Consider the following 144,179-nt stretch of genomic DNA (forward strand, 5'->3'; position numbering starts at 1 on the left):
GGAGGAGGCCTGGAACAGTTGCCAGGGAGACTTCAGATTTCAGATTTCCCGTGAATCTTCAGCAGAGGGCCCAGCTCCAGTCCAGATTCCAGGAAAGCAGTTTGATAACAGGAGCTGACAACTTCATGAGTTTGTAATATTTGAAGAGGGGTGGAGATGGTAAAGAAAGATTAAGAGGAGAACCAGGTCATGAGATGTGATGATGAACACCACCTAAAATATGCATGGCCAGGAGCAACTCCTGCCATGTGGACGGTCAGAAGTGAATTCTTCCACCAAGAAGTTTGTCGACTCACTGCTACCTCCAGCCAGGGCCCTGAGCTTGGTTTAACACTCTGTGGTCACCATCTTGAAATTATTAACAATTTTATCTTTGAACTCGTGTTGCGGAAGCAAAATTGGATGGGACAACCTATTAGAATGGTCAGACCAGAACACTGACAACATCAGATGCTGGTGAGGGGAATTCCCTTCCCGGGTGGCACAGTGGTTAAGAATCCGCCTGCCAATGCAGGGGACACGGGTTCAAGCCCTGGTCTGGGAAGATCCCACATGCCGCAGAGAAACTAAGCCCGTGCGCCACAACTACTGAGCCTGCGAGCCACAAATACTGAGCCCACGCACCACAACTTCTGAAGCCCATGCACCTAGATCCCGTGCTCTGCAACAAGAGAAGCCACCGCAGTGAGAAACCTGCGCTCAGCAACGAAGAGTAGCCCCTGCTCGCCGCAACTAGAGAAAGCCCGCACGCAGCAACGAAGACCCAACGCAACCAGAAAATAAAAATAAAAATGCTGATGAGGATGTAGAGCAACAGGAACTCTCATAGATCGCTCGTGGGAATGCAAAATGTTACGACCAGTTCGGAAGACAGTTTGGCAGTTTCTTAAGAAACTAAACATACTCATACCATGTGATCCAACAGTCATACTCCTTGGCATTTACCCAAAGGAATTGAAAACTTGTGTTCACACAAATACCTGCACATAGATGTTTATAGCAGCTTTATCCATAATTGCCAAAACTTGGAAGTCACCAAGAAGTCCTTCAGAAGGTGAATGGATAAATAAACTTGTATATCCAGACAATGGAATATTATCCAGCGCTAAAAAGAAATGAGCTAGCAAGCCATGAAAAGACATGGAAGAAACTTAAATACATATTTCTAAGTGAAAGAAGCCCATCTGAAAAGGCTATAAACTGTATGATCCCAACTATATGACATCCTGGAAAAAGGAAAACTATGGAGACATTAAAAAGATTAATGGTTTCCAGGGTTAGGGGGAAGGAAGGATGAATAGGCAGATCACAGAAGATCTTTTGGACAGGGACATTAGTCTGTATGATACTACAATGGCAGATACACGTCATTGTACATTTGTCCAAACCCATAGAATGTATAACATCAAGAGTGAACTGTAATCAAAACTGTGGATTTGGGGTAATTATGAAGTGTCAGTGTAGGTTCAATGAGTGTAACAAATGTATCACTTTGGTGTGGGATGCTGATAATGGGGGAGCCCTGCACATGTGGAAGCAGGTGGTATATGGGGAATTCCTATACCTTCCTCTCAATTTTGCTGTGAACCTAAAAAAATAGTCTTTAAAAAACATTTGATGGAAAAGGCGGCAGGTACGTGAGCAGAGGAAGTACAATACACACGTCCGCTGCTTGTTGCTGCCTGTTCACAGATAGCATTCGTGGTGCCCCACAGGAAGAGAATCCCAGTGGACCGTGATGGGTGGGTGTCTATAAAGTACAGTGTGTTGTAGCTACAGCCGAGTTTGTAGGGGCGCTGGCAGCCCTGAGAAGCCACAGTTTCCATTCAAATCAGAAATTGTCTCGAATGCAGAAAGAAGGCGATGCAGTCTAAGCAATATGAACAACAGAAGAACCCTATTACATGAGTTGTTACTCATGTTACCTCGCTGCCAATGTGCAAAAATGATGACTTAGAAAAGGAAAGATGGAGCAATCGGTAACTTCTTTTCCTTTCCACGCTTCCTTACTCCTCCATAAACTGAAAGTACACAGTGTTGGTAGAATGCATGAGTGTCTAGAAGCAATATCAAAACAGTGGAGTCAGTTTGTGTGGCATTTACTCTGCTTTAGTAAATAAACGAAATACGAGTTGTGTGATTTGGGAGATTCTGCACAGGAGTTCACTGCATTTAAAACCGATATTGCACAATAGAATATGAATGGTAGAACTCATGCTAATAACTTAAATTTTTAATTTTTCTTTCCTTAGAATGACTTAGAATAGCAAATAAAATACATAACATGTAGCGAGAGGCTGTGGAAGAAAGGAAAGCGCTTTCTATTTCAGGATGTCTGCCAGTACTATTTCCTGCTTTTAGAGCGAGGGGCTCAACATTTTCCTCTTGCACTGGGTCCTGCACATCACGTAACCAGCCCTGCCCACATTACCACTACTCAGTAACACTTGAGGAGATTCTAAGATACACCAGCCACAGTGCCAAGTGCCCTGCCTGAACGATGTTCCTTCGTGGCCCGAGTCACTCACGGCCCTAAACCTCATATAATTAATTCTTCTGTAAAACAAATGCCAAACTCCTAATCATGGCGTGGACGTAACTGAGATGGGTGGATGTGAAACGCTTTGCAAAGAGTAAAATGCCATCCACGGGGCACTTATTGTCACAAATAATGACGGGGGAGCCGGTCCCATCAGGAAGTGCTTGCCCAGCACCTCCTGGACGGTGGGGAGATGGTCACCCCGTTCTGCAGGGTGCTGAGAGTCGGGATACAGAAACCAGCACCAAATCAGCTCAAAGGCACTGGCAGCCAAGAGGGGCGGCAGAGACTGAGGGAGGGGGGAGGGCAAGCTGCTGGCTCCACTCAGCAGCTGGTCAGAGTCGACGTGTGAACCCAGGGTGGGGAGCCCAGGCCCTTGACCCCCAAGGCCAGCCTGCCTCCGTGCTTGTGTCTGCACCGTGTGCGCGCCTGACAGCTGCTTAGCAATTGGGTTTATTACCTTCCCGATTTAAAGGTACAGCGCTGAGCTGAACTTGAGGTTATAGACCTAATTATGGTGCATCCAGCTGTGAATTCAGTTTTTATTTCAGTAGTATTTTTGTCCCTTAAATGTGGCTTTCTGAAAGGGGCCTTCTCCAGCTCTCCCTGTTTCTCTGTCTTAGCAGCCTCGGCTTTTGTTTCATAATGAGGATCCTACTCTGTGACTCTATTTGTAGGACTCTGTGTGTAATTATAATGAGCCCAGGCAGGGTGGGGGCAGGGCCTCTTTTCCTCACCACTCTAAATGCAGGCCTATATATAGCCCGGTGCTCAACAAGTATTCATGGTGGGTGCTTGGATGTGCATATTAATGAATAAAGCCACAATAATTACTAGTTTGTATTTCTCCTGAATGTTTTCAAGAACACTGAATAATATAACTTATCCTGTTTCCCTTTTTGCAATGGCTATTAGGAGGCTCAAAGCCACATCTGTGAAGCCTTCATAGCAAGTTTGTAAATCCACATGCAGATTTATTTGTGGTCCTGGTCCCATTTGTTGTACCCACTCTTATTTTTCTATCTTCTTTTGTTATCTTTTTATTTATGCTCTCATACTGCATTGCATATGTCTTTCTAAGACATCTTAGTAAATATCCTTGCTGGAACTAAATAAAGTAAATAGCCTGTCTGGAATTTCTAGCCTGCAGAGAAAAAGAATGCCTTTTCCAATGCCATGCTCTGTCTCCAGAGCAATAAGCCACCCTTAGGTTACCTGCCTTCCAGTATCCAAAGCCCTTTGGGAGTGATGTTTATGTGACTGGGGGCGGTGCAGTGGGTGAGATGTTATTTCCTCCCGATTAGGTGGTTAGGTGGTGGCGGAGGGGGTGTTCCAGAAAGAATGAAGGTGAAAGGCAGACAGAACGGTAAAACCTTGCAGAACGTGTTTTCCCTGCTCTTCCCATGACCTGTGGTTACTGGGGAAGGGAATTAGCCACCCAGGTCAACCCGAGCAGTTGCGGCCGGTGAGGGCAACCAGACAGGATGCTTGTGGTGCCAGGGAGGCATTAGCACAAGAGAAATCAGGTGCTTGGGTTTTATTGGAGAGGTGAGGACAGCCCCTGAATCCAGGAAGAGAACCTGCTTGTATAGGGCAGTCGGGGAGAGGAGGGCTCCACCCAGACTTGTGTTTGCCCTGCTCTGTGTATTCAGCCAGCAGGCTCCGGACAAGGAAGCAAAGGGCAGGGAGCCGCCGGGCTCAGTTGACAGCCTGGCACTGGGCAGCACCAGCTGGAGACACGGCGCTCCAAGTAAGAGCAGCTCCAGGTGACACCAGAGGACAGAAGACACTCCCACCAGGGGCTCAGCAGGTAATTGCTTCCAGATCCTTTAAGCATGGCTGGAGGGTTTGTTGTTTGTGGCAGGCAGTGAAATGTAGAAGCCAGGGGTCAGAGAGGGTTGCGCTTGACCCCGGCTCTGCCACCGAGTCACTGTGTGGCGTTGGGTATGTGAGAGCCTCAGTTTCACCATCTGTGAAATGGACCCAAAGATAGCCTTACCTAAAAGGATACAAAGATTAAATGGCAATGTGGGCAGTGTCAAGTTCAAAGCAACAGAAATAGCTCCTATTTGCATGGAACAATTGAGCATCATTTCAAGTGTAAAACTTGGGGGAAAGTCAGCAGATGGAAGGGTATTCTATGTGATCTGGGGACCACCATCAGGACAGGAATCCCCCATAGTAAAGCCAACTTTGAGTCTGTGTCTCGGGGCATTGTCTAAGGAAGTAAAGGAGACAGGGAGAAGGACTACCCCAAGTGCCTTTTGTGAATCCTGTTCTTTACATAAATTGTCCTAGTTAACATTCAAGACTGCCACTTGAGGTAGGTGCTGATTCAAATCCCAGCAGCACAACTGCAGAAATTTGCATTGCCCTCAGAAGTTTTCCTGCTCTGAAGAGTCCTGGTGACGAGAGGGTGGGACCGGTCTCAGTCCTGCCGCTGCCTGGTTGCCGTGGGGCAGGTGACTTCACTCTCTGGGCTTCAGTTTCCTCAACTATAAGATGGGCATTATCATAGCACCGAGATCGAAGTGACAGCCATGAGAGCTGAGGGGACCAATGCATGGGAACACCTCCGCGCTTGACACGTCAGCTGTTATTTCTGTTGTTGTTATCGTCCTCGCCGTCTGATGATTAGGAAAATGAGGCTGGGGGAGGGGGTGGGTAGGAACTCCTTCTAGATCTCACAGAAAGGAAGTTGTGAAACTGGGATCCCATCAGGGCCAGGACTTCAGTGAGATGAGTGAGGCACTCACCTTGGGTGCAAAATTTAAGAGACACCAAAAAACTCAGTTTTCGAGATAAATTATATTTTAAGGCAATGGTTTAAAATTTAAAAATCAATGCCAAAACTCCACTATGAACAAAGTAGCAACATATTTAGTAAAGATAGGATCAGTCCCAGCACTAATTTTGGTTTTTTAAAATATTGTGATGAAATATATTATTTATCTTGATGGCTGAGTTTTCTGGTGCCCCCTTAAATTTTACACCAGGGGGCACCTGGCCCCATCCTCATGGCACTCTGCTCCGATTGCGCTGCCTTAGATGCCTAGGGTGTATAGATCCTTCCTTTCTCCCTAAATAAAAGCCAAGAGAGGGCTGTGCTAATGTAGTTTTCAATTTAAGGGGTCCCAAATCATGGTGGATGTTTTTTCCAAAGGGTTCTGAAACTTGGGAAGGGTTGTCTTTTTAGGAGAAAGGCATGTGCTTCAGGAGAGTAATGGGCCTGGAAAAGCCCATCCTGGCTCGTTTCCAGTCATGGGGATGCACGGGGAGAGGGTTGGAAAAGACCTGGGAGGGCTGCTCTCGGCTGCCGCTCCCACAGGCCTGCCCGAGCTGCTGGCGGGTTAAACATTTGTGGAGTGTCACCTTGTCAGCAGCTTCTTTTGCCGCCCAGACCTGGGCCTGGAAGCGGTTAAGGATCTGAGTGCCTGAGTCATGTGGAACCAGGTTCAACCTTAGCTCTGCCTCTCCAGAGCTTTCCTTCTGATCAGGATTACTTTACTCTCCTTTATCCATTTAAACAGCAAAGGTGAACTGAGGGCTCACTCTGTGCAAGCAGGACAAGCAAGGTACCTGCCCTCATGGAGTGTATATTCTAGGGATGAAGGGCTTGCATCACTAAGCCTCAGTTACTTTATCTGTATAATGGGGGAATAATGTGGGCTGCTGAAAGAGAAAATGGAGACAATGTAAATAAAGTGCCTGGCCCCAGGCACCTTGGGGGCAAAATGCAGGGAGGCACTCACTCTTAGGTGCCCATCTGCACCTGCCCAACCTTGAGGAGGAAGCCTCCTTGCATTTTGCACCCAGACGCCTCTCCTGCCCCACCCCACTCCTGGCCCTGCCCGGCTCACGGTAAGCCTGCAGTTAATGTTACCTGCTATCTTTATTAGCTTAAAAATGGTTGGTGCAACGCTCAGAATAAGATACTGAGCTCTGACCCTTCTAGGAACAACAATGCGTAAATGGATGCAAGCACAATGGAGTGTTCCAGTAGCAGGACATCAGTTGCCAAGCGTTCCTAAAACACTCAGTGCCATTTCGATAAAGAAGCCCCTTCCCCTGGGCCCACATGGGCCCGTGCCAGGGCGCAGGGCACAGGACTTGGGGAGCACAGAGACGGATGGATTTCAGTCCTCATGTGCTCCCTCGTGCAGGTGGCAGTCTGCACCACTGCACACTGTAGCCCATGTTCCCAGCACGGTGCTGGGGACCATGGGGAGATGCAGGACCATGGGACCTGGCAGAGCAGGTCTGTTCTCTTTACGCATCTTGACCCTGCCTTTGGAGTTGGGGGGCAGAGGGCTTCTGCTGGGTGTGCCAGCCTGGCCATGTTGACACCACCCTCAATGGGTGGTGAGAAGGGCCACAGTTAGCCTGCATTCCATTGCCTTGATCAAAGGTGTTTCTGTTTACTTGGTGACTAATTCTGTCACCATTCCACCATTCGAGGACCTCCTCCTTCCATTTGACAGTCATTTAGCTGCCGGTTGGTAAGGCAGCTTCAGAAATGCTCTTTCTCCAGGGCAGGTTATACCATAGTTGGTGTTTGATCTGTTCCCAGGAGGACGGCATACTGTTAACCTGTAACTAAAATGAGGAGATGCTGGCGGTGGTGGGAGGGCTAGGAGGAGATAAAAGTGAAGGTGTTTAAAAGAACAAACTTGCAACGAGTCGTAAATAAGCCATAGAGATCTAGTACACAGTATAATGAGTATAGACAGTAATACTGCTTTACAATTGTGTAATGTGCTAAATATCACTACATCGGCAGTTACATTACAATATATAAATGTATCAAAGTAACACGTGTTGCACCTTAAACTTACACAATGTTACACATCAAATTTATTCAATTAAAAATCTTTTAAATTAATTAATTGATTAAATTAAATGAAGCCACATGAACACAAATCACTGGAGTAAATGAGGAGGGATTCAAAGGAAACTTCCAGAATGGCCAATTTACTTGCGGATCAGACCACAGAGCTAATGGGATCATAACATTAATATGAGAAATAAGTAGTAAAAACTAACATTTTCTCATCTGACTACTGCCAAGCCCTTGGGCTAAATCTTTCCAAAGATTATTGATGACTTTTCAATTTTTTATTCCTCACTTTAGATCTGGCTACATTCCTTGACTAGTTATGATTTTAATTTCTCACTGCAAAAACACATATGCAATAAATATTTAATATTCTTTGTTGTATTAATAAATAAAATATAGCATAACTTATATGGCAGAGGAGACAGCAAAGGTAAGAAAGTTAAGAGTTTGAACTCTGGAACCAGGCTGCCAAGGGTTAAGTCCTGATGCTCCCTCTTACTAGCTGATCATCTGTATTGGTCAGCTCAGGCTGCATAACAAAAATACCATAGACTGGGTGGCTTAAACAACACATATTTATTTTCTTACAATTCTGGAGGCTGGGAAGTCCAAGGTCAAGATCCTAACCAATTCTGATTTTGGTGAAAGTTCTCTTCCTGGCTTGCAGTCCTCACACCTCTGTCCTCTTGCTGCGTCCTCACGTGGGAGAGAGAGAGCAAGCTCTTGGGTGTCTCCTCTTATAAGGACGCTAATCCTAGAGGATTCGGGACCCACGCTTATAACTTCCTCTAATCTATCTCTAAATACAGTCACATTGGGCTAGGGTTTCCACATGTGAATCTGGAGGGGGATGTAATTCAGTTCATAGCATGATCTTAGGCAAGGAATTTAGGGTCCCTGGGCTTAGGTTCTGTATCTGTAAAATGGGGACCATAAGAATATCTGCCTCATGAGGTTCTTAGGAGGATGTAATGAGTTAATACAGAAAAGCATTTAGAGCAATACCCAGCATAGAGAAGGCACTGTAGAAATAGTAGGTATTATTGTTTTTAAAGTATGGCACACTTTATTTACCATTTATAATAATAGCTAATCTTTATTCCTCAACTGCTGTGCACCAGCCAATGGGCTAAACCCTGCATGAACTGCTTTCTTTTCAGCTCAGCCTCCACATAGTGACATTGGGGCCAGATCACTCTCTGTTGTGGTGCTGTCCTGTGCATTGTAGGATGTTTAGCAGCATCTCTGGTCTCTACCCACTGAATGCCAGTAGCAGCCTCCCATCTTGACTCATGACCATCAAAAATGTCTCCAGACATTTCCAGATGTCCCCTGGGGGGCCCCCAGTTTGAGAAACACTGCTCTTGAATCACTGTGAGAAACAGAAGCATATTTCTAAGGAGAACATTTTAATATAATAATGTAACTCATCAAGAAATATGACAAGATCTGAAATCTGAAATGTAAATATATAGTCCTGGATAATTGGGACCAAATGCCCCAGACATTATATAATTTAATATACTAGCTCTGTGCTTGCTACGTGCCTACCTCATTTAACCTTCCCCACACACTGCTGGGATGTATAAAGATTGTTGGGTAAGTGTCACAACCTTCCTGCGCCTCAGTTTCTCATAAAAAAATGAGAAAATATCGAAAAAGACAAAAATGCTAATTTAGAAAGATACATGCCCTCCAATGTTCATAGCAGCATTATTTACAATTGCCAAAGCATGGACACAACCTAAGTGTCCATCAACAGATGGATAAAGAAGTTGTGATACACACACACACACACACACACACACACACACACATATATATTTATATACAATGGAATACTACTCAGTCATAAAAAAGAATGAAATTTTGCCATTTATAGCAACATGGATGGACTTGGAGAACATTTTGCTAAGTGAAATAAATCAGACAGAGAAAGGCAAATACTGTATGATATCACTTATAAGTGGAATCTAAAAAATACAACCAGCCAGTGACTAAAACAAAAAAACAAGCAGACTCACAGAGAGAGAGAACAAACGGATTGTTACCAGTAGGGAGAGGGAAGGGGGGAGGGGCAATATAGTGGTAAGGGGAAAGGGTTATTATGGGATTATATGAAACCATGTGTGTGAAACTTTTGAAAATTGTAAAGCACTATAAAATTTAAAGACTCTTTCATTCCATTAAAAAATAAAATAAAATTGAGAAAATAGCACCTAACCCAGAGGGTGGTTGCAAAAGGGCCAAGGGAAGTCAATACACACAAATCAGAAGTGCTCGGCACGTAGGAAACACTCAGAACATGCTCATTGTTGTCATCATTACGAATGCTGTCATTTTCCACAAGAAAAATGCATTGAAAGGGCCCAGTGCTTTTCCCAAAGCCTCACAGTCGTGGGGTTTACAGAGGCATGTGTCACTCCAGAGCTCTTTTTCATGGGGGGAAGAGTGGGTGCCCAGAAACGGAGGAGAGTGATGGCTCCCTGCTCAGGCTGCCCTTCTATCCACCTCCCGCGGGGCACGTGCCCCTCACTTCTCAACAACCAATCAGGAGGTTAGGCTGTCCAGGAGCAAGTGTGCCCTGCACCCCTTTTCTCAGGGAACGAAAGCCGGAGACCCAGGAGGTTTCTCTTGATTTGCAGGCTGACAAAACAGAGGGCTCAAAAAGGAGTGCGGGACTTCCCTGGTGGTCCAGTGGTTAAGACTCCACACTTCCATTGCAGGGCGTGCAGGTTCCATCCCTGGTCGGGGAACTAAGATACCACATGCCACATGGGCGGTGCAGCCAAGAAAAAAAAAAGAAGTGCTTTGAAAGGGTTGTGAATGTTTTCAGATGCCCAGGCTGATTGTGATTTGTGGGACCTGAAAGCCAGTGCCCTTCCTCCGTCTGAGAATCCCGAGCCTGGTTCTGGGTACCAGGGTAGTCAGCATTTGGAAGGGTCCCTGGCCTGGGGGATGCTCACTTCCCCAAAATATCCAAAACAGCACCTCTTGGCCTCAGCTGTCATGGAAGTCAGCCAGAGATCTTGACAATATTCCGATGCCCGGGCCCCACCCCGGGGAGTCTGATGGAATGGGTCTGGCTGGGGCCCCGGCACGGGCATTTAAATCTCCAGCGGTGATTCTAATGTGTAACCCAGTTTGAAGACTGGCCTCAAGGACACAGTCAGGAAGTGGAGAAGTAAAGGGACTTTCTCATCTGAATGAGCCCCAGCCAAAGACTTACCCCATGTTCTCCAAATGCTGGGCCCTCAAACATGAGTCCAATTTCAAAAACAAACCCCTCTGCCATATGGAGGCTTGTGTTTAATGTCAGATAAGGTCATAAGAACAAAACAACTCACACCATCGGTTCATGAAAGAAGGGGCATTTTGACATCACCTTCAAACTTTTTTTTTTTTTTCAAAATAAAACCTAGCTCTTTCAAAGAATATGTTTTTCTTGATGAAAAAACTTGTCTTCTGATTTATGTTTCTCCTTTGTTGGAGACTGGAGAAAACTTCATCACAGACAGGAATTGTCGGCTGGACCACCTGGAGCCTCGGTTTTACCATCTGCTAAATGGGGATAAAAAGGGTCCTTGCCTCACAGAGTCCCCGACCTGGCTTCCAGGGTGATCAGCTTATCCTGGTTTGCTCAGGACTTTCCTAGCTTTAACAGGAAAGTCCTGCATCCCAGAATGCCCTCATTCCCGGGACAACCTGGATGATGTTCCCCATCATGGTGTTTCCACTTACGTACCTGATCGTGAGAATCACCTGTGTGCATTTGCTAAAAATACAGATCCGGGGTCCCAACCTGACTTTTTGGTGAGACGATCAGGGGAATCAGAAGTGCTGCAAAGTTCTTTAGTTGATTATATCAGACAACTGGGGGAAAATGACTGAAAATATCAGTGACGATCATGGTGATACTTCTAATCATGAAGAACACCTTCAGGGTACTCACTGCGTGCCAGACCCTGTTCGGGGCACCTTCCACGTATTAACGCCTTTAACTCCCATGAAACTCTTAAGTGTGTGCCCTTATTATCCCCATTTTACAGAAGAGGAAACTGAGGCCCAGTGAGGCTCAGTAACTGGCTCAGGGTCACTCATTCAGTATGTAGCCGAGCAGGGATTCTCAACCTGGTGGTTTGTCTCTAGAGCCCACATTTTTATCCTGCTGCAGTGCTCTCCACCTAGAATTCTTAGCACTGGGCTGGCACGTCATAAGGCAGATGTGATCATCATTATTGTCTTATTAGTTGTACTATCTTTGGGGCTACAGGACTTGCCACTGTCTTGCCAACTTTATCGGAAGGTTTAACTGCTAAACGTAAAACCGTTTCCTTTGACCTCCCCAGACATTTTGACCTTGCCCTGGAGGCTGAATGTTCATTTCTGCCGATACTGACGTTGACCAATAGGTGGCAGTAACCGTTTGTTTTTGTCTCGTGGAAATCCGGCTCCTCGCAAAATTTGAAGGAAGGGCAGGAGCAATTTCACAACACATATGTTGTAACTGCTGGTGGAAAGCAATGTTATCTGAGTCCAAGTTGTCCCTGCAAAAGACGTGCAAATGGATTTTCCTTTTTTCGGTCCATTTGGCCTTGAATCTGCCAAGAGGCTCCTTAAAAGTGCAACGACTGGGGTAATGGAACCTGAACTCTGTGGGTTGAAAAAATTTCTCTCCTGCTTGCGCACATGACACCTCTCCCAGTCCAAAGATTTTTTCATAACCTCAAACATTTTTATTGAAGGTAGCCCCCAAATTGGACTAAATTTAAATTGAATACCAGGAACTTTGAAAGTTTGTAAATCTATTGGTAAATAATTTTTAATTTTATAAAACCTGGATGATGGAGATGTCATCTAGTGTGTGTCCATTTTTGCAAGTGGCCTTGGTCGAGGAATTTAACCTACAAAGCTCAGTTTTCTCATCTGTAAAATTGGAATGATGATACCACTGCCTTGTTGATTTGCTATAAGGAATAAATTCATTTACAGCAAGTAAAGCTCTTAGAACAGTTTTTCAGCACATGGTAAGCACTCACCAAATTTGTTGTTATTATTACTATCTTATCATTACTATGGTTGTTAGAGTGTTGTTGTCATTATTTTTATACACAGTGGGTTCAAATCCTGGTCAGTCTCAATTTGGGCAACACTTAACCTCTCAGCTGCTTCAATCTCCTTATTTGCAAAATGGGTATATGTTACCCAGGGTGATCTTGAGCAGAAGTGATAAACTTTGTAGAAAGGGCCAGACAGTAAATATCTTAAGCTTTGCAGGCCATATGGTCTCTGTTGCAACTACTCAACTCTGCCTCAGTACGTGAAAGCAGACGTACGTAGACTATACATAAATGAATGGGCATGGACGTCTTCCAATAAAATTTTATTTATGGATACCAAAATTTGAATTTCATATAATTTTCATGTGTCACAATCTATGATTCTTCTGATTTTTTTTCCAACCACTTATAAATGTAAAACCCATTCTTAGCTCACTGGCCATGCTAAAACAGGCAGCAGGCTGGATTTGTCCCCCAGCTGTCATTTCCTGACCCTGGCCTTGAATATTCAATATTATATTCATAAAGTCCCATTTATAGATGAAGTGATGGCCTATTATAAGTATGTATATCTTGGATTTTATAAATAGAAAATATTGCAACATAACTAGTGTCCTGTATGTTTTAGCACTGCTCAGCTTGATTACATGTTGTAATTAGTAAACATATATAATCCCCAGATTCTGATATCTACCAGGTTCCCCCAAGAAAGCCCTTTTCTGGCCTCCCCAGTTTCTGATTACTTGAGTCTATTACCAGGGCATAAAAACTCATACCATGGGCCAGAGGCCCATGGGAATCCTTGGAGAGGCACTGGCTGCTTTCAGCCAGAAAGCAAAAGCCCTGGCTGTTATTCTGAGAGCCATCAGGGCAGATGAGCCAGCAGCCAGGTCTTTGGAGACGCACGCTATGCTGGAATCGTCTATGTGCGTGGAAAAGAAGCTTTTAGGTAGTAAGGAAGCTTGGAGTGGCTGAAAGAGTCCCACTTCTGGAACCAGACATACTTTGGGTCAAATCCTCACTCGGCCATTTTCTGGATGTGTCCTGGGTGAGTTTGGGAGACTCAATTCCCTCCTTTCCAAGGGGAGGTAATAATATGTGGAATATTCCAGTGGTTGGGAGCACAGGCAGCCGGTGTTCGAATCTAGCCTCTGCCATCTTTAACAGGCTGACCTTTGGAAAGTAATTTACCTCCTTGTGACTCAGCTTCCTCTCAGCTAGAGGGACACGATGGCAACACCTCTTTCACACGGGTGTGTAGGGCTACGTGAGACGGTACAGGAAACGCTCTTGGAAAGCAGTGCTTGGAACTGAGAACATGCTAAATTATTGTTAACTATTATCGTCATTGTTCTAACAAGGCTCTTGAGAGGTTTAGTGATAATGTGGGTAAGTGTCTAGTTCAGCGCCTGCCGGGTGAGGGGTTGTTATGAATGATTATTCCCTCCACTCAACTAATAAGTAATAATTTAGCACCTGATCAATGCAAATGCAGTGCTGAGAATAGGAGATATAACAGTGGGTAAAGACAGACAGTCCCTGCCCTCGTGGTGCTTACAGTTTATTGGGGAAGGGAGACAGAAGTTAAATACTCTGTTTTGCCCTCCAAGTCTAGATCAATTGTTACTTCATTCCAGAACCATCCTATTCAGTGCTGCCACCTCTTGCCCTCTGCTGTGGCCCCCCTCTTGTTATGTTACCAATTTCCTTTTTATTCATAGCACTGAACCCTATGTGTTTTGATAACACATTAACATATATATTGCTTCTTAAGAGCCACACATTATTCTAACCACTTTAAAGCATTAACTCATTGTGTCCTTGTAGCAGTCCTGTAAGACACAGAGAGGCTAATCAACTCATCCAAGGACACACAGCAGTGAGGGGCAGGGAGAGGGTTCAAGCCCAGGTTCTCTTGCTCCCGGTCTGTGCTCATACCCACTGCACCATGCTGCCTTGAACTATCGAAAACGGCCTAATTTGTGGATTTATTGTCTATTTGTTTATTGTCTGTCCACCCAACAGATTTCAACTCCATGAATTCGGGGGCCTCATCCATTTAATTCACAGCTGTAACTCTAGTGTCTGGCACAGCGTAAGGTACAGAGCTGGTACTCACTATATATTTGTTAAATCAATAAATGGATGAAAATATAGCCAAATAAACATATAATTACATGTAGTGCTAAGTGCTATGAAAAAAAAATGCCAGGCCTATGAGAGGTTTTAACAGGGGACTAAATTTAATTTGAGGATCAGAGAATACTAAAAATTATTAGTATTATTTTAACTGTCCCCATTCTAAACTCTCCTTGATATAATAGTTGTGACTGGCTAAGAAAGAAGAAAATGTTATTTACACGGAATATCATTTTTGAGATGATAATATTCTCCCACCAATGAAATGCAGTTGAAAACTGGGGCTGCATTTGACTTTAATTCTGTTGAATTTATGAGCCCAGAATCTCCCCTCATTCCCCAAAATAAACATAAGCAATTGGTCAACCTGGGGCTTGTGATAATATACCCACAGTAACTTGGCAGTCTCTGTGCCTTAGTTTTATAGGCAGGAGTGAGATTTCTACTGGTCTTGGGTTTTCATTTTTCTCTGTGTCTCTCTTTTTCTCTGTTGCAGGAACAATGGGTAACCAAATGAGTGTTCCCCAAAGAGTCGAGGACCAAGAGAATGACTCGGAAGCAGACACTCACAAGGTAGTGTAGTTATGGTCACTGGGTCATTAGCTACTAGTTGGGAGAGTCGGGGGTGACGGCAGAATAAACGGCCTGCCCAGGGCTCTCATCACAGAGGCGTGATTAATGCTGCTGCTTTTCCCAGGGGTTGTGCAGTTGTATTCAAACCTCCAGAACCCATCAAGGAGCTTGTTGAAAGTGCAGGCCCTTAGGCCCCGCTCAAGGCCTGCTGAGTCAGATATTGCAGGGCTCAGAGCCTATGAAACCTATGTCTCCATGGTGATTGATTCCCATGGGGCCAATCTGAACTCTGTTCCCAGGTGGGTTTGGACCAGGGGTTCTCAGCTGTGGGTGATTTTGCCTCCCCACCAGGGGACACTTGGCAATGTCTGGAGATGCTTCTTGGTTGTCACAACTCGGGTAGTGCTCCTGGCATCTAGTGAGTAGAGCCAGGGATGCTACTAGACCCCCTGCAATGCACAGGACGACCCCACAGCAGAGAATGATCCAGCCCAAAGTATCAGCAGTGCTGAGGATGAGAAACCCAGTTTTTGATCAGCAGTTTGCAGCCGTGGCTGGACATCAGAATCATCTGGGAAACTTAAAAACAAATTGTGAGGCTGGAATTGTACCCTAGACCAATGAAATCAGAATCTGTGTGTGGGAACCAGGGCGGCACCTGTATTTTCAAGGCTCCTCAACTGTTGCATGTTCAGCCAACGTGTAGAACTTCTTGTTTGTGAATCCCTCCTTTAGAAGATTGCTCTGGAGGGCTGAGGCCAGGGACACCCAAGTGCTTCTCCTTAGACCGTAGATCTACAGGCAGGCAGCAGAGAACCTAAATGTCCACCACCAGTGCTTCTGCAATCAATTCAGTTTAAGATTTAGAGCCCAGTTAGACATGGAAATCATTGTAGGAGGAGGTAATACCTACGAACTGATATTGATCACAGCATAGAGGGAATTCCTGCTCAGAATAGAAGGCTGGATTCAGACAAGATTCTCACACCTGACCATGTATTAGAATCCCTGGGAAATGTTGAAAACGCCCGATGCCCAGTACCACCTGAGACCAACTAAAACACAACCTCCGGGTAGGGGCCCTGCCATCAGTAGTTTCCCAAGATTCCCAAATGATTCCAAGTCTGGGAGCCTCTGGCCTCCAGGACCAGGCAGTGACAAAAATGAGCAAAGCAGGACGGTGAAGCCCATTTGCAGACAGCTGGTTCTGACCAACTTTACCCTCAGCACGTTCCCAGAGACTTATTTTTCATTTGAAGCTGGAAAATGGTGTTAATGCAACCTCCTGATTTTTTCAATATTGGCAACTGATTCCAAAATACTTTAAAAAAAACCCAAACAAAACGTCTGTGAGCCAAGTAAATCAAATTTGCACACCAAGTATTACCCCAGGGATGCCAGTTATGACCTCAGAGCCAAATGATCACATGAGTTTGATATTTCAATTTTATGATTTCTTGGTAGGGTTAATGATAAATTCAAGAACACAGGCTTCTTTTATTTTTATTTACTTATTTTTGGCCACACCATGTGGCTTGGGGGATCTTAATTCCCCGACCAGGGATTGAACCTGGGCCCCGGCAGTGAAAGCACCGAGTACTAACCACTAGACTGCCAGGGAACTCCCAACACAGGCTTCTTTTAAGCAAAACTATTACAAAAATATAAAGAAAGGAAACGTCTTCCACATCTCCCCAGTAGTTTCCCATCATCAGGAGGTGAGTATTTAGTCTTTTAGGTTTTTTTTCTCTCCGTACTTATTAACATATATTATACTACTAATAGTATTAGCAAAATAAGACACGATATGCAAAGTACTTAGCATATAATCAATATTCAGTTAATGCCAACTATTAGAGGTGTAATTTATTTTATTACTAAAATGACATTATATAACATACATTCTTTATTGCAACCTTTTTTTCTTTCCATGTGAGTGTATGTGTATATGTGCATGTGTATATATATATGTACATCTATGCATACATATATATGTATAATCTTTTTAAATGTCTGCAATAAATAACAGAAGAGAAAAAAAATCAGGGCAGTGGTCTAAAATTGGAACGGGGTTGTAACAGTGCAGTGGAAGGAGTGGGTGTGGAGCAGAAAAATAGCAACAACGAACTTCCTGTATTTTTTTTTAATTAATTAATTAATTAATTAATTTATTTTTGGCTGTGTTGGGTCTTCGTTTCTGTGCGAGGGCTTTCTCCAGTTGCGGCGAGCGGGGGCCACTCTTCATCGCGGTGCGCGGGCCTCTCACTATCGCGGCCTCTCTTGTTGCGGAGCACAGGCTCCAGACGCGCAGGCTCAGTAGTTGTGGCTCACGGGCCCAGTTGCTCCGCGGCATGTGGGATCTTCCCAGACCAGGGCTCGAACCCGTGTCCCCTGCATTGGCAGGCAGACTCTCAACCACTGCGCCACCAGGGAAGCCCGAACTTGCTGTATTTGAGGAGAGAGGCCGGTGCTTGTGTGCAGGACCCTGGAGTGTGGTTAGCCTCACAGCATGTCAAGTTCTTGTCCCCTCCCTGGTCAGACCAGCGCCCCAGTTTGCCTGTGTGTCCCATCTGTACGAGGGTGTCTGTCCTGCCCGTGCTTGTGGGGCTCACTGAAAGGAGGTAGAGACCATGCAAAGCTCTTATCAACACAGGAGTCCAGTCCTTGCAGCGGGTTGTATAGTTTCTCTGAGGTGTGATACAAAACGGGGTAGTTCCTAGACATGCAGACTTTAATTTTGTGAGGCACCCTTGTGGCCTTGAGGTTCTTCCTTGAGTTTTTCTGACTTCCCCCAGAGACTCGGCTAATACTGCCACATGTTCTGTTCCAGGTGGCATCTGGGAACGAGTGCGGTCAAAATGGGATGCCGGTGATGGTATCCACCCACCCCGTTCAGCTCTGCCATGAAGGTCAGTGTCACGTGGGGACTGCGCCTCCTGGGGGTTGGGGGGATGGTGAAGGGTCTGCTGATCCCTGTTGATGGTGAAACAAGGTGGAAGAGTTGAAGCCACAGACTCACGTGAAAGGCACTTGTATTAGTTCCTGGGGCTGCAAACACAGTGTCACGAATCAGGTGGCTTAAGCAACAGAAATGTATTGTCTCACCATGTTGGGGCCAGAAGTTGGAAATCAAGGTGTGGGCAGGGTTGGCGCCTTCTGAGAGTTTGCGGAAGAATCTGTTTCCCTGCCTGTGCCCTGGCTCCTGGTGGCCTCAAGCACGCCTTGGCTTCTACGTGGTGCTCTCCGTGTGTCTTCGTAGCATCTTCCTTCTCCGATTGTCTGTCTCTGTGTCCAAACCGCCCCCTTTTATACGGACACAGCCCCATGGGATTGGGCACACCCCCACTGGCCTCATCTTTTTTTTTTTTTTAATTATTTTATTTATTTATTATTTTTGGCTGCGTTGGGTCTTCGTTGCTGTGCATGGGCTTTCTCTAGTTGCAGCAAGCAGGGGCTACTCTTCGTTGCAGTGCTCGGGCTTCTCTTTTCAGTGGCTTCTCTTGTTGCAGTGCACGGGCTCTAGGTGCACGGGCTTCAGTAGTTGTGGCTCGTGGGCTTCAGTAGTTGTGGCTCATGGGCTGTAGAGCACAGGCTCAGTAGTTGTGGTTCACAGGCTTAGTTGCTCCGCAGCATGTGGGATCTTCCCGGACCAGGGCTCGAACCCGTGTCCCCTGCATTGGCAGGCGGATTCTTAACCACTGCGCCACCAGGGAAGCCCCTGGCCTCATCTTAACTTGGTCCTCTGTAAAGACCCTCTTTCCAAATGAGGTCATAGGAACTGGGGGCTAGGACTTCATCTTCTTGGCAACTCAACTCTTTTTTTTTTTTTTTTAATTAATTATTTATTTATTTATATTTATTTTTGGCTGCATTGGGTCCGCGTTGCTGCACACGGGCTTTTCTCTAGTTGAGGTGAGCGGGGGCCACTCTTCGCAGTGGTGTGCAGCCCTCTCACCACGGCGGCCTCTCCCGTTGCGGAGCACGGGCTCTAGGCTCACGGGCCTCAGCAGCTGTGGCCCGTGGGCTCCAGAGCACAGGCTCAGCAGTTGTGGCGCATGGGCCCAGCTGCTCTATGGCATGTGGGATCCTCCCAGACCAGGGCTCGAACCCGTGTCTCTTGCATTGGCAGGCGGATTCTCAACCACTGCACCACCAGGGAAGCCCCTCGGCAATTCAGCTCTTAACAGTACTCATCTCTCTTGAGTATGTATGACACCTGGAAGAGGCTGAGGCTTTACAGCAATGAGTTAAAAGCAATAGAGTAGAAACACTAAGAGGCTGGCCTCTTCAGAGTCCGACAGACCAAAGTGAAAATCCCTGCCCTGCAGCTTACTAGCTGTGTGACCTGGAGCAAGTCGTTTGGCTTTCTAAGCCTCGGTTTTCTCATCTGTAAAGTGGGGATAAGAACACCTAGCTCACAGAATTGCTGAGAGGACTCAAGGAGATCATTCACCAAGCATTTTACATATTACGCAGCACTTAGGAATTCCAAAGGAACAAGTAAAATATAGAAGACAACAGAGGGCAGTATTAAAACTGGACAATGTACTTACCTATTTGATTTCATTCTGGAGTATAAGGCTATAAATTCAAAGCATCAAAAATGACTGAGTTCTACTATGTGAGGAATATCTATAAATTATATGAGGCAGTATAGCCCAGTGGTTGAGGGTAAGAACTCTGGAATCAGACTGCTGGTTTTGCCACCTCCCAGCTGTGTGACCTTGAGCCAGTTAATTAACCTCTCTGAACCTCAGCCTCCTTGTCTGTGAAGCGGGATAATAACAGTACCTACAGCATAGATATCAGATATAATAGAAGTACCTCTTTCAGTGCCTGGCGCATAGTAAGTGCCGTGTATGTATTAGCTGTCATGATTACATGATGGCTATGGTTGCTGTCCTTTACATGTAAGTTTCTGGGCTTCAGCTTCATTTCCTGAACAATGAGATGAATCATAGCATTGGTTCCAGAGGCTTTAGAATTTCCTAGTGTAAGAAAAACAACTGCTCTCTGTTTCCCCTCGCTATGCTCTGCTACCCACACCACATCTGACACCAGATGTGTGGGTTTTCCATACAAGTGATTCTGTGACACCAGCTGGGTGTCCCACAGTTCAGTTCGGTTCTGACACCATCAACCCAGAGTTAGCAACAAGTTCCCACAGGTTAAGGGCTCACTCCCACAAGACTACCTCCCACTTCAGTTGCCAATGGCAAGTGGGGAGTCCCCAGGTTACCCACAACTTCTGTCCTACTTGGCTACAAATCAGAGGTTCTCACGACCTCCTCCTCAGATTCAGTCATTTGCTAGAATGGCTCACAGAACACAGGAAAACAATGTACTTATTAGATTACCAGTTCATTATAAGAGGATACAACTCAGCAACGGGCCAGATGGAAGAGATGCATAGGGGAAGGTATGGGGGAGGGGATCCTGGGGACAGTGGATCGGGCAGTGGATCTTCCATGCCCTCTCTGGACAAGCCACCCTCCCAGCACCTCCACGTGGTCACCAACCCATAAGCCCTCTGAACCCTGTTCTTTAGGGACGTTTGTGGAGGCTTTATTATGTAGGCATGCTTGATTAAATCATTGGCCATTGATGGTGGAGCTCAATATCCAGCTACTCTCCCCTCCCTGGAGATGGGGAGCGGTGAGGCTGAAAGTCCCAGCCCTCTAATCACATGACTTGTTCCCCTGGCAACCGGGGCCCCCATCCTTAGGGGCTCTTCCAAAGTCACCTCAATAACATAAACTCAGATGTGGTTAAAAGGGGCTGGCTTGTTATGAATGATGAAAGTCTTCTTCATGGCTCTTAAAGTTAAGTTTTAGGAGCTCTGTGCCAGGAACAGAGATGAAGGCAAAATATAGATTTATTTTTTAATTTATTTTTATTTTTTGGCCACGCCGCACTGCTTGCGGGATCTTAGTTTCCTGACTAGGGATCAAACCCGTGCCCCCTGCAGTGGAAGCATAGAGTCTTAACCACTGGACATCCAGGGAAGCCCTTTATTTCTTAATACACTATACCCCTAGGTTGCTTGTTAAAAATTTCGATGCCCAGGTCCCAGCCCCTAGCCTCTGTCTAGAATACCCTAGGGTTGAGGCCTGGGGATCTGAACTTTTGAAAGCTTTCTAGAAGATTCTGAGACATAGCCAGGATTGGCAACCACAGGATGAGATCATGTCACAAGTCTCTTCCTGCCTTTCAACCCTGTGAGTCAAGCTTCTACTTTGATGTGCACAAAATGGATTGTATTGACAGCAGCGGCCTTTGATGAGAACAGTGTAAAGCTGGCTATTGAGATGCACAGACTTCGAAATGAGAGTCATATTGTTTTTATAATTTGCAAACTGTAGGTGTTCTCAAAAAATTGAGAGGCACTGAGAATATAATATGCCCTACAGAAATGGTTTTCTTTATCATCATTTTATTTGTATTATTACTGTTGTCGTTGTTTTTATGCCCCTATTTAATATGGGACACAAGGGCAAGGAGTGTGTAGGAAGGACATAGGAACAAACTTGAAAATTGAGAAAGCCTTTCTCTCTCTTTCTGTCTCTCTCCTTCTCTGCCCCTCCCTCCCTTTTTTTCTCCCTCCTTCCCTCCTTTCCTCCCTGCTCCCAACATTTATTTATATATAAGAGGCAGTCTTCCTGGAAAGAGGAAAATAAGTAACAGAAATACAGGGTAACAGTCTGGGACAGTGTATTGCTGTGTGGATACCTACACACAAGGGAAAAGAGAACCTGGTTTGAGTGAGTTGTAGGTTGGTTGCACGTAGCTCTCATACCCTGCAGCCTCGCATCAGCACCGGCTTGAGAATCTGTAAAGGGTTTAAGTTAATCCTCTGAAGTCAAAAACTCTGCCTACATTCATTGCCAACCCAGGCCTCTGCAACTCGCTTTGGAATGATTATCTCATTTACTGAGGAAGGCAGCTTATCTCCTCGTGCTCCTTCCCCTAGGTTATTATAATTTTCGATGCAGTTTTTAAAGGGGTATAAAAGTGGGATTCTGGGTGACTTTTTTTGTCCTTTGGACAGAATTTTCTGACTGGGTCTTTTGATGCACGTTTGTGTTCATCTCTCTTGGTGTTTGCATATATGTATGCACATAGAGAAAAGTCACCAGAAAAATAGCTAAGTGGGATGCTGGGTGACTGTTTTCCTTCTTTCCATCTATACTTTTTCCTATTACAATTAAAACTGTTCATTGCCATGCGGGAATGTTTCCTGTGAAAACTTATTGAGAAGCAGTGATGGCACAGTGGCTGAGCACACAGCCTAGGGAGCCAGGATCCTAAATTCAAGTTGTGGCTCTGCTGTGTGACCTTAGGCAAGTTGCTCAGCCTCTCTGTTCTCACATCTGTAAAATGGGAATCATAATAACAGTAGGCCAAAGCTTCGAAGATCACTGGGAAGTTAAAGGAGTTGATACACCTACAATATTTGGAAGAGTGCCTGGCACGTGGTCAACATGTGAGGAAAGTTTATTTTTCTGTGTTGGATTTAATGTTAATAAAGGCTGTCATTACAGTTTGAAGTTAACTGTGTTAGCTCTGTCTAGCATAGCACTTACAAATTTAAAATCTGACCTTAAAATTTTTTTTTCCTACATCCCTTAGTCTTTTTCAATGTTTTACTTATTTGTCTTCCGGAGACACTGTGGGAAAGAGCAATCAAGCAAAACACTTCTTTTAAACTGGTTCATGAAATTACATTCTGTTTCCTCATAGAAATAAATTTATTTCGCACAGTATTTTTTCTTGGGAAGGGCAAGAGACCAGGAGATTTTGATATCAAACAAACATCAAGTAGTACAGCTCATGTGGATGAGGGCTTTCTCTCCAAAGCTTAGCATTATAATTCATCTTCAATAACAATATCTTAGAAAATCAAAATGTCTCATTTTTATTGCCACATTATATTTCTAGCTTAATTTGCCAATTTCACATGCCATTTGAAAGTGTTGTGTCAGAGAAAACTGATAATGATGCCAAAGCCATGCACAATGTCATTTACCTGCAGTGCCACGGAGAGCAACACATTGTCTTGCACCTTCGGGTTAGAGGCTAATGTGTTTGCTCTACCAAAACGTGATTGTTTAAATTCATATATTCAGTTTCTCCCTTTCTTTTTCCAGTACATGTTGATTTGAATTCCAAAGTAGCTGGGGAAGTACTTCCAAAAGAGCAAAATGTCCGTCAGTAGAGTGGTTGCATCAGTTAGGGCAGACACACACAGTCCTCAGCAAAAATAGGAATGAGCTACCGCCAAAAACAGCACCGTGAGGGATCTCAAAACTATCCTGCTAAGAAAAGGAGGCCAGATGTCCACATCTGAATCTCCGGAACCTGTGAATATGTTACCTTGCATGTCAAAAGCAGGTTTTGCAGAGGTGATTAAATTAAGGATCTTGAGATGGGGAGCTGATCCTGGATTATCCAGACGGGCTAATATAACCACAGGGTCCTTATAAGAGGGGGTGTTACCAGATCGGTCGTATGGATCACCACTTAGGCCCTAGCCAGGCCGAAGCCCCCTGCCTTGGTGGGGAAGGTGCTTTTCTGTTCGGATTCACACAGCCAATGACGAAACTGACGCTGAGGCTGAAACAGCGCAAGCTTTATTCAATGGCCAGAGAATGGAGAGGGGGGGACTTAGTTCGAAAATCAACTTCTCAACCTGCCTTGGTCTGAGACACCGTATATATAGGAGGGTCGAGGCAAAAGGGAGGGAATTGAGTAAAGAGAGGGAGGAATGTTCATGACTTCTCCGAGAATAGGGGTGTGGTATGCTCAGTACTGAAACAACACCCCTTTTCAGTCCCTGTATGCCCTCCTCCGGCTGTTGCCATGGCAACTGTCAACGGTCACGGTGCTGCTGGGTGTTATTTAGCTGCTAATGTATTACATTGAGCATATAATGAAGTTCACGGTCTGCTGGAGGTCAGGGCTTCTGCCATTTTGGCCCTTGCTGATTTGAACCAGTTCCGGTGGGCTCTTGTTTTTCTCTTCTGGTGGTCTCCTGTCGGATAAGGATAACACTTCTCTGCAGCTTACATCCCCTTAAGCAAGGCAGAGGGTTAGAGCTCAAGACTAACAGCCGTGGTAACAGGAGGCAGGAGGGTCAGAGCCAGAGAAAGAGATATAATGATGGAGTGATGTCACAGAGAGGGAGACTTCAAGATGCTCCATTGCTGGCCTTGAATATGGAGGAATGGGCCATGAGGCAAGGAATGTGGATTACCAAACCAAACTTGGGTCCACTCGCCCCGTGCACAGCAAAGCCAGTGTACTGACACTGGATTGTGGTGAAGGAAAGTACAGTGTTTATTGCAAGGTGCCCAGCGTGGAGAATGGGCAGCTTAGGCTCAAAAGACTTGAACTCTCCCCTGGCTTTTGGGGAAGGGTTTTTAAAAGCAAGCTGAGGGAGAGGGTTGCAGGCTGCCTGATCAGCTCGTGGACGTTCTTCTGATTGGTTGGTGGTGAGGTAACTGGGAGGTATTTCAGAAATTTCAGTCATCAACCTTCTGGTTCTAACTGGTCTGGGGTCTCCATGCTGGTGGTCATCATGTAGTTAACTTCCTCCACCTGTGGGGTTTTTAGTATCTGCAAAGCAACTCAAGGATATGGCTCAGGATATTATCTGTAGCCCTTGAAGAGGAACTAAAGGTCTTGACTTTGTTTTGTGGCTAAACTATTATTCTTTTGTCTTGCTTGACTGTCTTCCTTTGTTTCTGCATTTTCTCATTTCTGTGATTAAATTTGCTCTTGGGAACTTGGGGAAGGCCTAGGAGGCTAAAGGTTTTCTATAAACAAGAGGCAGGAGACACAGAGGTCTGTCCCCTAGAAGGTCCTATAGGGTCCTGCTCGATTTCAGAGCAAGGAAGCAGATTCTCCCCTCAAGCTTCCAGGAGTTGACCCATTTTTGATGTCTGACCTTTAGAACTGTAAGATATTTTGTGTTGTTTTAAGGCACAAAAATTATGGTAATTTGTTACAGCAGCAAAAGGAAACTAATATGAGCACACTGAAGCTTCGGAGGCTCACAGACCAGGTCCTGGCTCTGCCGCTCACTAGCTACGTAACCTTGGCAAGAAATGTGTACTCTCAGAGACTCATCTAGAAAATGGGAATAATAATAATATTAACTGTGTAGGGTGGCTGCAAGAACAGTGGCTGGCACAGGGTAAATGTGACAAAATAGGGAAATCTACAAGCAGAGTCCACTGTCATGAGTGTCCCTTACCACTGGCCTTTCCCCTGTTGTATCACCTGACCAGACTTTCCCACCTGTGTATTTATGCCTAAAACCTCACCAGTTTTTAGGGAAATAAAAATGCCTCATTTTTCTCCTTCTTCGATTCCTTTCTATCAAATTTATCACATTAGTTCCCCCTTTAAAAAAAATTGTTCAGGTCTCACTGCTGATGAATGGTAGAGACTAAGGCATGATTTATCTGCCAGAAAACGCCATTTTTCAGAAACAGAAGACCGTCTCTGTTTCACCTGGGTAAGAAGTTTCTAAAAAACTAATCTTTCCTTTTTTTGTTCCTAGTTGATTTTTTCTAAAAAGAATTGCCTGATTTTGCTTTTTTTAAAAAAAGAAGTGGAATCATTTCACTGGATTGAAAATCCTTACTTGAGTAAAGAGTGCTCCTGCCGATGCTGTAACATGATGAATGAGAGGAAAAGAATATGCCAATCGTGATGCCTGGGCAAAGTGTGATGGGAGACCCAGTGCCAAAACTCATAGCTACCTGATAGAGAGAAAGACTTGGGACCAGCCTCACTGGTTGGGAAGGGAGCAAACACACGTGTCCTCTTAGCACCCTCTATCTCCCCACAATTGGCCGGCTTTTTTAATGTTTCGCCCACTTGAGTAAAAATTCCTGAGAACAGAGTATTTCCTTTGTTCTTGCAATAATCCCAGAGTTAACACAGGCTCTGAGATACACAAAGGGCTTGGAAATGACTGATAAACAAGTGAACGGTGGCACATCAGACCTGTGGCAGCAGAGCAAGAAAATGCGGCTGAAGGGAGAGTTGTAGATCCTGATGTATCTGCTGCAATAATACAGCCCTAAGTAAATAGCACTTTTAATTATAACAAGAAGTCTGGGGGTTGGCAGTTCCAAGCTCAGTGCAGCATCTTGACGGCATTATCAAGACACCAAATAAGTGTGCCAATTATGTACTGTGGCTCACAAGATGCCACAGACCCACACATCACGTTCTCACATGACAGGACCCAAAAGCCAGAAGGGAAAAGCCACGATTTGCTACTCTTTTTTCTCCTTTTATTAGAAAAGAAAGGAAGGTCCTTCCTAGAAGCCCCCACCTCAAGTAGGCATCCACTTATATCTCATTGGCCAGAATGAGGTCACATGACCACCACTAGCTGCAGGGGCTGCTGGGAAGTCAGGTACTTCTCTGGGCAGCAAGCAAAGAAAACGGGCTGGAGTGGATTGGCCACTGGACAGGCAGTCCCCAGTGTCTGCCAGTGTTTTGATTTCAAAGAATTATTGAGCAACCAAAAGTAGCACATAATGTTTACTCAGGCCTTTCAAAAGTCATTAAAGGGATCTATCTCATTTCCTGAACGCCCGTTTTCTCTCTCCTTCCACCATCTTGCTGTATATATCTCACTCAATAAATAAGCTCCTTATCTTCAGTTCTCCACCCTGCAACCCTGCTAGATGTGCCACCCACACAGGCACTTCCTCTGGGTTGCACTGCATCAGCTCTCTACTTAAAGTGGTTACAGAGAATCCTGAAAACTGGCTCTGCCAGATGGCCTGACAGCTCCTTGCTCCTCTGTCCTTGGAAGTATGCAGAAGTCCCTGTGAAATCTAATACTTCTCAACCTCTTAGTGCTTTTTCTCATCAGAAATTCTAGTGGAGAATTTCTGTCTGGTACATGTAGCCTCCCTGTTACTCTGCTGTGATAGACAGTCTCCAAAATTGCACATCCCTCCCCTCCCCCCGATAATCAAGGCTTCCCAGTATTCACACCCCTGTAGTCCTCTCCCTTGATATCTGGGATGACCCTGTAGAACCAATAATATGTAGTGGAAGGGATGATGCATGACTTCCAAGCCTAAGTCTTAAGAAGCCTTCCAGCCTCTGCCTTTGTCTTTCATAGCACTAGCTCTGGGGAAAGCTAACCACCATGTCAGAACGACTCAGACTGCCATGGTGGAAGGGAGCCCAAGCTAGTCACATGAAGAAGCCATGTGATAAGAAAGAAATGCTCAGCTAGTCCCCAAATGTTCCGGCCATCCCAGGCCAGGACAAATCCTTGAGCTCCACAAACGTGTGCAAATCCCTCCCATTCAACTGGTACATCTTTAATTCATTGTTTTGTAACAGCTACAAGATATTTTAAGGTGTGGGGGTACTGTAATTCATTCAGCCATTACCCTGATGTTGGGCAATTTTTTTTTCTATTTTTCTCTACTCTGAGCAATGTTGCAATAAACGTTCTTGTACATGTTTTTTATTCTTTGTATTTTAGATAGCTTCTTCAGGAGGGAAGCCGTATAATACAGGCACATGTTGTTTTATTGCGCTTCACTTGATTGTGCTTTGCAGATATTGCATTTTTTACAAATTGAAGGTTTGTGGCAACTCCGTGTTGAGCCAGTCTATGGAGGCCATTTTTCTAACAACATTTGCTCACTGCATGTCTCTGTATCACATTTTGGTACTTCTCACAATATTGCAAACTCTTTATGGTGATCTGTGATCAGTGATCTTTGATGTTACTATTGTAATTGTTTTGGGGTGCTGCAAACCTCGCCCATGTAAGACAGTGAGCTTAATCAATAAATGTCGTGTGTTCTGTCTGCTCCACCGACTGGCTGTTTCCCCATCTCTCTCCCCGTCCTCAGGCCTCCCTATTCCCTGAGACACAACAATTGTTGAAATTAGGACAATTAATAACACTATGGCGGCCTCTAAGTGTTCAAGTGAAAGGAAGAGTCACACATCTGTCACTTTAAATCAAACGCTAGAGGGCTTCCCTGGTGGCGCAGTGGTTGAGAATCTGCCTGCCAATGCAGGGGACACGGGTTCGAGCCCTGGTCTGGGAAGATCCCACATGCCGCGGAGCGACTAAGCCCGTGAGCCACAACTACTGAGCCTGCGCGTCTGAAGCCTGCGCGTCTGGAGCCTGTGCTCCGCAACAAGGGAGGCCGCGATAGTGAGAGGCCCGCGCACCGCGATGAAGAGTGGCCCCCACTTGCCGCAACTAGAGAAAGCCCTCGCACAGAAACGAAGACCCAACACAGCCAAAAATAAATAAATTAATTAATAAAATTTAAAAAAAAAGAGAGAAAAAGCACAAGCTATTTAAAAAAAAAAAAAAAAAAAAAATCAAACGCTAGAAATGATTAAGCGTAGTGAGGAAGGCATGTTGAAAGACAAGACAAACCGAAAGCTTGTGCCAAATTGTTAGCCAAGTTGTGAACGCAAAGGAAAAGTTCTTGAAGGAAATGAAAAGTGCTACTGCAGTGAGCGCATGAATGGTAAGAAAGTAAAACAGCCTTATTGCTGACATGGAGAAAGTTTTAGTGGTCTGGATAGAAGGTCAAATCAGCCACAACGTTAGCTTGAGCAAAAAAAAAAAAGAGCCTAATCCAGAGAAAGCCCTCACTCTCTTCAATTCTATGAAGCATGAGAGAAGTGAGGAAACTGCAGAAGAAAAGTTTGAATGAAGCCAGCAGAGGTTGGTTCATGAGGTTTAGGGAAAGAAGCCATTTCCATAACAGAAACGTACAAGGTGAAGCAGCAAGTGCTGATGTAGAAGCTGCAGCAAGTTATCCAGAAGATCTAGCTAAGATAATTAGTGAAGGTGGTGACACTAAACAACAGATTTTCAGTGTAGATGAAACAGCTTTCTATTGGAAGAAGATGCCATTTAGGACTTTCATAGCTGGAGAGGAGAAGTCAATGCCCGGCTTCAAAGCTTCGAAGGGCAGGCTGACTCTTGTTAGGGGTTAATGCAGCTGGTGACATTAAGTTGACGCCAATGCTCAGTTACAGTTCTGAAAATCCCAGGGCCCTTAAGGGCTAACTCTACTCGGCCTGTGCTCCGTACATGGAAGAGCAAAGCCCGGATGCCAGCACATCTACTTACAACATGATTTACTGAGTATTTTAAACCCACTCTTGAGATCTACTGCTCAGAAAGAAGAGTCCTTTCAAAACATTGCTGCTCGTTGATGATGCACCCTGTCACCCAAGAGCTCTGATGGAGAAGTACGAGATTACTGTTGTTTTCATACCTGCCAACGCAACGTCCGTTCTGCAGCCCACGGATCAAGAAGTAATTTTGCCTTTCAAGTCTTATTATTTAAGAAATACATTTTGTAAGTCTATAGCTGCCATAGACAGTGATTCCTCTGATGGATCTGGGCAAAGTCAATTGAAAACCTTCTAGGGAAGATTCACCATTCTAGATGCCATTAAGAGCATCCATGGTTCATGGAAAGAGGTCAAAATATCAACATTGACAGGAGTTTGGAAGAAGTTGATTCCAACCCTCATGGATGACCTTGTGGGGTTGAAGATTCAGTGGAGGAAGCCACTGCAGGTGCAGTGGAAATAGCAAGAGAACTAGAATTCGAATTGGAGCTTGAGGATGTGACCGAATTGCTGCAATCTCATGATAGAACCTTCATGAATGAGGAGTTGCTTCCAACGGATGAGCAAAGAAATGGTTTCTTGAGATGGAATCTACTCCTGGTGATGAACCTGCGAAGATTGTTGAAATGACAACAAAGAATTTAGAATATTACATGAACTTAGTTGATAAAACAGCGGCAGGGTTTGAGAGGATTGACTCCAATTTTGAAAGAAGGTCTACTGTGGGTAAAATGCTGTCAAACAGCATCGCAGAGAAATCATTCGTGAAAGGGGCAAACTTCATGGTTGTCTTATTTTAAGACATTGCCACGGCCTCCCAACCTTCAGCAACCATCACCCTGATCAGTCAGCAGTATCCACATCGAGGAAAGACCCTCCACCAGCAAAAAGCATATGACTTTCGGAAGGCTCAGATGATGCTTAGCATTTTTTAGCAATCGAGTATTTTTAAATTAAGGCATGCACTTTTTGTAGACCTAATGCTACTGCACACTTAATAGACTGCAGTATAGTGTAAACATAACTTTGATATGCACTGAGAAACCAAAAACTTTGTGTGACTCACTTTATTGCAATATTTATTTTATTGCTGTGATCTGGTGCCAAACCAAATCTCCAAGGTCTGCCTGTACAATGGTTAGACAGGTGCTTTTGGACAAAGCACTTGTGTCTGAGGCCTCACCCCACCTCTCAGCAGCTGTGTGAGGATAAACAAGAGACTTCGTGACCTGATGGTAGAGAAAATCAGATAGTGCTTGCAAACCCCTTTACTTGGTGCCTGAAACAATAAATGATGGTCATTATACTTATGTAGACTCCTGAAAATAGTGGTTCCCAAACTTGAATGCACATTAGAATCTGCTGGGGAATTTTTAAACCCTCATACCCAGGCCTCACCTGGAATAATACAATCAGAAGCCCTGGAGTGTAGGGCCCGGGCATGTCTTTTTCCAAGTTTCCCTGGGCTAAGTATTTTTAAAGCTCCTCGTGTTCCGCCAGCGTTGAAAACCCTTTGAAATACACTCCAATAGAAAATTCCTTATTCACATTTTTCAAAAGTAAAACATTGGCATTTCTGTTTTAATTTGGGAACATTTTTGTCCCTGCCGTGGCTGACACTCGGGGCATAGCTTTCCGTTCCAGGGCGCAGACTGTCTGGGTGCCTGAACTTCCACGCAGCTGTCAAGTAACACACAACCTGCTCTGTGCCTCTCTGGACCAAGAAGACAGCCAGCACACTGCTCTCTAAAGATAGAAGCATCCACACGGTTCCTGCAGCTTGAGCGATGTGAACCTGTCCCTCTCTTGAAGGGAAGACCAAGAGAGTCAGGGAGAGACCAAGGGAAAACATAAAAAAACAGCAAGAAGAGAAACAGTATCGTCCTGTGACAACTGCACATCATCTCATTTCCCCAGGGTGCATTTTCACCAGATCTGGAAATGGAATAAACACACCCACTTGCCAACAACTTTTCAGTTAACAAAAATAAAAATAATAAATCAGTGAGACCAAATAAATGGCAAGGTGCCCTCCAAATTGCTAGAAGTTTAACAATTGAAACAACATATTAGTGGGTGAGATCTGATATATGCAAACATACCTCAAAGACCAAATACTTCTGGGAATGAGAACAGGGAAACATAAGCGGAGTCTGGCTCCGTGTGTCAGTACAAAAGCTGGGATGTGTATCAGTGATTCTCAGAGTGGTCCCTGGACCAGCATCATCCCGTCACCTCGAACTAGTTGGACCTGCAGCCCAGCTCAGACCTCCAGAATCCAATGCTGTGGGTGGGGCTGGCCCTCTGTTCTCACAAGCCTTCCTGGAGATTCTGACACTCCCCCAGAAGCGAGGACCACTGCATCTGAGAACTGGCACGAGATGTGGAGGCTGCAGGAAACTGGAAACTCTCCCTGTCTCAGCCCTCGGCCTGGCTGCCCTATGAGAATCCCTCAGCAGATAAGAGGATATTTCAGTGAAAGCCCCATTTTAGGATTTGCAAATGAAATTCCCCAATTCAGAAACATCTGAACATTCTGCTGGCCCAACACCAAGCTGTCAGTGGATCTCATATTTGCCAACCTCTGATTCTGTACAGTTTTTCTCCCTAAAGGGCATCTCTCAACAAAGCCTTTTTTAATCATCATCACTGCCATCAGGTTATCCCAGCCTGAAACAAACATTTAAATCCTACAGCCAACTCCGAGTGTGCTGGCTTGACCTCTGGGCTCACCGGGCATCGTGCCCAAGGTGATGGCATCCCATGTGAGTCTTCCACAGGGAGGGACCAAGTGGGCGGGAGGTCGCCTGTGACCCGTCCCCTTGGCAGCTCTATTGCCTTTAACCAATAAGCTGCCTGTGGTTAATTCATGAGTCCTTTTTAGAATGACCTCTGGGAGGTACAGGGATTCCAAGTGACTTAAAAAGTTTGAGTTTCTGAGTTTGCTGAGCAAAGGGTCAGACTCTGGAATATGGAGGTGCCCCGGAGGTCATGCCCCTCACTCCAGGATGCAGGACCCACTTGGCCTGGCAACTCCTCCAATCAGAGCTGCACCTTGTTACTTACAGAGCCTGCCATCACCGCTGGGCAGCCCCAGGCAAACCAGAAGCAGGTCAGACATTCCTCCAGTTGGCTTTAAATCCCACCTCTCTTTTCTAGACCTCTCCTTTCCTTTTATTTTTTCTTTTCATTACTTTACATTTTTAAGTGACCTGGGAGGTATACCTAGCAAACGTTCTCAACAGTCTACATAATAAGATAGGACAGGGAACACCTTCCCACCCCCAACTCTGATCGCTCCCCAACCTCCATCCCCAAATTTCCTTTCTGAGAGGCCAGAACTCTTTACAGTTTCTTGTGGCCAGAGGTATTCCACGTGTGTATATTTTTAAATCCTCCCCTCTACCTCTTGACACCATTAAAAAAACAAATGGGAACATACTATTACAGACCGTTGGACATGGCTTTTTTTCACTTACTGTATGTCTTGGAGAATGTTAATGCCTGTGGAGCAATTCACTGTGTGGACAAATGATCATTTATTTAACCAGCTCCCTATTGATAAGCCATTAGGGTGTTTCTACTATTTTGCCACCACAGCAATAGTCCAGCAGACGATGTGTATCTGTTATATGTATCTTTGTGGCTCTGTGCGATTGTATTTATAGGGTAACATTCCAGAAGTAGAAATTAGAGCTCCCAGAGTGTGTGAATTTTTAAATATTGATATATATTACTGAATTATCCTCCAAAGAGACAGCCAAATTACTCCCCTACCCAGCAGAGATGCGGCCATTCTTTCTCATACTTTCTCCACTGCCGGTTACTGAATGTTTCCCTTTTTACCAAGTTGATAGGAGGAGAGCTAAGTCTCATAATTTTATTTTGCTTATATTTTACTATTCATAAGGTTGCACATCTTTTCATTGGCTTAAAAGCCAACCATCTGTCTTTTCTGTGGAGTCTCTGCTCATGTTTGGTGTTTATCCCCTGCCCAAGAGCCATCCCCTGCTGTGTTGGTGTTTATATAATGTCTTCATTTTCAAAATTGAGATATAATTCATATTCCATAAAATTCACGCTTTTCAAGTGTACAGCGTAGTGATTTTTCATATATTCACAAGGTAGTGCGACCATCGCCACGATCTGATTCCTGATCATTTTCATCACCTCACAAAGAAGTGTTCCTTGAGCAGTTAATCTCTAGTTCTCCTCCCCCAGCCCCTGGCAACCACTAATCTACTTTCTGTCTCTGTGGATTTGCCTATTCCGGACATTTCATATAAAGAGAATCATACAATATGTGGCATTTTGTATTTGGATTCTTTCACTTAGCATAATGTTTTCAGTGTTCACCCATGTTGTAGCAGGTAGCAGTACTTCATTGTTTTATATGGCTAAATAATACTCCACTGTATGGATATGCCACATTTTGTTTATCCAGTCATCAGCTGATGGACATTTGAGTTGTGTGCAAGTTTTTGTGTGAACATATGTTTTCATTCTCTTGGTTATGTACCTAGGAAGGGAATTACTGGGTCATGTAGCAACTTGATGTCTAACTTTTTAAGGAACTGCAAAGCAGTTGCACCATTTTACATCCCAGCAGGAATGTATGGGGGTTCCGATTTCTCCACATCCTCCTCAACACTGGTTATTGCCTGTCTTTTTGATTATGGCCATCCTAGTGGGTGTGAAGGGGTAACATATTGTGGTTTTGATTGCCTTTCCCTAATGGCTGATGATGTTGAGCATCTTTTTATGCGCTCATTGATCATTTGTATCTCTACTCTGCAGAATATAATGTCTTCTTTTTTTTTTATAAGTTTATTTTATTTTATTTTTGGCTGCGTTGGGTCTTCGTTGCTGCACGCGGGTTTTTCTCTGGTTCGGCGAGCAGGGGCTACTCTTCGTTGCAGTGCGTGGGCTTCTCATTGTGGTGGCTTCTCTTGTTGGGAGCACGGGCTCTAGGCATGTGGGCTTCAGTAGTTGCAGCACACAGGCTCAGTAGTTGTGGCTCACGGGCTCTAGAGCGCAGGCTCAGTAGTTGTGGTGCACAGGCTTAGTTGCTCCACAGCATGTGGGATCTTCCGGATCAGGGCTCGAACCCATGTCTCCTGCATTGGCAAGCGGGTTCTTAACCACTGTGCCACCAGGGAAGTCCTATAATGTCTTCTTGATTTGGCTCTTTTCCGCATCCTTCTCCTCTAGCCCCTTGTTTCATATGACTTTCTGGCTAGCTACTCTCAGTGCCCTGGGGCCCCAAGCTAATAACTGTCACTTTTTAGCAGTGTTCTATGTGGTCTGAATTCAACCTACCCCCACCTAGCATCTCCAAAGCTTACCCTTTGTATCCTAAGAGCTGAGGGCACTAATAGAATGTTATATGATTTTCCTGGTAAGTTGTTTTTTGTTTTTGTTTTTTACCATTTAAAAGGTGTTTAATATTGTAAATATATGTGATCAATGTTCCTGCTGCTTTGCATCACTGCTACCCTTGAGGGTGGGAGCCACTCATCACATTGCTGCTGGAAATGTGAATCTCTAGAGCCTCTTTTGGGGAAGTAATCTGGCAGTGTCTATTTTAGAAGTTAAATGCACATTAATTTGTGTGCAGCAATTCTACATCTGTACCTCTATTCCATAGAAATAAAGCACTAGTTTAGGATTTTTGAACATGGAAGTTTTCCCCAATGTTGTTTATAATGGAAATGGAAAAATAGAGGTTTGGAAACTATCAGAATGTTCATTAATTAGGCAATGGCATACATGTCTTTTGGTATATCCATATTAAGGAATATTTTGCAGCTATTAAAAAAAAGATAAGATAGATTTGGATATATTGATTGAGAGGGAGAAATATTGATGTCTTAGTCCATTTGGACTGCTCTAACAAAAATACCATAGACTGGGTGGCTTAAACAATAACCATTTATTTCTCACTGTGCTAGAGGCTGAGAAGTCCAAAATCAGGGTGCCAGCAGATTCTTTGTCTGGTGAGGGACAGGTTCCTGGTTCACAGTCAGCCATCTTTTCACTGTGTCCTCACATGGTGGAGGAAGCAAAAGAGCTCTTTAGTGCCTCCTTTCTAAGGGCACTAATCCCATTCATGAGGGCTCCACCCTCATGACCTAATACCTCCCAAAGCCCCCACCTCCTAATACCATCACAGTGGAGGTTAAGATTCAGCTTATGAACTTCGGTGGGGAGGCAGACACAAACATTTAATCCATAACAGTGATATATAAAAGCAATCAAAAACAATATCCAAATACCGTATGCTAACACATATATATGGAATCTAAAAAAAAAAAAAAAAAGGTTCTGATGAACCTCAGGGCAGGACAGGATTAAAGACGCAGACGTAGAGAATGGACTTGAGGACACGGGGAGGGGGAAGGGTAAACTGGGATGAAGTGAGAGGGTGGCATGGACATATATACACTACCAAATGTAAAATAGATAGCTAGTGGGAAGCAGCCGCATAGCACAGGGAGATCAGCTCGGTGCTTTGTGACCACCTAGAGGGGTGGGATAGGGAGGGTGGGAGGGACAGAGACGCAAGAGGGAAGAGATAGGGGGATATATGTATATGTATAACTGATTCACTTTGTTATAAAGCAGAAACTAACACACCATTATAAAGCAATTATACTCTAATAAAGATGTTAAAAAAACAAACAAAAAAATCTAACATAATCCTATTTTTATAAAAACCAACCAGGATATGTGTACATGTATCTGGGAGGCTTGTATGTATTTGTCTGAGCATGAACAAAGTTTGATAAGCCACCCCGGGTTGCAGATGTTCATTATACTGCAATGAGGGTAGAAGGTAGAGACAGGGAAAGGAAAGGGTTGAAAGATTAATCATATGGGCGGTAAACGCATGTTAAATGTGTATTATTATCAAACTGAGAAAAACTCAAACATCTGATGTGTCTTTGAGTGAAATATTTGCTCATGTTGGAGCAAAGCCTGGTTCTACAGTTAGATTATCTTTGTATGTTCCAGACTTTAACAGGCATATGAATGATAGGAAATGTGTGAGTAAAGAGGAGAGGAAAAATCGTAAGTCACTGGTGTAGTCTTGCCCCACAGTGACTAAGAGTCACTGCTGACTTTAGAGGATGCTTTCGCGAGAGTGTGGGGTGAGTTACCTTCTGCCCACATAATGTTTGAACCCAGCATTTTCATCACCAAATGTTTAGACACATTGTATCCAGCTGACAGTTGAGAATTCTTCCCTCCTGCCCCCCAAACTCATTCCTTTCTTTTATTTATGCTAGAATCTCTTGGAGAAGATAACCTGGCTTTTTAATATTGAGATGGAGAGCGTGAAATCTGATCATTCAGTGAAGTTTTCAAATCTAACATCTCCCTCCAAGCCATAGGCAGCTGCCATGTGAATCCTTATTTCAAGACCTTTAAAACAACAAATGCATTTACACAACACAGAAAGCCACAGTTGTTTGAAGTGTCATTTGACTCCTGCAGGCTGACCGCAAAAGGGTCATTTTTTGCAAAACTTTTTGAGGTCTTCATCAGTCTTCCCTAGGGCCTATTGTAATCCTTTGATATTCAGCTACAGTTCTCTTTTGAAGAGTTTAGTGTGTCATCATCTACTTTCCCTTCTATTTTTCCTTCTTCTTTGGTGAACTACTTTAACTCTGCCAGAGCCTCATCCAACAATAACCATGTGTGTGATCTTTATATGACTATGAACTCTTCCATCTTTTGCAAGATTTGCAATTTCCCTTTACAATTAGTGTGCATTGTATTTCCTCTTTATTTAGTTTTTATCCTGACTGACCACCATATTGACACTTGTGACAGTGTCGCATAGGAAGGGATGTCTGAGTGGGGAATCGTAAGTGGACACTTCATTTGTGAATAAAATTATGACGACAGTTTCTGTTTTTTCCTCTTTAACCTTAAGAACTAGGAATGTTTAGATAATGAATTCTTAAAAGAAGTCTAAAATAAGTTTAGCCATTTTAAAATGAAAGTGGCAGGGAGGGGAAACATAAGGGTAAGGGATTAAGAGATACAAACTACTTTGTATAAAATATATAAACAAAAGCATGTATTGTACAGCACAAGGAAATATAGCCATTGTTTTGTAATAACTTTAAATGGAGTATAAGCTATAAAAATATTGAATCATTATGTTGTACACCTGAGGCCAATATAATGTAAATCAACTATACTTCAATAAAAAATGTACATAAAAGTTAAAAAAAAAAAAGAACTCCATCTCTGCCACCACCATTATTACTTGGGTTGCCATTTTTGCCGCTGTTAAAATCATGGCTGCTGAGCACCTGCTATGCCCCTGGCTCTTCTCCCTGCCTTACCGTGTTCCCTGACTTAATCCTACTATATGCCAAGCACTGCTGGGGGCACTGGGGATGCAGCTGTAATCAAAACAGACCAAGTCTGTCCATTCAGGGCTTATGTTCTACTGGGGAAGAAACAAGTAAACGATGAATTAATGAGATCATTTCAGAGACCAATGAATGCTCTGCAAAATCCGTGGAGTGAATGGGGGTGAGCGGGAGGGGTTACTTTAGAGAGGGTGGTCTAGGAAGGCCTGACCTGGGGCCTGAATGATAACGAGGTAGCCATGGAAGATCTTAGGGGAAGCATTCCCAGGTGGAAAGGACAAGTAGTGCGAAGGGCCTCGGGTGGGACTACAATTGGTGAGCTGAGAGGTGAGAGGAAGCACACAGTATGATCCGAGGTTCTGGCGGGTGTGGTCTACCGTAGAGTTTGTATTACTGAGTCCAAGTTTGTGCTGCATGACAGACCAATAATTTGAGAGATGAGGCATTGGGGCAAGGAATAGCGACTTTATTCGGAAAGCCAGTAGACCAAGAAGATGGTGGATTAGTGTCCCAAAGAACCATGTTCCCCGAGTTAGAATTCAGGCTTCTTTTATACTAAAAGGGGGTGTGGCTGGTTGCTGCAGACTTCTTGGTGACAGAATCCTTCGTTCTTGCAGCTGTCCATGTAGGTCTGGTTATAATGTTCCTATAAGCTTCCACCAAGACAAATGTTATTTTCTGTTCTGCAACTTTCTCTCCCTATATGAAAGGAAAAGTATTATACCTTTAAAGGTCAGAGCCCATCTGAGAATGGGCTCTCCTGTATATTTCAGGCTTTAGGCAACATTTTTTATACAAAGTTGCAGAGCCAACATGACTAAGCACAGGCAACAGAGCACAAGGGTTAGAGCTAAAGGGATAGATCCAATATGGAGTCAGGTTTGTTCTTCTCTGTTTTATTTGGACTTGATTTTAATTGTGATGAGGCCCTCTTTGGATAGTTTTATGCAGATTAATGATATGATCTGATTTTTATTTAAAACAAATAAACAAAAATCATACACCAATGTTGCCCAGATATGAGAAAGCACAGGCTTTTATTCCCCCTTGTGCAGAGTTGTTTTTTTTTTTTTCTTGAAAATCCACTAATTCTATTACCCAAACTTTGTTCCACTCATCTTTCCTCCCTTGCTCTTCTGTTCTTGCTTCTACTACAATACATTGTTAGGAATTTGAGCTTTGAAATCAGGCAAACATGTGTTCAAATCCTGACTCCACCACTTGTGAGCAGGATAATGTTAGAAAAGTGACTTTATTCTCAGAGCCGCAGTTTCCACACCTGTGAAATGGGAGTGATGATGGTATCTAGCATAGATTTGCTATAATGCATAAATACAATGTATCTTGTTACATACAGCATTTACTATTAATGCCTGGCACCTGGGAAACATTCCATGAATATTAGCTATTGTGTTTACAGTTGTACCAAGTGAAAATTGTAGCTTTGGCACATGAAAAAAACAAAACAAAAGATAGCCCTTACTCAGAAGTTCTGAATAGTGTAACACAAACCTTGTGTGTGTATGTATGTGTTTGTCTTAAATATGTGATAGAAATCTGATGAAGCAGTTTGTTTTAACTAAGAATACTTGGTGCTTGGAAAAAGCATTCTTGAAACTTCTCTGGCCCAGGTTCTTAGATTTCTGAAGATAAATGAATTCATATCATTACTATTTTAAAAGTCTTTCCAGAGCACCCAAATTTAGAGGTTAAACCATTGGAATAATTCCTTCCCTTATGCTTCTATTTAGAAAATTAAATAGTAATTGTAGTAATAATATATAAATATTACAAAACAACTAATATTTGTTAAATATCCACACATACCCGCCCGTGTTAAGTACTGTGTAGGAAGTATTTCATTTAATCCTCACAGTCTCCCTTTGAAGAAGACACTTATTTTCTTGTCCATTTTATAAGAAAATTGAGGCACAGAGATATAAAGTAACTTGTCCAGGTCAAATATTTAATATTTTAGAGGTTAAACCCAGGTCCCTCTGATCCACATCTAAGTACTTAACAATTACGCTAAGATGCCATTCATCTCCATCACATGTCTAGATAAAATGTCTTTCTTAGGGCTTCCCTGGTGGTGCAGTGGTTAGGAATCTGCCTGCCAATGCAGGGGGACATGGGTTTGAGCCCTGGTCCGGGAAGATCCCACATGCCGTGGAGCAACTAAACCCGTGCGCTGCAACTACTGAGCCTGCGCTCTAGAGCCCACGAGCCACAACTACGGAGCCCGCGTGCTTCAACTACTGAAGCCCACACACCTAGAGCCTGTGCTCTGCAACGAGAGAGGCCACCACAGTGAGAACCCCGTGCACCACAGCGAGGAATGGCCCCTGCTCGCCACAACTAGAGAAAGCCCGCACACAGCAGCAAAGACCCAACGCAGCCAAAAAATAAATAAATTTAAAAAAAAAAGACTTTCTTAAAACATACACATACACACACACTACAAAATATCTTTTCTGCATTAAGGAGATCAAAATTTTCAACTCTCCTAAATATTTGGGAGCTACCATTTGCATTCTTACTTGATTTCTTTTTATCTTCCTTAAACTCTTACACATTTTTTTCATGGAAAGTAAAATCTCTTTGGTATGTCATCTGTTTGTCTGCTTTATGAGAAAACTTTTTATTGGAACCAGATTCCAGATGGGCTTCTCCCAAGATTTTTCATAGGAACGGAAAGCTTAGTTCCAGTCATCTAGAAGGAACTTTTTATTCTTTCCATAATAATGTGAGGAAGGCTTGTAAATTATCCCCGTCTTTGCAAGAATATAAAACCTGGAACTCCAGTGGGTTTTCTTCCTACTCATTCACACAGATTGGGGTGTGTGTGTGTGTGTGTGTGTGTGTGTAAGTTAATGTTTCAGAACATAATTTATTTGTTTTTTAATGCTTATCTAAGGTCTCAAATGACTGTAATCTCTTTGCCCACGTGGATTTTTTTCCTTCACTTTTACTGAGAAAACAAAGTGTTGGTGGGTATTTTTTTGTTTCTATCCAGCTTCTTAGAACTCACTTTCTCCCATTTCATTTTCTTTTCCCTCCTTCATCCCATATTAAATGCCTCCTAGACATATTTGAAGAGCCCGGAGACCACTTCTCAAGGAGAGGATTGATTGCTATTAATTAACAGGTGAAATAGGTACTGACCAATTCCCTGAAATTCTCTCCAAGTCACTGAGTATGTACTTAATTTGAACTGGCATAAATGGAAAAAAAAAAAAAAAAGACTTGCTGGCTATGGCTATGTAATTGTAAACCAGCTTCAGGGACAGCTGGATTCAGGTGTCCAAATGCTACCATGGATCTCTTGGCTCTGCTTTCATCTATGTTAGTTCTCAGGCAAGCACTCTGAAAGGTGACAGCCAAGGCCACCAGCTCCAGATGTACCTCCTACTGGTTTGCCAACCCAAGCACAAAGATTTGTAACTGTGTTCTAGTAGGTTCAGCAAAAATCGCAAGATTGATTTTTGTTAGTCTAGCTTAGGTCATGTGCCCACCTAGGAAGTGAGCATTTTAGCAAGGGAAATAGAAGCTCCAGATGATGGACTTGGATATACACTCACCCAAGTTTGGGGGGCAGAGCTTCATGGAAATGGGTTGTCCCATCTAAGAGGTCCTAGTTCTTACAAGTTATCAAAAATACTTTACCCATTCTCTGATATCAAGAGTTATGGTTTGTATCTGCTGTAACTCTTCATGCATTGAAGTCTAGTTTAGATACCTGGATGTAAGGAATGGATCCTTTATTGAAGCAATATATTGGCACTTTTTTAGAAGTCTGTCCATGGGAAGATTTTTTTCAAAGACTTTTTCTCTGACTGTAACACTCTTACTTACCACTAGCTCCTTGTTTTCCCGCCAGAGCGTAAGGAGGACTAGAGGAGATCAGTGGATGTTCTTGGCATTTTGAAAAGCCCTTCCTTGTTTTGAATCTTAGTCTCTCCCTTTTTTGTCAACTGCCTCCTCTTCTCCTGGCATGGAGCATCCCCACAATTCATTTATATTCACTCTGACAGTTCAACTGCCTGAGCTGCTTATTTGGCATCTTGACACATCCATCCATCACTTCTTTATTCCCACTCTCTCCCTCCCTCTTCCCTTCTGAGTATAACAGTTACCACGATTACGAATTCCAGGACCACAAGAAAAATGATTAAGAAGAGCCAAAGGATATATCCAATGTTCACAAAGGGTCTGAGTTTATGAGGAACCCCTAGTGCATGTCACTGGTCTTCCGTACCATTTCTTCTCCGCTCCTCAAAGCTTAAAGAGGAGACCACCACTCTGCACAGGGATCCAGAGCCCTCTCTCCCTCTCTCCCTCCCTCTCTCTCTCCTTTACTGTTTGTTCTTGACTTTAGACACTGTGAGATACTAGAGTTTGGCAAAAATAATTGCTAATGGATGTGTGTATTTCTTACTACCTGCGAGCAATGTGAGAAGAGCTAAAGAAGCCTCGGTTCTCTTCCTTCTCTTTCTGTCTTCCTGCAAACAGATATTAAGAAGTGGTTGACTACAGACTACACAGTCACAGTATCTGTCAGTTACTAGGCAGCTACTCTGGGAAAGGCAGGATTCTTGATCCTTTGCATGAGTTTTCTCCTTTAAACATCAGAACAACCCTGCAAGCGAGCTTCTATTTTCCCCATTTTACAAATGAGAAAATTCAAAGAGTTTTCGTGACTTGCCCAAGGTCACACAGCTTAACGGTAGAGAATCTTGATCTTTGATTTCCAATTTTGTAGTGTATCTTTTTTCCTTAATATTGCACTGCTTTAGAAAAGGGCCCTCGAAAGGGATGCAGTTCTGTTAGGTCGATGCAGAGTTCAAAACAGAAACAGGTGGATTCTGGAAACAGTGCCCCTCCCTGGAGGGGGCAGAATCTGCACCCACAGTCTTGCACAGGTAACGCTACACTCTGCCTCCATGTGACCCAAGGTCTAATCCACTTTCCTGTGTAGACATCTGAACTTCCAGACTTCACAATGGAAACTTTCTAGAATATAAGATAGAGCATGAACTTTGGAGTCAGATTTCTACCCATAACCAGATTCTGCTTGCTGGCCAGCTGTGGGAAGGTGGATCAACCTCTCTGGCTGTCCATTTTCTCACTCATGAATAATGACAATAACTAACGTTCATAACATTTATTGAGCATTTACTATATTCCAGGCAGTGTTCGATGTGCTTTAAAAATATTAACTCATGGAATCTTCATGACAAAATTATGGGTGTAGGTTCTACTATTTGCCTCATTTTACCAGAAAATTGAGGCACAGAAAAGTTAAGTAACTCAGATTCAAATTGACAGTCTGGCTCAGTGGTTCTCGAATGTGAGTTTTGCCCCCAGGGGACATTTGGCAACTTCCGGAGACATTTCTGGTTGTCACCACTAGGGGGTGCTATGGGCATCTGGTGGGTAGAGGCCAGGGATGCTGCCGTACACCCTGCAAGGCACAAGGTGGACCCCGGAACAAAGAATGATACGGCCCCAAACGGCAGTAAGTCCCGAGGCTGGGAAACTTGTTCTCCTAACCCCATAACTGCTGTCCTGCCTCCCAGGTGAAAGCATGATAATTTGCCTCTCACAGGATTCCCGCGGAGATAAAGAAGATAATTAATGTGTCACTAACACAGCACCTGGTGCGTGCTTTCCGGTAACTTGGCTTTCCTCTTCCCTAATCATATGTTCCTCTCTCCAGAGAAAAGCAGGGTCAGAAGACACCTCGATGGCTGACTTCTGCTCCGCAGAGGGACCCAGGCACAGCGGAGTCCCAGACCGCATCGCAGCCTCTGTGTAGGAGACGGTGGGAGTCCATTAGCAATCCTTGAAGTTCCTCGCTGGGCTGAATGACCGCTGTTTCTGTTTGTGTTTACAGTCGATTTGGAAACAAGTGTCCAGGAGGATAATGTGGCCACTTCTTCCCCCAAGACAATGGAGATAAGCGCTGTTGCGGATGCCAACGGGGAGAATCTTGGGAAGGAGGCCAAAGCCCAGACACCAGCTGCTAAATCTCGTTTTTTCTTGACACTCTCTCGGCCTGTACCAGGACGTACCGGAGACCAAGCCACGGATTCATCCACTGGACCAGTGAAGCTTGATGTCAGCTCCGATAAAGCTCTAGGGAACAAAGACCCGAGTGAGCCCATGGCACTTCCGGTGGCAGCTGCACTGGGGTGCGACCCAGATAAAACCCCCGTGCAGACCCCGGCCCAAGCCGAGGGCCTCTCTGCCACTTGGGGACCAGAGTCTCGTCTATCTGAGTCCGGGGGGGCAGCCCCCTCCAAGCCCAAGGACCCCAGCTTCTTTGACAGACTCTTCAAACTGGACAAGGGACGGGACGAGGCCCTCGTGGACCGCCAACAGGAAGCCGGGCGTGCAGAGCGTCACCACCCCGCCGCCGAAACTCCTGGATTCTCCACGCAGTCGGACGATGTCCCTGCAGAGAGGGTAAGACAGTCCATTTTGTTCTTAATGCAGGCTCGGGGGGCACTTGTGGGGCAAGACGATTGCACGTGTGTTGCTGTGCCATCACCGAGGGGTCCTGACAAGGTATCAAGCCGTGGATCCCTCTAGAACCAACAGCACATTGCAGCGCGGTGCTCGCCAGTGTTTCTGCGGGCAGAAACATCTGTTGGAAGAACAACAACAGCTGTGGCATCTGTTTCATGTAAAAGAAAAGAGGAGGTGAGTCACATACAGATGAATCTGTCCCTCCATTTATCAAAGGCAGCGGTGGACAGGTTGCATTTATGATCAAATGGCGTCTGGAGGGAAAAGCATTAGCAGAATAAAAACGGTTCCTAAAAGACTTAAATACCTGCCCGTCTCAGTAGCTGGTTTCATATACAGAATGTTTATGGGCTTTTGTTGGAATGCATTTCACTTATTACGTTTAATAGCTTGGACTGATCTTTAACTATCTTTTGCACTAAAGTGTGCATTTAAAGAAAGAGATTTTACAGCTCTGGGAAGACTCTTTTATGTACAAATTATTTTTCAACAAGCTGGAGTAATACCTTTGTAAAAAACGAGATTTTTTTTTTTTTTTTTTTTTTTTTTTTTTTTAAGGAGGCATCTGAACCGGTTGCTTTCTTTCCTGCGCAAAGAAAGGCAAATCCTTTTGATCTTAAAAAGAGCATTTGATTTTAACCTTGAGAGTTCGTTCGTATTGGGGACCGAGAAAAGAACTCCTTGAATGAAGAAGGAAATAAAAGTAGATACATTGTATTTTAAGGCACTTATTCCCTTAGTTAATGGATTTTTAAACAACAGTATTTTTCAAAATTTGGGAGTAAAGTGCCTCTACTAGAGATTAGACCCAGGAAAAAATTAAATGGGCTGTTTTTTATTATATGGTTATGTATCGTGGCTGTCAATATATTTGTCTTAATGACAACCAGCTTCCCTACCAAGTTGCTAATGATAACACTGGCTGTCATTTATTTAGCTTTTACAATGTGCCAGGCTCTGTTCTAAGCACTGTCCAGATATTATTTTCCTTCAGGAAAATGAGTATCACATTAATCTGAGGTTTTAATGTATCCAGGATGGTGTCAAAAATTATACTGTAAATATTAGACACCAACTGAAAATTCTGGACTGTTAGAATTGAGGAACAGATAAGGCTCGTATGTTTAGGCTCATGCTATCAGCATTCTTGTCATTTCTGTAAATTTTTACTCTAAGAACTGATTCTTATATTTTCTTTCAAAAGTTAGAAAAATTGCCCTTTAAATGCCCCCTTCCCCAAATGCAGCAGTTCAGGAGGCAATTGAATAGCTTTCTGTTTAATTCAAAGTGAGCCTTCAAATGTATGCTGGCATCAAATCTTTACTGAGGGTGACACTGCCAGGCACAGGTGAGGCACGGCCACAGTGGTGGACAGGACAGGGTCCCGGTCCTCAGGGAGTTTTTGGTCTAGCGAGAGAAGAGGTACAAAAAACTCACAGTTACAGTGCAAGGTGCCCAGTGCTCTGGTGGGGAAGGCCAAGTGTTGGAGAGGATGTCCAGACACAAGGAGAATTAGCCTACCTGGCCCAGGGAACCTTCCATCAAATGTATAAACCTGGAGCCCGAAAGGTCCTTGTCTCGGGGCTATAAACTGGTCATCAATATTCATGAATATTTGAGAAGCTATTTACTACTTTACTTTGAGTGGGGAAACTCTTGTTGCCTTCTTGTTATTGGTCATGGGCTACTAAGGCCATTCTGAGTTTTTGAACAATCACATGTTTCATTTCCATGGGCATCCAAAGCCAGCCCATGGCTTGAGTTAGGAAAAGACTGAGTTATTTGTGGAAAGAGAATGAAGGACTGAGCTTTACCCGTCTTGGGATAGGTGTCTGTAATGCATCCAAATCCCCATCCTAATTAAGTAAACCGGTTCAGCCTCTGATAACCGACCCTTGAAAGTATTTAACCTTAAAAACTTAATGTGATCAATCCATTCCTATCCTACGAAGAGGGCAGAAAGTTTTAGAATCGTGCTTTATCAACTCAGTTTTTTTTTTTAAATTGAATGCTCTTTGGGACAGCACCTCAACCGGAGTGGTATGAGCTCCAAAATGAGATTTGATTCACAAGATGGGGTCTGTGTTGGGAACATGGCAGGTATTTAATATAGTCAAGCCTGTGGGCAATATTTTGACGTTATAGTTAGTAACCTCTCAGAAAATCTAAAAATTGTCACTTATCTTCCTCTTGGAGTAAGTGAATTTGTTTGCCTAGATTCACCCATGAAATTTGCATGTGTTTGTTCCACTACAGATTTCCATTTTTAGTTGGTTGTATCATTGGAATTTGAAATATGGAGTGTTCACTCTGCCCTACGTGCTTATAAAACATGGAAAAGTTATGAAATAGCCACTCATTTCTCCTCCAGTCTGTAAACTTGTGGATATTCAGATACATATATCTGCAAAGGTTTTTAACAGCAACAACGGCAAAACGGCCTACTGATTGTTAAGATTTCTGTTCTGATCCCTGGCTGCACAGTCTGTATTTGGGGGAAAAATCAATTGTCCTGGAAGTGTAATGAAAGAGTCCAGCTCTCAGAAAGTAACAGGAATAAAACTTCTCAATCAATGGCTTTCTTGGTGGAAGTAGCATACTATGCATAAGTGGCCGTCAATGTATCGATTCAGAATTCTTAGGGTAAATTATGCCTTAGGCTCAGCGGTGTCAGCTGTCTCTCCTCTCCCACCCACTCAATCCTGCCCCCCCCCCACCCGGTTTCTCTGTGTGTCTCTTACTGGATTGGAATTCCAACCACAAACCCACAGAGCCGTGAATTGGGAGAAAGATGCCACCATTTCATTCTGGGGGAAACACACAAATCTGTGTTTTGAGAACGACAATCTTATTTTTGTGCCTTATAAAACTACATTCAGAGCATAGCATAATTAAAACAAGGCCAGAATTCATGAACAAATGAAGCATTTACTACATAGGCCAAAGAAAAGATAAATTATATGCCTGAAAGGTTTCACTGAGCTGTGATTCACACAAACCAATGTGTTGGCAGGGATGAGGTGGGTTTTTTTGTAATTTTTCTCTCACCCCAACAATTGAACCAGAACTATAAGATACGCATTTAAGAGATTCAGCCCTCTCAAAATTGATCACATCATGAAAACTTGATCTTTAGTGGTTAAAAAAACAAGAACAACAACACTAAATTTCTGTTGTCCCTGGTAATTCCACAAGTGTCTTTGTGTTGGGGGTAGGGGTGCTTTAAGTGTTGCCAAGCACAGATTCAGGAGATTTAAACAAGAATATCCCTTTTCTTTTAAAAGTTTAATTAAATTCTGTGTTATTTAAACACCAACCTTGTGCAAGGCACTTAAAAGATAAATTATGGTCCTAGACCTTCAAAGATCATATAATCTAGTAAGAGACACACTATTTTTTTTTAAATCGGATGGTATTTGCCTGTTTTCAGTTCACTCTTTTTTTAAATTAATTTATTTGTTTATTTTATTTTTGGCTGCATTGGGTCTTCGTTGCTGCGCGCGGGCTTTCTCTAGCTGCAGCGAGCGGGGGCTACTCTTCGTTGTGCTGCGTGGGCTTCTCATTGCGGTGGCTTCTCTTGTTGCGGAGCACGGGCTCTAGGTACGCGGGCTTCAGTAGTTGTGGCGCATGGGCTTAGCTGCTCCGCGGCATGTGGGATCTTCCCGGACCAGGGCTCAAACCCGTGTGCCCTGCATTGGCAGGCGGGTTCTTAACCACTGTGCCACTAGGGAAGTCCCGAGACACACATTTTTAAGGGAGGTTGTGATAAGTGCATTGATCCTCAAATTCATTCAGGCTATGGATTTTTAGAGAAGTACCCAGTGTTTTGCTTCCTCCTCTTCTTTTCTCTCTTGAACACACTCCATTCAGGCTTTGTCCTCCATAAAACCTGCTCCTGTCAAAGCTGCCACGATGTCACACCTCCCCCCACCCCTCACCTCAGCTGCCAAACTGAGTACGTCTCCGTCCTTATCCTGCCCTATTTGTGGGTCACATCTGACACAGCCCACCATCCCTTCCTTCTTGAAGCAGCATCCTCACTTGGTTTGCAGGTTCCCCACCTCCCTGGCTGCTCTTCCTTAATCTCTCGTGCTGAGTCTTACTCCCTAAACGTCGGAGTCCCCAGCGTTCAGTTCTTGGATGTCTTCGTCTTTAACTACACTTCCTTCCTTGCAGATCTCCTCCAGTCCCAAGGGTTAAATATAGCCATCTGCTGACACGTCCCAGATTGATGTCTCTAGCCTAGATCTACCCCTGAAGTCCAGACTTGAGTAGCTAGCTGCCTCTGCTACCTATCTATTTGGATTTCTACACCGCTATTTGAATGTTCGCTGGACATCTGGACCTCGATAGGTCCAAAACTGAACTCTTCATTCACACTCAACACCACCACCACCGACAACATACCCACTTGTTTAATCCACAGGCTTCTCATCTCAGTTACTGGCAACTCCATCCTACCACTGCTCTTCAGTGGTAGAACTGGAATGAAAGAACCAAGATCTCTACAGTCCTTTTCTACATGGTATAAAGGAGTGAATTAGAACATAAACATTGCAGTCAAGTAGCCTAGGTTTCAACTCTGTGTCTGTCACCTACTGGCTGTGTGACCTTGGGCAAGTTACTTAACCACTCTGAGCCTCAGTTTCTTCATCTGTAAAATGGGGATAATAATAATATCAAGCACATTTTCACATTATTCACACTTGTGAAAATTAAATAAGTCATGTAAAGTACTTAACACAGAGCTATTGCATTTTGAGAAATATTATCAGTATCACGGTTTTTCTCCCCCTTACTTCACATTTTAGTCTTTTTGCCCTTCCCTTCCATAGTCTTCAACCAAAATCTGCAGAGATAGCACAATTGAATCGAATTTGAAAGCTACATAACCAAAGGCATAAGTCCTAATTTGGGTTAAAAAAAAGATGCAGGAGTTGTAAAATTATTTTTAGAAATGATAGAATTTAAATGCCCATACCTGCAAGCTCCAGTTTCTTTGTCTGACATTCAAGGGTCTCTACCAGCTTTCCTTTGTCTGTTTTTCTAACTGTATTTTCCCCTATTGCCCTAAATTTATCTGGTCAGAATGGCCAACATATGACCTGTGCAGATGCCATCTACTCCCCAGGATTTTCTCTGCCTGTATCTCCATCTCTCTCTGTTTATCAGAAATCTACTTCACCTTCAAGTGCCGAGTTCTCCATGAAGCTGACCAGGTGTCCCCACTCCTGGCTGGTTTCTGATGACATGAATCTCTCTAGTTTTTTGGGTTTTTTTTTTTTTTGTATTCAATATGTTAAGTGAAATTCTGTGATAAAATCACTTTGAAGGAATCATCTCATTGAAAGATCAAAACTTCAAGGGAATTTTTGTATCTTTACCATTTTACGGATGAAGAAATCAAAGCTTTAGAGAAACCAAGTCACTCACTCCAAGTTACACAGCTAAAAAAGAATTGTCCGTCTCCAAAGCCCATACTTCTCATGCTCAATATTATGTTTTTACCAATTATTTGAAACTGCAATAACGTTGCAACTATGAAAAATTGAATAATGATGTGAGGAAGTGCTTTTCAAAAATTTTAGTACATGCAATATTGGAAATACCAAGTTAATCTCAAATCAAAAAGAAAAAAATCCCCTCATTCCAGCATTTGAAGGCCAAGTGAATTACAAAGTGTGTTTTTTATTTCATCCTGTTTACCTCTGGCCAGAAGGCCATGACTTTTCAACAGGTAAAGAGAACTATCCACCCAAAAGTGTTTGTCAGTAAAGAGGGAAAACCTGTCTTAAACTATACAAGTTATGGAGTAGGCAAGGTTTTCAGCTATAACACTATAATTTTTATGAACTTTATAAATTAGCACTAAGAAACATTTGATGTGAAACGTTTACTGTAGCAGAGGTGCAAGTGTTAGGGGCCTGATTGACACAGGAATGAGTTCAGATTCTACCACTTACTAGCCGTGTGGTAGAGTCAAATAATAACAATTGCCCCAGTTTTTAATAATTGGTTATTCCTCGGCCGTGTAGTAAGCCTTTGTCACACCTTAATGGCTTTGATTCTTATAACAACACAACAAGGTAGATATTTTTATTGCCATTTAACAAATGAGGAAGCCGGGGCTCAGAGAAGTTAAGTTACTGGCTCAAGGCCACACAGTTAAATTAGTGGCAGAACTGGAATCAAGATCCGGCAGTGACCAAAGCCTGTTACACTCACTCATTTCAAAACCTTGTGTTTTCATTCACAAGAGGAAGGTACTGCCTGCCCTAGACGCTATTGCAAGGACAAAAGATGACATGGGCAGTCAGTAGTAATGATGCTAAATGAAATAGTATATTTTCTAAATTGTCAGAAACTTAGAAATAAAGAATAATGAAATAGAGCAAATGGTCTTCCAGTATGATGGAGTTTGGCTAGTACATCATCTAGGGTACCTTTGGTTGCAAGTAAAGAAAAAAAAAAAAACTCAATCAATAGTGGCTTCGTTAATGAGGGAAATGTACTATTTCTTGTACATAATAAGAATTCGAGAAGTGGGGTGTTTAGTCTGGTTCAGTATCTTCACAGCCCCAGGATGCATCAGTCTCAGTGCCCTCTGTGTATTGGCTTGGTTCACAGGCTTAATCCCTTGTGGTTTTTCTTTTTCTTTCTTTCTTTTTTTTTTTGTGGTATAGTTGATGTACAATATTATATATATTTCGGGTGTACAAGATAGTGATTCACAATTTTTAAAGGTTATACTCCATTTATAGTTATTGTAAAATATTGGCTTTGTGGTTTTAAGAAGGTTGCCATAGTTCCAAGCAGTGTATAGAGTCATAATGTCCTATCAAACGAAATAGGAGTTTCCTAAAATTTACTCATTGGTGAAACCAAGTCACATGTCTGGGTGGAGGTACAAGGGGGGGTTGGAAAGTTTCTTCAGTAGAAAGCAGGCTCTGCCAGCAAAGAAGATATGTCACAGGTAGAAACCAGATATATTATTTTCTATCCAACTTTATGTGAGAAAAACATTAAGTGGATGGAGCTGCTAAAGGCTACTACAGTATCCCCCTATGGTAATTTATTTAAATAAATAGCTCTTTAACTTGACTATGATCCACGGTAAGAAATAGATTTTACATCTTGACCTGATACATATGCATGTACATGAAACAAAGAATTCACCAAATAGTAGTATTCTTACAGCACGTAACACAGGCTGGTTTTCTATTAGAATTTCTAATAGAAATTTCTAATAGAAAATTCTAATAGAATTTTCTATTCTTTCCAGTCTATTTCATTTGATGGTTTTAATGCTGGTTTTGATCCATTAAATTATGTTCCAATCCACCCGTAGTCACAATCTGAAGTTTGAAAAACTCTTTCTACCACCATCACCCTTTTCACACAGGGAGACAGTGATCTTGAGGGATGTCACTGTTTCTTATGCAACTGGGTGTCCCCAGTGCACCCTGCCTGGCACACCCTGGCAGGCAGTAATGTTTGTTAGATGAACTTGACAAGGATGAAGGTGGTACATACGCATCACGTTACAGTTTTTCAAAGAATGTTAGAATATATTATTGCAATCTCGTTATCACCTCTGCCTAACACAACTTTAAATAAAAATGATTTCAAAATATATGTACACTATAGATGTTTTCACATAGATAAACTATGTAGAATCATGAATCTCTACTATTTATTTGGTATTTTTCATTCAGCCTTTAACATGTTATGGTGTTAATCATCACGGTTGAACATCAAGTGAATTGTGTTTTGCAGTGAATTTGCAAAATATATTTTGAGTTTACTTTCCCTTTGGCATTATCCAGTCTGATTCTCTCCTTCCAAGGTTATAATAACAGTCCTGATTTATTGAGCATTTACTAACTCACAGAGAAGTGAAGTAACTTGCATAAGATAAAGTGGCTAGAAAGCGGCAGAGCTGGAATTTGTCACCTACAGGCTTAGTCACTGTGCCTATGAGTTTAAAAAGAGGGAACGTTTAGAACCTTTGGAAACATATCTTTTTAAAACTCCTGAAGCTAGTATTTCCCAAACTGACATTCTGTGGACTCATCAGTCCAGTGAGATCAGCCTAGAAATAGGGTGCCACCGTCAAATAGTTTCGGAAAATAGTACTTGCTTTATACTCTCCTGAAGATTCACAGTGGATGTCAGCCTACTAAAGCCTCTGAAAAGTCCTGCAGCAAGCACACCTGCTTCACTGTAACTGCTTCTCAGACTTAATTATCCATAGAACAGTTGTATCTTCCAAGGAATAGTTCTTCTAGGAAATGCTGAGCTAAGCATGTAGACCAAAGTTGGAAAATGGCCTCTTGTAGGATGCATCATGCCACAGATGGGTTTTATTTGACCTACACAGTGTCTTAAATAATATTTTAATTAATTGATAACATTCTGAAATTGACAAAGTTGACAATAGTTTTAAATTATGAGATTTCAATAGAATTCCGTATTTCAGAAATTTCTGAAAAATGGGACGTTTCATCCTATATTCCCAGGTGGGATGTCAGTTGTGACTGCCCCTCGAGATGGGGCATTCACTCCCCAGTTCACCCAAGTCCCCACCCCTCCCTATTGGTTCCCAATAGTACAGCGTGTGAGTTGTCCTTCACTATAACACTTGCAGTGTTATTTTCTTGTGGTAGAGTTGAGAGTAATTCAATCAGAGACCACTTTGCATCCTTCATAGCACAAGGCATAAGGCAATTTGAAGCAATTTAGGTGATCATCTGGCTAATAAACTATAAATCCAGTCCAAGGGTCAGTTTGTCGGCAGGTGTTGAACAGTAAATGGGAGGCTTTGATACTTTCATTTATTCATTCAACAAACATCTGAGTGCTTTCTTTGGGCCAGGAATGATTTTAGGATGGATAGAATGATGTACCTCATGGGAGCTTTCATTCTATTGGAAAGACCAACAATAAACACGAAAATAAATACACAAAGAGTTCCAGTGTATTAAAAGGGTTACAAATGAAATAAACAGAGTTTTGAGAAAGCAGAGAAGAGAGGGGGCTGATAATTAGGATTGGGTAGGGGGTAGGGTCAGGAAGGATTTGGTCTAATGTAAAAATTCAGGAAAAAGGATGTGACTTTTCTGTTTTCTGTATAAGGCCAAACCATTCTTAGAAAATCTGCAACCTAATTTTGGCAGCATTCAAAACAGTTTTCTCACTACTGGGAAGTGTTTGTTAAACAGATGACAAACTCGTTCTAGGCTATGGGTTATTTGCTTTTGTATTTTGAAGTGGTTTTTTTGATGTTGGATATTTTTTTCTCTAATAAATGTAAATTGTCATTATCAGTCTGGAGGTTGCACATGTTGGAGCTGATCATAGAACAGAAGAATCTACCACAGATTCTTTTTTTGCCTGATGTGAACTGGGAATCACTCTCCACCCACCCTTTGCCCACAGTAAATGTATTTTTCAATTTTATATCATACATAAGGGACTGTATTTAAGAGTGTGCCAGGGCTTCCCTGGTGGCGCAGTGGTTAAGAATCTGCCTGCCAATGCAGGGGACACGGGTTCGAGCCCTGGTCCGGGAGGATCCCGCATGCCGCGGAGCAACTAGGCCCGTGAGCCACAACTACTGAGCCCGTGTGCCACAACTAGAAGCCACAGCAGTGAGAAGCCCGCACACCACGCAGCAACAAAGACCCAATGCAACCAAAAATTAAAAAAAAAAAAAAGAGTGTGCCAACTCATGTGTTCTTAGGAATATCCCCAAAGTAATTACTGTTGCCAAAAACAGAAGCAAGGAAAGAACATTGTATTGCTTAATCCTCGACCTGCATTTCACTTGCCATTGGAAATCAAGTTGACAAATTCACTTACCCCTCAAGCAGAGGAGTTACTGAGACAGAAAATGGAAAACCCTTATTTATAGGAAGAAAGTATGAATTGCTTTCTCTGATAGATTTCTTTCCACTCTCCACCTATCACTACAATGAACAACTGGTTTATTTAATCTTTTAACTAGAACATCTCTGCATCCGTCAATATCATGGGCTAATGAGGCTCTACCATGTCAAGGTGCTATGTTACACTTCTGCCACCAAGATAGAATATGAGTTTTTAACATCCTGAGGTTATGTCTACAGAGTATTAAAACAGGTGGTGATTATGATTTATAATAAAGAGCATCATACTGGATAATTGGTCCAACCTTGCTTGATTCAATTAGTATAAGCAGCTAAAATGAACAGTTGCCACTCTCTCCTCCCAAAAAGAGAAGGGAAAATTAGGTAAGTGGAGCATTTTTAGATCTGTGTCATGCAGATTCGCCAATTAGAAAACATGCCAGAAGACAATGAAAATCTAGATTTCACGTTTCAATACTTTTATGTTCTTTTTATTGCCCTCTGAACTGTCTGATAATTTCTTAACTACCTGGATCACTAGGAAGTTTATTTCAACCGTGGCACTTTGGCAGTACACAATTTTAAAGTCTTAAAAAGTTTGAAAAGGCAATTTGACATCTAGGAATTTATTGAGAAAATGGGCAACATTTTATCCACAAGCTTTTTTTTTTTAAGTCTGGCATTTTCTGTAAGAGAAAAGTTGGGAAGATCTAAAAGATCTAATTGCAGGGTTTTTGTACTGATTCTGGTACACCCTTACATTGGACATCATAACAAAGATGACATAGAAATAGAAGTATTGACATGTGAAGACGGTTATAACATAATGTTAAATAAGAAAAGCAGGTTCTGGACTTCCCTGGTGGTCCAGTGGTTAAGACTCTGTGCTTCCACTGCAGAGGGTGCGGGTTCCATCCCTGGTTGGGGAAGTTCCACATGCCACGTGGTGCGGCCGAAAAAAAAAAAAAGAAAGAAAGAAAAAAGCAGCTTTCAAAATAGTATATACAGAAAGGTCACTCTTGGGTAAAAATCATTTTGCCTTGCCTGCCCACACATATTCATCCTTCCACCCAAAGAGGGATGTGGAAAGAAAAATTGCAGATTGTTAGTAGTAGTTATTTTCTGTAATGGGATAATGGGTGCATGTTATATTTTTACTCTTTGCTCATCTAGATTTTCTCTTTTTTAGAAATAGAGCAAGTACTGAGTACTGCCTAAGTGTAAGGAAAATACTACAATCTAGGTAATTTCCTGATTCCTCCGCTAGATAGCGCTATGAAGCTTGCAGCATCCTGAATTGTATTAGAAACTGCAGTAGTAACAAGCGGTTTAACAGGAGGTTATTTTCACTCACAGTAATTCCAGAACTGTGCAATCCAGAGCTTGTGTGGCAATTTCTTGCTCAGAAATAACACTGATTTTTAACACGTATAGCTAATGTGTATTTTGGAAAGAGAAATTTTGTTGTGGATGGCAGTTTTCAAAGTCCTTTCGTAATTGGCATTTCTTAAGGTTGTGCTACTTGAGTTCTTTCCTTATTTTTGCCATGGGCTTAAAAGATGTAAGTGCATTTTTATCCATTGATGTGAATTGCGAAGGTATAGTGGGAAAAAATAAAAATACAAAATTAGCTACAGGGGTAGACCCTCCTTCGGTGGTTTTGGGCTTTGTAGTAAAACAAAGTTTAAAAAAGAAAAATCCCAACTGCTTCGGAAATGTTGACGTTCTGTTAAATATTATTGGTAGACTTTGTTCTTAGAGTTCCTTCCTGCTTGTTTAAGTCATTTGCTTCCCCTTCTATGAAAATTGGAGGATAAATTTTTATCTTTAAGAATTAACCAAATCCCATTTTTCATCCCCAATCTGACAATGGGTGTATGCAGGTGATGTGCTCCCAGAAGAAAAAAAGTAAAGACATGATGTTTGTCTGGAGAGCATTGTTGCTGAGCGAATGATGCCCTTTGTGCCGCTGGGGCAACCAAGTGGGAGAGGAAACACAGCTCCTCCCTTTAATCCCAGACGGCATGTGGCTCGAATTTCCAACAGATGGAAAAGAGTAATGGGTTTCTGTACCAGTCAACATTTTTTAGACAAATTTTCCTGTGTTAAACTGCCTGTTAGACACTGATTTCTTGGTACAAAGATTCAAAATGAAACCAGCATGCACAATCGGTGGGGACATCTAGATGAGGTAGACATTCATCACGAATAGTTCCAGACAAGGCTTTTTTTAGCCTTGATCATCCTGCCTTCACTTGTATTTTCACTTGGACAATGCAGACCTTGCTTAGAGAAAGACGAAAGCCAGTTGACAATTTACAGTGGAAGGAAGGTGCCAGAAATTCTATATGCGTTTTATTATAGGCAATCAAATTAGGATAAGGCAGCATAATTTTTCAACATGACAAATTGTGATCACTTAACTAGTGTTCCTATCTGTTTGCCCTTTGAAGCCAACAGAAAGGAAAAAAATACAGGCCTCTTCCATATGGATGAAAAACAAGCTGACACCGTGGACACCTGTTTGCTTAAAAAGAAGTTTCCAGATATTTCCTGGAGAACACCTGTGTTTGTATCTAAAATTTCTGTTTGCTGAGAATGATCTGCAGGCCTCATGAGAATAGCAAAGACGTATTTGTAGTTAAGGACAAAGATCCTACAAATAACCCAATATTTAAGGCATAGGTCACAAACCGGTGGCCTTGGGCTGGATCGTCTTCCAAACTGTGTTGAGCGTGGCCCTCTGGATGTTTTTTAAAATTTGGAATTAGTCGCCCACATTTTGTTTTAATTTTAATTTTTAATAGATAATACATTCACATGGCTCAAAATAAGAAATTATAAAACAGTATACTTTTCTACCAATGCCACCCGCAATAGATAATCACTGTTTGTATTTTTAAATGAGTCTTTCTTGAGCATATATAAGCAAAAGACAAGTATAAATTCACATTTCTTCTTTTTTAAGCAAATGGTAATATAATATACACTCTGTTCTATTCCATGCTTTTTTTTCCAGTTAACACTACTTTCTATATCTGTACAGCTTCCTCATTTGTAATACTTGCATAGTTTTCCAATGAATGGATGTACCATGATTTATTTACCCAGGACCTTATTAATGACATTTGGCAGGTTTCCAAACATTTGCCATGACCTCATTGTAGTGAATAAGCTCGTGTATTTATTATTTCACACTTATGTGAATTGAGGTTTGAAATCAGCTCTTAGGAGTGGAATCACTTGGTAAAAGAATATATTCTTTTTTAAATTTTAGTTGATAATGCCAAAATTTCAGCCCTCCATCAGGACTGAAATAGTTAATACTTCAATCAGTAAAATATGAGGGCCATTGAAAAACATTTGGTCATTTCCAGTTTTTAGCCATTACAATAAAGTTTTTATAAACGTTAATGTATGGGGTTTTGTGTGAATGTCAGTCTTCGTTTCTCTGGGGGGAAAAAAAGCCAGGAGTGTAATTGCTAGGTTATATTGGAGTTGCATATTCAGTTTTTTAAGAAACTGCTAAACTTTTCCCGATTGGCTGTACCATTTTGCATTCCCATCAGCAGAGTATGAGTGATCTAGTTGTTCTGCATCCTTGCCAGAATTTGAAACTGTCACTATTTTTCACTTTACCCATTCTGATAGGTGTGTGGTGACATCTTATTGTGGTTTTACTTTGCATTTCCCTAATGGCTAATGAAATTGAACATCTTTCATGTGCTTATTTGCCATCTATATCTTTTGTCCAGTGAAATGTCTCTTCATGTCTTTGCCATTCTCTAATTGGATTGCTTGAGTTTTTTGTTTGTTTGTTTGTTTTACTATTGAGCTTCGAGAATTCTTTATTTATTCTAGATTCTAGTCCTTTGTCAGAAAAGTGGTTTGCAAATACTTTCTCCCCCATTCTAGCTTTTTTTTCCATTTAAAAAAAATTTTTATTTATTTATTTGGTTGCACGGGATCTTAGTTGCGGCACACGGGCTCCTTAATTGTGGTATGCAAACTCTTAGTTGCGGCGTGTGGGATCTAGTTCCCTGACCAGGGATTGAACCCGGGCCTCCTGCATGGGGAGCGCAGAGTCTTAACCACTACGCCACCAGGGAAGTCCCATTTTTTCCATTTTTTAAATAGGATCTTTCACAAAGCAAAATCTTTTAATTTGGATGAAGACCAGTTCATCATTTTTTCCTTTTATGGATTATGCTTTTGATGTCAAGTCTAAGAACTCTTTGCCATAGATCCCAGAAATTTTCTCTTATTTTTTTCTAAAAGTTTTTTTTGTTTTGTTTTTTGTTTGTTTGTTTGTTTTTTGACCTTGCTGCACAGCATGTGGGATCTTAGTTCCCTGACCAGGGATCGAACCCGTGCACCCTGCAGTGCAAGCACAGGGTCCTAACCACTGGACCTCCAGGGAATTCCCCTGAAAGTTTTATACTTTACAATTTGTATTTAAGTCCTTGGTCCATTTTGAGTTAATTTTTTGTATAAGGTATAAGGCTTAGATTGAAGTTCTTTTTTTTTTTTTTTTTTTTCCTCCCATGGATGTCAAATTGTTCCAGCACCATTTATTGAAAAGCTGATCTTTCCTCTATTGAATTGCTTTTGCACCTTTGTCAAAACTCAGTTGGGCACATTTGTGTGGGTCTATTTCTGGGTTCTCTCTTCTGGCCCACTCAACTATGTGTCTATGCTTCTACCCACCAGTACCACACAGCCTTGCTTACTATAGCTAAATAACAAGGCTTGAAATCAGGTAGGCTGCTTCTTCCCACTTAATTCTTTTTTTTCAGAATTGCTTTAGATATTATAATTCCTTTGACTTATAAATTTTAGAACAATCTCATCTATCTCTACAAAACATCTTGCTGGGATTTTGATAGGAATTGCATTAAACCTGTCTATCAACTTGGGAGGAGTGACATCTTTATTGTGTTGAGTCTTCCAGTTCATGAACATTGTATGTCTCTCTGTTTGTTTATATGTTCTTTAATTCCTTTCATCAGTATTGTATAGTTTTTTGCATATAAGTCCTGTACATATTTTGTGTTTCATTTTTGGTACAAGCATAAATGGTATTATTTCCTAACTTTATTGACATGTAACTGAAATATAATTTTTGTGTAAGTTTAAAGTGTGCAACTTGATGATTTGATACACGTATATACTGCAAAATGATTACCACAGTAGGGTTAGTTACAACTCCCATCACCTCATATGATTTCCATCTCTTTCTTGTGATGAAAACGTTTAAGATCTACTCTCTTAGAAACTTTCAAGTATATAATAGAGTATTGTAAATTATAGTCACCATGCTGTATATTAGATTCCCCAGAACTTATTCATCTAATAACTGGAAGTTGGTACCCTTTGACCGACATCTCCCCATTTCTCCCACCCCCCAACCACTGGCAATCACTTTTCCATTCTCTATTTCTATGAGTTCAGCTTTTTAAAATTTCACATATAAGTGATATCATACAGTATTTGTCTTTCTCTGACGTTTATCTCTTAGCATAATGCCCTCAAGGTCCATTCATGTTGTGACAAATGGCAGGATTATCTTCTTTTTCATGGCTGAATAATATATATTATATACAGTCTTCTTTATCCATTTATCTGTAGACAGACACACTTGTTGTTTCCATATCTTGGCTATTGTGAATAATGCTGCAATGAACATGGGAGTAGAGACATCTCTTCAAGATTCTGCTTTCATTTTCTTTCCCACGAGTGGGATTGTGGGATCATATAGTAGGCCTATTTTTAATTTTTTGAGGAACCTCCATACTGTTTTCCATAGTGGCTGCAGCAGTTTAGGTTCCCACAAGCAATGCACAAGGGTCCCTTTTCTCCTCATCCTCGCCAACATTGTTATCTCTTGTCGTGTGATGATAGCCATTGTGACAGGTGTGAGGTGATATTACATCGTGGTTTTTATTTGCATTTCTACGGTGTTTGGCTGGTGGAGAGCAGTTATTGTCTAAAAGCTTTCTGTCATGCTAGACTGGCCCTTTCCTGGCCCTTTGGTTCGAGCAGGCGTTTCGAGAGGGTTTTTTTGGCCAGTGCCCATCGGTGTTTCCAGGTCATTGGCTTATCCAACTCCAAGTCCAGGATATCTGCGGCAAAAGGATAACCCAGGGAATTCACCACCGTTGAATTCAACAACAGTTGTTGAGGTGCCTAGCTGGTCTGCCTTCTCCTCTCCACCACTCGGAGTCCTTTTGTGTTTGTTTTCTACATAATGTCCAGGATTTTCCACTGTGTTTAGTGGGAGGAATAAGGGAAAGTCTATATCCTCCTTCTTCCTGGAAGCAGAGTCTTATGTTCTTTTTTAAAACCAGCCTAAGAAGAGAAACATATTTCACAAAAAGGGCTCAAGTTCAGTTTGAGAGACCATAAACTCTCACTTGGGAAGAGCCCTGGGCCAACAAGCCAGCTCCCTGCACTGGGCCAGCAGGGTCTGTCATCCATGAGCTGCTCTCCACGTCTGGAGACATCACTGCACTGGGGGAATCAGGGAAGCATCTTCAGAGATGTCTGGACAAGATGCCACAGGACTGAGCAGAAAGTTGAGGGGCCCCTCCACTCCCAGAATTCTGTCGAACTGTGTCTTCTCCAGCCCGAGTTCTCTATCCTGGGTGAAGAAATACTAGTAGTTATCTCCCTTGCTCAGAGGATCTCTCCTGGCAGGTTTTCCCTGATGGCAACTAGACCCGTGGGACTGCCCGGCGTTTTACTGATTTGTTTCCTCTTCAGTTGACCTCCCTGTGGTTCAGTTTATCTCCAGGAAGTTCAGTAATGCTCCCTGTGTGTCCAGCCCTGGGATCACAGAGAGGAATCATGCCCCCTGGTCTCCCATAGGAAGCTCCAAGTCTGGGAGCTGGGGGTGACCAGACGCAGACCCTTCCATTCACTGTGGTGAGCGCTAGGGAGCCCAGGGGCTGTGAGACCAGAGTGGCTCAGAGCAGCTGGCCCAGCCTGGGGGGGTCACACCCCCCCAGAATAGTTGCCTTCCCCACCTGCATGCAAACTTCTTAGAGAACGTCACTGACTGTCAGAAGTAGCATCACCCTGGTCACCCTCCATTCCCTCATCTTCCTCATTTTTAGCTGTGCAGGGCTAAGTGGGCTAGTAGAATTCTTTTATCTTTTTATCCGAGTACTTATCCCTCTCTGCTGGCCTTTATCCACTGTGAGACTGTAAGCATCTCAAGAGAGGAACGTGTCTGATTCGTTTTGTTAATCTCACCAGGCTCAGAACAAGGCTCAGTAACTTAAAATATGATAGTAACAATAATGATAATAATAATAATAGCTAGCATTCATTGCACGTTTACTGTGTGCTACACACCATGCTAAATCCTGCCGATGGATTATCCCATTTACACCCCGACAACTCTGAGAGGCAGGTGCTACTGATCACCCTTTTACAAATGAGCAAACCCAGGCACAGAGGGCAGGGAGCATGCCAGGATCGCACTGGTGTGAAGGATGGCGCAGACAGTGGAGTGTGGGCGGGCTGGCTCCAGAGCCGGTGCTAATGTCACGTGGCCTCTATACGGTTTGTGCATGGTCAGAATTCCCCCATCAAGTTATTGAGTGAAGGTGAGTAAATGAGTGGTTGGAAATAAATAACTTTTTCCTAGGCAATAGCTCCGTCAGGCCTAGTGGGGCACCTCTCCATTAGATTTAGTCCTGGTACCACTTTCATAATGGCTCATGTTCCAAACACCTGCTTGATGATTTAGGTAATATTTTTTAAATTAATTAATTATTTATTTTTGGCTGCGTTGGGTCTTCGTTGCTGCGCGCAGGCTTTCTCTAGTTGCGGCAGGCGGGGGCTGCTCTTCGTTGTTGTGCATGGGCTTCTCATTGCGGCGGCTTCTCTTGCTGCGGAGCATGGGCTCTAGGCGTGCGGGCTTCAGTAGTTGCGGCACACAGGCTCAGTAGTTGTGGCTCGCGGACTCTAGAGCGCAGGCTCAGTAGTTGTGGCGCACGGGCTTAGTTGTTCCACGGCATGTGGGATCTTCCCGGACTAGGGCTCAAACCCATGTCCCCTTCATTGGCAGGTAGATTCTTAACCACTGCGCCACCAGGGGAGTCCTGATTTATGTAATATTTTTAATTTAACATTTTATCTAAAAATTTTCTGCTCAACTTCATCCAAGCAAAAATATCCATTGTACCAAAGAAATATCTTTCCAAAAAGCACTTTTAAAGAATAACCTCGTGCATGTATGTGCACGTGTATGTGTGCAAGTGTATGCACCACCTAAAGTAAAATCACCACCCCTGTAGGTATACCACACTCATCTGCTATAAACAAAGTTTTCAGCCATCCACCTTATCAACCTACTTAACAACCTGGATCCGAATTATACCTAGGAATTATGAAAAGTTCCACTCATTAGAGTTCTATTCTAATATGAACAGTAAGTTATATTAGAACCTGTTTAAAAGTTCATCTCTTCCCAAGTAAAACACATTTTGACTTGAATTAACTAGAAAAGCCGAGAAGCTTGTTAAGGCCATGGCTTCTATCTGTGTTGGGCTTTATGAAGTTCCAGCTCTTTAAGAGGCATTTCACAAGAAGCACTGCTCCATTTAGAGGGAGTGCTGGGGCTGAGGGAAATCCTGTGGGATACAAGCATTATTATTACTTTTTAAAGTATTCACCAAAGTGTGTTTATTCATTTTTATCACCGTTCCACAATAACCCCGTTTTTAATGCAGGCTATTCTGGCCCAGTCCTTGGCATTAGGGTAACCCACGTGCCAAGTGAGTGTGCAGGAGGAGGTGGTCTAGAAACTCAGAGAAGGGAATAGGTTCCATGGGTGCTGTGACCCAGAAAGACTTCAATGGAGACAGTAAACTTGAGCCCAAGCCTGAAGAATGAATGGGTTTGAGGTAACCTGGCTTGGCCCAAGGTCATGGGAGTGAACGTGAAAAAAGGAGGCTATTCAGCATGCATCCCACCCTCCTGGGTGAGTTAGAGAGGAAAATCCGTCCCAATAGCACATCCTTCGCACAATTAACTCTCAGATCCTGAAAGCGGAATTATTATTTTAAAATATCAGTACTTTTTTTTTCCAGTTGATACAATTCACCACTGCGGGGATTGTGGAAAATCAAATAGAGGCATCTTCCATGATTAAACTGGAAGACCACAAAATATTGGCATCGTACATAACCTCTGTGCAGAATTGGGAGAAAAGGGTTTTTGTTTGGGATGCAACGTGCACTGCTGTGTTTGTTAGCCTCTGGCTCCAAACAATGTCCCTCCAACTAACTGCAAATGCTGATTATGTTAGAAAGAGGGGGCGGGGAAGGAAGAGTGACTCTCATAAGCTCCTGATTGTTCTACACTCCCGTGGGCAGAAGAAGTATGGCTGGAATTAGAGGGTAAGGGAGACAGGGGCGCGAAGCAAAAATATTACTTTGAGAGCCCACATTCAACAAGTTGCAACCATGAAAACTCTGTCTTGTTCCTAGGATATAGCTGACGGCACGGGAAAAGAAGGACAGGAAATCCCAACTGTGAGTTGCTCTGTCCCCGGGGTCCCTGAAGAACTGGAGATTGCAAAGGAGGACCCCCAGACAGAGAATAATAATTCCATCATGAGCTTCTTTAAAACTCTGGTAAGCAGTTTCATCTCCTTTTCTATTCTGTTCCTCAATTCTATTGCTCGAAAGTTTTGTTAGATCTAAGAATGATGCATACTTGAATGTTATTGCTCTAAACGGCTTGATGCAGCTGGGACATTGGAGAACAGGGACAAGATGTGCTTCGTAAGGGAATTGGCTTTCAGTGAAGGCGTCTTTAGTTGCTGGGAACTGTGAGATTAACTATACGACATGAGCTATGTGGTAGTAGAACGCTACCGCAATTGGATATCTTATGCTCATTGATCATAAAAATAATTGGAAAATACTTCCCTGAGTTGCTGACCTATCAAAGCATTTTTGCCACTCAAATGGCAAATAAAACTGTAGAAATCACTTTCTATCTTTTTACATCTAAAGCTCCCATTTGACTGGGTGGAGGCAGGGACCCACATCTTGCATTGCTTGCTCCTGTCTGACTCTTCAGACCCCGCAGCTTGGCACCTGCCAGACACTCAAAAAAGGGCTGAATGAGTGAATGCATAATTAAACAGACAGCTCCAAGTGTTTGGGCTATTCCCAAAGACCAAGACCAACTTCAAAAGATAAAACAGAAAAAGTCAACCGAATGTGCCACAAACACCAAAGGGTTGTACATTTGTTTGGATTAGTGGTGGACTTGTTGGAAAGTGTGTAGCCATCCAGGAGACAGTTTTGAATGTGGTCAAGCTCTTAGTGAATGTATAAGATCTGATGCGTTTCATTATAAAATATTAACTTTGTTAACTTATGTATACTTAGGTATTACCCAGAAGTCCATGGGTTTCTACTAAATTAAAAGGACTTCTCATTACATTCCTTACTTGTAGAGTGAAGTGGACCACCCTAAATAAAAATACGAAATAGGGAATTCCCTGGTGGTGCAGTGGTTAGGACTCGGCACTTTCACTGCCGGGGCCCAGGTTCAGTCCCTGGTTGGGAACTAAAATCCCGCAAGACGCACAGCACAGCCAAAAAAAAAAAAAAGAAAGAAGGAGAAACACCCTACAGAGCTATGGTTTTTAACATTTGGTTTTTCTCAAACTTTTAAGGTTTCGCCTAACAAAGCTGAAACAAAAAAAGATCTGGAAGACACGGTAGGTCATTTGAAGTGTGTTTGGGTTTGGGTTTGTGTGTAGAATTGGATTTGAATTTATGTATGCTTCTTTGTTTTTTGAGTGCGTGTGATATATATACACAGATATATACATATTTAGCAATTTAATAGTGCTGTTAGATTGTCTTTAAAATGTTCCACTTACATTAATGGTATTTTAATGAAAATTTTGGTGGGAAGCTTGAAATATGTGCCAATTCTGGCTAAATAATGTCATAAAAACCAATTTCTTACAGAGAATAAGAACAGAATACTAATAATTATATATCATCTTAGTCTTTTTAGTTGTGTGTAGAGAGACCCAGGGAATATGGTAAAAGTTAGCCACTGGAAATGCAAAAGTGGTGAGACTCAATTTAAAGCAGATGTGAGCTGCTAGATTTTGGTTTTTAAAAAATATGTCTTGCTTTGTTTTTCATGTAATTTGAAAAAAGTTAGTCTCCACTGCAACAGCAATTGCTTGGTGGCATGAAGTAGTCACCAGTCGACACTTGCCAAATGAAGGAACATGTAGAGGGGTTAGGACGCCCTGGAGAGTGTGTGCTTTTTCACTGTCATCCTAGAAATTCAGCCAGTTCCCCTGAAAGTACATTTTGTTTGGAATGACTACTTTCTAGAGATGTTTTCCCTTTGCACTTGAGAGAACCGATTTCCTTTCGTAGAACACGTGGTTTAAATTTCACGGGAATCGTGAGGGAAATTTAACTTGGTGACAGATAAATGTCTTGTATCCTCCTTTTGATAACTGAAAGTGCTTTGAAAGGCACTGGGACCAAACAAATGGCTTGGCCAACCCAGTATATCTGCTCCCCATATTTGAAGGGGCTAAGTTGTGAAAAGGATCCTAGAATTTGTCTCAGAAGACCTGTGTTCGAGCCGCAGTCCTGCTACTTGATAGCTGTGTGATCCTAACCTGTCTGAACCCAAATTTCCACATCTCTAAAACTGGGGCAATAAAAATTCTACCTCCCCAACCCCAGGACTGAATGAAGGTGTGATAGTGCCTGGTAAACCATGGAGCTCTATTCAAATGTAGGTGATCCCTATTTCCATAATCACAGCAGGACAGACTGAACACCAGGATTACATCTGTACTGTACTGATTGGTTCCTCTAGAATTTTCTTCTTCCACTGAAAAAAAAGATATATCTGAGGTATCTACGTGCATTTTCCTATAAGGTTATTTATTTGCTACAAGGCAGCTAGGGTCAAGTTCAATGAATGGTTGGGTCCAAATGTTTCTCTTTGGGTTCTGTGTCTTGCATTGTTGGAAATCACATAGTCAGCACAATAGGCTATAAACAGTGGGGTATGTGGGTGTGTTGTGTGGCTTCCCGAGTGACCTGATGCCCTCACTCCCTTTAGCTGCTCACGCATCAAGACTCTTCCCCCACCCAGAATGTGGTCCGAGCTGAAAGTACCTAGTGGTAAAATCTCATGGCCCTGCCCAGAGAGCTATGCGCTCATTGCTCATGGAACTGGATCTCAAAAGCGGGTTTTGTGAATGTAGGTCGTCCGTGATGCCCACAAACGGACCTCTTTCTGCCAACCTGGTTCTCATACCTGCCTTCTTGACATATTTTCTACTGAAGTTCTTGGATTCATGCTTTTGAAATGTCAACACTTTTGTCCATCTTCTTATTTGGCCCTGGGCAATTTTTAGCACACTCCACTGCTGCCCACACAAAATCCCCTGCCATTTGTGATTTGAGTCAACAATTCTGAATGGTTGTAGCTGGGCTATGTTAGCTCCAATTTCCCCTCACTTTGGCTCAGTGGACTGACTCACTCTAGAAACATCTTTTGCCCAGGAGATCGGCCCATCTAGAAGTCAGCTGAAATTTTTGTGGGTGATCCTGCTTCCCTGAAGTTTCTAATACGGAAAAAGAGGAGATCAGTTTGAGAATGAAAGCCATTTAGTGGCAGTACTTGACTCCAGGATGCAAAAATAAATTGCTTGTCTTCAGGTATTTTTTCTTCTGTTTCATGTGGCAATAGCATTTAGGTTTTTAAAAATCATCGGGTAGGGACTGCATTATCTTGTTTATTTTTTAAATTTTTTTCACCTGGATATTACATGTCCTGTAGACAAAGCTTAAATATCTTGTCATTGTCTTTAGCAAATGGAGCTGCATTAATCTGGGTCATTTAAATAGGTTGCCGTGTTGAAAATCAACATGTACCTGAGATAGACTGTGAATTTGCACTTTAACAAATCGTCTTTGAGAGTTTGAAAAAGATAAGCATTCACATGATGTCTTGTGATTGGGAGATGGGGGTGATACACCAGCAGCTAATTGACAAAGTGGATTACTGCACTTAAAAACAACAGAAAAAAAAAAAGCATTCTGTTTAAAAACAAAGTTCTAAGCTGTGACTGCTGTTGCCCAAAAGGCATCTAAAGCAGAAAGTGCCTGTGATGGACAAGCTGGGCAGAAGACATCCGAGATCCAGGCTAAAGGCACCAAGAAAAAGCATCTGCATAGCCCCAGGCTAGGACTCGCCTTTAGAAAATTCTTTAGGCATAAGGTCTGTATCTTGTTAAACTAGGAGGAAAAATAAGAACCCTGGTCTTCACCACATGACACATGTGCCCATCCTGTATCCAGCCAGCTCCACTTCAGTGAAGACAGAGCCTTGGGTGGTAGAAATCATTAGAAGGGAATTAAGTACTATGTGAATCAAATTTCAGAGATTTTAAGTGCCCATAATTGTAAACATCTCAGACTACTTTCCTAGTGTGGACCAGGGTTCTGAGATTATTCTTCTAACCTAGTGTTTCCCAAATGTTGAATGTTTGCATACCACCTTCATCGTTTTTGGCAGATATACCACTATTTACTTGATATTTTTATATTGAAATTGACTCACTTCCTATTTAAAGATATCTGTAAAAGAAACTTTGTATTACATCACGCTTGGAAAAGCAGATCATTTTTCATAAGAGGAATGTACCATTATATGGGCAATAAAAAAAGAGATTACATTCTAGCTGTCTCGCTTGTGTTAAGCTCCGAATCTATTGCCCTTTCTAGCTTTATGAAAAGGCAATTAGCCAGCGGTAGGGAAATGTTAAAGATTTCTCTACCAGCCCCAGACTGAGATTTTCCCCTGAACGGTCTTAGAAAGATGAGAATTGAAAAAGGAAAAGTATTTTCACGATTTTAATATTATTTAATATCATAGCACAGTCTAAGGCCATCTCTGATCCCACCAATGGTATGCTTGCTATACTTTGGGAAATGCTCTTCTAACCTCAAGATAACAATTCTATCTTCCTGTGGTCTGTTCCATCTCTTCCCTGTATTAACTAAACTTATACTGAACCCAAATGGAAGCCCAGGCAGAACAAAACAATGAATGAAGGCAGAGCAAGTTCTGTCTCCACGTTCTTGGGAAGTAAAGACAACAGAGAAGTGAGTTTTGGAGATTTCACTCTTCTAATGTCTAAGAAAATGCCAGTATTTGTCTGAAGCCATGAATTAAAAGGATCCCTGACTTGGGCCAGCATGCTTCTAAATTTGTTTAAAATATCCACCATTCTCCACTAAACTGAATGAACTTACTTGAAAAACTTCCCCAGCTGGATGTTGTAGTCCCAGGATTGTGTATGCAAATAAAAGCTCCATAGAAAGCTCTCCCAGCAGAATCTATATTTGCATAAACAAATTATGTTATGAAGCCACCCTTCGATTTCTATACAGGGTTATTTTGTTCTGTAACGAGACAAGGAGGTGGATGAGAGATACTGCAATGGGGGAGGGAACATTAAAAAGTGGTACCACTGTATGTGGGCGACAGTTTGGTAACTGCTAGTGAAATGTGTCATGGATCTGGTACAAAGGAATCTAGCTGAATTCCCACGGGGTGCTTTGGTGAGTAGGGGGCCTTGAAAGTTTAAGACGCTATGACTCCCCCTCCCCCGACCCCCGCAGGTCTGCATCTCATCACGACATTCATTTCATGCCTCCAGAATCTCTCCCCTCCCACAAGTGGACCACCCAAGTTCAGTATTCCTGGGGCTTCCCCAAATTGTTGGCTTCACATCCTGCCAACTGAGTTGACTTTTGGGGTAGGAGAGGATTCTAAAACCACTGGGATGACGAGGAAGAAACGACGCTTTCTGGGATTCTGTAACGCAGACCTAAGGTTTTGCCTTGAGTTACATTTGGTCTATTTTTTTACGTCAACGTAAAGTAAGGGGACAATTCCCAGATGTTCTTAATTCTCATTTATACAGCAGTGTGGTAGATCTCATTGGCTTTTACCTTCATGCCTAGGACAGTGTTTTTCTTTTCCTCAATTGGTTGTTCTGTCGTCCAAAAAGATAGGAAAACAGGGCCATTAAAATTGCCCAGCCAGAGTCCATCATTGAACCTTGTTGCATGATTATGGGAGGTGTGATACTCATCCTCCTTGATTTCAGTGTGACCAAGGACTGAAAAGAAGACATCCAAGCAAATTCAAGGATAAAACGTTATCTTCTAGTTTTGCTCTTAAAAAAAAAATACAGTGGTTACCAATTCTGGTTAACTCCTCGGTTCATTTCTTTGTATGTCAATTTTCCTTCCTATAAAAAGAATTTGCTTAGTTTCAAAGAGGAGGAAAGGCTGACGTTAATCAATGAAATAAGTTTATTTTTATAAATAATAAGGGTGTCAACGTTTCTTTGCTGAATCTGAATTTTTTTTTTTTCTTGGCTTAATCACATGCAATTCCTCAGAATAAAACCTTTTCACACGACCTTCAAACGTTGGACATGACACATACACACAAAGCAGGACATTGTTTTAGAATGTCTTTGCCACGCCCAGAAATGTTCCCCTCCCCACTCAGGTTTGCTCAATGCCCACCCTCTCCGTTAAGGCAGCTAAAATATTAGCAGTTACCTCATAGGGTTCATAAGCTTATGCCGCACATTCATTGTTTTTTGGTTCTTGGTACAATGTTTCCATCTTACTAACACATGCCCTCTCCCACACTCAAATTTGAAAATGATGAAAACTTCTTGTGGAAGAAGGTAAGGTCATCTGATATGCAGTCTCCAGATCTAATACATTAGAATTTCATGGGTAGGGTTGCCAGATAAACAGTACCCAGTTAAATTCAAATTTCAGATACACAGCAAATAATTTTTGAGTATAAATCTAAGTTATGTCCCAGGCAATATTTGGGGCATCCTTATGCAAAAAAATTATTCTTTGTTGATCTGAAATTCAGATTTAACAGGACATCCTATAGTCTCACCGTTATTTGCTAAATCTGGCAACCCTACTCAGGGGATTGTCTCCAAAAAACATGGATAGAATTTTCGTAGTCTCCTCCGTAATGCAGACAAAGAGTATGAATTCAGTGGATGCTGGCAGAACACCATTTGGGGCACTTCTCTGGGAAGCGAGGAGATGAGTAGGCAGGGAGAGGATGACTAATGGGGTGTGTGACTCCACAGCCCTGTAAGGAGGGGGTGGGTGGATGGAAACATGACATGGCAGGATGCCATGTGGGTAGCTCTCTGTGGCCCCTCTCGTAAAATTAATTTGTTATTTATTTAATGCCTGTTTTGAGCCAGACACTGGGTCTGACGGGAGGTAGGAATGTAATGGTGACTAAGACATAACAGCTCTTACCTTCACAGAACTCATACTCTGGCCAGAGAGATGCATACTCAACAGTTACACAGATATATTCATTATATTATATTACTATACATATGATAGGGTCATGTCCTTGTCATGTTTTTCGAAGATCTCAGGGTATCTTCCCAGGGCAAAGAGAATTGGCCATTTCCCAACAAAACTGATCAGTATAGATGTGTTTCTCAACCTTTTTCCAATTATCACCCCCCCACCATGAAGCTTCTTTAGATATTTTCTCCCTAATTGCCCTTCTCCCCATGGAATTTTAGTACAACAGCTACACTGTTTATCTGTTGATGTACTGTGGCCCTTAGTAGGGCCATAGGCAATATAAACATCTAAAAATTGCCCATAACACACCGCCCCAAGAACAAGGGCAATCTCACCCCCCAACTTTCCCCCACGTGGAGTTAAGATTGCCGTGGCTGAGAATGCATGTGGCGTAGACAGTTCCATCCCCTGATGGGCACAACAGCACGTGGAGTGGGGAGACCTTGGTCTGTTGGAAGCAGTGTAGACAGAGTAGCTATTCAGAGTCTGGGTTTGGGTATCAGACTCCCTGGATTCAGATGCCAACTCTGTCGCCTTATAAGTGCAATCACAGGCAAGTTATTTAACCACCTGGGACCAAAATTTCCCTAACTATAAAACGGACATAACAATTAGTTCCTTCCTCATAGGACTGTTGTTAGAACATTCAATTGCTTAAAACGGTGCCTGGCACTGGTACCTTTTATTGTTATTATTAAATCAGAGTTAAAAGTTGGCCATCTCTGTGCCTAGTCTGCTTGGACCCTAGTCCCTCTTCAAGAGGTTGAGAGAGAGAGGAGGCTGAGGGGAACAAAAGGAAAGGGTAAAACCAGCCAAACCAGAGGTGTGTGATGGGCTAAGCAAACTAGACCTGTCCTGGTAGAATTCTAGAACTCCAGAACTAGCTTTTTTTGGTAACCCCCATGTGGCTTTGGCTGAGTAGGCTGAGAACATATGAAGGGGTATCCAGGAGCTGGTCAGGTAACACGGCATCTCTAAGTATAGAAAGCAAAGCAGCAGAATTTAAATCAAAGCAGTGTGGAGCAATGGAGCATCTACTGTAATGACATGAGGAGGATGGATGGTTTACTTAAGCCAACAAGAACCCTTTCTTAGAGATAGAAGTGAGGTCAGCCTCACCCCCCAGATTCTTGGTCTAACATGGACCCCTTGAGCAAGTGGGGATTTTCCCAAGAAAGCAGAAGGGGAGTTGGTGTTGGGGACCACGCCTGGCTACCCCTTTGCTTCCTGCTTCCGTCACGGCTCTCTGATGCTTTCCGAGGGCTCTGAGAGCACGTAGTGCCCTGTGCCTGCTGTGCTTCTCCTCCCTCCTCCAGCTATTTTCTAGTCACCCTTCAGGTCATGGCACAGCATCCTGTTCTCTCTCAAGCCTTCCTGATTGCCATGATGGATCTAATTCCCTAGTTTAGCCTTTTTTTTTTTTTTTTTTTTTAGCACCAAATCCTTCCCTCCACCCCACAGCACTTATCATAGTTGGAATTTTACATATGTTTGTGGAATTATTTGTTTGGTGTCTCTCTCTCTCCATGAGGACGTGTAACCCCAGCACTCAGTACCCATCACAGGTCATAGAAGGCAGTCGATGCATTTTTTATGAGTAAATGAATAAATCATAATACTTTCCTCCTATTTTCTGGAAAAGCAAGCAAGCTAGTTGGTGGAGGGCACTTCCCCTTCAACCAGTGCTTGTTAATTTAATTACCATTTAGAGCTAAAACAGCACCAGGTGTCCGAGACCATTTGGAACATGCATAAATGCAGAACCGTCTGAGCTCAGCCATTTTGACTGCACTGTTGATACAAGGCAGAGGTTATTTTAAACCCTAGCATTATGCGGTTTTATACATTTTTAAATGGAACTGGGATTATTCCAGGATCACCTATCACAAAAGTCATTTCTATATATTGGCCCTGTAGCTCCTGATTCGAACATAGAATCTGTTCAGTAAATGACTCCCTCTTAGTATCAAAAAAGTCAGCACAGAAGATACTGTGTCTTACATCAGATAGTAAAGTTCACATTATTTGTGAACTCCCTTTGGAGGGGCAACGTGCAGTGTGGAAAGAGCGCCAGATAGGAGCCAGAAGTCTGGATCTGAGACCAGACTGTGCCCCTGGTTAGTGTAGGGCAGATCGTATACCTCAATTTCCCCATCCCTGAAAATTCGGGCATTCGATTAGGTGGTCCCTAAGACTCTTTCCAACATCAGAAATACTCTGAAATGTCCTGAATTTTTCCACACCCTGTTTTTACTGCCAGATTTGTTTTTCTTTTATTCAGAAAATGTAGTCAAAGATCTGACCTCCCTGGGAATTTAAAGGGTTGTGTCACAAGTCCCTGGACCAAGAATCATTAAAATGAAGATGCTTAAGGTGACGAGGTTAGGTCAGGTGAGCCCAGTGTTAAAAATTTTAATGCAGTGTTCACTCACGTCGAGATAAATGGAGACTGTAATTCTCCTAACTCTTCCTTTGTCCCATGAGTCAGGAGGTGGCAGAGCATGGAAGTAACAGCCCAGTCACTGAAGAGATCAGATGCCCTGGAATTGGACCTCAGCCTGGCCGCTCAGAGTGGGGAGAGATGGGGGGCGGTGGCGTGGAGAGAAGGTGGGGGGAAGAAAGAGAATAGGGACTGAGTGAATAGCACTTGGAGTTTTTTATCAATTACAATCCATCCAGTCACATCTAATTTAGATGTGGAAGCTGCATCTAAAAGTGAAAAAATGGGGGTTGTGGATGCTTTTCAAACTCAAACCTCTTCCCTGAGTTCCTTACACAAACTCTATAGACTATAGATCTATAGATCTTTATAGACTAAACTGTGTAGACTCTAGATCACTATAGTAATCTCTGAAGCAGAGTGTGAGAGGAAAACTTCAGCACTTCTCTTTTGAAGTATATTTATTGGAACCCATCTTTCATTTCAAATTTGGATTAGTAAAACAATACATCTTTATCATGTAAACAAATACGTGTGTATTGGAGGTGCACGTTCAGACTATTTTTACTGCCATGACCATGGTCGAAAGAAGACCAGGGTCCTCAACACGACCTAACATTCTAACAGCCAAGTGCCTCTTCCAATCACTTTGAGTCTTAATGCGTTACTTACAGAAACATGTTACATAATGTTTCTATATATTTTTTTTCTGCAAAAGGACTATGCCTTGATCTTTTTCCAAGATTTTAACACAAATCCACATCCATGTAGAATATTTGGAAAATACAGAAAATTATGAAGAAGACACTTAACATGCATAACCCCAGTCCATATTTGTAAAAAAGAGATCTTTTGCTTTTGAAATCCTGAGATCATTTTAATTTTTTAAAACTCTTATAGGGTGCCGAAAAGTCACCCGCCACTTCAGCCGACCTCAAGTCAGACAAAGGCAATGTTACGCCCCAGGAGCCCCAAGGGGCTGCCAAGAATTCTACATCCACTGAAATAGCAAAGGAAGGTGCCAAGGAAAAGGGGGGCCCCACCTCTCTGCCTCTGGGCAAACTGTTCTGGAAAAAGGTAAGTCCTAGTTTCAAGATTTGGAGAGTCCTTGGGGCTAGGATGACTTGAGATATGGTTTCTGTTGGGCCAACTGATGTATTCAGCAATGCATGGAGTTTCTTGTTCTCCAAAATGACTCAACTTGCCATTGAGTTGAAGACTTCTAACTCACCCCCGGGAAAAATGAAATGCCTATCGTGTTAGAAGCATGTGTTTTGTGGGAAAGAAAAGGAAATGAACAAGTAGAATTTTTCATTCTTGGAATTAATCCGGTTCATGACAGAGGGTTATGGTATTTCGTGATTTCATTTTCTTTCTAAAATGGTGGGTTACATAAAGGTTATACTCCCACCAGCAGTATAAGAGAGCACATTATCCTACACCCTTGACAACAGCGTTTTATCAAACTTCTTAATACTCGCCAATCTTATAGAGTGAAAAATGGTACTCAAGTGTAATTTTAAATTACATATAGTTTGTGAATGAGGTAGAGTGCCTTTTTATCTGTGTTAAGAACCATTAATGTTTTTCTGTGAATTGTTTATTCATAAATTTTGCCCATTTCCTAAAAATTGGATCGTTGGGTAGATTGTTCCTTTCATCACAATACAATATTTCTCTTTGTCCCTTAACAGCTTGAGGCTGTTAGTATATTTATTTAACATCAATGTTGTTTTGCTCACGGTGCATCTTTGGCCATTTTTTTATCTTCAGTCTTCCTTAGATTTAAGACTTGTGAATATATTTTTAGTTCCAAAACAAACAAACAAATGAAAATAATAAAATGTGGGTCACTCTGGTTTCCTCCTGGCTTTCTCTGAGCTCTCCCAGCCTGGCGAGATGAACCGCCTCTGGGCTCTCTGTCCCTCCTACCCCAGCCAGATAGAAGCAGCCATCAGCAGCCCCAAGGTCTCTATCTCCTTTCGGAAAACCAGTCTGTCAATCAGTTCACCACCAGGGCAAGCCCACAAGGTGCTCTGTGAGAGGAAAATTCAAACCGCTGTCTGAATTCTTTTCCCTTGTAGAATTAAGGTGCCAAGCAAGGAAATGAGGTGGGCGGGGCTGAGTAATTCTGAGAGCTATTCCTTGATCCTCGTTGCTGAGCAAACCTCAGCTGCCAGACAGGTTCAGAACTCTTGCCTGTTTTAAATGTGGCCAAAAGATGAGCAAGAATTCAGGGATGGGGCGGGGGGAGGTGGTGGGGGCAGGTGTGAAATAGAGCTGGAAGAATCTAACTTAGCCATTTCAACAAAACATCCATATGCCACTTGGCACGCAGTGCAAGGAAGGTGATAAATACAGATGCCGCTGTGCTGTTAGTTTATGCTCTTGTCCAGAATCCAGCTGGATTTCTGAAATTTTCTCCTGTTTGTTTTCTTTCGTACAGAAATCTCCCTTCTAGGTTCTGCCCAGAACACAAACTCTTAATACTTAATGAAAACTTGGGATGATGTCACTTGGCATTCTGTTCTAATCTTCCTTCTTCACCAATCTTTTTTTACAAAAATATTTTATCAGCAATATAATGAAGGGAAAAATTTCCAAGAAAGTTACATCCATATATTGGCGGCAAGGGAGAGACTTAAGTGACTCGTATTCAAATATTTTTACTTAAATAGCCATATATACATATATTCAAAGTGTATTAGGAAAAATAAAGCTAGCACATTAAACTCAAGATTTAACATATATTTTGGTCAAGGTGAGACTATATAGATTTAGTTTAAAATAGTAATCCAATTAAAAGGAAAGTGTTATGTAATTAATGGTATGGATAATAAGTAAATAACGGTAAATCGGGGTCCTCCAGGAAGCGGACACTAAGACAGAATTGATGTGCAGGAGATTTATCGGAGGAAACTGTGGAGGATAAAGGGAAGGGGGCAGGAGTAGGTGGCGAGAGGCTGCAGACCCCAGGGAGGGGCTGACACCTCTGTGCAGGGAGAGAGGGAAGGGGGAGAGGGTTGGAAAGACCTCAGGGTGGCGGTGGTGCTGAGCTGGGCGGGGGGGGGGGGGGGAATCCCCCAGAGCAGAGCGGGCCCCGGGGGGAGTCTTGCGCTGGGCAGGACCAGCCCAGCACCCTCTGTGCTCAGTCGTTTCCGGGGAGCCGCGAGGAGATCTCAGCGGTAGCGGATGCTGAGGGCGTGACAATCGAAGCCTGCCTTTCTTGCAGGGAAATCTGACCAGCACACGGCCACGGCTGCCACAGATGGTGCATACAATGTGGCAGAACTATACTGGAGGTCGGCAAACGACTGAAGTTGGAGGAACACTGATGCAGGGTTAAAAGCTTAGAGTCAGACCCCACTCTGAGTCCCAATCCACCTCCATGAGCCTCAGTTTCCTCATTTGTGAAATGCAAATGATAATAGTACCCATGCCATGGAAATGAGCGAGGATTAAATGAAATAGGGCCAGTAAACACCTCCCCGCCACCATCTCCACCACCGTGGTTCACACAACAGCGTCTGATGAGTGGCCCCTCCTCCTTCCATCATTTATTTCCTGTGTGCTCAGAAGGTTGGGACACTAACATGTCCACTTCTGCATCTTTCTGTGCCATCCAGTCTGGGGAGGCTTCTAAACTTCACATGCTTTATCTTTCCTTATCTTTGGCATCTATAAGGGATGTGTTGGTTCCTCTTTGAAATTCCGGCTCTTTCCGTTGAAAGTAAAAGTCAGGACCACTGGGCGTTCATCTGTTCATTTATTTCAGTCTCACTGTTTTTTCACCATTATCTGACTTTTATTTCTTTAGTAGATCATAAAAACAATGAGGTTAAGAGAAACTAAAAACAAAGTCGCCTGTAAATCTTGTCTTTCCTTCTTTCACCCAATCTGAAAGAATAGATTATATGGAAGTGAAATAGGGGAGAGTCACTCATTCAACAGTAGTTTTAATCACTTTCTTTGTGCTAATTTTTTTGGGGGGTTGTGTGTGTGCTACGTTTTAGGCATTGAAAAAATATCAGTGAACAGATTGCTGCCCTCTGGTAGCTTACATTCTCATGAAGGAACTTATTTCTAGTAGGAAACAAAATGAAAGTCTTTGTTTTCTTTTCTTTAAATTAGAATAAGCTTTGGCTATAAAACCATTCTTGTAAAAATTTTGAAAAACGAACAAAGGGAAACAACAGAAAATGATGATATTTCCATTCACTAACCCTAAGCTCGCTTTCTTCTCTTTTAATTGAAAAGCTTTTAAACAAACACATTTCGAAGTTTGCAATTATGAACATCAGAAATGAATTTTTCCCCTAACAGGCTGTCAGTATGAAACTATGCATTATTTTGATTTATAGTCTTGATTGCTAAAGTAGTTCTTATTATAAACAAAAACAAAAATAACCTTTGAGAAAATTAATTTCAAATTATGTTGTGCTTGCCAGAAAATGTTTAAATCCAGTTATATGGCCTAACTGCGCCCTTGATTGTTCAGGGTTAACTGGAATACCATTTGCTCTGTGACCTCACAAAAGTTATTTACTCTGTTTGGGTTTCTTTTTCCTCCTCTGTTGAGTAAAAAGATTGGAGTAGATTATCTTAAAAAATCTTGGGGATGGTGAGTTTGCGTAACAGCCAGAATCAGAAAGGTGGGACTATGTAACCTTGGGCAAATTACTTGACCACTCAGAGCCTTTATTTTCTTATCTGTAAAATAGGCACTGTGTTTATCTCACAGTGTTGTTATGAGAATCCAGTCATTTACACGGAGAGCATCTGAGACGTACTAAGTGCTCAGTGAACGGTGTTACCCTCATTTCTTCAAGTATGACATCGCTGGTTATGATCTGAAAACCCACGTGGGGCTTCTAGTGCCAACAGCACCGGAGGTACAAAACAAGTCTAAGACATATTTGCTACCATCAAACACTTGAAATCCATTTGGAGGAATAGGATATACATGCATGCATGCACACGTGTGTGTGTATGTGTATGTGCCTGCACACAATTAGTAAATGATACATTTGGAGCATCTTCAAAACAGCTTTTTTCCTGCTTTCCTTTGAGAGAGACAAATGATGAAGTAGAAAAATAATGTGAATTCTGAAGCCAAAGAGACACATAGTCAAATCTCGGCTCTGACAGTTACTGGCTGTCTGAATGTGAGCAGAGACTTAAACCCTCCAAGCCTCACTTTCCTCAGCTCTGAAAGTAGGAGGTGATACCTACCTTTCATGATTTGGGGGAGAACTGAGTTGGAAAATAAATGCAAAGTGAGTGGCATTCAGTGAGTGAAAGCTCCATTACAAAACAGTCAAGTGTGGAATCCAGTGTTAATCCATGGAATCCAGGTTAAAAACGCTACGGCTGTTTAGACAAGGGAGCAGTCAGTGTAGGTCAAAATAGACTAAGAGAACTTAAAAATTCCTTTGACTCATCTGGGTTATTTGTTTCAAATACAGAATCCTGTGTGTGATCCCAGAATCCATGGGGATCCTGGCTTAGAAAGCCCGGCACAGGGCTGGACAATTATGGAAGCACTTGAAAGATGGGATGAAGTATCCAGACTTGATAGAAAAAGTCTTACTTAGGTCCACCGTGAAATCAATGAACTCAGAACGGCTGTCACGTGATCCAAATGGTGCTTCTGGAAGACTTGGTAGCCACAGGGTGTCTTCTGGCTTAAGTGCTACTGTGTGACAGCATTTTAAAGAAACATTCCTTTAAGAATTGAAATGTGCTCTGTAAAGGAGAGGAGCTCTTGTTAATCACGTTTGTATGATAAGTACATATGCTATTTAGATCCTTATTCTTGGCAATATAAATGTCCAGACAAGATCCTTTAGATTTCAAACTGGATTTTTGTTGTTGTTGTTAATGAGATTGGACAATTTTTAGACTCGCCAGATAACAGCCAGATGTCCAGTTTATTGAAAAAGATTGAAGTGTTCCTGGTTTTGAGATTCGAATGAGAATCCCACGCTCTGTGTGTTCCTGACCAGCCCCACACCTTATCACATTCCTCTGGCTGAAGGGCTTGAGAACCTAATAAACGCCTCTGGTCTGCAGAAATCGACCTTGCACTTTAGAATCATTCTCTTTCATTCACTTTGAAGTGAGTTGCTGTGCCGTCCGATTTTCCTTCCTGTCTTTGAAATTCCTTTCCCGAACATATACCCAGTGTGGAAGAGTTAGTCTTCTCTCCTCATCCTCAGAGATCATCCATCACAGCGTACTCGCTGGCGGTGGAAATGATGAATTGGAATCTGGTTGTGCTGGGTCCTCAGCTCATAGTCTTTCTGCTCTGTGGAAAAGATGAGGAGAAAAGGAAGAAGTTGTCCGATGTCTTTGTCTGTCGTTGTGTATTGAACGTGGAAACCATCCTGGTTACAGATACACATTAAATGTGAGATCCAGGATGTCAGCTTTGAAGGAGAATTAGAGACACACCTCAAACTTCAAAGGGAGGTATAGTTTTAGAATAAGAGCAAAATTTAATAGGTATTGGAACAGAGGCCTAGAAATTAGGGGAGATCTGCTTCCATTTTGAAGACCGACATGGAATACTAACATAAAAAAATTAACCTGCTGCCTAACGCAGAGCCCAATAATATGGGTTATCATTATTATTATCTTTGTTAGTATTACTATTTTTCTTCAGTTCTGTAGCGTTGCATCTAAGGCATGTTCACAAGATGGGTAGATGCAAGCCAACAAAGAATATTTATTAGAGGATCAAAACCACATGCAAGAAACTGTCTTTGGGATGGCCTCTGGAATCTGGCCTCAGGCCTGTTTATTCAGAGTTTTTATTTGTAACTTGGTCAATAAACTGTGAAGCGCATTTGTCAAGTTTACAAGCTGGGTGGGCTCATTAATGCAATCCAAAATATAAACAATAAGGATCTCAAAATACTGGCACAATGGGCTGAAGTTAAGGATGTCCTGGGATTTTTGTTTTACGAAGGTCAATGTGCCACTTATCCTGTAGGGAGCAGATCATCACGATTTTAACTGAGATCCACACCATCCTGTACCCCATTCCAATGCTGGAACCCAATATAACCTAAGAGCAGTGTTAAAAATATCTGTTCCCAAGGGATTCAGGAGCAAGCATATATCTGAGCCAGATATAAGGAAATTTTGAAAGCAACATGGAATTAGTCAAGAAAAGTTTCTTTTAATATATTTTATTGAAGTATAGTTGATTTCCAATGTTGTGTTAATTTCTGCTGTACAGCAAAGTGATTCAGTTATACATATATATACATTCTTTATCATATTCTTTTCCATTATGGTTTATCACAGGATATTAAATATATTTCTCTGTGCTATACAGTAGGACCTTGTTGTTTATCCATTCTCTATATAATAGTTTGCATCTGCTAATTCCAAATTCCCAATCCATCCTCCCCCACTCCCTTTCCCCCTTGGCAACCACAAGTCTGTTCTCTATGTCTGTGAGTCTGTATCTGTTTTGTTGATAAGTTCATTTGTGTCATATTTTAGACTCCACATAAGAGTGATGTATAGTATTTGTCTTTCTCTTTCTGACTTACTTCATTTAGTATGATAATTTCAAGGTCCATCCACGTTGCTGCAAATGGCATTATTTCATTCTTTTTTATGGCTGAGTAGTATTCCATTGTATATATGTACCACATCTTCTTTATCCATTCATCTGTCAATGGACATTTAGGCTGTTTCCATGTCTTGGTTATTGTGAGTAGTGCTGCTGTGAACATAGCGGTGCATGTATCTTTTTGAATTATAGTTTTGTCCACATATATGCCCAGGAGTAGGATTGCTGGATCATATGGCAACTCTATTTTTAGTTCTGTGAGGAACCTCCATACTGTTTTCCATAGTGGCTGCACCAATTTACATTCCCATCAACAATGTAGGAGGGTTCCCTAAGAAAAGTCTTAAATAGGTCAAGTAGGCCTAATTTATGCCACTTTTCCCCAGTATTCACAAAAATTGCTTCCATTAATCGAACACATCCTATGTGCGGGCACTGTGCTAAGTGCTCTACACATATGAGATTAACATCAGCAATTTTCATCGACTGAAACACGTCAATCCACACCCCTACTCATCCCATTCAAATAGTTCTAGGAATCTAAGAAATGTGATCACAAATCAGTCCAGGCCCCCATATGTCTCTACTGGGTGATTACTCCCAAACCACACCACTGTCACCAGAGCCACCAAGGAGAAGGTCCACACCAACTTACCCGATGCCCCACTCATGTCCTCACGAGCCTGCCGTAGTTCCCCTGCCACTTGCAAAGCGGTAGGAAAAAACTCTCTTTCTGTGTGGCGCTCACCTCTGGGAGCAGCCGCTCGGGACACAGAGTGACACCATTTAACAAGACCCACCCTCGGCATCCACGCAGCCCTTTTCTCCCCAGTGCACGCCCCACTCGAGGGTAGCTGAGCTGGGCTGAGTTGGTCCACCAACCACCAGCATCCTACCCAGAACTCCCCCTGCAGGTAGCTGGCTTGCCTGGAGTCGTAACTTCCATCGGTGAATTCTCTTTCTGATGTCCTTTTCTTAAAGTCTTTATTTCTTCTCCTCCCATGCCCCCTGACTTCTAGAAAAGACTGTAGACAACTGACCCCTCATTGCAAACATGGCTTAAGTTGTCCCTCCCACCATACACACACCTTCCAGAGTCTCCAACGCCCATGGAAAGGGAGGTCTTCACATACGTACCGGGAGGAGCTGTGTGGCCTGACCCCAGCCACCGGACGTAGGTGAGTCTCAGCTCTGCCTCAGCCATGACTTTCCCTTCACAGGCTTTATTGTATCTATTCCTTAGCACAACCCTCTGATTGGTAACAGTCTAATAGCCCACTTTTGAGTAAGTGAACTGAGGCTTAGAGAGGTGTGGTTGACTGGCCCCAGGTTGCACAGCTAAAACAGTGAATTTGAACCTGACTGCATAGCCCAAGATGCTCTAGACTTGGGTTCTGAGCAGGTTTTCTCTTACATGTGCCAAACACTAAAGGGAAACAAGAACCTGGCGTCTCATTATCCATTTCTGGGTCCTTCTTTTAACTGGATTTCAGCCACCCCAACATGAAGGCTATGCCCTTAGGCCAGTGTGCAAATGTACAAAAATGTGCAAAATGATTTTGAGTGGTTCTTGAAGACAGCCCTAAACATTTAATCAGTCACGTAATGCTAAGTTATCTTCTCGCCATTCTACTCTGTTTCCTTTGGTGACCTTAATTATAAAATCTCTTTGTGATATTAATAGGCATTTTTTACTGTGCTAACACTTGCTGGTCTCTCTTTTTAACAAAAACTTAAAAATAATTAGAATTTAATGAGCATTTTTGTTTTATTCATTGCAGCAGTTTTCATACATACTTTTGGTTACAGGGAGGATGTTGATATTACATTCATGATAAAGATAAGATGCTTTCTTTTAAAATATATTTGTTTAAGTAAAAAGATAGTCAACTTAAAGAAAAATATCACGTAAATACAGATGGTACACGGGCAGGTCAAGAATCGTGAAAATGGTATGCAAATTACTGACGTTTGAGAAATGTTCCACTGGGCTAATTCCCAAAATAAGGAGTGTTTTTGCTGGGTAGTAGAACTTTAAAGTGGGAAATAGTAATTTCTTTTGAAACAGACAGTACTTATAAGCCAACTTTTGAAACATCAGAAGCGTCTGGACGTCTGAAGCCATAAGAAAGACGATGGAAACATCGCCGCTCAGAATAGCTCCTTCCACGCCGCACCATCGCCTACACCCAGTTCTCAGTTTCCTCTAGAAAACAGTGAGCAGTCAACAGCCAAGAACTCTCCAGACACAGGAAACCAAAACACAAACGAGTCTCCTTACAACCAACTGGCACAGGAAAGAGGCCTTGAAAACCTAAAAGTGCTGTTCTTACGTAGTGGGAGGGTTCTCTCAGCCTAACGTAGACACTGTATTGACTCTTGAAACTTTTGTGGGTCAGGTTTAAGGAGGCCTGGCTTTTAAAATATCATTTAACTCTTTGCCTTTTCATAGGATTAAATAGCATCCAGGTGGTCTCGGGAGAAGGGGTGTAGTTCCAAGAAAGCTACACTTCTTGCAATTACTTCTGAGTGTGCTATAATTTTATGACAATCAGAAGCTTCCAGAAAACCCACAGTCCATTTTAGGGACATATTTTGTGCGCAGGTAAGCTTCAGTATGAGAAGATAAGGAAAAATAAATGGTCCAAAAATAAATGGTCCAATCTCATCTAGCGAGAGAGCAAGTCTGGTAGAGGGGAAAGAAGCCCACACAGTCTCACACACACACACACACACACACACACACACAAAGTGATTCTTTTTTTTTAAAATAAATTTATGTATTTTATTTATTTTATTTTTGGCTGCGTTGGGTCTTCGTTGCTGCGTGCGGGCTTTCTCTAGTTATGGCGAGCGGGGGCTACTCTTCGCTGCCATGCACGGGCTTCTCATTGCGGTGGCTTCTCTTGTTGCGGAGCACAGGCTCTAGGTGCGGGGGCTTCAGTAGTTGTGGCACGTGGGCTCAGTAGTTGTGGCGCATGGGCTTATTTGCTCTGCGGCATGTGGGATCTTCCCAGACCAGGGCTCAAACCCATGTCGCCTGCATTGGCAGGCGGATTCTTAACCACTGAGCCACCAGGGAAGCCCCACACAGAGTGATTCTGATCCTTCAAGTTATCACGGCAGGGGGAAAACCTGGCTTTTGGAACCATTTTCACCACTTTCTAGTTGTACCATCCTGAACAAGTGACTTCACCTCTCTGTACTTCCGTTTCTTGTTACGTAAGTGAAGATCATCATGCTGACCGCTTGGAGCTACTTTAAGTGACATGGTGTATGCAGAGCACCAAATGAAGAAGATATATTTGCAAATGTCAGGTTCCTTCTTCCTCTCCCACTGCATGTTTTCAAGGTAAAAATAAAGGCAGGACTTGGAACAAAATCAACATAGATAAGAGTTCTTACCCTGGAATCCAAAAGAAAGGCAAGGGTCTATGAACACCCTGAAATTATTTGCAAAATATTTTGTTCATGTTTGCTTTTCTGGGAAGAGAGTCCAGCTCTGTCAAGTGAGTCTCAAAGTGGTCTGTAAACACCACCACCCACCCACCTAAAAATCCTTCAGAACAACTGCAAAAAATATGCAAAGATGACCTCCCAAGTTGGAGTTTGGCAAACTGATACAATGATTGGGACATTGACCTTTGATAGAATTTGGATAACTCCTCTCCTATTTGGGGCAGGACTGTAGATGCCAGAATTACTGCAGGGATTAACAGGGTTTGAAGCTGGGTGTGTTGGACCCCAGCCCTCTGGCCCTTCATAGAAGTATTTTAACCAGATTGTACTTTGGCATGGTGACCTTGGCCTACATCGAAGGCTGATGTAAGATGGAGCTTCGGATGCTGGCCACTGCCCGACTGTCAGGGTAAGGCTGAGTACTGCTTGCTCTCTGAGGACCATGGGATGGATTTCTCTGGACATGTTACCAGAATTTTCCTGAGCAGCTCATGTATCTTACCTAACAGTGACTGTATCGTGTGACCAATCATAGATCCCTCTTTTCATCAGCTACCAGAAACTGTCAAGGCAAACGTGTTACTTGCCCACAGCCAAGACTGTAGTTTGTGTTTTCTGTAGCATCCCTTCTCCTCATTCCATTTGTATTCTGCCTGCATCTGTATGTTTATTTTTCCTTTGTTAACATTTTAAAATATATAACTTAATTTACACTGTTTACATTTGTGTAAAGCTCCTTCAGTTTCTTCTTGGAACAAGGTACGCATAAGCAATGTCCAAGAATGGCACCCAAAAGCTGTTAGCCCTGGTTTTGGTAACAATCTGACTCTTACTTTTGTTTTTATCTTCCCTTTAGTCAGTTAAAGAGGATTCAGTTCCCACAAGTGCAGAGGAGAATGTAAGTTATGCATTAAATGACAGAATCATTCCATACTCATCTCCGGCATGATGGACCACTGGGCGTGTCAGCTCTGGGGTCCTGGGTTCTTGCATGTTCCAAGTGTTATTCATCCGCTGTAGACTCTTTCTCCCTTTCACGTAATTAGGGACCATGGGGGAACAACTTTGGATAAATATTGGTAAAGCCCATTGAATCAATGCAAATAAAATGCAAAATCAGAGCACTCATTTTTAGCATTTGTTACCATTTAGGGGCTGAAAGAGTCTACTAAACATAAGAACATCTTGCCACTTCCTTAAGGGACAACGATGCTGCACCCTCTGCTTCCTCTTACTTTGATTGCTCTTCCGCCTTTATCTCCATGGCAACCTAGATTCTCCACTAACAGCGGGTGGTACCCAGGACAGGTAGTTACATCAGGCATGAGAGCAGATTGCTGCAGTAGTTGCTGTGAGACTGTTGGTCTCGGGCAGGGGAGCCAACTGCGTGGGTCTACACTTGACAGACATAGGTTGAACCTCACTGTCTTTTTGGCCTTTAATTTCCGAGAGTGATGGTCAAAACTTTCAAGACACTGCATTCATGTCTGAAGGAGGTGGCTCCATGTGAGACACCACAAAAATGTATCTTTCCAGAACATCTTCCAGGGAGATGAATAAACTGGCCTTATGAGTTTCAGACCCAAAACAGCAGCTTTCTGCTCTGAAAGAAGTACAGCCTTTGGAAAATGTTCTAAGTGGGCTAAGTTCACAGCTCCTTAAGATAGAAACTGATCGTTATCATTTCACCAAAGCAAAATATGTTTGGCTCTTCCGAGGTGTCTCTTGTTTGCTTGCCATGGATGGGGCTTGTGTTTTCACCTTTATTTAATTTCTGGAACTGAGCAGAAGTTGAGAATCCAATATGTTCCAGAAAGGATGTCTGTGATGTGGAATAAAAATGAGAATGGCTATGTTGTAATTCTTGTTGGGAGGAAACGCTTCGGAATCTGCTTTATTGTTGTTGTTACTGTTGTTATTTATCTTTCCTTCTCTCCATCTCTACCTTCTTTCTCCGCCCCCCCCCACCTTCTTCTTCCTCTTCTTCCTCTTCCTCTCCCTCCCCTCCCCTCCTGTCTCCCCTCCTTCTTCTTCTTCTTTCCTTCCCCCCACCCTTTCTTTTTGGAGCCAAATTTAGTAGCTCACAAAGCTCAGGTCTCTTGTAATTCAAATTCTCATGAATTTGCTGGCTATTTTCTAGCAAGTCTAGGTCTCTGTTTCAGCAGCCTACAAGGGGGAACTCCATGAGTCTTCTTCCCATGAACTTTAAATTTAAAACCTGCAGGTTAAATCCAGGGCAACTGTTAGCTTCGAAGTTCCAGGTTTTTTTGAAGAGAAACTTCTTTTTGGATGTTCGTGTGTAGTTGCCTATCCGAGGAATCTCATGTCTCTTGCAGCTCGCATGTGAAAACGCAGAGTTAATCTCCAACAGACAAACAGAAAGTGTTCCATTTTCAAATTTGAAACAGAAAAATAACATGAATTAGTTAAATGATTGACACTGAAAGATAACACAAAATCAGATAGAGATACAAATGAAAGCAAAATATTGGGATGGCCAAAAAGTCTGTTCAGGTTTTTCTGTAATATCTTATGGAAAAGCCCAAGCAAACTTTTTGGCCAACCCAATATTTTTGTCAAGAAAATAAAGAAGCATTTAAAAATCACTTTAAATTGCTTAGTCCTACAAATGATGTTTCTATTTTTAAGCTTCCACATTTCATCTCCTAACTATTAGTTGGAAAGAATGAGCTAAAATGTTGTGATCTTGGCCCCATCATCCCCAGGCTGTGCTGCCTCTTGGACCTCAGTTTACTCATCTCTTAAATGGCCATAATAATATTACCTACCCCTTAGGATTCTTGTGAGAATTAAATGAGTAATGCAGGTAGTGTGCGTATTTCAGTGCCTGAAACACAGGAAGAACTCAGTAATTCAGGGGTTGGCAAACTGCCATTCATGGGCCAAATCTAGCCCATCACCTGTGTTTGTATGGCCCATGAGCTAAGAATGGTTCTTACATTTTGAATGGTTGAAGAAAAATCAAAAGAAGAATAATATTTTGTGATGCGTGAAAATTATACAAAATTCAAATTTCAGTGTTTATGAATAAAGTTTTATTAGAACACAGACACCCTCCTTCCTTTACACGGTCTCTGGCTGCTTTCATGCTACAAGGGCAGAGCTGAGTAATTGCAAGGCCCTTTGCGGGAAGAGTTTGCCTCCCCCTGCAGGAATGTCAATGCATAGGAGTTGTAACAGCAGGAAGTGAGTGCTTCCCAGCAATCAGGGGTTATATTTCCTCATGAAATTACACACCTCACAGCTGACTCAGTGTTCACGTGGAGTGAAGGTATGTGTAAAACAATTAGTTTAATTTCCTTCTCCCAAGTAAGAGAGATGGTGTGAATCAAAACAATGGCTCATACTCTAAGCCTTCAGAACAGGACAATTAGGTGTCATTAACCTTATTACAAGAGTCCTTAAACAGTCGCAACTTCTTCTGGCTGAAATGCGATCGAGTTTAGTTTTTAAAATTTCTCTACCGAGAATTTCCAAAACTGATCTATCGCCCAATGCAAAGTAAAGAGCAGGCTGATGTCAACATTTTTCAAAATGTTTAATGAAAAGAAAAATAAGGTGCTTGAAGCCCCTGGAAGTTTTAACGCTTTTCCTAGAATGAGCCTCTGGTCCTAACAGGAAAAAAAAATCTATTTATCCTGACTACAGAAGATATTGAATATTCATTGAATACGAAGATATTCTTTTGTTGTAACCTGAAAATGTTTTGACCACTGGTTAATTGAGGTAATGTTCTAACTAATCGTGGGGGGATGGGGGCGGGGGTGGGAGCTTTCCTTCCCAGTGACCTATTAGATCAGGGAAACAGGTATTTCTCTTTCTTAGTGATGAACTTCTCAGTGGCAAGTGAAAGAAAACCCATCCGTACCTGGATTAAAAAGAAAGTGGAATTTATTGGCTCTCATGCTCTCCCTTGGCTCAGCCTTCTTGGCCGGGCTACGTCCTCTGCCTTCCAGCATCACGTCAGCCAGTGCAGAGTAGAGGAGAAACTGGTCCAGCAGCAGCCCTGCGTGTCCTGGAATTTGTTCCTGTTCATTGACTTAAACGGGTTCCCATGCTCTGTTAGTCAGCATCTGCCAGGTTGTGTTGTAATGACAACCAAGCCCCAAATTCCAGTGGTTTTCAACAGCACAGATTCTTTTTTTTTTTTTTTCTCACTCATGCTGCATATCAGCTGTAAGTTGGCTTGTGGGTGATCCTTACGGCCTCTTCCTACTGAAATCTAGATGGAAAAAGCAGCCCCTTCAACAAGGAGGTGCAGCTGGAATGGCAGAGAGAAAATAGTGCCATGGCTGAGCCATGGAATAGCTCTTAAAACTTTCACTCAGTCAAGGTTTATATCATGTCCACTCACATTCCATTCTCCAAAGCAAGTCACACAGCAGTGGGCACGGATGTGTAATTCTTTTATAGGAAGGCAGAATGAATAATTGGGAAAATTCTACTTTCTGCCACATATTCCCATCCCTGAACTCATATGACCAAGGAGCTAGACCATGTTAATTGGCTTAGACCTGCTCAACCAGCTTCATCCATATTACATAGTATTAAAGGTAGGGAGGATTGTCCTCCCAAAGAAAACCTAGGGGGCTGAGAATGAGGAAGAATGTGAAAGAGTTACTGGGTATAAAAATAAAATCTCTACAGTGTCTTTGCAATTAAATAATCATGTTATAAATCAAATCAGAACGAATCCAAATAAGATTCTAAAATAAAAAATTTTAATATCAGTATTATTATGTCATGGGTGAAGTTTAAGTGGAGGAAATCCATTTTGCTATAAATCAGTTTCCGAAACTCACAGCTCTAGTAAAAACTGTGTAAACTGAATTTTAAGAGTAAATATGGTATATTACTAGGGGCAAAAAGTGAAACCTTTTGCTGAAATGTGTATTGTCTGTGTTAATTGTACTAGCCATCTACATGCAACATACAATATCCCCTACTGAAATCAAGCAAGGGAGATTTAATTCTAAAATATAGCACAAATCTAATTTTCACTCCACTGTACCCGAAGTTAAAATGTGCAGATGCAGTCATATATTCTGAATAAGGAACAACTTTTTCCAAAGCTCTGGCCTGGAAAGGAATCAGAAAACTATCCAAATAAAAATCAAATTCTTATGTCTGTATATGCAAATCAGATCCTCACTTAGCTCAAATCCTTCTAGATTTCCACGCTGGAAGTCAGTGGATTTTTTTTTTCTTGGCTGCTGAAAGCCAACTTCTTGGTCTGAGTTCAAAGCTAATGAGAGTCCCTAGAAGTCCCTTTTTTTCTTCCTATCGAAATAGTTGTGTTTTGAAGAATGGACTCTGGGCTAGGATTTATAAGTTGACACCCCCTTGACATTTGGAAAGGTCCAGTAAGAAAACCATTGGCGCTCAAATAAAGTTGATGTGCAGAGTTATTGCCATACAATCATTGTAAATGGCCCTCCAGGCTCTCCACACAAAAAACGAACTTGCTGCTTCAATCACAAATAAATCTGAACCAGAGTCAGTGAGTCAGACTCTGTTCATTACCTACCTAAGGGCCATTTCCCATTCCTCCACCCTTTTTCTCTTGATCTTAGGTAAGGTTGGCAACTACCACAGCCCCAAAGTATTTCACTGTGATTTGTCTAAACCAACAATCCCATTTTCTTCACCAATAATTAGTCTGGGGGTAAGGATGTGACCTACTTTTGGTCAATGAAATGTACCCTGAGTAGAGGATCAAAATACAGAAGTTCATTTGAAGCCACTCTTTTGCTGTGACTGTCCTTCCTTCTTAGGACATTGGATTGAGGATGTGATGCATGGAACTGTGGCAACTACTTTATATCCATGAGGCAGCAGATAAAAGGATGAAAATTCAGCATGACAAGGATGGCAGAGCCAAAGGATAGAAAGAGCCCAGGTTATAGAAACACTGTGGAGCCACCGAACCAACCCCATAACTTCCTACTTTTAACCTTCTTGTTCCATATTGTTATTGGTTAAGTCACTATTAGATACTCAGTTACTGGTAAACAACTCCATCCTCATTGAAATGACTACTTGCCTGTGGTGTGACTTTGGCTAAGTCATTCACTCATTACGATTCTTGATCTATAGAATAGGGATAATGTTATCTACTCTGAGCTGTCTTGAGTAACTCAGTAACTCTTTATTGAGGTAATATATTAAAAATACCTTGTACAACGTCTGACATAGTAAGAGATAGTTATTGATATCTTCTCTAAATAGTGGACATGTGCATGGTGGGTGATTCCAGATAATTCATGCCCATGGAGTAAATGGCTCTCAAATAGCATAAGTAACAACCGCCAGTGTTAATTAAGTGCTTATTATGTGTCAGGCACGGTTCTAAGAACTTTACATGTGTTGCCTGATTTAATTCTCAAAACAACTTTCTGATGTGTGTACTATCCCCATCGAGAAATGAGAAATGAAAGCACAGAGATGTTGAGTAGGAAACTTGGATTAGAGCCCCTGGAAGGGGTAGGGTCACGATTTAGGCCCAGGCAGGCTGGTTACTCTATCAGGCTGCCTACATTTCAGATGTACCCCAGGGCTCTTGTGGCTGAAGCTTATTTTTCAGAAATGCAATTAAATTAAGTCAGGCCTGGATGTGGAAACCCAGGACCACATTTGACCACTAATCCAGTCTCTTATTTGGCTCTAGTCTCTGCCTGGTTTCCTAAAGACAGGCCTGGGTTGAAGACAGACAGCCCAGCAGCAGAGCCTCGTCACAAACGTGCTTTGTTTGACTGTCCAGTGGTTTTAGTGTTTTACTGTCTTTCAATGGGATGACTTAACTTTCATTTGTCATAGTTCCCATCACTCCTTTTTGTCTTAAACCTGGTCAATCCATGCTGGCTTCACCTGCCTTGCATTCTGGGGACTTTTGACTTTATAACTCCCCAACCTAGATCTTAGATTACAAAGGGAAAATGCTGGAAGTTGTGTCAATACCCTTAAGAAATGGAAGGTGAGGAGAGAATGCTATGATTTAATTGCCAGGTTTGGGGATGTTTCTATATGCTGATTTGTTGATGGGTACCTTCCTGCTTCAGCTGACAATATAAAGACGAAGGGTCCTTCTCAATTTGGATCATTTGGGTTATTTGCAAACCAATGGTGTATTCTGCATGGAGGAACGGAAAATGATTTCTCCACAGTCATTCTGTGTTTTTGGAAATTACTAAGTTCCCTTCCCCTCCTCCATAACAGCAAGAACAGGATTCGGAGGAAGCTGGGGGTCTGGCACCAGCCAAAACAAATGCAAAGATGCCTTTGGCTCTAGAGGACTTCCCTCTGCGGCAGAGATGACAAGTGTTTGTGTAAAGGGCCAGATAGTAAATGTTTTAGACTTTGCCGGCTACATGGAGTCTCCGTTGCCAATTTTTCATCTTTTTAAACAATTTTTCCAACCCTTTAAAAAATGTAGAATCTATTCCTAGCTCAGGGGCCATCCTCAAACGGGCTCTGGGATGAATTTGGTAGTAGTTTGCCAACCCCTGCCTGAGGAAACGAAAAGGAAATTATAAAACTCTTTCCAGGCCAACTAACTCTGTCGTGTTGCAAGGACCAGTGCAAACACAAAAGCTGTCCCAGGTGTGACTGGGGCACAGCCCAAATGGAGTGAGGCAATGCAAACAAGCAAAATTTGGAATCAGAGCGCAGGTGAACCGTCTAAGGGCAGGGCTTCCATCTCAGCCCCCGACTGGTGGCCATCCCTTCAGACATTCAAGGGCCGCTGAGCTCATGAGGTACCCTGCTGGGGGCCATAAGGAACTTAGCCGGGGTTCTCTTGCCAAGTTCATCCTGCTTCTGAAAGCAGGAACTTCAGTCAAGTAACAAGAACAAGTGACTGGTCTGGGGAGAAGTGGGAAAATGAGTTAACGAGGAAGTCAAGGCCATTAAACTGAGAGGCTTTCACACTATCCTTTCTTGCAAAGAGGACAGTTTCTCCACAGCTGCAGCGAGCTAGGATGCGCAGTGGAAAACATCCCGGCCACTGTCCTAAGATTGTACTCTTAAGGAAATAATTACACAGGTCAGGTGTGATTTACCTTTATGAGAGACCAAACAGGTGGGTCTGATAGATTGATTGGAAGGGGTATTAAGCATGCTCTGAAGGGCCAGCCTTAAAAGGGACTCCCTAGCCAAGCCTTGTAGCTTCACAGGGCAGGGATTTTTGTCTCTTCCACGTCAGCATATTTGGAGAGCACATGATATGATGTGAGTATTACTTCTTCAAGATGTGCCTGTATATAACCTAGACTCCAAACTGTAGCTACCATGTGGTTGAGGGGAGAACCGGGACCCCACTTCATAAAACATGTCTGGGGGATGGGTTTTTTTTTCCCCCACTGTCTTATTACCTGGCAAAACAATCCAGGTGGTGTGTGAATCACAGGTAGAGGCTGTAAAGTCCGAAGAAGTAGAATCAGCCTTACAAACAGTGGATCTCAGCGAAGAAGGAGATTGCACACCTGAACCCGCAGAAGAAACGCTCAAGAGAGCAGAACTCAAAGCACCAAGACCCTCCCTGATGGCGCTTCTCAGACAGATGGTAAGCCCTTGCCTCCAGTTCAGGGAAACTGAAACACCCACATCAGCTTCTGAGACCAAAGAGCCCAGGTCAGGTGGTGAGACATGATTCTAGGTAGTATAGATGGAATATAAACCGAATAGGAGTTGTGCAGTGAGAAAATTCCCTTTCGTCCTCCTGATTTAATCACAGAGAATGTCTCTTTTTTTTTTTTTTTTTTAAACATCTTTATTGAAGTATAATTGCCTTACAATAGTGTGTTAGCTTCTGCTTTATAACAAAGTGAATCAGTTATACATATACAATATGTTCCCATTTCTCTTCCCTCTTGCATCTCCCTCCCTCCCACCCTCCCCATCCCACCCCTCTAGGTGGTCACAAAGCACCGAGCTGATCTCCCTGTGCTATGCGGCTGCTTCCCACTAGCTATCTATTTTACATTTGGTAGTGTATATATGTCCATGACACTCTCTTACCCTGTCACATCTCACCCCACCCCCTCCCCATATCCTCAAGTCCATTCTCTAGTAGGTCTGTGTCTTTATATTGTCTCTCTTTATTGCTAATTTTCCTTAACCTTTAACCCCTGCTAACTGCCTTCTTAACAAAGGAAGAGCTGGCCTGGGCTCCTGAGCTGTGGCAGACAACAATACCAACCTGGAAGTTAATAGTGTTGCTTACTTTTAATTTTATTTATTTTTAAAAGTTTCCCTCTGTTTTTGGCAAACGATTCCATTTTCCTCGTTATGGTGATAATATGCAGTTTCCTTTGAAAATACGTTTATTTACATAAAGAACATAAGGCATTTTTAAAGGATTAAGTAATTAATAGTTCAAGTTATATTTTGATGTTGGAAAACTTCTGAAGGGGACGTATGAGTGACACAAATTTGGGCAAAGCTGGTTTATAGATAATTCCAGAAAGGGTATGATATGAAAGGAAATGACGATTTTCTAATAGTGAGGGTGTATAATTTAGTTGGTGAATTTGCCATGTTTTTAATTTCTATAGAATGGAAAGAATCTGGGCAGACATCTTTGGGTGTCTGTGAAGAGTCATGTGCATAAAATATCTAAACATCCAGAAACTTAAGTAATATAATGCAATCAAACCCCAATCAGTTGGAAGACAAAAAAACAAAAACCCATGTAAAAGGTCATTGGTTTAATTCTCTTTTAATGAAAAACAAGAATTTCATTATAGTGTGCCTTTATTTTCAGGAGTATTTGGGAATTAATCCTTTGAGAAAGCAACTCTCTAATTTCACAAGCTCAATCTGTTAAGGAATTCTTTCTAGTCCACAAAACAAAACAGAACAAAACCCTTGCCAGTGGGAGATGAGGAATATTAGAAATCACTGTTAGAAACTGTTGACAGGAATCATTTTCTTTTATTGCTGAATTCTCATGGAGTAAGAAGTACTGGGCAGCCTGCATGGCTGGAACCCCATCTATATTACTGGCCATTTATTCTGCAATTTGGCACTGAAAATGGGCATCAAGATTTGAGATTTTTAAATCAATTTTTACACGACATCAGGAAAGAAAAGAACATTTGGCCTCTTTCTGGCAACCCATCTACATTACAAATGGGATCCCCAAATAGCTCATCACAACATTGAGGATGGTCCAGCTTTCTCGTTTCTGGATGGAGTTGAGAGATACAAAAAAAAAAAAAGCAAACAGAATGACTTTCTCTTCCAAATAATCAACACGAGACTTCTTCGTTTAAAAGGGATGAAAATATAAGAGACTCCAAATAAAGCATGAAAGACCTCCAAACCACCCACTGCATCCATTCAAAACAAATCCTTAAATTCAAGTAAGGTTCCATACTTAAATTCATCCTCTGGAGTTATCCATTAGATGCTGTTTGGGGATATTTTCTAGCAGTAGAAACTGTGTTAGTCTGAACAAATTGGAAACCAGAGTCGTTTGGAGTTGATTCTCCACAGGATAGGGATGGGGTAGAAAAGGACACATTTCCCCAAGTAATCCTCAGTCACTTCACAGTGCCAGGTCTTATAATGTCCATTGTTCTTATTTCCTATTGCCCACTAAAAAGGTTGTACCTGGGAGCTTGAATATTATTGCTTCCTTTTAATGTTTAAACCCCCAAGCTTCCATGATTGAGATTTCCCCTAAAATTCCAGCTATCTTAATTATTCTGGTCTTGCATTCTGTTTTGTTTTCATTAGAACATTATATTCCCATTGTAGTTAATTCAGGTACACAAAAGACAGGGGTTTTTTCAAGTTCGCCACAATTCCCGCCACTCCCTATTGCCACACCAGGCCACCTCCCTCATTTACATTACTGGTCTATCCCTGTGGGTACTTGAGTTTGCAGCCCCAGATACAGAGCCGCCTCACTCTTTATGAGAACTTCATTGAATCACATTGTCTGGGTTTATCATGTTCTGATTAACCGTTGCACTATGGATGGACATTTGGTTTCCAACTTTCTGCATTTCATTTATTCACTTATCCAACAAACAATTATTAAGCTCCCACTATATTCTAGACAATACAGATCCATAAATAGATGTGGTCCCTGTCCTCATGGAGAACAAAGCCTAGTAAGGGAAACAGACTTATTTTGAAGTCTGTGCCATGTTCAGTGAGCACGCACCATGTATCTTCCACACGTGATCTCAGCTGCTTTACTAACCTGCATGAATATCGTTATACGCCTACTTTTTGCCCAGGTTTTAATATCCCCATAGTGTAGAATCCCGCAAGTCAGCTTCAGCAGTTTTTTTCAGGAAACACTTCTGGGTAATATTTCATAGCTTCCAAACTAAAGTCTTTGTATTTATGTAGGGAAAAAACCAACAACAACAGAAAAACTGCTTTAAGGGCGTGAAGATAGAGGCAGCATCTGGCCCATCGCTATGGGATTTTTATTTTCTATTTTTTTTAGTATGTGCCTGAGCATTATAATTGAATAAGTGAATGTTTTAAACTGATTTTAAGTATTTTTAGCAAAATATAGTTTTTAAAAATAATTGATTTAATAGAAGAGAAAACTCAATTGCAAACATATCACCCTTGTTTTATAATCAGGGTTTCCATTCTTCTGATCATTGATTTTCTACTTTCTAGCCTTCCCTTCCCTTAAATTTCTTTCAGATAGTGTATTTTACTATCCCATGGCAAAGTACTTCTTGGTTGAGTATTTTTTTTAAATAAATGCATTTCCCAGTTCATTTCTAAAGTGATCTTTTTCTTTCCAGAAATTAATCTTTCATAAAAATAGAAAGAAGATCATTTTTCAAATAATTATATTTCAGGGAAAAGAAAATAGTCATGTAAGTCCTAACATTGCATTGGGCACATGTAGGGATAGCACTTCACAAAAATCCTATGGGCTCCTACAGACTTTCGAAAAAATTGCAAGGAATAGCTAAGACATCTGTCACGCCCTAAATAGAAAAAGAGTCTTATGTGTATTAATTCAACGGTATGTCAAGAAATTGGCTATTTGAAGCACTAGTATATTTTTACAAAGTGCGTGGGTGGAGTACTGTATTCATGTACCCACAAACCAGGTAGGCAGATGAAACCAGAAAGATGGTGGATGGAAGTACAAAGATATAGATTTATACTTTATCAATATTAATAACACCTTACACTTGAAAAGTGCTTTCTCCTGCAAACTATTGTCACATACATTGTTTCATTTAATCCTCCTCCTGTTTCTTTCTTTAGACCATTAGTTTTGTAAGAAACTCTTTGTTGGAATAACCTTCTCAGGCTTAGATAAGAAAGACTCTTGAACTTTAATACTGGGCAAATTAAAGGCCCAAGTGAGACAGCCATGAAGTCAGAGGGATTTTGTTAATTACATTCAATCTAATAAATCTAAGAAAACCTGCTGAAATTGACCGTCTTGTGGAAAAAGGAGAATAGTTTGTAAGGATAATTATAAAACAACAAACAGGAGTCTTTTAGCCAAAGTTTTTGATCTCAACTTCTTCCCTGAGTATTAAAATATGAATACTGAGTTGCTCTTTAACGTAAGGTTTCTGAAAGTAACATTTGTTTGGGGCAATTCGTGTCTCCATCGGGGACTTGCATTCTTTCCTACCCTAAAAGGGGACTCTGGAGTCATTTGGCAGGTCTCAGCTATTAATAGTAATAATAATAATAGCTACTGTTTGTTTTTTGCATGCAAATGATGTGGCCAGGCCCGGGCTAAGCACATTGCATGCATTAACTCATTTATTAATATAAAAACCCTGTGAAACAAACACTCTTACTGCCCCACTGTGCAGATGAGGGCACGAAGACTCAGTGTTTAAGTGACCTGCCCAAGGTTGCGGAGCTGGTCAACAGCAGAGCCAGAATTCAGAGTCAGGCTTTCGTTGCTTCTAAAGCTGACCCTTGTTGCTGCCTCCTGTGCTTCTGGCAGCTATTTTATTTGAGAGTAAACAGAACAACTGTAGCTCCATTTTTGTGATTCTCTTATTAATGTTTTCTGTGGAAACATCATGTTTATGTGTTGGGCTTACCTGAAATTACACTGACCTGAAATTACAACAAAGCACAAGAAAGCAGAATTCATACATGTCTTACATAAAGCTTGGACGAAAGTTTTCTGAATATACTTGTCACTAAAATGAGATTTACCTTGGCTGTGTCATTTTGTCTGAATTGTCCGATTCCATTGCAGGTGAGCATCTTGGTAAAACACAAAGATTGGACTCATAACCTTTGTTTATCCTGGAAGTTTCTAGCAGGTCCAGTTCTTTAGATTTGTTGTAATGAGGTTGATTTAGTAAACAATCAGGCTCCTCTACTCACACTAAATTAAAATATCCCAATTCTTCCTTTAAATCTCAACTTCAGTTGGAATAGATCTCTATCAAAATACATTTGTATTCCTTTCAAAGAGATTTGAACTGACCATCAAACATTTCCACTAGAATTTTAAATACCTAAGTGATATATATCAGAGATGCTTCAAACATTCTTCAGAGTATCAAGCTATAGGAATGCATGACACAATGAAAGAAATTAAAAAGTGATTTCATTAATATGCAAGGCTTGGATTCACAACCAGATCCCATTTCAGCACCGCAGGCTGGATGCCCTGAGATGCTTCATCTTTGATTCTTGTGAATAAAAATAAACTCTTTGTAAAGAAAGTTGCTCAGTATCACACTGGGAAATCTCCACAATTACTTAATAGTCTTCAAACTGTTCTTTAAAATACTAAATAGTCTCTGAAAGCATTTTTGTCTCTTTAAACAGCAACTCTGTTTTTTTTGACAGCTGGGAAAAATAAGCTTCTGTGGTTATGGTCCTTTGAATAGAAAGCCCAACAGGAACTATTTTAATTTGTCACTGAAAGAGGGCTCTGCAAAGAGGAAAGAGGAGGGGTAGAAAGAAAACAAAGGAGAGAGGGAGAGAGGGAAGGAGAAAGGAAAGAAGGGAAGGAAGGAGGAAGGAAGGGAAAAAGGAAGGGAGGGAGGAAGGAGGGGAGGAATTGTTAATAACTGCAGGTATTGAAGAGACCTCAGATGGACTTAGTAAGACCCTTAGTCTAAACTCAGCATACAGTCACCTTGCATAAATACAGTTTTATATGCCTCAAAGTGAACAACAGAGAAAAATCATAGAAAAACTCGAGGTATTTTCCCTTTTTTTTTTTTTTTTTTTTTTTAAGACTTTGAACCTATTTGCAATGATTTCCCTGGCAGCATGAGGGTCTGTTTTCAGGATGGTAGCCTAGATCCACTACTGTCAAGGGAGCCTTCTGATTAAATCCAAATTCTCCCTCAAGGGCTCGCTAGGAAAGGAAGGAAGAAGAAAATCAATTTTAACCTTAAACTGGCAGATACCTAACACTAACCAAATTGAAACAATTAAAGGGAAGTTAAAAATCTCTCTCTCTTAGCGCGTATAACATGACTCCTAATTATCCATTCAGGTTTTGCTTTAAAAAACCACGTTGGTTGGTTGGTTTTTGCCTTTCAACACTCCCTAAAGGCCACCTCATGAGGACAGGACCCTGTATTCTACAGGACCCTAGGGAGTATGTTTGAGTAGGCGGGGCAGTTACAACACAGCCTGAATTCTGGAGGCCCCGTGAAATCCCAGAGTGGTAAAACTCTTGGGTGAGAGCTGAAAGAGCTAGTTGCAGGGAGAGAAATAATAACTGAGAGCCCTTTCTTTTTCTAAATGTTCTCAAGAAGATTGGTCCTTGTAGAACAATGCAGAAGACCTAGAGGAAGAAGAAAACCACCTTCCATCTGAATGGGTCTAAATTGTACATAGAGAACAGATCCTTATTTGCCTTTGGGTTGAGCAGCTTGGGGAAACCCATGACAATGATATCTCTAAGAAAAGTGCATGGAACTTCCAGACACCGGGAGTTCAGGCTGAAGAAAGAGTTCAGGAATGGCTTCTCCATTCCTAACCAATGAAGAAGTAGATATCAACGTTCTAGCCTATGCCTAGCTCTGGAAAGGTTGCTTTGGGGGTAGGAAGGATATTGGAATTCTCATACTGTGTTCAACCATGGACAGTCCTAGTCAAGTCTTCTGAATCAGAGAACAGCACCAAGCAGTAAAGGCAAGCATATTTGTGCCCTGATGAAAGGCATGTCCCATGAACATCCCTATTTGAGATTTTCAACTTCCACCTTATCCAAGCCCTTATCATTTTTCCTAATTAGGTAGCTTCATAGTAGATGCTCAATAAGTATTTGTTCATTGAATGGTACCTCATACCTTCTAGGGGCAGTGTGGGGAGGAGGTTAAGAATGTAGAAGATGGGGCTTCCCTGGTGGCGCAGTGGTTAAGAATCTGCCTGCCAATGCAGGAGACATGGGTTCGAGCCCTGGTCCCGGAAGATCCCACATGCCGCGGAACAACTAAGCCCACGTGCCACAACTACTGAGCCTGCACTCTAGAGCCCACGAGCCACAACTGCTGAAGCCCGCGTGCCACAACTACTGAAGCCCACGTGCCTAGAGCCCATGCTCCACAAAAAGAGAAGCCACTGCAGTGAGAAGCCTGCACACTACAACGAAGAGTAGCCCCTGCTCGTCGCAACCAGAGAAAAGCCCGCGTGCAGCAACGAAGACCCAAAAGCAGCCAAAAATAAAAAATAAATAAGAATGTAGAAGATGGACTCATTGCCATAGTGCCAAATCATGGCTCCCAACCTGCTACTTCCATGACCCATGTTAGTTTCTTGAAGCTTCCATTTTCTTGCTGGTAAAACAGAGCAATAAAATTGTTCCTCTAAAGGCTCTGGAGTGATAAATATATGAACTAACGCATGTTATTATCTCATTTAGTACAGTTCCAAGCACTTAGCACTCCACTAAAAGTTAGCCGTCATAAATAATAATTTTTATTATCTCTGCTAATATGAGTACCCTGTCTCAGATTATAGAGGTGCATAATATTAATCAGTAAAAAAAAGTACTGAATGCTTTAATGTTTGTAACTGTTCTTCGTGTGGGTGTTATATAGGTTCTTGCTGTCCGCAAGCAGAACAGCCAAGATAATAACAGTGGAATCCAGTCTTCCTCTTTGTTCCACAGAGCTTAACCTCCACTTCCTACAATCCCTCCCTCTAGCCAGGAGGAGGAGACCATAAGCATTGAAAAAATACATGGGGTTAGACCTGAGTCCAGATTGTTAATAAGAACTGAACAATTCATTGCCAGATTTCTTAGGTCTTCTATCAAGCATCAAGCATAGAACATTACTAAATCCACAGCTAAAACTACAGACTCCAGTATTGGTCCGTATTTGTCTATGGCCAGTTAGCTTAAAGCAGTGATGCCTCAGAATCACCTGGAGGGCTTATTAAAACACAGATTGCTGGGTCCCAACCCCGAGAGTTACTGACTCAGTAGATCTGGTGTAGTTCTCAGCGTTTGTATTTCTATCAAATTCCCAGGTGACGCTGAAGCTGCTGGTCCCGGTATCACACTTTTAGAACCTTGAGCTTAGACTGTTGGTTTAAGGACCCAAATCTGTGATGTCAACCCCATTCAGCCCTGTCCCTGATGCCGCTGGCCACAGGGGGCGCTAAAGATTGGAAAATAGAATGTTCGACATAGCCCATCTCTCTGCCAGGGGCAAAAAAATACTACAACAAAACACCCATCATTTAAATGTTACCAATAGATAGCTACCAATGGTTTAATTGTTTATTTACTTATTCATTCATTCTATATGTTCAACCACCTTCTGGTTCCAGCATCAGTATTTTCATCATCATTTATTTATCCCAGAATTACCTAATCCCAGGGTTTAAGACTTTTATTGTCGTTATTTTTGGAGACCAACACTTGAATTTAATCAGACTCTGGTTATAGACCACATGGAAATCATGTGACTCACGAGGAATGCATTTCTAGTTGGTCTTCCATTTGTCTTGACCTTGAATCTCAACAATGAATGACTGAGGTTATCCATTTCACAACCTCCCTTGCGTTCTCCATGTTGCTGTGCTTGTGGTAGCTGAAAGGCCATTGTCTGTTTGTTATTTTAGTCAGTGAAAGGGGATGGAGGGATCACCCACTCAGAAGAAATAAATGGGAAAGACTCCAGCTACCAAGTAAGTGATCTGTAAACTCGGTTCAATGGTGGGTTTAGCTGGCATGTTCTTGGTTCTTTCCAGCCTCATTTCTGATGCAATTCTCAACCACAGCCAAATCATTTGATGTCTCTAGATTGGGTGCCTTCAATGGTGGGTTTAGCTGGCATGTTCTTGGTTCTTTCCAGCCTCATTTCTGATGCAATTCTCAACCACAGCCAACTCATTTGATGTCTCTAGATTGGGTGCCTACTGTATACCAGGCACCATCTTGGGCTTTGCAGATGCAAGCATGAACAAGCTAGAGTTCCTCAGCTATTTCTTACTGCAGAGCTCCTTCACGTGCTCTTCCCTCTCTCCACATGGACAATTCTTTCCCATTCTTCACATCTTGGCCTAAATGTCACCTCCTCAAAAAGCTGTTCCCTTTCCACCCATCATCCCTGCATCTTGTACTTTTACTTCATGGCACTTATCACACATTGAAATAAGTCATTTGTCCATTAGTCATCTGTCTCCCCTACCCCTTCCCGCCCCTGTCTGGAGTATTTGTAGAGCAAGGAAGGGGCCTCTTCTATTTTTTTTATCACACTGCATGGTGCCTGGTACATAGTAGGAGCTTTTTCTGGAATAGATGTGTGAAAGACATGGGATCAGGCGGTTCGTTTCTATCATTTTCTCTATTCTAAAGAGACAGCTATGACATTTTTATAACTATATGTATTCTTTTTTTTCCCAGTGGGATCATCTCATGCTCAACACCCTATTTTATAACCTGCACTCTTTTTTAACTTAGAAATATACCTCCACAAAAATGTCATCAAATATTCTTGTTCTAATTTTGCCAATACAGAGATGTGGTTAAGAGCATGGGTTGCAGACTCAAACTGCCCGGGTTTGAATCCTGGCTCAGCTATTTTTTAGCTGTGTGACCAAAAGCAAATTACCAATCTCTCCATGCCTCAGTTTCTCATCTGTATAATGGAGCTAGGAAAAGTGCTGCCTTATAGGGCTATCATATTTAGATGAATCCATACATATAAAGCACTTAGAACATTCCTGGTATAGAGGACTCAATAAATGTTAGTTGCTGTGTTTATCAGCATGAGCTGCCATAACAAAATACCATAGAGAGGAGAGAGAATGAGTATTTTGGTGTCTCTTCTTACAAAGACACTAATCCTGTTGGATCAAGGCTCCATCTTTATGACCTCAATTAACCTTAATTACTTCCTTACTCCAAATACTTTCACATTGGCTTTATATGGCTTCACCATATAAAGCCATAGCTATTGCTGTTGTTTTATTACTATTACTATTGTGCTTCTGATGAGAAATTATCACCCTATAATGTTGTTCATATCACATACAAATTCCAGCAATTACTAAATAATTTATGATATTTCTACTTCCATAATAATTAGTTTATCCTGTATATTTCAACATGGAATATATTGCTTTTTAGTGCATTCAAATTATTTTCATTTTTCTTTTTTAACTTATTACTATACCTGCCCCCCAAACCCATACTCTAGACCACTTTGGAACCAAAAATCCCAAAGGTTACTACCTTGGAAACATGATAAACTTACGTTATTCACCATGAAACACTGAAATATGTTTGTACATTTTGTCTGGAATCTGACAGTGAAACAGTTATGCCAGTCATTTTGGTGATTCTAAAATCTGAAAACAGTCAGTGGAAATTTGAATGAGCTGGAAACGTCATTCTATTTACACTCATCTAGAAATGTTTTGAGAATTCTATTTTCCAGGGCTTTGGATCCAGACGTGAGAAGATTGGTGTGTACTATTGGGAGATGACAAATGCTTAGTTTAACTTTGGGGGGTGGGAATAGACATTCTCTGCTCCTTTTAGATTTGCCCTCTGAGTTATAAAAGCCTTAGTTGATGTTTCCATGAAAAACCCAAGAAATTCCCAGCCTGGGTTGGCTTCCAGTGTCTGAATCAAATGGGATGTTCCAGTAACCTTGTCCTCCAGCTTCCTGCCAGCCTCCCTGGGTTCTAGGAGAGGAGATTCAGACGGGAATAATTTTTGTTATAAATTTTGAGACAGCGTCAAGCCCCAAGCAAAGGTTCTAATTCTTCTGCATTTCATGACAACGCAATCATGCACAGTTCAGATTCTTAGCTCACTCTGAAGGTAAGGAACCGGCCATGTATTGTTTCCAGAAGTTCGTTTCTAAGCCATTCTAAAAAAAAACTTAGGCCTAATAGGGATGGAGTAACCATGTGGTAAATGGATATGACACACTGAAAGCTCCCCTCTTGAAAAAAAATCAGTGTCCCATGAGAGCTGTTGGTTTGTAGGGACTTCCCACTACATACCCGAGTGATGTGCTAAGGGAAGTATTTTGGAAACACTTGGAAGGTGAGTTGCTGGCCATTCATTCAGCCCATTTTGATGGCGATCTACCATGTGTCAGGTGAGGTGCTGGGGATAAAGCAATGGAAGAGAGACAGAGGAGTTTCGTGCTCCGGAGGGAATCAGAACATTTCCAAGTGAGCAAAGAAATCCCCGCGATGACTGCAAACATGAAGAAAATTCAGGGGCTTCCCTGGTGGTGCAGGGGTTAGGAATCCGCCTGCCAATGCAGGGGACACAGGTTCCAGCCCTGGTCTGGGAAGACCCCACAGGCTGCGAAGCAACGAAGCCCCCGCGCTATAACTACTGAGCCTGTGCTCTAGAGCCCGTGAGCCACAACTACTGAGCACGTGTGTCACAACTACTGAAGCCCATGCTCCTAGAGCCCGTGCTCCGCAACAAGAGAAGCCTGCGCACCGCAAGGAAGAGTAGCCCCCGCTTGCCGCAACTGGAGAAAGCCCGCATGCAGCAGCGAAGACATAACGCTGCCAAATAAATATTTTTTTAAAAAATACAATAGGGAAAGGTAGTTAAAAAAAAAAAAATATTCAGCAGTGTTCCACAAGAAGGGGGTTATTCGTCCTTAGACCCTCTCATCAGGGACTGTGTCTCCAAGGAGGTGATGACATTTGAGCTGAGACCTTCTGGGAAAGAAGCAGTCATCTGAAGCCCTGGAGACAGACCGAGCAGAAGCACAGCCAATAGGAAGCTCTGAATTGAGAATAAGTTTGTTCAAGAAAAAAAAGCACCGTGTGGCTGGAGCAGAATGAGCCGGGGGAGGGGGGGGACCGGGGGGGGGGAATAGAAGATGAGGCTGGAGAGACACGGGGACTCGATTCAGCAAGTATCTATATTTCTTGAGCTCCTTGTCTACACCCGCAGCTTGGATGCACAGCCCCTCAGAGTCACTGCTGGTAGTGTTAAGCCAGAACGACCAACTGATCCCAGTTTGCCCGGGACGTTCCTGGTTTTAAAAATGCAGGTTCCATAGCCTAGAACCCCCTCACTCCCAGACAGACCAAGACGGTTGGTCCCTTTATGCTTAGCATCCAGACACTGTGTGCAGTGGGCTTTCCATTACTAGCTAATTTAATCCTCACTTAACACCATGAAGTATGATGTGTTTGTTTGTTACTCCCACACAGAAGAGGAAGCTGAGAGATCACACCATTTATTCCAGGTCATACAGCAAGGATGTGATGAAACCAGAACCACACCATGTTTTTGTTTTTGTTTTTTTAAATTTTTTATTTTATTATTGTTTATTTATTTTTGGCTGCGTTGGGTCTTTGTTGCTGCACGCGGGCTTTCTCTAGTTGCAGCGAGCAGGGGCTACTCTTCGTTGTGGTGCGCGGGCTTCTCACTGGTGGCTTCTCTTGTTGCGGAGCACGGGCTTTAGGCACTCAAGCTTCAGTAGTTGTGGCATGCGGGCTCAGGACTTCTGGCTCACGGGCTCCAGAGCACAGGCTCAGTAGTTGTGGCGCACGGGCTTAGTTGCTCCGCGGCATGTGGGATCTTCCTGGACCAGAGCTCGAACCTGTGTCCCCTGCATCGGCAGGCGGATTCTCAACCTCTGCGCCACCAGGGAAGTCCACACGCCATGTTCTTTTGACTCCAGACACTAAGCTTTTAGCTACTCACTGTACCTTAAAATCTTCTATGCAACAAAAACAGTTAACATGGTGTTTGAGCAGGGTCACTGGTTTCTGGCCTTTGTGCAGAGCAGCACGGTGGGAGTTTCTGTCTCTTTCTGAGGCGAGTATGTGCTCTGGGCCCTCTGTTATACTTGACATCTGTATCTTAGCATTTGCTACAACTTCGGCAACTGGGATCTAACAAATATTCAGGACATGTGCTTGTAAAACATCTTCTTGGGCTGCACTGGATGTCTGAGGCTTTGTTCTCCAAGGAGTTCTGCCCTCCAGGGGGGCGCTGCAGCCTGGGGAGGCCTTCAGGACGGGAATTTTCTCTGTCTTCTTGCTCATTTCTAAGGGGTGGGTTTGATTCACGGATGTGAAATGACAGTTCTATGCCCTCTGAATCAAAACTGCCACTTTGTCATAGAACTTTGTGACTTGGGGACAACACATAAATTTTATGAATCATAAGTTGTAAATACGTATCCAGTGGGCCAAATGTAGCCCACAGGGATAATTGTGTTGTGGTTGTTTGCTGTGAACAGGGCTTTAAAATTTTCGATGTCAGTATTTTTAAATTGACATATTTTGCATTTAAAATAATTCGATTTCAAGTTTCTATTGAAAACATACAAGATATGACAGCACTGGGGCTGTAATCCTACATCGTATCTTTTGGTGGGTCTGAGCAGTTGTTGCCCCTTTAGACAAGGCATGTGGCATTCAATTCACCACAATCCCCCCTACTGCAAATTGTCTCCCCAACATCAAAGCCAGCATAGCTTGAACTGTTTTTTGTACACTAGAGAAATATTTCTTTGGCCTTATGCTGCTTTCACAACTGGGGAAATAAGTTCACCATATGATTATTCTTACCCCTAGCCTCTTTCATGTTTTCTTTTTATCTGTCTGGCCCCCAGAGTCATTTCAGTTCAAGTAAATTATGGGAAAAAGTCTTTTACTTCCTAACAGATTTTTGGTTGTCTGTAATTTACCTAGAATTTTGGATTTTACAGCCTTACTCCTCGAAATTGTAGGAACCAAGTAGGAACGCAAACATTTCACTTTACCATGAAAAGATGTATGTTCAAAACTAAAACAATTATCTTCTTTTACCACTGTTTTATGAAATGACTGTTTCACGCCAAAAAATTAAGATAGACATAATCATGAAGAAAAGACCAGGCATCCCCAAGAAGAGTCACATGTGGTTGCAAGTGGGAGAAATCCTCTCAAAGCTGGCTCATACAAAAAGGGGCTTCAGGAACAGCTAGATCCAGGGGCATGTGCGATGCCATCCATACGTGGGCTCTTTTTCCCTTTCTCTCTCTTCATCTCTCAGCTCTGCTTTCCTCTGTGTCTCATGGTTTATTTTTCAAGAAAAAAGAAATTCCACTTGCAGGATTTTTTCTGTAAATGGTGGTGGTTGTGGAAGCTCCAGGCTTTCATCTTCACAGCTTCAAGTTCAAGGAAAGGGAACTGACCTCTCGGTTGTTTTAGCAAAGCCCTGAGATTAGCTCAGGTTTAGCTGCCTTTGGCCAGCTGGAACCAATCCCAGCATCCCAGTCACATGCAGTGCTCTGACTGGCCAGGCCTGAGTCATGTGCCCTTTGTTCAGGGATGAAATTAGTGTGTCGAAACCACAGGGAATAAACCAGAGAGAAGGGTGGTTCTCCAGGGAAAACCCAGGTTCTAGTTCCCGAAGAAGGAGTAAAGAATGCTTGCTGGGGAAGTTTTCATTAATGAATGAATGATCAGATTGGTAAATAAATGTCCCCACTGTGACCTCATACCAGAAAAAGTATTTCCACATTTTTCTTATTTTTTCCCATCTCACCCAGGAATCCTGAACACGTAGACACCATCCAACCTTTGAACATCTCTGTTTTAACACGTTTACTCACCTGCTACTGAGCGTTGTCTTGCAGCCACTAGAAATGCATTTTGTTTGAACTTGCTCTAGGCCTCAGAGTCGACTGAGAAGGCGGTGGTGCCGCCGGAGTCAGAACCGGCAGCCGCTGCCCAGAAGGGCAAGGAGGGCGCCTCCAAGGACAGGAAGGCGTCCGCCGAGCCCGAGAAGCAGAAGAGCAGCAAGCCGGAAGCCAAAGAGACGGCCCCGCGCGCGGAGCCGGCCCCGGGGGAGGTGAACTCGCTGCGGGACGGGGACAAGCCCCAGAAGAGGCTCGAGAAGCGGCGACAGCCCCTCGGGGGCTTCTTCAAGGGCCTGGTGGGTGGACGCTTCGCCTCTTCTTTCTGGGCTTTTGGGCCGGGGGTGTGGGTCCCGCCTCCAGAGGGGACCGGCTGGCCAGGGGGTGGCTGGGCCTTGGCCAAACACCGAGGACCTGCTGTGTGCCAGGCGCAGAGAGCAAGGTGGGCGCGGGCATCACTTTTCCGCGGCCACAGGCAGGTGTGATGCTGATTGGCTGGGGGGCGGAGCTGGGAGGCGGGGGCGGAGCTGGGAGGCGGGGGTGGAGCTGGGAGGCAGGGGCGGGCACAGGAAGGGCGCCTGAGGGTGAGGACGTGGCCTGGCCTTGGGTTTGAGAGGAGGGGGCGGGGGCTTCTCAGAGGTTCCATGTGAGGAGGGACCTCAAGTTAACCTGTAGAGGGATGAGGCAAGGAGAAGTCTGAAGGCAGGTGAGGTCCAGGCCATGGGAACAAAGGTGTGCGGGAGAGACAGCACGGATCTGAGGCTCAGTCTGGTTGGAGGAGAGGGAATTCAAGGATGGGGTGGGTTGGCAGGAACAGGTGGTGATGAGAAGCAGGGATGCTCGTCTGTGGCCAAAGACAGCCTTGTGGGGTTTCCACCAGGGAAGCTGCTCTGAGCCTGGCCCTGGGTGGTGGGTATACAGACCAGGCTAAAACTTACTAGCTCCTTCCCTCTGGGGAAGTCCAGTGAGGGGTGAGTGGAGGCCAGACATTAAATAATGAATTAAGCTTGGGGTTCTTTATTTATGTCTATTTGGTTCTTCTCTGTCTCCTCCAGACTGTTAGCTTAGGGAAGGCAGTGGCCGGACCTGTCACGGGCAGACGTGCTGTCCCCTCCGTCCCGCCACCCACCCCCGCCAGCGTGTGGCCAGAACACAGTCGGCACCCAGGCAGCGTCTGTTGATGAACGAATAGATGGAGTGAAATATGATACTAGTAGAGGTTTCATTATATCTGGGATAACGTAAATCCTGGCAAACAGGGGGAGTCTAAAGAATCATCACCCAAATAATAAGATGATCAAGCGTAAACTAGGAGAGACAAGTGAACTCATACCCAGGGCCCGTGGGAACGTGGGTTGAGCCAGGAGGGCCAGGCAAGGAAATACTACTGGCATCGGCTATGGGGCCAGTGAACTGGGGTTCACCTTCATGTTGCAATGAAGATGGGGTAGTTATGTGAAGCAAACTGCCCTAATCATTCCTAACTATTCCGTTTCATTAATATCTGTAGACATTGGTGCTCTCTAATATTATAGGTAGAGGTTAGGTGGGGGCTGTGGTTCCTCTGGCCCCAGTTTGGTCTTTAGAAGCATCTCTGGGGAGTTTATTAGAAATACAGAATCTCAGGCCCCAAGTTTAAAATTTTATGATCAATGTCATCTATTTCTGTCTCATCTTTGTGTCCTTGAGTATGTGTGTAGAACCTCAGTTTGAGGCTCACTTTCTAGTGGGACACATGGAACTATAAAGTAGGTAAATTAAAAAACAAAAATGTGAGTGTGGGAAGTCACGGAGGGGAAATAAACATGGTAATGTGATAGGGTTACGCTAGGGATGAGGACAGCAGTACGTGTGCAACTTGGAATCTATGGATCCAGAAAGTGTTTCTGAGGAGATAATATTTGAGATGAGACAGGATTGATTATCGGTGCCAGACAGGAAGAGAGCAAGGCTCTTTGTTCCAGGAGGAGGGAACAGCATGTGCAAGGGCCCTGGGGTGGGAATGCGCTTTGTATGTTTGAGGCCCCCCCGTTGGTGGGAGGTGGTGAGCTAGGTGAATAATAAAAGTCGCTAAGGTTGGAGCAGTGGGCAGCTCATGCTGGCTGTACAGGCTGTGCGAAGAATGTTGACATCATCCTACTTAAATTGGGAAGCTATTAAAGGGTGTTAAGCAAGGAAGTGTTGGACCTTTGCTTGTAGCCTTTAAAGACTATTTTGCTGCTGTAGTGCAGAAATGGCTATAGAGTGGCAAGAGCAGAAATAGATGCCCTGGGTAACACTTCCAGGGTTACCTGGGAGAGCCAGTGGCGGTTTGGCATTGTGATGCCTGCAGAGGTGCCAAGACGTGGGCAGGTTCTAGATCATAATTACAGTTCAAGTCACCAAGCCCTTCCTCTGAGGCTGTGCTTCACTTATATTCATCATCTCTTTAATTACGGCAATGTCCCTTTGCGGTAGAAACGCTTATTCTTCAAATTCTCCACCTTCCCATTGTCAGGAGACTCCCAACAGTGGTGGAGAAGGAGGGAGGGGTTTCCTGCCACTTTGCAAGGATCCGATCAAGCCCTGAGGACTGCCAGCCTGGACACATTTCCCTGGGGTTGTCTGACCCCTTTCCTGAGAGGGCAGCGCCGGCAGCAGAACTGGCACCAGCCGGGGGGCCCATCGAGGCCACGCTGCCTACAGGAAGCGAGCCTCTGGCCCCCCTCACCCCCGCCCAGCCCAGCCTCAGCCCTCAGGCCAGCCACTCCCTGCGTGACCTTTGCCCTCCCAGTGACATCCCCTTCATTCTGCCCCTTTCTCCCTCCTCCTCCATATGCTGCTTGGATTCTAACAGAAAGCAGCCTACTTGGTATTACATGAAAACTTTGCAAAGACACGTTTTGTAAGAAAAGTAAACAGGCAGTGTGGTTAGAAAGTGATTCGAGAGGGTGACGGAAGTGAGCTCTAACTGTGGCAGGTTTTCTACGCCCCAGGTACTAAGTACATTTCAAGTCAGGACTCACTTTATCTTGGAACAACCCCCTCCGAGATAAATGTTATCACCTCCATTCTAAAGATGAGGAAACTGAAGCACAAAGAGTTCAGCCATTTGTCCAAGATTTCACAACTGCTAGAAAGTAATATAACCGAGCGCTGAACTCGGGCATCTCATTGGAAACCGTTCTCTTACCCACTGCCCACGAATAAGGTGTATTTATGTGGCACAGCGCCTGGCACAGAGTCGGTGCTAAATAAATGGCAGTTGTTGCTGTTGATATTACAGCTCTTCACTAGGATGCAACTTCTTGTATGTTTCTCTCCAGGGACCAAAGCAGATGTTGGATGCTCAAGTGCAAACAGACCCCGTATCCATCGGACCAGTTGGCAAATCCAAGTAAACAAATCACCACGGTTCCCACCAAGTTCTGCCACCAAGAGGTCTTCTCCCTACTCCATCTCCTCCCCAACCCCGCTCCATGTATATATGTTTTCTTCTGATGGCCATCAAATGAAATTCTGCCTACAAATTAAGCCTGAGCTGTTGTATATTGAGGTGTATTATTTCTGTCTCTGGTCCAGTCTTTCCTGGTAAACAACTGTCAAGATGGTTTAGCAGGTTAACGAGCCAGGTCAGAAGAGTCGATGGTTGCCAAGCAGGTGGGGGGAGGGGGCCGAGGACTGCCTTCTGGTGAAGTTATGAAAAATGGCCGGTGACGAGTAAGTTGCAGAAGGAAAACGCCTGCCTGAAGCATCCTCTCAGCTTGAAGAGGAGAGACAAGAATCGTTTGTTTAAGTTCACATCTCAAGGAGGGAAAACGTGGGCTCTGTGTTGGGAGGTTGCCAATTTTCTGGAACGGAATGTGTGGGGAATGACAAAGGAATGAATAAGAGTTGTTTTACAAATAGGGTCCTTGAACATTACTGACGAGGGGGAAAAGATTGACTGGAGAGGGCTTGACATAATTTGGGAAAACAATTGCTTTTTGAGGCTTAGTGACAAGGGCGGGGATTACAACTTCAAAAAAAAACAAAAAAACAAACCAAACCGAATAAATGAAGTTGCGAGTTTATTTTTCAACACTAGGGGGCGCCAAGGTCTCCATTTTCATCCCGCATCCTGCATCCCTAACAAAGATTTCGGTCTCTGCAATCTTACATTATTAATGTTTCTCAGATGGCTGAGGGGCTTGCTTCATCTGTTCTGTCTGACACTTATCTCAAGTCTGTCTGTAATTTCCTAATGTTCTCAGGATGTGCTCTGATAAAACCCTCCCTATAACCCCAGTTAATAATAAAAATTTATAGAAGATTATTCAAATACCTGAGTTTTTTTTAATACTTGTACAGAGGAGTACATAGGACGATGAGTGTATTAAAATGTAATCCACAGTAGCCATATGATTGACTGATACCATGTTACTGTATCTTTTTCTGATTTAATAAAAAGTACATTTACATCTGAAGGATCTTTTAATTTTCAACTTTGAAAGCAGGTCTCTCGTGCTCTATGTCTGAGATGCCTTTATCTTCCACAGTAGAAAATCAGTGCTTTTCTTCCATCTTATCTCTTCTCCCAGATCCTTCTCAATTTCCTTGTATGTGGGCACATGCACATACAAGTGTGTGCACATGTATATTTGTATATACGCACACATGCACATATATACAAACACTTTCTTAAGCCACGCCGCCTAGAGCAGAGCCTGAGACAGGGATTCAGATGCACGTGTTATGCTGAAGGAAGGCTTCCAGGGGAAAGGGAGGAAGAGAAGGACAGGGCAGGGATTGGTCTCAGCTGGAGTTGAGTTTCGTCCTGATCTGCCAGGGGGCCCTGGAGCATGAATTGCACCATAAAGTTGGTTATACCTACAGGCAGGGGTCCGGCCTTTGTCCCCTTGTTGGTGAGCCATGGGCCACCCTGGGAGGTATCAGGACAGGCAAGCTGCTCCCATTGAGCTGAGAAGCTGGATCCCTTACCGGCTGGAGGATGAGGGTCATCCCAAGTGTCCACTACAGGTACACATGTATACATGCAGGCATGTATTTATACCCACATATGCACACATTCATACTTCTAGTTACTTCTCTACAGGAATAGATAAATGTGTGCACTCATTCCTAATCATACACAGGCAAACAGACACGTGTAACTGACAGAACCACATGCATACACTGACTCATACAAATCCATTGCATGTACAATCCATCACACAGTGACTGGAAATAACATTGAACATCCTCTCCTGACAAGTCTGTACCTTAGGCAAATAAAACAATGGCTTAGGCAAACAGGCCTTTGGAAAATGTGTTCGGGACAAAAATGTTTCTAAAAAAACAAATTGGGAGATCCTTGGCTCCTGGAACCCGCTGGCTCCCAGCTTGGGCTGCCTGAATGCTCAGTTTCCAATAAAGACCAGAGGCCTTTTCCTTGCAGAGGGGTTGGTTTCTTCATCCCTCCTGACCGAACCTGGAGAGTCCTCAGTGTCTGTGACCCACCCAGCTCAGAATGACCTCATGCTGCTTCATGTCTGCATGCTTAACTTTGCCCAAATCAAGAAAAACCAAAACATTGGGGAAGCCCTTGGTGGGGGGGTGACTTTCCCTCCACCATCGCCATTACAGTACGTGGGATGATTCAAGGCAAACAGGCAGCTGGTTACTGCTTTGTCTCTAAACACCAGGGGGGTTGCCTGGTGTGACCTTTGGGCTCCAGACCATACCAGTCTATTGAGAAAGGTGACAGTATTATTTGCAAGCTTCACCTCACTGGACACAGGGGCTTTTTGCCCTGAAGAGAAATGTCCCCAGGCAGGACTGAGTCACTAATGTAGAAGGAGCCCTCCCACCCTCTCCCGCCCCAGAAAAAATTTTTTTAATTTTTAAAAAGAAGTTCTCTGCTGCGAATCTTGCTGGAAAGCATGCCAACAGTTTCTGTAACTGGTTTCCCATCCTCCTGGCCAAAAAAGAGAACAATCTTGTAATGAAATTGCTTTTTTTTTTTTTTTTAAGAAAATTTAAGCCAGATAGGACTCAAATAAATGGCTTATTGGGGGGATTCTAAAGCCAGTTGTAGCCTGAGAAGCAAGTTAAAACTCCATTTTTGAGTTTTGTGGGGTTTGTTTGGTTTTGAGTGGCGAGCCAATTCCTGATGCATTTACAATAAATACTAATTTCCATGCTCCTGCTGAACTAGTGTGAAAAGAGCGCACAGTTCCCAAGTGAGCTCAGGAAAGCTCCCAGGACACGGATTCCCAGAAGGACTGAAGTTCTTCAAACTACAGAACCCAGGAATGCCATTTGGATAGCAAAACGGCACACAGTAAAATGTTAAGAACACCCTGAAACTGAAAGAGAAATTGAGACCTGGAGGAGGGGGCAAAGGTACCTTTTTAAAGTTGACATACTCATTAACTTATTTACTTATTTATTTTTAGGTGCACATGGAAGAGTGTCTTCTCCAATGTCATGAAGAAGTGCCCTTTCCAAGAACTGGGCCATTGAGCTGAAATGGCTGTGATCGGGGAAAACAAAAATCAAAAAACTCTGCTTTCCAGCTCCAGCCAACGGTGACTTCTGGACTGATATCCATAAAAGAATTCGTTCAAAGGCACAGTTGTTCTCAGCAGCCCCTGAGGTCTCTCATGAATTCATCATCTTGGGGAAAGGGACACATACCACCCAAGGAAATGCCAAACAGGGAAGGAAAAGTGAAGTTCTTGTGGTTTTATTGTACCCCCTGCCCTTTAAACAAATTATCGGGGATTTAAATACACACAGACACACAGACACAGACACACACGCAGACTCTCTAGCTGGACTGTCGTTGTTTGTTTGCAAACAGATGCACTGGGGTCCCTTTTAATTAGATTCCAAGAGGCTAGAATCTGTCCTGCTGGCTCCTTCTCAAAGTGCCTGGAAGGGAGCAGACCTGACAAGTATCATTTCTTTTGTCAAATAATCCCAAATTGATCTTAAGCCTTACAAAATAAAATCAGATCGCCACCCTAGCTTAAAGAGAAGGAAAGGAAAATGATTTCCATTATTAACTCACCCAAGTTGCATATGCAGGAAATGCGCTTTGCAGAAATGTAAGATGATTCTTATCAGCTTTTAACTATCCTCCCAATGTCCCTTTTTCGGCCTTTTAAAAAGGCAGTTTGCTCGGTGAGCAGGATTAGGTTCCTCTGTGGTCTAGATCTTGTTCACTCTATCAGTGGAAATAAAGGGACTCCAGCCCCCCTGGAAATTATGGGCTCCATTAGGAAGAAAAGAAATTACTTACAGAACAGCAAATTCTGTAAATTTGTAATTCAGATCTTAGCCCTGGCCTGAATGCCAGTCAGGAGCCAGCCCTTTGCATAAATTGGTTTTCTGGGGAGCTTAACTCTTTTGCCTCTGTTTCCCTTCCCCAGAAACCTATTCACTGGAGCCTCTCTATCCCCTGACCCTTTAACTAGCCATAACCCATGCCTGGGTAGCAATCCGTGCAATTTCACAGAAGTAAGGGTAATAATAATAAGGCCTTACATTAACACACTTCACAGTTTATAGACTGCTTTTTGAATACATTATCTAATTTAAAGCTGTATGCCCCTAACTGAACTTAATTGCCTCCTTTGTTATATTTTATTATGAGGGGGACTGGTGTGCACCTGTATGGCTTTTTTTTTCCCCCAAAGGTGCACTTCTTAACAAAATGGCCTCCAGCTGGGTTTCTGGCAATGATTGCTGATTGTTCACATGATTTATTCTTGTTGAAGGACATTTCCCTTTAAATCTGGCCACAGGGGGGAGTTCCAAGACCTGGGGTTCCACAGTCTCTAGCCTGGTCCTTTTCCCTGACTGCCCGACCAGGAGGCTGGGCTGAAGCAACTCTTTAAGAATGTGTTACTCTGAAGTAACTTCTAGAAAGTGGTCAAGTTGAATGAAGAGAACTAGAATAAGAGGGCCAAACCGGGTAAGTCAATTGCCTTCTGTGATTCTCAGTCCCCCAAACAAAGATAATGTTGGTTGTTGGTTGGTTTTTCCATTCTTATCAGCTCAGTCTTGGAAGAAGCTTGAGGGAGGGTAGTGTGACTGCAAACCGTTTAAGCTGGTGTCATTGCCAAGCATGTAAGTTACCCTCACCAGCCCATCATGCCCCACAAAGCAGCCTTACCTCTCCCGTCTCCACACCCAACTAGAGGAGCGGGCAAGTGACTTACCTCACCAGTTTCCTCCCTAAACAGGAGGCTAATAAAAGGGCCAACTTCACGGAGTTGCTGTGAGCATGGAGCAAGAAGGAGCAAGGCAAACGCTTCGTGCAGCGGCTGGTGCATAAAAAACAGTACAGGAGGGCTATTAGAGCACAGGGAATTTTAGCACCAAATAACTGAAAACTCCGACTCAAATTGGCTAATTAATAACAAAAACAGTAGGGATATTTATCATTTCATGTAACAGGTGTTTTGTCACAGCCTGCCTCTGATTCTCTGGGACTCTGCTCTGCCACGTCCCATGAGCTGACTTCATCCTAAAACCAGTGCCAGATGATGGCTGCAGTGCCAGACAAGGGAATTACGGGATTACCATAATCAGTTTTGATTTATCATTTTGGTGAAATCGATATTGATAAGGCAACTAGGATAATGCAGTAAACAGTAAAGCAAGCATTAATATCAGTATTTTTAAAGGTAGCCATTCCTCAAACCAACCAGGCCCCTTCAATTCAAATTGATGGGACTTGAGCTATTATAATGCCTGCCCTGCAAACCAGGGCCATTAGACTGTGGGCTCGTCAAACACCGGGGACCTTCTTGTCTCATTCACTGCTCTATCGTCAGTGTCTAGCACAATGCCTGGGCATAGTAGATACTCAATAAATGGCAACCGAATGGGTAAATTGATAAATATTCTATGGCCACGTCCACTGGGAAGAGGGTTGCCTTATGCTCTAGTATGAGTTTATTTTAGCTCCAAGTGTTTCATCACTCTAATCAGACATCTTCCCTCCTCAGGTGCCCAGCTGAGTGGTCCTTAAAGTGTGGTCCCATAACAATCAGTATCAGCATCACCTGAGAACCAATTAGAAATGCAAATTCTCAAGCCCTCCTCCAGACCCACTGGATCAAAAACTCCAGGGGTGGAGCCTAGCAATGTGTGGCTTCACAAGCCCTCCAGGTGGTTCTGATGCAGAAAAAAGTGAAAACCACTGGTCTAGGTTGAGCTCTTACTTCACTGAGCATCAACTAAAAAAGACCCGTTCAGAAGATGCAAAGATGATAACAGCTAACAGTGGACTTTATGCCGGGTATTGTGCTTCACATGAATTCCCTTGTTTACTGCCCATTTTACAGATGAGAAAACCAAGGCTCAGAGAGGAGAAGCAACTTTGCCCAAGGACACACAGGTCAGAACCAAGGTTGAAACCCAACCTAAGCTCTTAAAGGCATGTTTTCACATCTGTGGGAAAGACAGGCAGACAAAAAGACAATCATAATGTAAGATAAGTAAATGCAGGACATTGTGGAACTCAGAGGAAGGCACTGCTACAAGACTACAGGGGATGGCCATTTGAGGAGGTGACAGTTGAGCTAACTCTCAAAGAATGGCCAAAGGGGTTTCCAGCAGAACAGAAGTTCAAAAGCCCAGAGTCTACAGAGAGAATGGCAAGTAGCTCAGCATGGCTGGAGTGAGGCTGCGGGGGAGGATAGATAAGATGGTGAAGCCTGGGGAGGAGGCCAGACCAGGTCAACAGGGACGCGCAGTAAGGAGCCCTTGGTAAGAAGTTTAAACTTTCTCCTGAGGGCAGTAGGGAGCCATGGAAGAGATCTGAGCTGGAGGGTTACATAATCAGATTTGTATTTTGTTGCAGGCATATCTAGTAATGCAAACTCAATTCAACTAATATTCGTTGGATTCCTTGAGTGACCTGAACTACTAGATACCATAAAGTATAATCATTTTGTTTTTAAGACTCTTTAACGAGGGTAAGAAATACTCAGATAAAACCTCTAAATGGCACTGGTCCTTCAAAGAATGCTTAAATGCTTCTTTCCAAGCGTCGTAAGTGTAAATTTGGAATTTTGTCCCACAGTCCATCCAGATTACCCACATCTATGAACCAAGGCTGTGAGATCTTGAGTCAGTTACTTTACCTTAGTTTGCTCATCTGTAGAATGGGAATAATAATGGAACTTAACTCAGAGACTTGCTGAGAAGGGTAAATGAGACAACGCATTTATGGCTTGCTAGCATAGTGCCCGGCAAGTGTTAAGTGCTCAGTCAGCATTATTGATGAGGCTGCAGGTGACATCTGTCCAAGGTAGAGTGTACGTCTTCTCTTTCAAGGGCTCAAAGCCCATCCAATCTTTGGGACACCCTTAAGCTGCATCCCCGTCTTTCCCCGTCCTGGTAACCACTTGTCTGTCTGGCTCATCCAAGAAAAGAGAAAGGAGGGAGGAGAGAGGGAAAAAAATGTTGATCTTCCCTGGTGTCCATCCCATTGTAAAATAAAGTAGAATTTGGGGTCGGTGGGGGAGGGAACTCAGGTCTGCCTTTGACTTTCCTTGGTTGCATCTACTTATACTCTTAGCCCGGTTGCCATGGTAGCAGATGCTCTGGATGCCCCGCCTCGTTGCTCCTCAGCCCAACTCTGAGTTCACGGGTACTGATAACCTCCTACCTCAATGATCCCTCCATGATTTGCTTTTCTTCTTGGTGGCTTCCTCCAGGGGCTGTGAGAACTTGTTCAGCCCACATGCAGGGCATCCTGGAAATGCCTGAAAGTTCATGTCCCCAGAGGCTACCCTCAACCAGTGAGGGATGGAAAACGGTGGATAAATATCTCAGCTTCGCCATCTTTTGGCGGGGGGGGGGTCTTCCGCATGCTCCCACAGTGTCCCCAGCAAGACTGAACCCAGCTGCCCCAGTAGTAACACACTCACAAGCACACTCTCCCTCATTCACGCTCCCGGGGACCCCTTCCCAAATAAACAACCTGCGTCCAACTTCTTGTCTTGGGGTCTGTATCTAAGGCACAAACATCTGTGTCTCACTTAGGGTTCTGTCAGGGAACCTCGCTTGTGCCAGTAGTTTAATAGAGGAGGATTAATACGGGTAGTGGTTTTAAAGGTGCTGGAAGAGCTGACAAGGCAAGCATGTGACAAGGAGGCCATCCAGAGATGAGACGCAGAAGGAAGCCACAACCACTATTAGGGCCAGACAGATAAAAGGAAGAGGTGATGTTACCAGACCAGGGAATCCGGTGGTCCTGTGGGAAATGGAGCGCCATGTGGGGAGTCGCGGGAGGGGAAAGACCTCCTGAGGGCAGCTGTGGGGAGGGGGGTCCGGAAGCAGTGTTTTTCTGCTGATGGGAGGGAAAAATATCTTGGTGCCAGTGCCTTCCACTGGCTGAAACGAACCAGGAGCCAGTTGGCAATGGAACCTGGGAAAAGCAGTTTGAAGGGAAGCATGGAAAGAGGAAGTAGGAGCAAATAGGCGAATGCCCAGCACAATCTGAGGCCCTGCTTTGAGAGAGAGAAAAAGAAAAAGCACGGAGCAGCTTTGGTCAGGGACCCATCCCCTCCCCTGGATCCACAGACAAGAGCACATCTACTAGGGTCTCTGAGACAACCCTGTCACCTTCTGTATCTTCAGGACAGAGTAGTGGTTAAGGACACAGGCTCTGGGTCCAAGGGCCTGGGTTGGAATTCCAGGTCACTTCACTTCTCCCAGGCTCACTTTCACATCCATGAAATGGAGCTGAAAGTGGAATCCAGCGCCTGGGGTTGCTACGGGGATTTAACAGCACACTCCCTGCAAAGCAGTTAACACCGTGCCTGGCACATAATAAGTGCCTAGTAAATGTTCACGTTTATCAGAACATTATGAGATTCAACTGTCGCTTGAGTATTTGGAAACTGATTAAAATTCCTGCTCAGACTTGTTTCTTCTTCTCTTAACCACTCAAACCCCCAACTTCAAGTCTAGAATCTGAGAATCTGCCTCCAGTCTCTACTTCACTGCCTTTAAAAAACAAAAATAAAACACCAAGGAACTTTTCCACTTCCACAGAAGTTCTGCCAGAACCGAGGGAGGAACAGCCTTCTCCACCCCTCTTGGCTCACAACCCTCTCTCCGCAACCCCTGTCCCCTCCCTCTCTTGGCCAGTTGTTCACAAGTAGCTTAGCAGTTTTGAGGACACAAAAACAGGAAATTGTGCACCAGTCCTGACTAAGGCTAAAAAACTCATGTGCAAACTCTGCAACATACAGATTTCTTCAGCTCGCAAAAAAATAGGGCCTTGAAAAATCAGGTCCCCTAGCCAAGATCTCTGGATTTGCTTAATCATTCCCTTTGCAAAATTATAACTTCTTTAACCATGAAGAAGAGATGGTGAGAAAGAGGGAGGCGGGAGGTGAAATGTTTTAAGTTAACCACAAGACAAGACAGGAAATTCTGGAATGGGGGCTGGTGGTGATGTTTCTTTCATCCCTCGGTGCCATAGCAGCCTTGGATAGCAACTCTGGAAAAATGACCATGCTAGGAGATTTTTTTTTTTTTTTTTTTTTTTTTTGCTGTTGACTCTGACTCAGAGGGAAACCTAGGCTTCTTCATTCAGGGGCTAAATAGAGACTATTGGATCCAATAAAAAAAAAAAAAAATAGAGACTATTAGAGACGAGAAGCAGAGAGACTCTGAATCGTCTCCATCTGACCCTTTATTTGACGCAGACAGCAAACATTTGTTGAGGGCCTATTCTGCCCTTGTTCTGTACAGAGACAAGGAGAAAGATAGAACAATTTTAAATCTAGAAACTCTTGCTAATATAGCTGTGATATGTATGAAGCAGAAACCCCCAGGTCTAGGAGGAGAAATAAAGAAATCCACCATGGGAGTTGTAAGCTTCACCATTCCTCTATCACTAACTAATAAACAAACCGACAAAAGCAAATTAGTAGGAATAAAAAAAAAAAAAATTTGACCAGCACTATTTACACAGTTGGTTGAATTGACATTTATAGAACAAAGCAACCAATAACTGCAGAATATGTAATGTTTTTCAAGTACATATGGAATATTTACCAAAATTGACTGTATGTGCTGGCCACACAGTAGGTCTCAAATTCAGAAGATGGGGTGCGCAGTGTTTGCTGTTAGATTGGATGCGAGTATCAGAAAGAGATGGAAGTCAAGGTTGACACTGAAGACTCGGTGCTCTGAAGTCAAGGGTGACTGGTTCATGCTGCATAATTACCATGTTGGAAAGATAGGGGTGTGTGTGTGTGGGTGGGTGGGTGTGTGGGTGGGTGTGTCGGGGTGTGTGTGTAGCAGTCATAAGATAGTCAGGAGTATTTCCATGTGTGAGTCAACCTGGGAGTGAACCTGTGTCCAACTGAACATGAACCAATTATTCAAACTTGGTTTCTGGAATATTCCCAGGGTGAAATAAATCCCTGGTTTTATCACTGTCTTCTCAGTTGAAGTGTTTGCTTGTCTTGTGAACTGGGTTGGCATTATCTGTTTCAATTTGGAATGGTGGACACACAGAAATAAATCTATGAAAGTCCCATGGCGTTGACAGACACTTCTGAAAAAAGGAGTGGATGACCCAATTCCTGGCCGCCTTTATCAATGTGGGATTGGTTTATTCATTGACCGATTGAGTATCAGTTGTGAGTCTGGGCCTGGGAGAGTGGTAAACAAGAAGAGCAGAGGACACTCCAGTATGGCTGAGGAGGGATCCATTCCCAAGGCCATATATCAAGGAAACGCTGTAGGAAATCCCACATGCATAGTTGTGTTCCGTACCCTTGTGTGATGTGTTTGGAGTAGTAATTAAGAACATTCTAGGATTCAGTTCTCCTATGAACTATCCCTAAGACATTGGGCTTATATAAAACATCAGGTCTCAGTTTCTTCACTGTAAAATGGCAGTGATATTGATAATACCATCACTGTAGAAGTAAACCAGATTAAACTCCCAGCTTGCTCAGAGCAGTACATGGGATTAAGTTAGCACAAAATTAGCATTTGCAGCTTTTATCGTTATGCTGCTTCAAACATTTTTATCCTTTTTAAAAAAATTGTGAAATCATATATTTCTTTAAAGATTATACTCCATTTACAATTATAAAATATTGGTTATATTCCCCGTGTTGTACAATATATCCTCGTAGCTCACTTTATGTTGGATTGGCCCAAAAGTTCTTTCGGAATTGCTGCAAGAGCTTATGGAAAACCCGAACGAAATTTTTGGCCAGCCCAATATATAATGTTTTATACCTCTTCATCCCCTACCCTTCTATTGCCCCGCTCCCCGCTTCCCTCTCCCTACTGGTAACCACTACTTTGTTCTCTATGTCCATGAGTCTGTTTCTTTTTTGCTATATTCACTAGCTTGTTGTATTTTTTAAAAAATATTTATTTATTTATTTGGCTGCATTGGTCTTAGTTGCAGCAGGTGGGATCTTCATTGTGGCATGCGGCATCTTTCGATGCGGTGCGAGGGCTTCTCTAGTTGCGGCGTGCGGGCTTAGTTGCCCCTCGGCATGTGGGATCTTAGTTCGCCGACCAGGGATTGAACCCATGGCCCCTGCATTGGAAGGCAGATTCTTAACCACTGGACCACCAGGGAAGTCCCTGTTGTACTTTTTAGATTCCACATATAAGTGGTATCATACAACATTTGTCTTTCTCTGTCTGGCTTATTGCACTTAGCATAATAGCCTCCAAGTCCTTCCACGTTGCAAATGGCAAAATTTCACTCTTTATTATGGCTGAGTAGTATTCCATTGTGTATGTGTGTGTGTGTGTGTGTATATATATATATATATAAATATATATGTGTATATATATATATAAATATATATGTGTATATATATAAATATATATATGTATGTATATATATAAATATATACATATACACATACATATATATATTTATATATATACACCACATCTTCTTTATCCATCTGTTGTCAGATGCTTAGGTTGCTTCCATATATTGGCAATTGTAAATAATGCATGTAATTGTAAATACATGCATTGGGGTGCATGTATCTTTTCAAATTAGTGATTTTGTGTTTTTTGCATATATGCCCAGTAGTGGGATTGCTGGGTCATATGGCAATTCTATTTTTAGGTTTTGGAGAAACCTCCATGCTGTTTTCCATAGTGGCTACACCGATTTACATTCCCACCAACAGTGTACTAGGGTTCACTTTTCTCCACATCCTTGCCAACGTTTGTTATTTGTGTTCTTTTTGATAACAGCCATTCTGACAAGTGTGAGGTGACATCTCATTGGGCTTTTGATTTGCATTTCTCCGATGATTAGCGATGTTGAGCATCCTTTCATATGCCTGTTGGCCATCTGCATATCCTCTTTAGAAAAATGTCTATTCAGGTCTTCTGCCCATTTCTAACAGGGTGTTTTGTTTTTGTTTTTTTTTTGATGTTGAGTTGTATGAGCTATTTATATACTTTGGATATTAACCCCTTATCAGTCATATCATTTGCAAATATTTTCTCCCATTCAGTAGGTTGTCTTTTTGTTTTGTTGATGGTTTCCTTTGTTGTGGAAAACTTTTAAGTTTAATTAGGTCCCACTTGAAATCATATATTTTTAATGTTAGGGGAGAATAAAGATAAAACAACCCATGATAATCCCATCTCCCTGACTCAGTCTTATCGTTACATAGTCCTTTCAGATATTTTTTATATAGATTATTTCATACTTACAAAAGTACCTTGCATACAGCAGGTGATCAATAAAATGCATACTGACTGCCTGATTGTCTGATTCAATGCAAACTATTTTGTGTTATGCTTTGTGTACCTAAGTGATATTATATTACATATGATATGATGATATTATAATTATAGCATGTACATTCCCCTTATGTTTTTTCATAAGCTGCGTGATCATAATTTTTATGGCCTTAGGATCTCTCATGTCAACGCATGAGCTTGGCTAAGCCATTTCTCTTTTGCTGTGCTGTCGTACGTAGAATTACTGCAGATCGCTCTACTTTGGACTCCACCACAGTAAACAGTTCTATGTATTGTGTTTTGCCTTTTTTGTAAATTTCTTAAGATGATCGTAGACTATGGAATTAAACATCCCAAGCTAAACCTTTAAGTTAGCTGAGCAGGGAGTCCCAAAAGATGAAACCAAAATGGGACTCCTTCCATAACATCAGGTTGAAATGAAATGAGCTCCACAAGGTGATAAAACCACGTATGATCCTATCTTCATTCTGAGGTATTGCTTTTCACTCTTTCAAAAAACATTGTATGAAAACCTACAACTCCCTCAACAAGGATCAATAAAAGATATGAGTATTTTGACATGTTCATAAACAAAAACAATGGCACTTTCACTCTTAGTAGGTATGTGTTCAAAAAAAGAGCTCATCAGACCCCTGGTTAATCCAAAGATTGGCTTTTAAAAGCTGCGGAGAAAGATTCTCAGCCGTGTATTATGTTTCCTGAAGCAGAACCCCTAAAATCTTAGGATGGGTTGGGTGGATAAATTTCTCTCTCATGGTGCTGGTAAAGCAGAGAGGAAGGAGCAATCACAACAATCTATTTAAGTGAGAGGCACCTACCTAGTGATGCAGAGACAGCCAGCTACGCCTTGATATTTACTTGTCACAGCAATGATGGGTGACTGCAAGCCTGGTGGTCCAGAGTGGGGTCTCCGGAACCAGGCAGCCATGGGCATGAAAAGCACCTTTGCCACTTGCTACCTTGTGACCGAAGGTACATTAGTAACTGACCGAGGCAGGGTTCAGTCCCAAATCTCCCTGGTTCTGAAGTCCCTGGGCTTCCATATGTAACACTACTCTCTCTCCAGATTGGTTGTTCTCCTATTTTGGTTGATTCCAAAGTTCACTGGAAATGGGAAGAATGAAAGAGGGAAGGCCAAGGAGAAGGCTATTGCTGTGCCTCCTTGAGAGAAGATGGTGGCTGAGGAGGTGGTGAGAAGTGGCTGTTTTCAGGACTTACTTGAATAAAATGTAACATGATAGAATAATCGATGTGGACCTGAAAGGGGGCTTAAGCACACTGCCTAGCAGGTAATAGCGCTCAACAGATTGGTTCATTGGCTCCAAATGGATACCAACCTGGAAATGGGAGGTTTTGCTTTTCACAGGAAAATCTGCAGGTTAACAAGAGTATCTTTCTCCCCACACCGTCTTTTCTTATTTCATCCCATGAATGATGGCCCTAAGGTAGGGTGAGAAGAAAAGAAAAATATGTAACCTGAGAATAAAACTACTGATTCAGTGATTGTTACATGTCCACTCTCTGTATTTTATCCTATTTAATCTTCAAAGGAACCCAATGAGGTGGGGATCTTCTCCCCATTTTACACGTGAGAAAACAGAAGTAAAAGGAGTTACAGAATTTGCCGGAAGCCACAGAGCTGTTAAGTTAAAAAAAAAAAAAAAAAAAAGAAAGAAAGAAAGGCAAAGATTCCATACGGGTTTGTTTGATTCCAAAGTTTACAGGCTTAATCATGAGGCTGTATTGCTTCCTGCCATGTTAGTGGGAAGGAGGGGGATTCAGGGGGAGGGAGAGAGCTTCGTTCTTCTGTCTGCATGTTACGTAACTCTTTCAGGATCAGTCTAAGGAAACAGGGGCCAAACCTCTGTTGCCAGCCTGTGGCTCCAGCCCACTCAAGTTCTGTGTTTTCTCTTATAAATGTAAGGACACACAACAGCCCCTTGGGATGGGAGGGGGGAGGGGTTGACACTTGTCACCCAGCATTGGGGAAGTTGATCTTTTTAGGTCCTTTTTAACTGTGTGAATGTCTGACAATTGACATTTGGGCAAAGGGGAAAAAAAAGTCCCCAAAAGGCCTGCTTAGGTCCTGCCTGGCTGATTCCTTGCCAAACAGGAATCCTCCCTTGGCTGTCTTCCCTCAGAAATGATTTTCAAACTACAGTTTTAAAAACAATTCCTTTGGGGAATTAAAAAAGCAATCATGTTTTCGATAGAAAATTGTTGTGTCAACAGAAATGCATGAAAAATAAAATCACCAATTACCCTATCACCCAGAGAAAAGCACTGTTAACAAATGAATGCTTCCTTCTTTTTTTTCCCTTATGCACATAGACCTATTTTTGTAAATGTGATTGGACTCAACTGCATATAAAATTTTGTGGCATGCATTTTTTAAATCAAACATTGTATTACCAACATTTCCCCATGTTTTTAAATTTAAAAACTTGGAAAACGTGGTTTTTAATAACTACCTAAGAGTCTACCCCAATGATTATTATAACATATTTAATCATTTCTCCATTGGTGGACATTCCTTTGTAACCTATTTCAAGCAACATTTTCTCCCTAGGAATGTTTTGCCTTTATACAGGTATTCTGGCCCTATCCTACCAAGCAAACAATTTTAATTTCCCATCAAAATCCTTCTAGGCTTTTCTACACCAGAATAGTTGGGATGCGAATCAGAGGAGTGATCTCAAATCAGAAGCAAACCCCATGCTCTACTATAGAAGCAATGGCCTGTAAGAGGAAATCAAAATGCCCTTTTATTGAGCTTTTCAGTCACCCCAGTTAAAAGCCAACCAACAAAGAACTTTCTCTTGCCTCCCCCCGCCCAGGCCTTTCTGTAGCCTTATGTTCCTCTTTCCCTTTGCTTTGATTTCTGTCTCTTAACCTCCCATTTACCCCTCAAGATGCTGTCATCTCTCCTCCACTCTCATTGCCCTGCTGCAACTGTCCTTGCAAAATGCCAGATGCATTGTCCTATGCTTTCAAGTAATTTCTAACTGCACAAGTGATAGAGAAAGGCATTTTCCTAGTTGAAAATAATTAACAACTTAAAGATAGATTCCCTGGTAACCACTTACCCCTCATCTTGGAAACTTTCCCCTCCAACAAGGATATTTAGTGTTGCAAGTGTGGTGATGGGGGAGGGGAGCAGTTTCCAGGTCCTATCTACACATACAGAGAGATTGAGAGAGACGGAATGAGAGGGAGACGGAAAAGGTGCCAGGTAGTATTTGTTTCGTTTGGAAGTCTTTTAGTGTAGCTTATCTTTCTAAGTGATCCCTGCGTCTCCACAGCTCAGATATACAGTGGACCAGAGTTTATTTACCTGTAACTCTACTGATGGACATTAGGTGTTTACTATCACAAACAAGGAGGCAACAAAGAGTACTCTTGACCTTATTCCTCTGGGCACTTGTGTTGGGAATTTTACTGCTCTAGGGAAAATACCGAGAACTGGACCTCCAGGCCACTGAGCGCGCACTTTTTCCTGATAACATTCACGCACATTGACGATCACCCCCTCCAAGGTGGCAGCACCAATTTACATGAACAGCCTACTTCAGTCCTTCTTCACTGAGCTCTTCAGAAGCATCGTGCAGCAATACTACCCCATCTACTGCTTTTTTAAAAATTGAAATATAGTTGGTTTACAATATCATGTTAGTTTCGGGTGTACAGCAAAGTGATTCAGTTATATATATGTATTTCAGATTATTTTCCGTTATAGGTTATTACCAGATATTGAATATAGTTCCCTGTGCTATACAGTAAGTCCTTGTTATGTATCTATTTTACGTATAGTAGTTTGTATCTGCTAATCCCATATTCCTAATTTATCCCCCCACCCCACTGTCTTTCCCCTTTGGTAACCACAGTTTGTTTTCTATGTCTGTGAATCTGCTTCTGTTCTGTATATAGATTCATTTGTATTATTTTTTAGATTCCACATATAAATGATATCACATAATATTTGTCTTTCTCTGTCTGACTTACTTCACTTAGTATGATATTCTCTAGGTCCATCCATGTTGCTGCAAATGGCAATATTTCATTATTTTTTATGGCTGAGTAATATTCCTCTGTGTGTGTGTGTGTGTGCGTGCGTGTGCGTGTGTGTGTGTGTGTATTGGACACTTGGGTTGTTTCCATGTCTTGTCTATTGTAAATAGCGCTGCTGTGAACACTGGGGTGCGTGTATCTTTTTGAATTAGAGTTTTCATCTTTTCTGGATATATGCCCAGGAGTGCGATTGCTAGATCATATGATGGTTTTATTTTTAGTTTTTTGAGGAACCTCCATACTGTTCTCCATAGTAGGTGCACCAATTTACATTCCCACCAACAGTGTAGGAGGGTTTCCTTTTTCCACACCCTCTCTAGCATTTATTATTTGTAGACTTCTTGATGATGGCCATTCTGACCGATGTGAGGTGATATCTCATTGTGGTTTTGATTTGCATTTCTCTAATAATTAGTGATTTTGAGCATCTTTTCATGTGCTTGTTGACCATCTGTATGTCTTCTTTGGAGAAATGTCTATTTAGGTCTTCTGCCCATTTTGGTGTTTTTTGTTGTTGTTGTTGATACTGAGTTGTATGAACTGTTTGTATATTTTGGATAATAAGCCCCTGTCGGTAGCATCATTTGCAAATATTTTCTCCCATTGCGTAGGTTGTCTTTTTGTTCTGTTGATGGTTTCCTTTGCTGTGCAAAAGCTTTTAAGTTTGATTAGGTTCCATTTGCTTATTTTTGCTTTTACTTCTTTTGCCTTGGGAGACTGAGCTAAGAAAATATTGCTACATTTATAGCCAAGAATGTTTTGCCTATGTTCTCTTCTAGGAGTTCTATGGTGTCATGTCTGATACTTAGGTCTTTAAACCATTTTGAGTTTATTTTTGGATGTGGTGTGAGGGAGTACTACCCCTCTACTTCTTATTCTACTTCTCCTTCCTGTTGCTTTTTCATTCTCCCAGCCTGTCTTTTCTAAGTCCCCTTTGTAATCGTCCTCTACTCTGTCCTGAAGTGTGCCTGTTGCCTGGAATTCCTCACTTCTTTCTCTACCTGAGCGATCTCTTATATCCCATGGCTTGCACAACCAGCTCCTTCAGGGGGTCACAGACTCAAATATGTATAGGAACAAGGCGGGTAAAATAAATAGTGGGGAGTCTACGAACCTCTCCCCTACCACCCAAGCCCCAATTCACCCCCAGCTCCAGCCATTGTTGCTTTCTTGGAATCCACATCTAATACTCTCAGACAGTTTTCTTTTTTCAAAAGAAGCTGGAAATCTAGATTGGTATATAAATGCTCACATTTTTCAAGAATAGAAATTAACTTAAAAGAAATTGTAACCCCATGTGGTCCACACAACACACCTCTGAGGATGATTCAGCTGCCAAGATGCCAGATGGGAACTTCTACCTCAAGTACTGATATAATCATTCCCTTTCTCAAATCCCCCTTTTCCTTCCTTGGGCCCGTCCTTTATCCCATCAGTCACTAATCCTCTGATTCTGCCTAAGAAATTGTGCCAGAATTCGGCCCACGCTTCCATCCTCACTGCCGTTGCCTTAACTCCAAAGCTCGCCAAATCCCTGCCCTGCCTGGGACTAGAGCATCCTAACTGGCTTTCCCGCCATCAGTGGGTACCTCCTTGCCCCACCTTTGTGCTACCCTCCTCGCTGTTCTAGAGCGTTCTCTACCCCACCTCCACCCCCCCCCCCCGACCTCCACCTGCTCAGAGTCTTACTAGCGTCACATTGCTCCCAAAGCAAAGTTGCCAGCTACGGCCACATTTAATCAGCATTTGGCCCACCATTGTACAATTTGACCCAACATAACCAAATCAGATTTCATATAAGCCTTCAGATGTTGGGCTTTTCCTGAAAGATCTGCCTGCCTGGCAACACTGGGTCTGCAGCTTCACATGGAATTAATTGCCCGGAGCCCAGCATGACTGTCACCATGGGGAGTTGGGGGCTTTGCCCCCGCCCCCTTTTCTCACCCTGACCAGCCTCATGTACCCGTGTTACCGCCTGACCCTGAAGGCGTCTGCCAGCCCTGAGCCACAGGCTGAAGTTCAACCTGTTAACGTGCACATGAGACCCTGTGCTATCTGGCCCCTCTACCCCCAGCCTCAATTCCCAGCCCCTCTTTTCAACTTCCCTTTTTGTTCCTGACTCACAAAGAAATTGTTTCTGACCTGAATCTAAGCACCACTCAAATACCATGACTGTTCTAGTTACTTAAACCAAGGTAGACGCACTCCGTTCAGAGAGGTCGTCCCTTTGGCTCAATACATCTCTCTTCAAATCGCTAATGAAGTTGAGCTTGCTCTAGACAGCGCGTTTCAGGTTTAAGAAACTCCTCCTGAAGTTAGTTCTCAGGAGGATCCCACTCAGCTCTGATTCTAATGGAAGGAGACTGAGGGGCTGACAGACAAAGTCACACCTACTTCATGTAAAACCCCAGGAGGAATGTCCTGAAGATCATCGTGCAGTAAAAATGCAGCTCACCTTCCTGCAGAACACACACACACACACACACACGCACACACACACACACACACTCACTCCTCTTAACTAACTGGTTTTCTTCCTTGATATACGTATTTAATAGTAGGCATGAGCATTGTTTTACTACATGGTACTTAGTTACAAATAAGTCATTCATAAAGACTATCAAGATTATTTTTGTAAAACTAGATAAAAATTTTTAAATTTGTTCTAAGATGCTTTGAAGTGGTAAAGTCTACTCGTTGCCTACCCCATATCCAGTCTCCCTTCTTTCTTATTAACAGAATATCAACTTTAACGGGGGTGGGGGACGGGGCTTTAGAAGATTTAGCTTTAAAAACTACATTTCCCAGCCTCCTTTGCAAGTAGACGTGGCCGTGTAACATGGTGCTGGCCAATGAGATGTCAGAAGTCATTGGGTGGCCTTCTCAAAAGGCTCCTTAAAGTTTGAGGGGTGGGTGGGTAGGGGGGTGGTCAAGACTCAGGTGATCTCTTTTCCCATTCTCCTTTTCTGCTACCTGAAAAACTATGTGACTATGAGAAAAAGACCCAAAAATTTGGCCTTAAACTCTACACTACACCAACATGCCTCTGAATTTCTTACTAAATGGGAAAAATAAATCTTATTTAAGCTGCTGATATTTGGGTTATCTCTTAAAGGCAGGTAAACTATATTCTATTCGAAGCTACTTTGAAGGGAGGAAAGAAAGGGAGGAAAAAAACATTTTCCACTCTGGCTAGCCCACCAAAAATCACTGGAAGGGACTAATTAAGGAACAGCTGAAATAATATTACTTTATTCATAGCAAATATTTCAAAATTCTTAATGTCCTGTTTCACCATTTTTTGGTCTTTTGGCTCAAATGTAATCCAATATGAAATTTAGCAACTGTGCATATAATAAAGGGTGATGTGAAGAACTGACCATCTGATATATTTAAACCCAAATTTTTATTTCCATTTTGGCCGAAAGCAAGATGTTCCTTTCGGTGGTAAGAGGCCCTCAATCTCCCACTTTACTCTGTCTATGTGACTTAACCTGATTGCATTCCCACTGACGTTCTGGATTTTTCTGTAATCTCCTTTCCTTAATAAATTCAAGATAGCCCCACACATCGCAAACAGTTTATAATAGTGTTACTGTTTCTGGGTTAAATTGGGGATGCAACCCTGGCCAGTAGCTATGTCTGTGGCTATCTGAATAATTGGTTCAATTCCCCACTTGTTTCTGAGTGAGTGTCGGCCTGACCTCTGGGCACGGCAGATCATTACTCATAGTCAAACTGAGAGTTTCAACGCTAAATGTGACCGTGTGTGCTATATCTGCTTTCTCTCTGGCCGATTATTCAAATACCATGGAGTTGAAGTCAAGTTGTTCCAGAGCGCACTGAATCTTTGCCCCAAAGTTCCCCGTAGGAGTCCTTCCTTGAAGAGCTTTCTTTGCTGTATTGTAATCTGTTTCTCAGTGAATATGTGATGATTGGATGCTTTCAGCCTGATTCTTTTCTCCTGCCTCATGTCCCCTGGAGATCCCGCTGCCTCCTTATAAAAGCCATGTGTATCTTATCTCCTCCAGCGCAGTTGCTAAAACCAGAAAGCGGCCTGGAAAACATTTCCCCAAACTGTACTGTTTTTCATCCTTTCTTTCTGACACCTCCAGATAACTTGTTAGCATATTGTCTTTCCCTACTTAGCACTGCCCCAGTGGGTGTTTGGGGACTGAATGACATCACCCAGGAATTTATAATTAGAAACAAAAATGCCTCTTTCCAAATCTATAACACCAGGAGACAACTGGAGAGATTTTTAAAAGTTGTTGGTCAAACCCCAAATGTAAAAGGTCTTTTCTGATCAGGTGGACGCTCCACTGGCTTTTAGGACGCGACCAGGAAACCACTGGGAACAAACGGCAAATGATCTTTCCAAGTGCTGATTGCAGTGCCACATGCCAGGGCGGACACTCAAGACCTGGGGTTAGCCTTGGACACTTGACAGGAAATGTCACTGGGATCTTGGCTCTCCCCAGGCAGAGCTGTGTTTCTCGAAGTTCCTGGAAATCTCTGAGAAGTGGTCTGAATTTCTGCCACTGCAGAGTTGGAGCACAGTGACTTTTGATTATTGAGTTTTTATTTGTTCAACCAATTCTTACTGAGGGCCTGTCTCAGCAAGTCTTATGCCTAGGGCCTTAGCTGCTATCACCCAGGGCTCTGGTCTTTTGCTATGAATAATATGACCAGAGTTCTACTGTCTAATACATTAGCCACTAGATGCATGCAAGTATTTAAATTTAAATTTAAAATAACAAGGGACTTCCCTGGCGGTCCAGGTGTTAAGACTCCGCACTTCCACTGTAGGGGGCTGGGTTCCATCCCTGGTCCGGGAACTAAGATCCCACATGCGGAAAAATAAAATTAAAAAATAAATACATTTAAATTAACAAAAGGTAAAGGAAGCTACAAATTTGTCTCCTGGGTTGTCTTGGCCACATCTTAAATGCTCAATAGCCACGTGGGGCTGATGTTACCCTATTGGACAGCACAGATCTAGAACATTTTTATCATCCTGGAACGTTCTTGTTGGCCAATGCTGGGCTAGAGAGTCTGACTTGCCTGTGACACTCCTGGATTACACCTATTGACCAGCTGTAATCAGTAATAGCACCTTCTTTTATTCTCAAAGCGTAAACAATAATTTAAGAATGGAAATGAACTTGGCCACCACCTCCTGGCAGCCTCCCTACGCCAGTCTTTGCCAGGACTTCGCTGAGACCCCAAGCCCTTTGCTTTGCTGAAAAAGTTGGCAGTGTCAGCAAGCCCCCTGCCTTTTTTCCTGATTCTCTCGCACCTGTCAAATTCAACAATATTTATTAACGGGAAAAAAAAAAAATCCCAGTGAAGAAATTGTCAGTTCTCCCAAAGTGAATGATCTGCTTGTAAGCAGTTTCGGTTTTGGATTTTCGTTCCCCGTGCCCGAAAGAGCTCAGCTTGGCCCCATTTGCCCTGAAGGCTGCCGGTGGGTCACACAAGAATGGGAGATGGGGAGGCAGGCCCCGCCCACCGCGGCCCCCAGGCCCCGCCTCTATGCCAGGGACCTCCGAGCTCAGGCCCCGCCCCCAGCTGCCTTCCCTCCTGGCCTTGGCCCCTACCTGTCTCGCCCAGCAGAGGGCACCTGAGTTTACTCTTCTCTGTAAGGAATATTTACACAATCGTTGGGGATTTTTTTTTTTTCTTCCAGTGTTACTTTTTGGTGAGTAGCAATCCGAGGTGCCAGATAATATAGGTCACTTTAAGGACATGTCATCCAAACGTGGAGATGAGAGCCGTTGGGGCGGCAGGCAGCTCGTAGGGAACAGCACACTCGGCCCCGCGGACGCAACAGCGCAGCCCCCGTGTCCGCGGCGCAGACACCATTTTGCAGAACTAAGGAAGGAGGTCCAAACCGTCTTCCCTTCAATCCGTGCCGCCCCGCGGGCCAGGCCTGGGGGTCTAGCGGGCCGCCCCCAGGAGCTCCCCGCTGATGCTGGCTTTGCCCTTTGGGGGCGCCCTGGAAACAGCCTTGCATCTCACACCCCTGCCAGGGAACAAAATGGTGGGAACTGGAAAGGGGTGGCTGCAGGGACCGGAGGTGGGCTCGTATACAACTTGCTTAGCTGCCCCTCCCTGCACCATCAGGCCGCATTTCAGTATCTATCTGTCCGTCTGTCATCTAGCATCTCTCTCTCTTTCAATGTCTTTTTCTACCCCTGTCTCTATCTCCTCCTGCCCCATTTATCTCTCTCCCTCTCTCTCCTCCACCAATATCCCTCTCAATCTCTGTTTCTCCCCCCCCACTTCCTCTTTTCAGTCTCTGTTTCGTTCTCTCTCCGCCCCCCCATCTCTCTCCTCATTCTTCCGGCCGCATTCTCTGCTGGAGTCTTCCGCTCTCCCCACGGAAGGGGGCTGAAGTCCCAGCTGATCTGACGTCTGCTCTGGGCGCCTCAGTGTTAGTAATTCATTACTGAGCATAGTTTGTGATTTATTTTTCTGTATCTAAGGGGTGAGGTACTGAGGCAAGTTTGGGTTTGGGTTATTTTTTTTACTGTTTTGGTACCTTGAACATAGTTAGCAGGTTCAGAAGCTCCTTTCTAAATGGATGTTCACTGCTCTTTTCAAGATTCCCGGAAAACTTTTTTTTTTTTTTTTAATTTTTATTTATTTATGGCTGTGTTGGGTCTTCGTTTCTGTGCGAGGGCTTTCTCTAGTTGCGGCAAGTGGGGGCCACTCTTCATCGCGATGCGCGGGCCTCTCACTGTCGCGGCCTCTCTTGTTGCGGAGCACAGGCTCCAGACGCGCAGGCTCAGTAGTTGTGGCTCATGGGCCCAGTTGCTCCGCGGCATGTGGGATCTTCCCAGACCAGGGCTCGAACCCGTGTCCCCTGCATTGGCAGGCAGATTCTCAACCACTGCGCCACCAGGGAAGCCCCCGGAAAACTTTTTGAAAGGGCTTCTCGGTGGCAAACCCCCAGGACTACTCTGTTGTACCTTCTGGGAAGAAGACAAGCCTGCGGCTGGGCTCCTGGGCTCTAGTTGCTGGGCAACAGCCAGTGATTTGTCGGCTGCATCCTCAGTGTCCTTTTCTGTAATAATTGCGCCTTCCTTAAGGAGTAAGTAGGACAGTGCAGGTAAAGGGCTTCGGGAAGGCACATGGCATGGATTCAGTGAACAGCAGCGAGTACTAGTTTATTATTTCTTTGCCACGAGCTCCCTCCAGGAGGCTAGAGCTTGGCTTCTGAGCACAAGTGCTTGACGGAGGGCGCTTTGCGTTCCCTGAACCGAGGAGTCCTGCGGGAGAGGTTTGGCCCTACCTCACCTGTGACTTCCTCTCTGTGACTTTGTAAGTCAGGGCTTTGTGATTCAGTTTCTCTTTGAATAAAACAAATGCTCTTTACTTACCACCCCTCCCATACTGTTTATAAAACACTCACCACACCTTTATGGAGCCCTTATGATGAGCTAGGTTTAGAGAGAAAGAAATACCCGGCCACAGCCCCTCCTCACCACCTCGCATCCCAGGGTGCCTGGGGCAGCGCCAGTGTTCGCCTCGGTGCTAAGGGCACGTCCTTCTGTTCCCCAAGTGTGCTTGGTTGGGTGACAAATAAGGTCACTCTACAGAAAACGTAACACCAGGCCTGGGTAAGCTCAAAGTCAGGTGTAAGAGACAAAGATACATTGATAGATGACAGATAGATAACTGATAGATAGGAGATAAATAGATGACAGATAAATGGATGCATAGATAGATAAATAGACAATTGATTAGAGACAACAGATGAAACAGACAGATAGATAGATAGATAGATAGATAGATAGGTAGGTTGATAGATGAGAGAGACAGACAGACACACGGGAGATTAAGAGAGCTAGACTGGGCATCACATCCTACCTGCAGAGCTGAGTAGCTCCGTGACCGTGGACAAATCACCTCCTCTCTGCATCTCCGTTCTTCATCTGGAAACCAGGGATCACTGGGTGGTACCCACCTCTGGGGCTGGTGCGCTGACTAGCGGGCAGGTGCTTTGGCCTGTGCTCATGCACAATCAGCTCAGGTTTTCTCAGCGGGCAACCGATCACACGGTCGCGGCTCTAGCAAAGAAGGGGTTCACCTCCCCAAGAAAGAGAACACCTCAAAAGGAAATATCTTAATTGTAGCATACAATGTTGCGTGTCATGTCAGGAAATAGAATTCTATTTTATGGTTTAGTACATTTTTCTTTTGGAATTCATCTGGGGCTGGGGAGATGGGCTCAACTATTAGATTACAGGTCATCTGAAGTGACAACAACACAGCAGGCCAGGAGGGTGAGGGCTAGGGTGGAGGATGTACATCATGCAACAGGGGAAAGGATGATGGTGTGATGGCTTCTGCCTAAGCTGGGCGACAGGAGAGGGACAGGGACAGGGGAGGCAGAGAAAGTGGCCTTCTGAATAGGACCCCAAACCTCCTGCCATGTCCTGCTCACACATGCCCCCAAACAGAGCAGATGAGGTAGAGGCTGAAGGAAGCACGGTTTTTATTTCAGAAACATCCACAGCTCCTGTTCCACCAACTCTCCAAATGCCTTTTTTTTTTTTTTTGGCACTACATGTGGCAATTGGGATCTCAGTTCCCCAACCAGGGATCGAAACTGCTCCCCCTGCAGTGGAAGCAAGAAGTTTTAACCACTGGATCACCAGGGAAGTCCCCAGATGCCTACTTGAATTTTATTATCCCAACCCCTGCCCCACTGAGGAGGAAGCTGGAGCCCAGGGAAGCTGGATGATTGTGACACCCCACAGCCACAGGCCAGAGGACCAGTGTTTGGACTCTCCTCCCTCTCTAAGGCTTTCCTGCCTCTGATTACTTTCCACCTTAGGTCAAGTTATGGGGTCCTCATAGCTGAGATTTGTCTTACCTGCTTCTTAAACCTCAACTCAAACTGACTTAAGCAAAATAGGAATTTATTGGCTCGTATAACTTAAAGATCTAGGAGTTGATAGCTTCAGGCATGGCTGGACCCAGGACTGGGGCTCAAACCAATATCCACCAAGTTCATCTCTTTTTCTGCTTTCTTCTATGTTGGCCTCACTCTTGGATAGGTCCCCTTTCCAAGGTTCCCCCTTGGATAGGGGACCTATCCAAGAGTAACTTGGTACTCTTGGACCAAGTAACTCTGGTAACTTCAGGTTACCAAGTAACCCTGGTAACTTCACATTAACATTCTCTCAGCTATAAGCCCCAGTGGAAATAAAACACCTCTTTGCCAATAATTCCAACGAAAGTCTTGGCTCAGGTCTCATCTGACCAACTTAGACCATTCGTGAACAGATCAGTTTGCCAAGCCTAGGTACTAATGTCCATCCCTGAAGTCAGGATTCAGGGTAAGGCCCCCAAAACCCACATGAGCTGCAAGTTGGGGTGGTGTTAGTCAAAGGAAAATGAGGGAGCTTTTTACTCAAAGAAGGGAAAGTGGATACTCTGTAAACAAAATATATGGATGTCTATCGCATGCAGTAAGTGCTCAATATACTTTAGCTATTAAAGGGAGCACTTGACCAAAAGTTAAAGACCTTAGGGGATCATTGAAGCTCCAGAATCATACCTTTAAGCTGGTGGTTCTTTATCTTGGGGGTTCTTTGTCTTAAAACTCTTCCATCCCTGAGCCCCACCCTCACGGGTTCTGATTCAGTTGATCTGGGGTGAGGTCTGCCCAGCACTGAGTATTAAATGCACCCAGGAGAACGTAATGTACGGGGCTGAAAACCACTGCTTGAAGCTAATACACACGCTTGGCTGGTGCCCACAAACTCTCAACCATGGGACCACCTCCTTTAAGACCCAAGGAATTATTAGGAAGTAATGATTATATGTGACGCTTCAATGCAGAATTTAAAAATCTCTCCACATTATTTCTTCCAGTGTCCCATGTACTGAAACTGGACTTTGGTGGTAGCTAAAAAAATGCAAAGTGGAACAGAGCTTGGGTGTGTGAGAGTGTGTGTGTGTCCCTTGTGATTATACAAAACCTTACTTGGAGTGGTTAAATCAGCAACACAGATGACTCAGGAACTTAACTAATGCTGAGTCATATGCCTCCTTGTTATTTCAACTTTCTTCCCCCTTCCTCCACCTCATGTCGTCCACAAATGTCGGATAAAAGGTTGTGGGTATTTAATATCATTAATGACAGACGGGTGGACATCATGCGCCTCCAGAGATGATATCCTGAGAAGCATACAACATCTTCTCTGCTCTGCATTCCAGCCAAGAATGCATAACCTACACCTAATCAAACACGACTTGAGGAACATTCTGTTATAATGGGGTAGCGGGCAGGGGAAGGATGGTGGTTTTCAAAAATGCTAATCTCACAAAAAACAAAGAAAAACTGTGGAAATTTTCTAGATCCAAGGAGGCTAAAAGGACATGACAATTAAATGCGAACCCTGCCCCTAGACAGGACTCTGTACTGGCGGGGGGAATGTCAAAAGCAACAGCACAGGCTAACTGATGAAACTGGAACGTGGATGATAAATTAAAGAGTTGTATCAGGATAAATGTATGAAGTTGTTAAATCTACTGTGGCTGTGTGAGCGCTTATCCCCATTCTTAGCAAATACATACTTGGAATATTCAGGAGAAAAGGGCCATGATGAATGTTGCTCAACTTTTTTTTTTTTTTTTTAATTTTATTTATTTATTGTTGGCTGTGTTAGGTCTTCATTTCTGTGCGAGGGCTTTCTCTAGTTGCGGCGAGCGGGGGCCACTCCTCATCGCGGTGCGCGGGCCTCTCACTATCGCGGCCTCTCTTGTTGCGGAGCACAGGCTCCAGATGCGCAGGCTCAGTAGTTGTGGCTCATGGGCCCAGTTGCTCCGCGGCATGTGGGATCTTCCCAGACCAGGGCCCGAACCCGTGTCCCCTGCATTGGCAGGCAGATTCTCAACCACTGCGCCACCAGGGAAGCCCGGCCATGATGAATGTAACAGCCACAGATGGTTGAGGAAGAAAGTTTGTGTGTGTGTGTGTGTGTGTGTGTGTGTGTGTGGAGAGAGAGAGAGAAACCGAACAATCAAGTAAATGGAGTAAAATATTAATAATATTAGGGGCTTCCCTGGTGGCCCAGTGGTTAAGAATGCGCCTGCCGATGCAGGGGACATGGGTTCGAGCCCTGGTCAGGGAAGATCCCACATGCCGTGGAGCAACTAAGCCCGTGCGCCACAACTACTGAGCCCACGTGCCACAACTACTGAAGCCTGCGTGCCTAGAGCCCATGCTCTGCAACAAGAGAAGCCACTGCAATAAGAAGCCTGCGCACTGCAACGAAGAGTAGCCCCCGCTCGCCGCAACTAGAGAAAGCCCGCGCACAGCAACGAAAACCCAATGCAGCCAAAAATAAATAAATTAAATAAATAAATTTTTTAAAAATTATTTAAAAAATTAATAGGTAAATATGATATAGGGTATACAGGTAATCTGTATTATTTCTATATTTGCAAATTGGTGGGTAAGTTTGAAATTATTTTCAAGTAAACAGTGTTTTAAAAGCTGGAGACAGAGAAAGGCTATAAACAATAAACAGAGTGTTCGTTTAGTTGAAATGTAGAAATATACTTCATAACTCATCAAGATTAAGAATTCCAAACACACACCCACCCCCATATATCAAAGCTCATACCTCATACTAATAAAATGAAGCGTTCCTGTTTGCACCCAAGATAATTCAACAGTCAAAATGTGAGGTGCATTCCTGAACATTTTCATAAACTCTCCCAGATTAGGGGGTTTACAGGAAGCTGCCAGATGGTACAGCCATACCCCAGTGGTTTCTCAGGACCCTAGAAGTTTCTGAAATACAAGCCACTAAGTTACACTGCAGTACACACAGAAACACTCCCTCTACTTAAAGCTTCCCGGTGGTATTCATTGCCCCCTTAGAATAAAATCCAAACTCTTAACCTCTGGCTCACGAAGTCCTGTAAGCATTTGGTCTCTTTTTTTTAATTTGGCTGTACCACGTGGCTTCCGGATCTTAGTTCCCTGACCAGGGATAGAACCCAGGTCCCCAGCAGTGGAAGCGTGGAGTTCTAACTACCAGACCGCCAGGGAATTCCCTGGTCTCTTTCATTTATTGGGTTTCATATCAGACTCCCCCTCGTTAGCCTGCTTTCTGGTTCTCGAACACGCCAAGCCCTTTCTTAACTCAGGGTCTTTGCACCTGCTGTTCCCTCTCCTGGAATACTCTTATCCAGTGCTTCACATAACTGCCTTCATCTTCCAAGATCATGTCAGTCTCAACTCAACTGTTGTCCAGCTCTCTCTATTTATCATAGAAATGACCACCAAGTGGATATTTTTTAAAACTCCATACAAATATAGTGCAGAAACCTTATCTAAACATCTCCCACTCTGCTCAGTTTCTGGGCACTTCTTTTCCCTTCTGCTCTTTATAAAGAGACTATGCTGCATGACCCCACCCTTCTTTTGGGGTTACCCTCACCTCCTCAGAGAGCCCTTCCCTCAACATTCACCTCCTTCCTTTGCTTTATTTTTCTTCATAGCACTTATTACTCTCTGACCACACACACACACACACACACACACACAGTATATATCTGACAAATATAATCTACATATATTTCTGATTATCACTCCAACTCCCCAACCCCAACCTCCAATAGATTGTAAACTCCATGAGGGCAGGGAGTGTGTATATTTTTATCACCACTGTATCCCAGCACCTAAAGCCAAGCCTGGCATAATAGACACTCTAGAATTTTTCTTGAATGAATCAGTGAACAAACGAGCAGGAATGGATACACAGTTGGCACTCCATGAATGAATGTTGAAAAGAAGAACAAAATTGGAAGCCTTCAAGTACCTGAATTCAAGCCTTACTATAAAGCTACAGTAACCAAGAGAGAGTTTTTACTGATGTAAGGAGAGATTTGTAGATCAGTGGAACATCCAGAAATATACCCATACAAATATGATCAGTTGATTTTATAAAAAGGCATCAACTTAATGGGAAAATGGTAGTCTTTTCGACAAATGATGCTGGAACAATTGGATATCCATAACAAAAAATAATGAACCTTGACCCTTTTCTCAACAGTATACATGAAATAGTCATTTGAAATGGACCAAAGAGCTAATAGACCTAAATGTGAGAGATAAACTTATAAAACTTTTAGAAGAACACAGGAGAAAAATCTTTATGGCCTTGGGTTAGGCAAATATTTCTTAGGACACAAGATCATCCATATAAAAGAAAAAAATGGATACATTAGTCCTCATAAAAATTAAAAACTTTTGATCTTCAAGACCCTATTAACAAAACGAAAAATCAAGTTACAAATGGGGAAAATATTTGCAAAGCATATATCTGATGAAAGGCTTGAATCTACAATAGAATAGATAAAGAATACCTATATTCTAGATATATAAGTAATAAGAAGACAATTTTTTTCAATGGGGAAAATGTTTAAGCAGACACTTCACCAGAGAAGAAAGAAGAATATCAAATAAGCACATGTACAGATATTCAATATCATCAGTCATTAGGGAAATGCACATTAAAATCACAATGAGATATTACCACACAACACACCCGCATTCTAGGCTAAAATTTTAAAGATTGATAATACCAGCTGTCAGCAAGGATGTGGAGCAATTGGAACTTCCATACAGGGCTGATGGGAATGCAAAATGGTGCAGCCACATTGTCAAATAGTTTGGTATTTCTTCTAAAGTGAAACATACACTTAGCACGCGACCCACCAATCCCACTCCAAGGCGTTACCGAAGAAAAATAAAAGCACATGTCTACACGAAAACTCGTGTTCATGACACGAGTTCATGACACGTGTTCATGACAGCTCTATTTATAATAGCCCCAAACTGGAAATAACCCAAATGTCCATCCACTGATGAATGAATAAACAAATTGTTATACATTCCTATGATGGACTATCACACAGCAATATAAAGGAAGGAATTACTAATATGCTCAAGAACACGGGTGAATCTCAAAAACATGTTCAGTGAAAGAAGTATATGATCCATTTATATGAGGTTCTAGAGAAGGCAAAGCTATAGAGACAGAAAGCAAACCAGTCATTGCCAAGGTTGTAGTGATGGTTACAGGGCTGTATGCCTTTGTCAGAATTCAAAACCAGACTTAACATGGGTGCATTGTGTTGTATGTAAATTATACCTCAATAAAATGCAAGCATGTTGGATGAAAAAAAAAATGTATTTCTGTCAGATGTGATATTTATTCACTTTCCACCTCTGGAAAAGTGCCAGCCTCAGCAGCTGTTGCCTGTCGACACTGACGTTCTTGTTAAGCTGCTGGGTCACCATAACCTGCTCTGGTGTTGCCAGAGGACAAATAATAATGATGACTAATGTTCATGCCTTGACCCAGTCACTGATCTTGACCTCCTCATCTGTAAAATGGGATCATCACAATGCCTGCCTCCTAGGCTTGTTTGGGGGAGGGCAAGAGGAAGTCATCCATATTAAGTATGACTTGGCTGCTGCTCAGTAAATATTAGCAAGCACTATACTAATTATAGGTTGGGCATTTATTAATGTGTCCGGTCCTGGGCTAAGCTCTTTGGAGACATTATTCCATTTCACCCTCACAGGGCAGGGCTTCTTCTTACTCCCCTCTTACAGATGAGGCTGAGGATCAGACCAGTGGGGGGATAGAAGGTCACACAGCTGGTAAGTGGTTAGATTTGGGATTCAAATCCAGACCTGCCTGACGGCACACTCAGAAGTGCTACAGGAATCCAGTTCTGATCATCACTGCTCTTCTTTCTCTTGTTTCCCTTCTATTCTTGAGTCACCAAGGAGTCATTTCCTGTATCATTAGATCCTTCAGTGGCCCCTCTGCCCACTGAGTCCTCCACCCACCTCTATGGCACATCCTTTCTTAGTGTCTTGCTAAAAGAATATCAAATCAGTTGGAAAGCGGTAATGGTCATCTCTTCAGAGAGACCTTCCCTGACCTCTCTCTATCTCCTTTCATTGCTGTATTGTTCTTCATGGCATTTGCCCTCTCTGACATTGTATAGTATCATTTTTGCTGACTGTCAACACACATACACACACACACACACACACACACACACACACACACACACCCCTCCCTATCCTCGTCCCCCACTCCACAGACAAGGGCTGAATCTGTGTGGAGTGTTGGGTTTATTTTCCCCACCATGCTACCCCTAGTACTTAGACTCTTCACATGGAACTGGTGTAATCATAAAGTTTGAGAAGGAACTTGTAAGGCCCTCATCCAACGCTTGCATTTTTATAGATGGGGAGATCCAGAGAGGTTAAGTGACTTCCCCAAGGTCACACAGCTGGTTGGGTCAAAGCCATAGAGCAAGCATTGAATTCTTTTGGGTCCCCATCAGGTGATGGTTCTGCTTCTTCACAATGCCCTCATGTCCAGGTCTAAGAAAGCAAGAGGCACAAGACACAATTTAATCATTTTTAAAAATTAATTTGAATGTCATGTAGTAGGGCTGGCAGTGAGGGGTCTAGGGGACATTTGACCTAGGCCTCATATTGATCTTCTGATGTCATCCCCAAAAATATTGCAGGCCTTCCCAGGGATGCAGTAATAGGGCTTCACCTTTATGCTTGTGTCCCATCCACAGATCATGCTGTTTATAGTTCATTCTAAGATATGGTGTCTTATAAATCCTCTAATCCTGTATACAGCCCAGCGTCACTGCAGTGAACAGTAATCAGTGTGAGTGTTCCAGTTCTTATTTTATTCAATGTAGGCACTGAAAATATTTCATAATTTTTGGTAACCCTTGTTTTCGCAATTCTTTATTTTTATTTCTTGAGATGCTAGAAGTCTCATCAAGTAGGCACAGGCTGGTCCTCTCCCAGACTCTCTGTGGCCCTGGGTCCTATACCTGTGTAGTGTCCACATTCTTTGAGATAGAATCCCCATCATACTCGCTCCCTGGGGGTACACAGCTCTCTGGAAGTCTAAGAGAGACAGTCTTCTCAGGCACAAGCTCTAACAGGAGGTGGTGTTTATGCAACTGGCTTACACAATTTCCCTTTTGCATCTCTAGACAGCTCAGCCTCATCCCTGGTTGCATGCTGTTCTGTGGATGACTTGGCATGAAACATTATCTCTGCAAGAAAAACAAGTCAAAGGCTTATGCCCTGATGACGAAATCAGCACTCACTCAGCGGGCAGCCAAGGGAAATGGGTACCTGGCTATGCTCAAGCCACAAGATTACAAGGCAACGTCCCACGTGCCAGAGGGCATTACACAGAAGCTCATAAGGGACAGATATCTGGGAGTGTGTGTTTGTCATAAACTCAAAATCTGTTTGAATAGCCGACCCAAAGTGGCAGAAAGAACTATTAGCCAACCAGTGACCCAAAGGGTGACTTTATACTTCTGGGATGAAAACTGATTGTTAAAGAAATCCTTTGTGCTTATCACAGATATCAACGTTTGATAGCATTGACTGGTCCCAAATTATGCCAAAAATGACTATTCAATTGCAATTAGAATACCTTTTTGCTTCCCCTTAGACAAATTGTCTACGGTTGAAGCTGCCCAATTTCTTAAAATGAAAGCCCATCCTTGCATATAGATAAGCCCTAGCACTTGATTCTTGGATTAGTGGATTTTCTCTGTTGCAAAGTTTGGTCATTAATCAAGATAAGTATTTACATATCCATTTAGAGTTCAGATCAGAAGGAGGATGATGTAATAGCAAGACTACTGCAGTTGCAAGTGAAAGCAGCATAACTCAATCTGCTTTAAGAATAAAAAGGAATTTATCATTGTATGTAACTGACGCATCCAAATATACTGTCGACTTCAGGCATAGCTGGATCCAGGTGTCTAATGCAGTTAGCAGGAGCGTGCCATTCTCCTTTTCTTGGCTCTCTTTTCCTCTGTGTTGGCGTTATTTTCAGGTAGACTCTCCATATGAATATAAAGTTATCATCTGTAGCTTTAGGCCTAGATGATCCTCATGGCTGGTGAGTCCAAAGGAAACACACATGCACACACACACCTTTCCCAATACCTCTAACAAAAGTCCCAGATAAGAACCTCACTGACCATATACTTGAGGCACATACCCAATCCAGAATACGTTCTCTCTTAACTGGCCATTTCGTGTGTATCCAGTTGTTTTCCATTACGAACCAGACTGACACGTCGATGCTTTCCTAGGTCTCCTTAGGCATTCATGTAAGGGTACTCTGGAGTAGAGAG

At 42.9% G+C, this 144,179-nt stretch overlaps 1 protein-coding gene and 1 long non-coding RNA gene across 13 annotated transcripts; one reads left to right on the forward strand and one right to left on the reverse strand.

Moving 5' to 3' along the window:
• Window positions 1-1,757: 1,757 nt before the first annotated feature.
• Window positions 1,758-111,559, forward strand: BCAS1 (brain enriched myelin associated protein 1). Of its 12 annotated transcripts, none has more exons than XM_082362715.1 (13): window positions 1,759-4,349; window positions 15,072-15,148; window positions 17,979-18,057; window positions 43,586-44,157; window positions 63,605-63,751; window positions 64,807-64,851; window positions 67,266-67,400; window positions 73,899-74,075; window positions 84,899-84,940; window positions 92,450-92,623; window positions 101,119-101,184; window positions 107,150-107,413; window positions 110,420-111,559. In XM_082362715.1, exons 2-13 carry the CDS (start codon window positions 15,077-15,079, stop codon window positions 110,492-110,494), a joined length of 1,848 nt encoding a protein of 615 aa, XP_082218841.1. In that variant the 5' UTR covers window positions 1,759-4,349; window positions 15,072-15,076; the 3' UTR covers window positions 110,495-111,559. The 12 variants fall into 12 exon arrangements, with proteins under 12 accessions (XP_082218847.1, XP_082218849.1, XP_082218841.1 ...); XM_082362719.1 differs by having other exon boundaries at window positions 1,760-4,349; window positions 92,468-92,623; XM_082362721.1 differs by lacking the exon at window positions 101,119-101,184 and having other exon boundaries at window positions 1,758-4,349.
• Window positions 111,560-133,553: 21,994 nt separating this feature from the next.
• Window positions 133,554-138,462, reverse strand: LOC309614419. The gene is made up of 2 exons (XR_014236165.1): window positions 134,814-138,462; window positions 133,554-134,026 (listed from the first exon to the last, which is right to left on the reverse strand). It is a non-coding gene; the product is annotated as an uncharacterized lncRNA (long non-coding RNA).
• Window positions 138,463-144,179: the final 5,717 nt, after the last annotated feature.

Source organism: Balaenoptera borealis, assembly GCF_965194805.1.
Source record: "Balaenoptera borealis genome assembly, chromosome: 16".
Classification (NCBI taxonomy): Eukaryota; Metazoa; Chordata; class Mammalia; order Artiodactyla; family Balaenopteridae; genus Balaenoptera; species Balaenoptera borealis.

What these genes read in the sequence shown, in the direction of transcription:
- BCAS1 (XM_082362715.1), top strand. Translation starts at nt 15,077, where the DNA reads ATGGGTAACCAAATGAGTGTTCCCCAAAGAGTCGAGGACCAAGAGAAT. An exon ending in GCAAACTGTTCTGGAAAAAG is followed by an intron (nt 74,076 to 84,898) that starts GTAAGTCCTAGT and finishes TCTTCCCTTTAG; the next exon opens with TCAGTTAAAGAGGATTCAGT. An exon ending in CCACAAGTGCAGAGGAGAAT is followed by an intron (nt 84,941 to 92,449) that starts GTAAGTTATGCA and finishes AAAACAATCCAG; the next exon opens with GTGGTGTGTGAATCACAGGT.